General features: G+C 54.2%; 9 protein-coding genes across 15 annotated transcripts in view; 5 read left to right on the top strand and 4 right to left on the bottom strand.

Annotated features, from left to right (window-relative positions):
- Positions 1-40,952, bottom strand: part of ATP11C (ATPase phospholipid transporting 11C) — a 53,429-nt gene extending 12,477 nt beyond the window's left edge. The window contains exons 1-28 of the mRNA XM_062502799.1: positions 40,881-40,952; positions 40,471-40,559; positions 38,998-39,047; positions 37,718-38,103; positions 37,014-37,092; positions 36,480-36,613; positions 34,037-34,060; positions 22,071-22,190; positions 20,278-20,367; positions 16,883-16,963; positions 15,813-15,920; positions 15,075-15,203; positions 12,644-12,747; positions 12,024-12,074; positions 11,123-11,187; positions 10,479-10,560; positions 9,958-10,108; positions 8,582-8,779; positions 7,541-7,702; positions 7,278-7,435; positions 6,319-6,390; positions 5,377-5,450; positions 4,625-4,728; positions 3,894-4,075; positions 3,111-3,374; positions 2,591-2,765; positions 1,793-1,895; positions 367-512 (exon numbers count right to left, since the gene is read on the bottom strand). Of these exons, the coding sequence (XP_062358783.1) occupies positions 367-512; positions 1,793-1,895; positions 2,591-2,765; positions 3,111-3,374; positions 3,894-4,075; positions 4,625-4,728; positions 5,377-5,450; positions 6,319-6,390; positions 7,278-7,435; positions 7,541-7,702; positions 8,582-8,779; positions 9,958-10,108; positions 10,479-10,560; positions 11,123-11,187; positions 12,024-12,074; positions 12,644-12,747; positions 15,075-15,203; positions 15,813-15,920; positions 16,883-16,963; positions 20,278-20,367; positions 22,071-22,190; positions 34,037-34,060; positions 36,480-36,613; positions 37,014-37,092; positions 37,718-38,103; positions 38,998-39,047; positions 40,471-40,559; positions 40,881-40,952 (3,453 nt within the window). The remainder of the gene's footprint in view (positions 1-366; positions 513-1,792; positions 1,896-2,590; positions 2,766-3,110; positions 3,375-3,893; positions 4,076-4,624; positions 4,729-5,376; positions 5,451-6,318; positions 6,391-7,277; positions 7,436-7,540; positions 7,703-8,581; positions 8,780-9,957; positions 10,109-10,478; positions 10,561-11,122; positions 11,188-12,023; positions 12,075-12,643; positions 12,748-15,074; positions 15,204-15,812; positions 15,921-16,882; positions 16,964-20,277; positions 20,368-22,070; positions 22,191-34,036; positions 34,061-36,479; positions 36,614-37,013; positions 37,093-37,717; positions 38,104-38,997; positions 39,048-40,470; positions 40,560-40,880) is intronic.
- Positions 40,953-56,963: 16,011 nt separating this feature from the next.
- Positions 56,964-62,453, top strand: XKRX (XK related X-linked). The gene is made up of 3 exons (XM_062502710.1): positions 56,964-57,271; positions 59,391-59,650; positions 61,094-62,453. Exons 1-3 carry the CDS (start codon positions 56,979-56,981, stop codon positions 61,837-61,839), a joined length of 1,299 nt encoding a protein of 432 aa, XP_062358694.1. The 5' UTR covers positions 56,964-56,978; the 3' UTR covers positions 61,840-62,453.
- Positions 62,454-62,608: 155 nt separating this feature from the next.
- On the top strand, positions 62,609-68,147 carry NOX1 (NADPH oxidase 1). 4 transcript variants are annotated; one of them, XM_062502920.1, is made up of 13 exons: positions 62,609-63,545; positions 64,539-64,634; positions 64,994-65,104; positions 65,185-65,269; positions 65,346-65,488; positions 65,566-65,747; positions 65,950-66,088; positions 66,196-66,288; positions 66,446-66,672; positions 66,752-66,914; positions 67,001-67,147; positions 67,351-67,475; positions 67,654-68,147. In XM_062502920.1, the coding sequence occupies exons 1-13, from the start codon at positions 63,501-63,503 to the stop codon at positions 67,778-67,780; spliced, it is 1,683 nt and encodes a 560-aa protein (XP_062358904.1). In that variant the 5' UTR covers positions 62,609-63,500; the 3' UTR covers positions 67,781-68,147. The 4 variants fall into 4 exon arrangements, with proteins under 4 accessions (XP_062358904.1, XP_062358905.1, XP_062358906.1 ...); XM_062502921.1 differs by having other exon boundaries at positions 62,609-63,549; positions 64,543-64,634; XM_062502922.1 differs by lacking the exon at positions 64,994-65,104 and having other exon boundaries at positions 62,609-63,549; positions 64,543-64,634.
- A 309-nt stretch (positions 68,148-68,456) lies between these two features.
- On the bottom strand, positions 68,457-75,935 carry CSTF2 (cleavage stimulation factor subunit 2). Of its 2 annotated transcripts, XM_062502707.1 has the most exons (15): positions 75,847-75,935; positions 75,626-75,704; positions 74,534-74,703; positions 73,920-74,056; positions 73,685-73,804; positions 73,429-73,584; positions 73,192-73,315; positions 72,818-72,880; positions 71,652-71,711; positions 70,899-71,040; positions 70,325-70,533; positions 69,821-70,074; positions 69,305-69,430; positions 69,039-69,164; positions 68,457-68,916 (listed from the first exon to the last, which is right to left on the bottom strand). In XM_062502707.1, exons 1-14 carry the CDS (start codon positions 75,902-75,904, stop codon positions 69,042-69,044), a joined length of 1,821 nt encoding a protein of 606 aa, XP_062358691.1. In that variant the 5' UTR covers positions 75,905-75,935; the 3' UTR covers positions 68,457-68,916; positions 69,039-69,041. The 2 variants fall into 2 exon arrangements, with proteins under 2 accessions (XP_062358691.1, XP_062358692.1); XM_062502708.1 differs by lacking the exons at positions 70,325-70,533; positions 70,899-71,040; positions 71,652-71,711 and having other exon boundaries at positions 69,821-70,083.
- Positions 75,936-75,978: 43 nt separating this feature from the next.
- On the top strand, positions 75,979-78,988 carry TRMT12 (tRNA methyltransferase 12 homolog). 2 transcript variants are annotated; one of them, XM_062502748.1, is made up of 7 exons: positions 75,979-76,295; positions 76,394-76,541; positions 76,619-76,808; positions 76,887-77,037; positions 77,109-77,218; positions 77,821-77,978; positions 78,056-78,988. In XM_062502748.1, exons 1-7 carry the CDS (start codon positions 76,213-76,215, stop codon positions 78,500-78,502), a joined length of 1,287 nt encoding a protein of 428 aa, XP_062358732.1. In that variant the 5' UTR covers positions 75,979-76,212; the 3' UTR covers positions 78,503-78,988. The 2 variants fall into 2 exon arrangements, with proteins under 2 accessions (XP_062358732.1, XP_062358731.1); XM_062502747.1 differs by having other exon boundaries at positions 76,619-77,037.
- A 1,628-nt stretch (positions 78,989-80,616) lies between these two features.
- On the top strand, positions 80,617-87,220 carry SYTL4 (synaptotagmin like 4). The gene is made up of 16 exons (XM_062502855.1): positions 80,617-80,726; positions 80,866-81,081; positions 81,601-81,710; positions 81,854-81,968; positions 82,120-82,227; positions 82,471-82,585; positions 82,693-82,783; positions 82,971-83,074; positions 83,183-83,269; positions 84,061-84,239; positions 84,433-84,535; positions 85,366-85,529; positions 85,932-86,035; positions 86,415-86,514; positions 86,758-86,966; positions 87,078-87,220. Exons 1-16 carry the CDS (start codon positions 80,617-80,619, stop codon positions 87,218-87,220), a joined length of 2,058 nt encoding a protein of 685 aa, XP_062358839.1.
- A 1,087-nt stretch (positions 87,221-88,307) lies between these two features.
- Positions 88,308-91,418, bottom strand: SRPX2 (sushi repeat containing protein X-linked 2). Its single transcript, XM_062502891.1, is given in 12 exon segments — positions 88,308-88,488; positions 88,806-88,927; positions 89,003-89,136; positions 89,252-89,431; positions 89,545-89,666; positions 89,767-89,893; positions 90,203-90,379; positions 90,474-90,665; positions 90,752-90,835; positions 91,235-91,271; positions 91,273-91,343; positions 91,346-91,418. Coding segments are annotated over 12 exon segments (1,500 nt in total).
- Positions 91,419-94,589: 3,171 nt separating this feature from the next.
- TSPAN6 (tetraspanin 6) lies at positions 94,590-98,905 on the top strand. Of its 2 annotated transcripts, none has more exons than XM_062503034.1 (7): positions 94,590-94,676; positions 94,771-94,959; positions 95,256-95,330; positions 95,865-95,963; positions 96,182-96,325; positions 96,992-97,075; positions 98,837-98,905. In XM_062503034.1, the coding sequence occupies exons 1-7, from the start codon at positions 94,590-94,592 to the stop codon at positions 98,903-98,905; spliced, it is 747 nt and encodes a 248-aa protein (XP_062359018.1). The 2 variants fall into 2 exon arrangements, with proteins under 2 accessions (XP_062359018.1, XP_062359017.1); XM_062503033.1 differs by having other exon boundaries at positions 96,182-96,337.
- Positions 98,906-102,081: 3,176 nt separating this feature from the next.
- On the bottom strand, positions 102,082-110,408 carry TNMD (tenomodulin). Its single transcript, XM_062503124.1, has 7 exons — positions 110,265-110,408; positions 110,006-110,140; positions 106,709-106,849; positions 105,816-105,917; positions 103,911-104,064; positions 102,527-102,699; positions 102,082-102,291 (listed from the first exon to the last, which is right to left on the bottom strand). The coding sequence occupies exons 1-7, from the start codon at positions 110,310-110,312 to the stop codon at positions 102,082-102,084; spliced, it is 963 nt and encodes a 320-aa protein (XP_062359108.1). The 5' UTR covers positions 110,313-110,408.
- Positions 110,409-135,335: the final 24,927 nt, after the last annotated feature.

Raw genomic sequence — 135,335 nt, 5'->3', positions numbered from 1 at the left:
GAAAACAAAAGACAAATGGTCAGCAGGGAAGCACTTGACTTCTCAGTCTAAATCCAAGTAGTTTTTCCTGTTATCAGACATTAGTGTCTGACATTACAACATCAGACAAGGTAGGGCACTTGTTCAATCAAGCACAAAACCATTCTAGTGAGCAGTTAGTATCTGCAGGAGACACCAGAAGAACGCTCACATTCCCCTGGAAGCACTGTTTTCAATGGACAGGCACATGGCAGACACAGCCTGTCCTAGGGAAGGAAAACAGAACTACAGAATACCCTACATATTTTTTTTTCCTGCTTATTATTTTATTCTATTGCCAAAGAAGTGCATAGGATAAACAAAAGCCAGCTGCACACTGCCCCTTACCTTATAGAAGAAATACTGTACAAGGTGTGCTATTCTCACATAATATAAATGCCCATGTGCTAGTAGCAGTTTTCTTAAATGCTTAAACTTTGGTACAGCGTAGTCACTGTTTCTGGAGGCCTGGCGTCCTTCTTTGCCTTTTATCCCTGGAAACAGAAGCATGGCAAGGGGTTAATCCTGAAGGGGCTGGAACCTGGATGCTGTCCACTGGGTTTGCTCACATCACTCAGTGTCTCAAGGCATGACAAAGGCTGAGTTTCCCTCCTGAGTGTCTCAGGAGACCAAACATGAATATTTTCTGTGTGGTTTTGGCTCCACAACACTCAGACCTGCCACTGGAGTTTTTAAGCTGTGTTTAGGCTGCTCTGTGATTTCCTGTGTAAGTGTGGGGAAGGGTGTCTTGGCAAACCCGATGGAAGATAAGGATTTGGCTCCCCATGGGCTGACCTGCACCTTACACAGCTCAGTTATTCCCCTGCAGCTGCTCAGCCTCCTGAGACACCCCCACAGAGCTGGATTTCTTTTGTTTCACAAAAGCCACATCCAGATGAACTGCACTGGATTTCCCTCTTTAGAGGGCACCACAAAATTTCCAACAGCCCCAAATGAAGAACATGCCCCTTCTCCTCCACTGACCCTTCCTCAGTGGTATTACAGGAGTCTCTCATATTTCAGACATCAATCTGCAGACAGGAGGAGTTTCCAGCCTGCTGTCAGTCTATGGGCAGTGCAGACACAACACCCTGGGCACCAGCCCTAGCAAACACGTGTGGGTCCCTGTGCTGAGCTGCTGCCACCAGCCAGCACTGAAGTTACTGCACTGCCATTGCAACAACTGCCACTAATCACTAATCATCTGTTTCTGCTTGTGCCCCTTCTTTTCCTGAGCCCCAAGCAATCTTTACCACCACTGCTCTGGTCACAGTTTTTGAATTATCTGCAGTGTATCCCTGACAGAGAGAACAGGAGTAGCACAGGTGAGCAGTACATGATGATCTCATCTCATCTCATCTCATCTCATCTCATCTCATCTCATCTCATCTCATCTCATCTCATCTCATCTCTCTTCTTTTACAATGGGGGTGGTAAAACACTGGCATAGGGTGCCCAGAGAGCCTGTGGATGCCCCATTGCTGGGAACATTCAAAGTCAGGTTGTACAGGCTCTGAGGAATTTGATGGAGCTGAAGATCTCGCTGCTCATGACAGGTGTTGGACCCTTTCAAAGGCCCCTTCCAACCCAAACTATTCCATGATTCTATGACCTCAAACATTAATCTGGAGTTAAACTCTGCTTCCAAAGAAAGCAAGAGCAAACTTCCCACATTTTTCGGTGGAATTGGTTTAGCCACGTGAAATCAAAGTAGTGAATCCCAGCCAGAGCAGACAGGTCTGGGCTGTGAGATGAGTGTTTCAGGGACTCTTACCTATTCCAACATGTGCTTCCAAAATCATACTGACATCATTTGCACCATCCCCTATGGAGAGAGTTATCGGGCTTCCTTTTGTGTTCTTCACCATTCGCACAATCTAAAAGATTTTAAAAAAGGACAGCAGCAGAACCCAAAATTAAGTTTAAAAGGCTCCAGAGACCTTACCACTGCTCCCCTCAGGACAAGCAATCAGGATTCTACAGCAGCAATACAACACCTGGAGAGCTCAGGTTAATAAAACCCCTTGTTACTTGCTTTGCAGTCACACCCACAGCAAAAGCCCAATCCAGCTGTGCAGGGCTGAAGGACAGAATTTCAAAACAAACCCCAGCAGCAACATTCTGCTCTTCCCTTCTGCCAGACCCTCTTCTCCCAAAGGTGGGCTCTCTCACACATCTCAGGGTGCAGAAACACATCACTTATCACGCTGGGACATCATCTGCTGGAGTGAGGAAGTCACAGACTCCACTTGACAAATTTGGAAAGGAGAAAAAGCAAACTGGGAGGTTTCATTTCTGTCTAACTGGCCTGGGTTTATGGGTTCCTGCCAGCATATTAACCAAAGGGCTTGCATTCAGATTTGGAAGAATGGTGTGCTTTCATCACACTCTGAAGCTCAGGTGAGGCTTACATAGCCTGGAGAAGTCCTGCTAGATTAGGATGATCAAGTTGAGTCCCAGCTGATGAATTCAGCATGTATCACATCAGCCAGTGATGTGCTTCAGGCAGGGAGAGGTAAAAAAACCAAATAAATAAATAAATAAATAAATAAATAAATAAATAAATAAATACCTGTGCTTTCTGCAACGGAGCCATCCTGCAGCAGAGCACTGCAGTGCACTTCAAGCAGATCTGCAGGAATATGCTTTTGTAATTGCTGGAGCCTGAGTCCTGAGACGGGTTGAGGATCAGCGACAGCGTGGAGCCATCTATGATCAGTCCATACTCCTGACTCAATGTCCAGCTTCTGAGGCACAACAAGGAACACGTTTCAAACTTAATCAGACTAAGAAGTCAACCTAGCTGCTTGTACAATCTCAGGGAAAAAAAAATTAGATCTGGATTAATCTTCTCCCCGTCCATTTTTGGGGGCTTAGCAATTTTAAAAAGCTTAGACTTAACACGCGCCCTTGACTAAAGGAACAGTGCAATGAAGTTCAAAGCCAACTAATAAAACCAGAGACGATGAGCAAAGCCAAGGAACCAGGCACAATGTCTGCAAGCAACCAGTCCCAAGGGCCACAGCATGGGGCTACTGCTCTCCCAAATTTGCATCTGAAAGGCACAGGGCAGGATCCTCTGGCTGGCTCACCTCTTCAGGCCTCCCCGGTTCTTGGGAACATCCTGAATCAGCTTTTTGTGGTACTCCAGCAGCAGCTCATGGAGCCGATCCTCCTTCCTCTCACTCTCACCCACCGTCCTCGCCGTCAGCTCCAGCAGCTCAGTGCTGGTCTGGAACAGCCTGCAGGCATAGCAGGTGGACTTGGCAGTTTCCATCTTGTCTCCTGTCAGCACCCACACCTTCATCCCAGCTGCATGCAGGGCTTCGATGGTCTCTGCCAGCTGCTCCTGCAACCTGCAAGCAGAAGCAAATCACCACATAACCCTGACTGATTCTGCAGGTAAAAACACCAGCTCAGAAGAAGTTAATTGACTTTTCCCATGCTGGGGAGACCGCTGCCACAGTAATGAGGATTACAAGTCAGCAATATCAAATCTTTATTTGCAGGCAAAAAGAGAAATCACTACTATATACTCTTGACTCTTAGGCCTCCCAGTAAGAGTTTAATTTACACTTGCAGTGCCTACAACTGAATGTGGAATTGAATTTGTTTTGATGTACAAATTAATGCTGTGTGCTTAATTCACTCTCTAGAAGTGCAAGTATTTCTGTAGTTTCATTAATTCCTACTACACCAGCCAATTTAAGCAACTAGGGCACTGTGAAATGGGTTGTGCCATGGCGTAATTAATCGCCCTGGACACTGCCAGCATCTGCCTGACTGCTCAGTTCCACCACTGAGTCTGGGCCATGAGGCCACATCACAGAGAAAGCACAGGCATCACAGTGCTGGTGGTGCAGTCACCTCCTTACCTGTCTTCCACAGCAGTAGCCCCAATCAGGTGCATGTCTGCTTCTGTGTCGTCAAAAACCTTGGCCATCTTCTCCTCCCTGTCCTGCAGAGCCATCTTGGCTTCACTGAGCTGTCTGTCAATTTTGTCATACTCCTTCTCAGTTAGTTCTTTGAAGGCCACACACAGAGTTCTGTAGCCATCCTGGCAGTGGGAGGGAAAGAAAATAAAGTGGACAAACGTCTTAAACCCAGATTTTTTACACCTCCTCACTTTAGGGTTGGTGCTTTTGTCTACCATCAGTGCTACTGACAGTACTGGCCCTGAGGGCAAAGAAAATTTGTTGACTTGTGTCAAAAGAGCACTTTTCTGTGTTTATATAGTAACTTCTTCCCACCAGAGTAATCATGGTTCTGCTTGTTATGTGCAGAAAGAAACTAAGAGAAAGACCAGGGCTGAGAGTGTGCAGCCAGCAGGGAGCAGGGACTGGGTGCCACCACCACAGGGATCAGGCTGCTGATGTTACTTCTATTTTTAACTTGGAGATGCTTGGACACAACTGTGATGGAAACCATATAAGTATTTCAAATAAAGGTGGAAGCCAACCAAACAGAAAAGGAAAGAAGCCTGGCATCAGAACAATGTGAAGTGACACATTTTCAACACTTCCCTCCAAAGCAAGGTCATACCCCTATTTTTGGAATAAGGCTTTCCTGACCCCAGGAGCCAGCCAAATTCCACCCATGTGCTCACCATAGCATTGCGGTCCACGTGAACTTTTGTTTGTTGGATTTCTTCTTGCTGCACCCTTGGAAAAATAGAGGAATCTGCTCCTTTACAGAAGAGAAGCAACTTTCCTAAAAGTGAATTATAAATAGTTTCTAGCACTCACAAGCTGCAGAAAGACTTTAAGTCAATAGCAAGCAAGTGATGCAGAGTGAGGAAATCTGGCAGGACTAAAGAGGGAACTGCCAGAAACCCAATTCCTACCAAAAATGGCCTTTGATCAGCCTGTGAAAAACCTCTGGCTGACACTTTGTGTGTCCCTACCTGCATCTGAGCAAGTTTTCAGCAACAGGCTGGGCATTGTACCTGTAAGCCTTGGCAACCTTTCCAGGGAGGATAAAAGCAGCATCCCAAACCTTACAGGGCTGACACTTGAGAGGGATGCTGACCTCGGAATTTTTGTCTGTTATTCCCATGAAACCCTATCCCACCCAGTGGACATCCTCACATATCTTCCCTGTACTTGTTCCAGCCTGGAACAGGGCAGGCAGGGAGCTCTCCACGGGTCACTGTTCTCATCCCCTGAGCTGCTGCTGGTCCCAAACAGCTGCTATGAAGGAAAGTTAACTCTATAGCAATCACCAGACCAGCACAGAATCTTAGTTAGATCAGCATAGAAAACCTCACAGCTCAGCTTGTGTGGGTGACAGGAACAAGGAGGATGTGTTTTCCAGCTGTGCACACAGGTCTGGGAGCCCACAGAAGCACTTTGCCTGTACCTGTGGTGGTTCTCACAATGACGCTCATCCGGCGCCGGACAGGGTCGAAGTTCAGCACGTGGAGAAGTTGGTACCTTCAGAAAAAGAGAAAAAAGCTTTGACTCAGTAAAGGAAAAATAGAAAAATAACTATTTGAGACAGAAAAATCACTAGTAATGAGCCGCAGAAATCAATACATCCCTACAAGCGGCATCAGCCACCCGGGAATGAATTTTACAGCTACTGCACAAGAAACTGGAGGAAAAAAATCCAAATTCCAGCAGTCCTGTGGTGCTCTGAGCATGGGACTGAGGGTGTGGGTACCCACCAGTGCAGCAAGCCCCCATGCTGGGCAGGGTCTCAGCAGGAAACAGGGCACCACGTGCCACAAGCAGTAACACTGAGTCTCCCATTTAAGTAAGATGCTTCTTCATGAGGGAAGTAAGAAGTGAAACTTGCTTGTGAAGGCAAGTTTTGAGGGAGTGCTGGGATTAGGTCAGTGACTCACAGATGTCCACCAAGCTGTGAGCACAGGGTAAAATCTGTTTTCAGCTTGGGAGGGGGGAAAAAAGGGGAATGGAGCCATATCACAAGTTTAGGCTTACAGTGTCCTGCTGTGAGCCCCAGCCATGGACCAGAAGGTCAGCAGCCACCTCCTGAATCCCAGGAGTCACCTGCACAACCTGGTGCAGATGAAGGATACATACAAAGGACTGCAGGCTCCTGAAGGACCTGAATTTAGACATCAGTAAACCAACCGTGGATTTTTGCAAGCGAGCCTTTTCGCCTACACCTTCATGTGCTGTGCTTTGTAAATGGGACAGGAGCTTTGGGGCAGTCTGAGCACAGTCTGAGCCCTCAAGGAACAGCTTTCACCTTGCCAGGTTGACCAAACTCAATTAAGCTAGGTGGGAGTGGTGCAGAGGAGCTGCCCTTTTCCTCAGCAGCCCCAGCAGCACTTACATCTCAGTTTCATTCTTTTGGTTTCGTATTTTCATGAAATCATTTTCAAGTCCTAGAAAAGTGAAACCATACCTGTCAATAAACAAAAGGACAGAACAACATTGAAAACACTCATTGGCACATATTACACATAACAATGTTTTTGTTTCACCTCCTGCATTGCAGAGCAGAGCTGGGGAGCCCAAGATAAAGGGCATGGCTTGATGTTTGCTTACTCCATGCAGAGCCTGCTATGATGTCCTGGTACTGCTCCCATCCCCTGGAGAGCCTGGGCACTGGAGCACAGAGACACAGAGAGCCTCTGGACACGGTCCACTGGCTCTCTGGCAGCTTTACAAGCCATGTACACAGCTGCAAAAGCCTCCATCTATAATCTAGGGGCTGGCAAGAGCACAGAAACACTGAATGGCTTGGGCTGGAGAGCATCTTACAGATCACCTGGTCCCAAACCCCTGCCACTGGCAGGGACACCTTCCACTAGACCAGGCTGCTCAAAGTCCCACCCAGCCTGCCCTCAAGCATCTCTGGCAAGATTCAAATGTGAGGTTGACAGAAGTAACCATCTTATTATTTTGCCACTGCACAACAAGGAAAAAAACTTCACTGCGATATGCACATGGTAACTGGTCTCTGTTTCTAGGGCATTAAAGCACAAGGCCATGTGGGATCCAGCAAAGAAGCCTCTGCCACACCTGTGTATTGCAGCACCTTGGGGCTGCTTTCAGTGAATGCAAGCCGTGGTCTAGCAGGTTTGGTAGATGTAAAGATCCCTTACAGAGCATCCTTTTAACACAGTTCATTAAACCCCCTCAGCACAGGACTGCAGGCCAGGCTCAGCAACGGTATCACAACATGTTTCCCAGAGACTGTGGAAAGGGGTCTATCACCTTCAGATCACCCTCACCTCCCTCCTTCCCACCAGAGAGGGAATTTAAAAGCCAACATCTTCCCATTCTTACTTTTCTGCACCTTTCACCAAAGCGATCTCATCTGGGGAAGAGGAGATGTAGGTGCATTTGCGTTCTGGGTGTGCCATCAGCCCATCCACCTGGTCTGTCTCCTTGATCTGAACTGTGTGGCACAGGCAGAGGGCTCTCAGGAACAGCTCCTCACGGCTCTGGACAGGAGGGAGGGAGGGCTGTTACTAGCTCAGTGAATGCCACACCCAGCCAGCAGCTGGCCACAAAACCCTTACAGCCACGAGCATGCAACCAATTCTTACCTTTTCAGCTTTGCCATAGTATTTGAGGGGTCCATCAGTCTGGGAGAAGCCATCCACCTCTGAAATGCAGTCCTTGTACTTGTGCCCATCTATGCAGCACTCGATGAACTCCATGCTGTTCTCTGTCAGTGTCCCAGTTTTGTCTGTGAACACGTACTCCACCTGCAAGCAGCAGGCAGCTGCCACAAGGGCTGGGCAAGGAGCCCCAAAATCAGGGGCTGAGGCATGTTAGTGCACCTCTGCCAGTGCTGGAGAGCACTTGGCTATCCTAACATGACTGCAGGTGTCCCACTGCATCACTAGAGTTCTGCTACTTGGCTCCTTTGTTTTTCAGACTGTTGCACAGGTGGCAGGAGGCAGCATCTGAAGACTTAAAATTTGTCTCCAGGCTCTTCAATTCCCCCTCATTCACCTTCTGGGGTCCTTTTCTATAGCCCTAGTGCTTACAGAACTGCTGCTGCAGGTCTGCTGCCTCCTCTGGGGGATTTTCATCTCAGAGCTGGATTTCAATTAGCTAATTGCTACTCCAAGTATATTTTTATAATTGTTTTTAAAGCAAAATCAAAAGCAGGAGGCAGTACACATGCCCTGCACTCATCTCTCCAGGTGCAGATCAGAAAGGGAAGCCTGAGCTGTGTAGGTGCCCCAGCAAGGCAGCAGCAGCAGCACAGCTGCACGGGCTCTGCACGCCCAGGGAGACAACTGGGCAGACATTTCCCTTAATCCTCAAAGAGACAGAGGATTCTTAATTTTTAATTGAAGCAGTGAAAGCAAAGCGCCCTGACATGCAGAGCGCTCTGCCTGATATTCCCCAATATGGAAACAATTGGCATGACCCAATTCCTGCTCTTTCATGCACTATTTATAACCTTATCTCGTTCCACAGCGGGTGGAATCACGTTAAATGGAAAGTACCACCACAGAGGGTGAAGCTCTGGCCCAAGAGGACCTCGAGGGATTGCCACAACAAGGGCTCCTTGCAGAGAGGGCACTTTCATCCACGCTTTCCTCCAGACAGATGCAAACACAGCATGTTCTGACCTGCCCGAGCTCCTCATTGAGGTCCGAGGTGTTCACCAATGCTCCCTCCTGTATTTCTTCATCATACATCTCCTTGTCCCAAGAGATGAAGAAGGAGCCCAAGAACTTCTGCATCTCTACTGTGACGTACATGGAGACAGGGATAATAAAATTGAAGAGTACCATGAAGGACAGGAAGTCCGTGAACATCCGCAAGACCTGCAAAGGAAAGAGAAGATGCAGCCTGTGGCTGTCAGGACACAGGGGCAGTAACAGCAACACCTCAAGGATTCTGGACAGCTTCTCAGAAAAGGTTAAATAGGAAAAAACAACATGGAAATGAATACATCTGAGATACAGGGCTAAATCCCATTTTCCTTTGGCACAGAAAATCCCACTGTCCACTGCAGATCTACCAGATACATGAGTACCTCTCACTGCTTCATAACAATGTTTCATAAGCATTTTCCTCTTAAGAATATACAGCTACAGACTAATCCTGGCCCCAAGTAACCAGAAAAAAGGAGCAGGTGGCTAGAGATGTGGCAAGGGTACCAAGTGGAGCAAGTGACATCCCTGTGAGTCGTCCTCAATAACCCATCACAAGAACATCTCTGCACACACTCCCTTTTCTAACCCATCACAAGAACATCTCTGCACACATTCCCTTTTCTAACCCATCACAAGAACATCTCTGCACACACTCCCTTTTCTAACCCATCACAAGAACATCTCTGCACACACTCCCTTTTCTAACCCATCACAAGAACATCTCTGCACACACTCCCTTTTCTAACCCATCACAAGAACATCTCTGCACACACTCCCTTTTCTAACCCATCACAAGAACATCTCTGCACACATTCCCTTTTCTAACCCATCACAAGAACATCTCTGCACACATTCCCTTTTCTAACCCATCACAAGAACATCTCTGCACACATTCCCTTTTCTAACCCATCACAAGAACATCTCTGCACACATTCCCTTTTCTAACCCATCACAAGAACATCTCTGCACACACACTCTCTCTCTCTCAGGCTTCATTGCCCACGTCTTGGCAAGTTTAACAAACTGGTTGACATGACCTCAATTTAAGTTTATCTATTCAAAGCTTAAAGACAGCTCGAGTTCAGATAAGGACCCAGGTTAAATCAGCTACATTTCTATATCATATAGTACTTATTTATGCTTTGCCCTGCTCCACACAAATATCACTGTGCACAAGCATGAGAGAGGCACAAAGGAAGCACAAACAGCAGGAGAGACTGAAGGAAACAACAGCACTTTCTGTGAGCAAACAGGAGTCCCAGGGCTGGCAGCAGGCACGATCAGATTAAACAAAACAGCCTGAGTAAGTCAAGCTGGAGGAGGTGCTGAAATACAAATCCACTTACCTTGAACGTCTCTCTCTCTTTTTTAGTCTTTTCATTGTACCAAGGCTCATCATTAAATGGATTACTCTGCCAGACATATTTCAGAGTCGTGCACACAGTGGCCTTCCCCAATAAGATGCACAAATACACTATCAAGAAAGCGTTGATAGATCTGGAAAAACAGGTTTCTTTTTTAAATTCTTGCAGCTATTTTTATAGAGAAAAACATGTTAAATAGGCAGGAACAAAACTTCCTTACTTTTAAGAAGAAAATTACAGAACAAGTGCTTTTAACACTGCTGATATTGAGGGTCAGGTTCATATTTTTTAACATTTCTTAATTTTGCTTTTAAATAAGAAAAGCTATTAAATGATGCTGCTTCTTGCAAGATATGCTTTATCAAGTACCCAGATTTTTCTATTAAATCAGAGAGCATCTGAAACAAAAGGCAGCAGATTAGGAGATTATTTCTGTACAAGACATCCATTAAAAACACAAGCCCAACAGGTTTTACCTATTTTTCTCTAACATAAATACTCACTTTTCTACAGCAGACCGTTTCTGAGATTTCCCTTGGTAGTTCAGAGCCATTTTTGTTTCCATTCCAGTATAGACTGCAACTCCTGCAGGGCATTAAGGCAGGGCTCATGAGGACTGGCAGCCCCAGAGGGACCCAGCTGGCACTTGGCCATCAGGGGCATCGGTGTTTACATCAAACTCCAACCCCAGCTGAGGGAAGGGGCATTACCCAAGGACTGCTCAACTCCAGAAACCTCTGAGGTTGCTAACTAATGTCACTGCTGTGTTCCAGAGCATGAGCAGGGGCCCATGGATCACATAGAGTCAGGAAAAGCATCAGTCTCCCATCACAGCCACCACCCTCCATCACCAGTGCTGAGACTCTGCTCCCAGCAAAGGACCTGGGGACAAACTCCTTGCTCATCGTGTCTCAGGCAAAAAGAAAAGCTTGCTCTGGTGGACTGACACAACTGGGCAGCCTGCAGAAAGAAACAGTGCCTCCTAATTTCATCCTGCAATTGCAACCAGCTTGCATGAAAGCTGCAGCTGCACAGCCCAGGTAGACATGCTGCAGAGAAGCATGTTCTATCCCGATTTAGCAGTGAGCATCTACATTTGTCATTACTTATCACAACTATTTAAATAAACAAGCAATAATAACTTCACCGTAAATCTTCTTGGTATTTTTGAGGGTAGCACCTTTCAACAACAGGTTTTCAGGGCCCAAAGATCTAAACATGAAAGAAATTATAACATTACATCACTCAAGGAACATTCAAAGTACTTTATAAATTAGAATCAGAAATAGGATATAAAGATAAACAAATGTTCCTTACATCTGACTACATCATTTGTATGTTAAATTGAGGCCTTGCCTGAGTTTGTTTTTATATAATTACATTTCCATTTCATCTTACAAACGCTATCCCCAGTGCACAAAATTCCACTCTTGTTGGGGGATTTTCAGTATGGCTTTTGAGGAATAACTGCAAAATATTCAGACCCAGTTTGTTCCAGTACTTATACAAAAAATGTTCCAGTACTTATATAAAAATGCAGTGTTAAAATCATCAGAAGTTTGTCTATTCCAGCCCAGTCAATCGATGGCACCATCAAAGCTGACAGCCCCATTTGTGGCTTTATTTCTCTGTGAACCTCCAGTGACCCTCTGCTGCTTCCAGGCTATGAACCAGAGCACAAAACCATCCAACTTGTTCAGATATCTTATAAACATTATTTGCTCATTTTTTTCTGTGAAACACGGATTGATGTTTGAGTTTCTGCTTACCTTTGAATGACAATATTTTGTCATTGCCTGGTAAATTTGCGCCCCATTAGCAGGGCAGGACATTACCAGGTGGTCCTGCACTGCTTCCCCAAAAGGGGCTCAAAGAAATCACAGGATGGCAGAAGGGAGATCTCCTTTTAGAATGAGATCTTCGGAATGGTTAAAGAAAAAAACAAACAAACAAACAAAAAAACATTCCCAAATGATGGCAGGACAAGCTCAGATCCTTGAAATTCTCTGTAGATGCTCAACCCCTCTGAGGAGGGCCAACAAACCAACCTGGCTACAGGCTCTTGGTTGCTTCTGTAGATGATAATTCTTCCAACAAACCTGTGAGGGAAATAGAAGAAACTTCTATTACAAACACATTATGGATACTATAAACCTGTCAAAGAAAATTCATTGACAGAAAATGGACGCAAATGCAGAAACAAGTGAATTTGAGAGTTGAATGTTTCAGAGGATGGCTGTGCTGACAGGGAACAGCCACACACTCCCCAGGGGTGCCTGTGTGCTTACACACCCCAGCACCCCCATTACTGCAACACACCCCAGAAAACCTCCAAGGGATTTAACCACACAGACCACTGTGGCCTGCAGTGGTACGTGGACCATTCGTACTTCTGAGCTGACCAAAACCAGCTCACAGTGCCACGACAAGTGCTACACAAGGGAGGCCTTTCGGCAAAGACACCAAGCTTTGAAGACTTTGCCATCCTCATAGAGAGGAGGCCCAGCAGCTCATCCCTGCCTTGAGACACCTTTTGGTCTCTGCTGCAGGGATGGTGCTTGCTTTGCTGAGCTGCAGATCCCCCGGGCGATGGTGCTGAGGTGCCTGCAGGGGGATGACACCAGGAGCTGCAGAGAGGACAGGCAGGATGCAGGAGGGTCAGACTCACTTGTAGAGGTCAGGCTGCGGCTGCTCACACTCGATGGTGGCCGTGAGGGTGTCGATGGCTTCATCAGTGCAGAGCACGGTGGTGTCCCGCACGGCGTAGTGAGTCTGGGACAGGAGCACAGGCAGGGTCACCACGAGCCCCAGCAACAGCCCCATCCCCACGTTTCATTCTCCAGCACTTAAAGTGACTCTGTGCACAAGCCTGTCAGCACCAGAAGCTCTGCCAAGCCCTCACCGCGCTCCCACAAAGCAGCTGAAGCATCTCTCAGCAAAGAATGAAGTCACTAACACTTAGGAGAAATCACAGCAGCAAGCAGCTGCTGGGTGTCTCTCAGTAAGCACATCACCAAAAGCACAGCATCCTTGGTTCTCCCTGCTTGGGGTGAAGGGGAGGCTGCAGCTAGCCCCGTGAAGGGCCTTGGGGACCACCTGCTCTGGCTCCTGATGGTAGCTAGCCACCAGCTCCAGCACCAAGGATCAGGCAGAGCACTGGCAGACTCCAAGTTATTTTTAGCAGCTGCTGCTGCAAAGGTTCATCTCTCATAATTAACTGAAAAGCCCACAAAGGATCTGCTCTCTGCCTTTCAGGCTCTATTTATAGGAGCTACTCAGAGCTCTAAGTCACAGCAGGCTGCCTCAATCCATCTTCATAAACAAATTCATTAAAACGCTTCCTCCGCTCCTGACGTGTGTGTCCCCTCCCCTGCGCATCCCGGGAGGCTCCGCTGTGTTACACACGGAGCCACGGCAGCAGAAATCCCCACCCTCTGCTGCTCTGCTAACCTGCCTGGCTCTTCCAACTGAAACTGCTCCAGCACACATGGATCTCTGGTATAGATCACAGCTTTTGCGAAGCACAAGCCAAAACTGCTCCTGCGGCGCCCAGAACCAAACGCAGCCCTCGTGTGGGGTTTTGTAATGCTCCCCTCAGCACACACACCGTGCAGACACTGAGTGATACTTCAAAGCCACCTCCCAGTCAATTCCACGATCTTTACGTCCTTCGGTGCGTTTAGAAAACACGTGTTCTTTTAGTTAACGTACGGCTAAAGATTCGTGCTTCAAAGACAGAGCCTTAGCAAAATCTCCTTTACAGCTCTATTCCAGTTTCAACCTGACATGTACCAAATACCAGAAAAATCCCCACCAGGCAGGCAGCAGATACCCCTGCAGATGAGGTTTGGTGATTACCCAGGCAGACCTCCCTCACCCCCCTTTTGCAGCAAATCCTGGTTCCTAATGTTAGCTCTATTTCCCCAAACAGAGCTGGCTTTTCTATTCCCTCTTCCCCTTCAAACTCATCTTCACCTCCTCATGAAACAGAAGGCAGCTCCCCAGTCACCTACAGGAATCTACAAACCAAGAAAAAAAAACACCACAGTGCTTGATATAGAAACTCAGCATCACATCTGCAGACTCACAAGTTATTAAGAGCCAAGACTCTGAAAAAGTAAAGTGAACTCCTGCATATAATACGCCTGATACAAATAAGCAATAGCCTTTTAACATGGTTTGCTATTTTTGGCCTCAAGCCACTTCAAAGCTCCAGCTCCTCCTCCCTAGTGGAACCAGTGGAACTGTGCCACCAGCTACCACACAGGTTATCCAGCACCAATTAACAGCTGCACAGAGAGGAGAGCCCCAAATCCCAGATAAACCTATCAGATCCACAGTGGCATTCCCACTGACTTCAGAGTATGCTGGAATGAATCCTGTCATTTTAAAATATCTTCCAGTTCTGCTACTGCAGCTGCTAGTATCTGTATAAATATTTATCAAACTCAAGTGCAACCAAATGTCCATGTCTTCTGACGTATATAAGGTATTTGTTGCTGCTCCTTTCCCTAGTTTAGAGAAGGGGAGATGGAGAAAGGAAGAAAATAAACTGAAGATATTCATCCTGAGCAAGACCAGTATTAAGTTTCACTGCTTGCTTCAGGGAAAAGGAGAGAAAAATCCCACAAGTGATGCTTTTTCTCATGCTGGTGAAAAATTCCCCAAATGAATCTAGACATGCTGCCTCAAAGAAGTCCCAAATCTCACTAGAAATGCTTGGTTAAGTAACAGGAGTGTTGGCGGGTGCTGGAAAGGAGCTGGAGAGCTGCAGGCACTGCTGCCCTGACACACCAGAGCTCCGTGTGGCTGGAGCAGGGAGGGGAGCACGAACACGCTGCCTGCGCCGATAAATGGCAATCCAATTTGGGGCTGCGCCAGCAGAGATGGCCCTTGGAGACAAAACAGAGCACAAACAATCCCTCAGGCTCCACTGCTGACGCACTGCAAGCTGACAAGAGGCAGGAGCTGGTAAAGAGCACACAGCCACACGGATGGGCTCCAGGGCAGCACCCTCCTGTGAAGCACAGCCCCCACTGTGCCAGCAGTGCCATCATCCCCACGTACCCAAGCACCAGCTCCCACAGCTGCTCCCTTACCTTGAAATTGGACTCGCCATCCAGGCTTGCTGTAGTGACATAACAGGTCCCATCAGTGCTGCTGGAGGCCAAAAATATCAAGTCACAGGGGAAGGTCTCATCTGCTTTCACTTCTACTATGTCTCCAACCTAGAAGAAAGGAAACATTCACAAGAGAAGTCCTCTCAGCTGTTATTAGACGATTATGGTTTAGCTTCTCTCAAAGCCTAAAAGAAATCACCTTGGCTGAAAGGTAAGCTGGGATGCAAGAGGTGCACAGATCCCTGAACATCACTGCACAGCCTGATGGGGCAGCCCAGCCCTGCACTGACTCGCAGCACCCATGTGGCACAGACAGCCCGTGGCCGTTTCTCTGCTAAATCTTGGTGGAGAAAGAGACCGTACTTGCCTGAAGTGTGGTGTGATAAATTAACGTCAAAGCTAAGTGTACTTTCCTGGTGTCCTTGGGAGAGTTGGAAATAGAAGAGGACTGCCTGCCCTGGAGAAGTTCAAAACGCTGACAGATCTGTCACTTGTCAGCCCTGGTACAGCTTTTGTGAGATGGCTTTTCAAACGCAATCAAAGGCAGCTTCATTCCTTCACTGGGAACAGCTCTGGGAGCACCTAATCTGCAAGTGAGCACACTGGGGCAGCCCTGACCCAGGCCAGTCCTCCTCCCCACCCCTGTCCTCTCAGCACACAACTCTGTGCTCCCATCAGCCCCAGTGAGAGCCACATGCAAGTTCTCAATTACATTACCTTGATTTTTTCACTCTCTTTCCGCACTTGCTTTGCATTTTCGACAACAAAGACGTTGCTTTTGTTCACTTCGTTGTCAGCTCTGTGCCTCAGCCAGTCCTCGTACCCCTAAGGCACAGACAAAGGCAACACAAACTCCAAGTGAGCAAACTACTGAAAAAGGAGGAGTGAGGATGAGAGGGACACATTAAAACAATGAATAAGGCAACCATCCTCAGACCTCCATCACGCCTGACAAAACATCAACCAGAGTAGCTCAGACTGAATCAATTTATTTTAAAAACTTCAATATGCATATTTGACAGATTCAGAACAGATTAAAATAACACAAAATTAATCTATATGCAGGGCATGCAATGAGCAGCCAAACTACTATAACACATTTCTATTATTCTCAGTTTTGGTAAGAACAGACTGATAATATGAAAAATACACTCAGCAGCCTGCAACTCTGTAACGCAGGATGAGTCTCTTCCTCTTCAGTCTTTACTGGAAGAATAAAACATTGAGATTTGAAGCAGATAAGATTTTATTCTAGCTCACCCTTTCCATCCCCTGTAGAAGAAACTTCTTTTTTTATTATTTAATAAGGAAATTTTAAATGGCATGTGTGCCTATGATGGGAGGCAAAAGGTCTTTTAACACTGCAAGAAGATGAGGACTACATGTTCTCAGGACTAGCTGAGGGGACTGAACAGAACCTGTCCTTTCCACCTACCAACATGGGAGCAGAGCGTGGGTGTATTTGGAGCACGTCTCTGCAAGGACTCTGAGAGTGTTTCTAAGAAAAGGAAAAACATTCAAGTAACATCAGATGTACAGCAGAAAGCTTTACTGACCCTCACTGCCGCTCTCAACAGCACAGGGATGCTTTGCACTGCCAGAACAGGAGACACCAATACCCACACCCAAAATGCAGCCTCACTTGAAAAGCACCAGTGCCTGTCTCACCCCTAAGAAGGCTGCACCAAACCTACCAGTATGTGTTGGTGGCTTCTGAGCGTATTTAAATTCATGTTTCTCTACCTGTCTCAAAGAACATCTTCTCCTCCCCAGGCTGAGACCTGTACCTGTTTGATAGCTGTGACAGTGATGACAAAGAAGAGTGGGAGGCCACTGGTCACTGGGCTGGTTGGAGTGTCCACTATCACCTGCAGGGAGAAAAATGTGTACTGCTGAGCCCTGCTGGGCCACTGAGGGCAGGTCAGAGCCCAGCAGAGGAGAAAGGGAAGGAAGGGCTGGTTGTGAAAGGGAGGGCAGTACCAGCCATCTTGAACCACTGACATTGGGAGGCTAAAAATAACACCCATCAGCCCAAATTACCTACAGAATACACTGCAGAACAGAACATGAATATTTAAGTGAAACAAATCCAGGCTTCGTCTTTAAGCTCTCAGATTTGGAGCTCAGAGCATGCTGCAGGCACCATGGCTGCACAGGGGCCCTGGGGCAGACAGCTGGATCCTTCCCGAGCTCAGCCCAGGGCTCGAGCCAGCACCACGGTATGGACCAAGCCCCTGGATCACTAATTAAACCTTCAGGCTGAGGGAAACCACTGCTCCTCCTGACAGTACCAGGACTTGGTCCAAAGGCTAAGAAAGGCAGGACAGGTTCCTAAGTGGGAGGGAGCACTTTCCACCTTCCAAACACCACACATGGTCATTTTTCTTGCTGTTCCTAGAGAGAATGGGAGCACAAGAGGCAGATGATGAGGGCTCTGATGAAAGGGATGGGGAAACTCAGCAGAAAGGCTTTGTGTCCCCACAAAGGGACTTTGTCTCTTGTTTGTGCTTCCCCAGCACGCTCACCAGCAGCAGCATTTGGATATTTATTGTTCCAGGCTGCCTGTAAAAAGCTGCGTTAAGGACAGGACTCCTCTTATCAGCCACGCGGACATTTCTGACTATGAAATGCTGTACACTGCAATATTGCCCTGCACTACTGAACCCAGAGAGAAAAGCCAGAAGATTCTGAAGTGGAAGAGATACACCACAAGAAGCAGCCAGATAAATGGCAGATGAGTTAAGTAGCAGGAGGGTAAACCAAGATAAACACCAAAAATATTTCCAGGTACACAAAGCCCTGGTTCACTAAAAAGGGTGTAAAATGTTTCCAAGCAGAAAGTATGCCACTTTGGAGAAACAGCCTCGAGTGAGGACACTGCCAAGTCCTCACACAGACACTGCACACAACAGAGGAGATGGCCAGTAAGCCAAAAGTTATCGTGCAAAAACTGGACAAGTCTTGGGAATCCAAGAAGAACCCAGACTTTCTGCAGAGAAGGACAAAGCAGAGGATCTCCTGCTGCCCAGGAGAGTTTCTTGCACTGGACAAGATGTAGTTGTATGTATTTATGTAAAAAAAGATACAATTTCTGTCCACACAGATATAGGATTACAGATACAGGAATACAACATCAGATGAAGTGCCTAGAATAATTCATACATGCATCTGGAGTTTGGACTCCCTGCAAAACCCCTGTGGCTGGATGCTACTCTTCCCCTTTGTGGCTGGTAAAAACCTGAGGGACACATGAGCAACAAACCAGGACAAAGGCAGACTCCTGAAATTATTTTTGGACTGGTTTAGGACTTCAACAGCTTAATTTGAGTCCACTCAAAAGTCATAAAGTCCTCCTGTTACTTAACAGTTTCTTCTTGTAAGATTCCTCAGGACACTAAGGACCACACTCTGAAAGTTATCTGCCCTTTCCTCCTCCTCAGACTCTTTTCATTCCTGCTATGCCTGAAACAGCTCATTGCCACCAGCCTGGTCTGTCTGCAGATATACCTGCACCGTGCCCACTCCAGGCCAGCCCTTCCACCAAGAGATTCCCTGCAGACTGCTGCAAGAGCAGCAACAGATGAACCAAACAAACAGCCCATTTGTACCCCTGTTTGGAGGCAGCCTGTTCCATGTTTAATGCACAAACTTTGTCTTACAAAGACCTGGGTCTGGGGTCCCAGACAAACAGATGTTTAGATAACGTGTTTCACAGCAGGTAGGGCAGATGCACCAGGCAATTCCTCCAGCACTCTGACCCCCCACTCCTCATGCAGCAACCAGGTGGGACAACCCCATTAATTTACAAAAATTTAAAGATAAGCATGAACATTTAAGATAGAGGTGGCACTTTTCAAGGTATAACCCTTGGCAGGTAAATTGAACGGAGTGGCCCCGAGTGCCTTTTTAAGGCAGGTGACATCTCCAGAATGACAAGCACCGGGCAGGGGCTGCTCTCTACAGCAGCCAGTGATCACTGCTGTCAGCCTGGGCTGTGCTCAGCTGGGTTTGTTTGTTCTCCAACTGACCACGAAGGCTGCTTCCTGATTTTAGAGGGACTCACAGAATAAAGACCAGGAGGAACAGCAGGCTCTTCTCTCACCTGCAGAGACCTGTGCCCAGAATGGCCAAGCAGCTAGACTAAAATCTGGTTTGTATTATAATCAGGAATATTCCATGTTCTCCATGGCCAGAGGGTCAATAGATAAAATGTAATAGCACGTCACTAAGTGGCCAGCAACACAAAAAGGACATCCTGACTCCAGGGTATCGCTTCAGTTCAAGGCAAATTACAAATTGGGTCTGACAAAATGGAGCGACGCCAACGAAATGAAGAGATGGAGGCGAGCCAGCTGACGCTGGAGTAAATTGGCCTTTCATGTCACACTGCCAGGGAAGGCTCACACAGCCATGGCTCGGGAGCCCTGCTCCTGCAGCAACCTCCGACTGCCAGCAGAGCCCTTCACTGCACACAGACAACACTGCGGGCACTCGTGGCTTACAGGAGCCTGGGACAGAGACATCCCAGCCCTGAACCACCAGGAGCCTGCAGCAGCCCTGCCTTGCCTTCTCATTTGCTGGGCTGGAGCTCGGGTGCCTATTTCCAGCCCCAGAGCTGGCTGTGTGCTGAGCCCTGAGGGTTTAAAATGTGATTTGCCCCTTCAGCCAAGCCACAAAGAGCAGGAAAAGTATGTGCCTGTAATAAATTTGCTGTTTTGCCCATGTAAACTTCCTGAAGCTTTAGGTTTCCAAAACTCATCCTATGCATTTTCTGAATTTTACTGAGTTTATCCTATCTCTCCTGCTTGCCTTGAAACTCATGATATCTGAAACATAAAAATATCGTATCACTTAGGGAAATATGGTTATGAAGCAGAAATAATAATGGTGACAATTGTATAGCATGAAATGTATTTTCAGTGGTTGAATGATGTTAACAGTTAGAATTAAGATGGTTTTTCAGTGTTTCAACAGTCATTCAAACCCCATCTCAGACAGGCCCAAATATTTTAATTATTTTTATGCCTTAGATGGTGTGGCAGAATTATAACTTTCTGAGCTTCCAACTCAAAAATTTCCAAAGTTCTTAAAAACACTAACAGTTTTAAAGCTCAATTCTTGTTCAAGCTGTGTTTAACATCAGTGCCTCAATAAAACTCACTCTTAGCATCAAAGCTCTTACCTGCACAAGGAAGATGATGAGGAAGTAGAAGTTGGCAATTCTTCTAAACTGCTCAAAGAGGTTCTTCGGGAGGAAATTCCAGAGGGTGTACTGTGGGGAGAGAGGGGCACTCACAAACAGACCAAGGCTGGCAGGGACTGCAGCCGTAATTTGGGGATGACCTGCACAGAGGAGGGAGGGAGCTCTCCTCTCGTGGGCAGGAGGTGCAGAGCAGCCTGCAGGGCTCCAGACACATCCAGGTCCCTGAGCTAAGCCCAGGAGCACAGTGCAGCTCTGGATGCTGAGATGCCACCAAATTCCTGCTTCAGTTTCCAGCTCCAGCTCTCCCTGCTGCAGCACTGAACAGCCAGAAGTATCACAGTGAGACAACTTCTAAAAAGGCATTTGTAGACACTTGATTTCATTACAACATAACCCATAGTGGATATATTTGTTTCCAAATTGCCAAAATCATCTCAGAGCTGCTTTTAAAACAAAACACAAAAAAAATCCCCATGCTGCCCATACAAATTTAGCATTAGGTTGTGCTTCATTATCATTTTAAGAAGGTTGCTGAATCATTTACTCTGGAAAGCATGTGGAATTTAAGAACAACATGGAAAATAATGGGTCTAATATCTATCTTTCAGTCTGTCTGTAATTAAAAAAAAAAAAAAAAAACAAACAAAAAAAGCAGTCAAGTCTCAAGACCAATGTCCATTTAAATATAAAAGAGACTGGTCAGGTCCCAGGCCTAGAAAATATAAAAGGAAAAAGGAGCAAGGACATAACATTCAAAAATAAAACAAGGAAGAACTAAAATTAGTGCTAAAGCAAACCATTTGTCAGGGAGGGAACTGAGATGGGGGAAGGTGTCCTCACTGAAGGGCTCTCCTGCGTGCCAGGGAAACGTCAATGGGAAGGCTCCACAAGTGAAACACGGACAGACTGATAACTTCCCAAAAATAAACCCAGACATACAAAAACAGATAAGATGCAAGATGTATAAAGAAAGAAAGGAGAGGGAAAAACCCCCTTGCAGCTTAAGTACAGCAGAGCTGACGCCCAAGTGTGTGCTGAGCATCACTAAGTGAATCCTGAGCACTGGGATACATATCCAGCTGTGTTGACAACATGAATGCCACTTGTTTGATATTTTACTCGAATTGGCTTCAAATCTTTTGAAATAGCTTCATGAATGTCACAGAAAAAAAGCTAAGCAGAAGGCAGATGGGTGTCATCACAGTTTTCCACTATAAACAAAAGCTGCATTAATACCATATGAATGTTTCCCCCCTTCCATCCAAAGGGATAAACAGAGCATGGTTATTTTTATCCTATCTCAAGAAAGAAAAATCCCACAGAAAAAAAAAAAAAGGAATCATATTTTTACATGCCTTTATAAAATAATGCCACTCCTTTTTACAAATTTGAGCCACTGTTATCTCATGCTGCATTATGCACCTAATCTGCCTTTTCTCCCCAAAGGGGATGCCAGAAAACTTTAAAAAAACCACCAAAAAAAACCCCTCCCAACCCCAAAAAATCAGTGTGTCCATGTGCTTTGCTCTCATCCAGCCTACAAGAAAGAAACTTCTCCATGCCCCCACTGGCATTGACAGGATAACAAGAAAACCAAAACACTAACAGAGAGACTGGAGCTGTGGGTGAGGGCTCTATCAGGCTGCTGCACTGGCACTTCTGCACTCGTCCTTGAGGAATTTGGGCTCTGAGTCTCCCAACCCACCACCAAGCAGCAGCAGGGTGAGTACACAAGCAGGAGCCACGCAGACAATGCCGCTGGACGAGCTCACCTTGGAGGAGACGATCCTGTTGTCGCAGAACTTCTGTGCCAGGTACGCCTCGGTGTCCGGGACAGGGCGGTGCCCGACCAGCACGGTGCGTGTGCCCACCCTCTTCTCCTCCCCAGCACACTGTCCGGGCAGCCAGCAAAGGAAAACACAGCTTTTAGCTCAAAACAACTCAGATATTCGTATTAACAGCGTCCAGCTTCTCAGCGCACCGTGCTGCTCTCACTGGAAATAAGGCAGCTGGAAATCAATTCACCCCTCTGCCCCAGCCAAAGTACAGAGAATGAAGAACAACAGGTAAGGTTATTTAGTAAAACCAGGGACGTGCTGAGCCTGAAAGACACCTTTGCTCAGTCATCACCTCCCAGGACCACAGCCTGCCCTACACCCCACAGGATGGGTCACTGCACTCCTGCCCTGTGCAGGACAGCTGCTGCCTGCATCTGCAGCCTGTGCCAGGTTATTTTTCCTTCTTGAAGGAGAATGTCTTTATCAAGCACTTCAAGTCATTAGGGATATAATTTAGCATCTATACATCTCTTGCTAGTCCTGGCCTGGAGAATCCTTCAGGTCTGGGTTTATTCATTGCATGGAGGACAATGGCAACTGCACCCTCCCTTACATTCACTCTTCTGTCCAACCCTCAAGCCCCTTCAAAATGTCTCAGCACCACACTGGTACACACAGATTTAGTACTCAGCTCAAAAAACCAAACAAGTCTGCTTCTGCTATTTAAAAATCTCAGCTAAAAATCACAAATGAAGCAGCAGACAGCTTCACACCACAAACTCCTCAGGATGACACACAGGGTGCTGGGAAGCCAGCTGGGGGTTTAATTTAAAGCAGAATGAGATGTCACAAGTCAATGCCAACCTTGTACCATGGGGATTGGTGACAGCCCCACTGCTCCGCAGCAGGATGAGGGAATTGTGGTGAAATAACCCCAGCAGGACTGCTCTGCAGGACAGCAGCCCCTACCAAGCCAGGAGACTAATGTCACTGCTGTGTCCCAGAGCATGAGCAGGGGCCCATGGATCACACAGAGTCAGGAAAAGCATCAGTCTCCCATCACAGCCACCACCCTCCATCACCAGTGCTGAGACTCTGCTCCCAGCAAAGGACCTGGGGACAAACTCCTTGCTCATCGTGTCTCAGGCAAAAAGAAACCTGTGATCAGCAACAAGGGGCTCTAGCAGAGACCCTGCCACCTCAGAGCCCTTCCAGGCTACCCATGGGAGAGGACAGCACCCTGCAAACCACAGACAGCTCCCCCCATCCAAATGAAAGGATGTTAACACACAGCAAACAAAATACCTGAATGCACCAGAAGTACCAGAACTCCTCCATTCCAATGTTAACACCTCAACATCCAATTTGCAACTTCTTGTACCACCACCACAGTGGGAGCAGCAAACAGTACCTCTTTCAAACTACAAACCAGACCCAAAAAGGACCCCTGGTGGATCTGCTGCATTACAGAGGGGCCAGACACAGTGTCACCAACCTGTGCCCTAGGAGCAAGAGGCAGAGCCATCCATCCATCCATGCACGGCAGTGCCAGGCAGCTGAAACAGATGTCCCCACACCTCGTCCCCGTGGCGTCCCCGTGCAGCTGTGGAGTCAGGTGTGCCTGGTGACATCCCTCCAGCACAGGGAGGAAGCCACAGCTTCCCCTGCCCATGCTGCTGGCACAGAGCAGGGTCAGGGTTTGCCACGCACATGCACTGGCATGGAAACCCCCGAGTTCCGCTTAAAGCACTTCTGGAAAAGTACACACAGGGATTTCCTGACTATCCACAGAAAGCATGGGGTGCGTGAAGCCTCAGAGCAGAGAACCCAAATCCAGGTGTGGTGTGCTGGCTGACCAAGCCACACTGAGTTACCAGCACCCAGAAGGGCTTTCATCCTCCAGTGCCTTCAGCAGTGTATCTGCAGCATCGCCTGCACACGTGAGTGCAGTGCCACGGTGACAGTGGCACTGTAACTCCATGGTCTGACCAGTCTCCCACATTTCCCATTCCCTCAACCACCCCAGGGTGTCACACCAGAAGCTGCAAGGCTCCATACCCCATCTCTCTTCTCCATCCCCCAGAAAGTGAGTGCACACCAGACACCTGCAGCACGGTGCTGGCTGAGCTCAGCAAATAAAAGCTCTCACTTTGACGAGCCCTGGCCAGGTCATTAATAGATGGCTACATCTTAATAACGGCTCTACACAGAGACTTAAAGGCAGATTTAGGGAATAACTGTCAGGCTATTGGTAAAATTATAAAATATGCAGATTAGCAGGGAGAGGATTTAGACGACTTTTTCCGACTCCCTTTCATGAAAAATTTTAATTCTGATGGGAAAAAAAAAGGGAAATATTACTTGGATGTAATTCAAGCAGCTGCCTCGTTGCCTGGTAGGGTTCTACACAGCCCACAGTGCTGGAGTGAGCTGGCGCAGGCAAAAGCCAGTTTCTCTGGCTGTTTAGAGCCAAGCCTGCCAAAAGGATTATTCAAGAAAATAAACAATTGCATTCCCCTCATAGGCACTTTCTCACCTCACTGGGCTGGAGGTGTGGTGTTTGTGTGAGTACAGAGAGAAGCAGAGCTGTCTGTAGGGATCAGCAGGGTCAGACTGGGCACGGTGTGGGGACAGTGCCAGGGAAGCCACATGGCATCCTCCCACCAAGCCTAGAGGATCCAGGGATGTGTGCAGGTGACCACAGACCTACCTGCTGTACTGTACCCCTGCAACCCACAAGAGCTGCCAGCAGCTGGCAGACACACAGCAGACACCAGGAGCTGAGAGAAAGGAGGGAAGGAGGCATTTTTGAGCAGAGCCACTATCCTGTCTGCATCCCCTGAGGGATGCATCCAGCCCCAAAGATGTAGGTCTGTCCTGCCATGTTTCAAGCTTCAGTGCAGAGCTCCTGTTCCGCTCCCCCAGTGCCTAACCAAGCCCAGCGAGTCAATCTTTCAGCAGGGCATCCAAAACACTTTTCTCTTGAAGGAGCTCAGCTGGAAGACAACAGCCAGAGAGTCAAACACAAACCAGAGGAGATAAAGATGAGGCAAGGAAGGCTGTTCCGTAGGGAGCATCCCTTGAGCTGGCAGCTGCACCCTGTCCTGGCTTTGCCCCGGGGCAGGTCCAGGGGCCCCCCTGCACCCACATGGGACACACTCGGCAGGGCAAAGAGCTACTGCTGCAGCACCACCCTTCTCATGCCACCGAGAAACTCACCCATGAACGTGTTCTGTCAAATGCTTTGATGTAACCCAACCTTCCCACACTTGCACCTTTTATAAAGCCCACGTGCTGCCAGAAGCAGCAGTTCTGAAATCAAGACATTTGGGGGGATAATGGCCATTTTCTTACACTGCCCAAACTTTAAAAGCCCAACTGTGTGCCCATGGAAGGTCACCTGGGGCTTGGCATTCCACGATAAATTTCTTCTTTGAGGAGGTAAGAATAGGTATGGTTTGAAGGCATCAGGTCAGGAGTAAAAATGTCCATGATGCAATTAATAACCCAACATCTTGATTACTTGAAGCTGTTGGAGCATTACACAGAGATTGCAGAATTACATTTGCAGCCTTAAATTCTCCACCTGAGTTCAGGCAAGTGTCCCTTCGTGCCTCTTTCCCCTCCTCCCAGAGAAGTGTCCCTGCCCAGCAAAATCATTCCTGCCTGTCATGGGGAGAGGCTCCTCTTCACCTCCCTCCCCACTTTCTGGGAATCCATCCCATCACCAGGCACAGCACCAAGATGGCACTGGATAAAAGCTGAAAACTTGGGTAAAAATTAGCAAGCCTGGGTAAAAATTAATGGAGTTAGACCGAGTTCATCAGGAGAGGTGAACCTGTGTTCTGCAGCCACTTCAAGAGGACTATTTCTAGGGCAGCTGGAAACAGAGTGTTATAATTATATCCCCCATATGGAAAGCAAGTGTCTGTGCTACCTTCTAGCCCTGTTTCCTGAAAAAAAAAAAAAAAACAGCAGCAGAAGAAAAAATAAAAAACCCCTACCATTTGATTTACTACAGCTCCAGAAAGCACCAAAACCAGAACTAACTAGTAAAAAAAACATCTCCTTTCATGTTTGCTGAAGATAACTTTAAGCCACAAAGTAAACACAAATAACGCACAGAAAACTGATCTAATAAAAACCACAGGCATTTAAAAAAAATCATCTGCTAAACCCAGAGATTATACAGTACAAGTACAAAGCACAAACACTTGAATGAAACCACATCTTATATTAAATACATGCAAAAGAAAGATTAAATCACATTCAATCTCATGAATAGTTTAAAGTCTAATTGCTCCTGTATTGCTCCATTTATCATAAAAGTAGCAGAGAAGGCAACCTGATTTACAAAAAAAGCTTGCAAAAAACAACAGCACCTCCCAAAACAGCCTGTTCTAGCTCCTGTTTTCATTTTGCCTCAGAATAACAAAGGAAAACACATCCACAATTCTTTAAAGCCTCCATAAATTTACTCCCCCAAAGCACCCATCAGCCTAGGGAAGTTGCTCAGCACATCAACCTCGCTGCCCAACCGATGTATTTCTAATTGAGATTTCCACTTGCCAGTTTTCCTCTGACTCTTTGTCCTCAGTCATTCCCACGAGGGTACGAGCAATGCTTTGAGAACACCCTTAATAATTCAGCAGCTCAGACTGTGCTTACCCACAGTGACCACATATCCAGGGAGATCTCCTGATTTAGAGAGAGAACTTCACCGAGCAGGATCAACCCCGCCACTCTCCCTGTGGCTACATGGTCAATAACATGCCCAGACCTTGGCAAAAACAACCAACCAACCAACCAACCAACCAACCAACAGTGTATCTGCAATTCTCCGAGCTCATAGGTCCAAGAGGAAGGGCTGAAGGCACACACTGCCCATCTCATTTCCCACTGGACAGGACTTGGCTGCTCATTCCTAAGCAGGATGGGAATGCTGGTACCTTGGGAAAACACAAGGTTGAAATTTAAACCAGTATCCCTTCTCCTGTGCCGAGGCCGAAGCTCCCACTGATGTTTCAGCCAGGGACAAAACATGACCACCAAGGAGTGACTGCTGGGTTAAGCTGGCTCCAGCCAAGCTGGGGAAAACAGGGGCAACCATGAGAGCCCCCAGAGCTAAAGACAAGGCAAGAGTAAAGAGGAATCATGGGAAAAGGGCCAGCACCTGGGGGTTTTTGTAGCACAGTCAGCATGTGATAGGGCTCAACACCCAGACCTCGTCCCTGGGGATGACAAAGCAGAACAAGATGAGCTCCAGCACAGCATCACTGAACCAGATCTCACCACCCTGAATGCAAGTAGAAGTGAAGCCAAGTGAGGGGTGCCAGCCAGAGACCATCCCCACGTCCCCTCTGTCCCCAGGACCTGCTGCCTCACCGTGTGATGAAGGGAGATCACATTCAGCAAGGACAGTGGGCTGGGGAACAGCAGGGCCCAACCAAGCAGCAGTTCCTGGAAAAGTTGACTTAGCCAACAAAGCCACTGATAAAAACAAAGACATGGCTGGGAGGAGAGAACGGGGGAAAAGGCTACTTGAAAGATTCCATAAGGGTGGAGAGAGGAAATACAAGGTTTTTTTCCCTAGTTAATAAATTTAAAGGAGGGCCCAGCCCTATCCTGGACTTGAGGAGTGCCATGTACAGGGGTGACAGCTGGAAAGACCTTTTTTGGCACAGATTTTGTTTTTCCTTCTGGAGGCAGCCTACCCTCAAACCAGGCAGCACTGCATCTTCCCAGCAAACATTCCACAATGGCTGTAATCACAGCTTCTGTTCAGCAGCACTTTGCACAAAGCCAGGCTCAGTGAGTGATGCACAAAGCCAAACCCAGGATCAATTTGGGCAGCATTACTCCAGTGCTGCTGTTCCGTACAAAGTCTGTTGCTCCTGCTCAAACACAACCACCGACCTTCAGAAGTTTTTAGCATCTCAATTCTTTTTTCCTCTGCCCTGTTGGTAGCCAGGGTTATGAAACCATTGCTCATCTTGAAACACAGGCAGCAGATCTTTATTTTTGGCAGCCCAAAAGAAAAGTTCGACCAGCATGCTGCCAGCATATAAAATTCAGACTCATAGGAACACTTCAGGCTCGAGAACAGAAAAAGGACTTTGAGTAAGAGCCAAATGTTTTGCAGAGGTCACAAAGCAAATACAACGAGGTCTTCCTGTCTTCAAAACTCTTCCTCCCTCCTCTCCCCAGCTCAAGCTGTGCACATATGTCTGTTCATCAGCAGCTATTTTAGCAGGGCAGCAAGCTCTCCAGAGCAGTGATTTGCCCTGGCAAAAATTAAAATAAGTGCAAAATGGAAAAAACCTCCTAGTTTGCAATTGTCAGTGCTTGCATCACCCAGCAGAGCTATAATTTGTTGGTTTTCCCGTTGTTTTCTGGTCCTCTGAAAGCCTGTGCTCTTCAGTTATGGAAACAAAAAAAACCCCTAAATGCTATGTTATGCATTCCAGCTCGGCCAGACGTTACTCTAACCTCTGCCACCTACAAACATTTTGCCCCTTTTTAAGTTTTCCCAGCATTTCAGAGCCAGGCTGCCAGCTGACTGGCGAGAAGCCCATTTCCCAGAGCAGATTCTTGCCTTTCCCCTGGGAAGCAAGCCTGCCTGGCTATCCACACTCCAGGGCAGAGGCTGCAGACTGCCCTGCCACAGTGCACCTCAGCACAGCACCCCAGAAGCCAGGGCTGGGACCCACGGCTGCCCAGGGAAGCTGTCCCATCTCCCAAACAGCCACCAGGAGGGAAGGCAGGGCAGCTCCAGCCTGCAGGGACGCCCCAAGTCCTGCACCAGCATCCCAGGGTGCCCTCAATCCCACAATGGGTACCCGAGGTCCCAGCAACTCCCTCACATGGGTTCAGATCAATTTCTTCAACTCCAAGACCATAAAAGCTGTGGTTTTCTAACCCTTGCTGTACTACAGACAAATGTTTCCACAGAAGCAGCAGGAGACAAGAGGGAAGAGGTAGAAATCATCTCCTTCACCACTTGCTCCACAGCCAAAATCAGCTCCATGTGACCCAGACCACACTGGGAATATTTTCACCTCTGGGTACTACAATGTCCAACAGTTTCACCCTTGGGGCTTGCAGGCGCAGTCAGGACAGGATACTGGATCAGTGAAATCCACCCAGTCAGGAGAGAAATCCTCGCCATGTGGCCCAGGACTGTTTATCTCCAGGAAATCCTTTGGCTGCTGCTGGGGCTGGGGAAGGCAGCAGAGCAGAGGCTGAGTGAGCCCCACACCACACCAAGCACTGCCCAGCACAGCAGCCACAAGAGCTGCAGAGACACGGGGACAGCGAGATGAGGTGTCCCTAACCTGGGAGCTCAGGCTTGGGGGTTTCACTGTGCTGCTCCCCAGCACCACCAGTGCAGAGAGAGCTCACCCTGTGCTGCAGAAGGTGCCAGCATCCCTGGAGTGACTCAGCCATCTCCATCCCATCAGTCTCTTTCCCCAGTCAGGCACCAAGACAAGGGCTGCTCCTGCTCTCAGTCACCAACACAAGCTCCTTCACCCAAGGGCTCCTCTCTCTGCCTGCTCCCCACTCTGCACTTACTGCAGTGGTTCTTGGCAAGTGGGAAATCCCACTTCCATCAAACTACCCTGGGAGAAACCAGCCCATGGAAATTTTGTGCTCCACAATATTAATTTGGCTGATACAAAGACAACAGCCCTCCCCCTAATTTTACGACACTCCCTCTCTGAGCAAACAATATAAGAAAAGGTGAGCTGTAAGGAAGAAGGAAAAAACAGAAAAAATAAAAACCTTCCACAAACTCAGACTGAACAAAAGTGGCATGCAAAGCACCACCCAAAGCAAGCAGAAAAAAAAATGTATTAATACTGGATTTCAAGGTTGGCTTTGCAGAGTCCCTACAGATAGCAGCTGCCTGGCTTTGGATGAATGCTGAGGAGGAATTACACAGAAATCATAATAAAAGATGGAAGGGCTGCTCACAAAAGTGGACTTTTTTTTTTCCTCCCTGCATTTAATTTCCCGGCAGTGAGATTTATTTTTTATTTTTTTCCCCTCTTAAGCCAATTGAGACTCCAGCAACAGAGCCCAGAGTCGCTGCAGTCAAGCAGTATTTAATTTGTATTACTGCTGAAGAGATCTTGGATGACAGTACCAGAGAAGCGCTTCAAATTGTCTGGTCTTGCCTGTTGCACATCTTACTCAGCTTTTCTAGGTCCTTCACAGCACAAGAAATAGAGGATCCCTCTGGTTTGCAAATCAGTGCATTTGCCACAATACTGCAAACAAATTATACTGACCAAGTGAGCAATGTCTCTGTTTCCCACTTCAATCATTTCACAAACTCTTTAGTTAAGGTACACAGCACACTTTAAGACATGCCAGATGAAAAGATTCTTTGAAAACACACAGCAAGAAATTACCAAGCCCTCCATACATAAGGCTGGAGTCCTTTCACCTATAGATCCTGAAAATTCAGCTGAAAACAAGAGCAAAAAGCCTGCAGCAAAGTATTACTCAGCAAAGGCCACAATGGGGTTTAACAGGAATCTTGTTCAAGATGGGGGAAAAAAAAAAAGAACAGCCTGATTTGAGAGCTAAACACCCAGCTAGAACAGCCTGACAGGAGCTTACCCCTCCTTCTGCTGCAGGAGGAAAACAAAAAAGCTCTTTACAAACAACTGGAACACGCACTAAGCTCTCATTAAGGAGGGCAGAAAAAATGTCCCTGAAGCATTATCAGTTAGGCTGAATGGCCAGAGGAGATATGCTTTTAGACTAAGTGGGCTTCAGCTGAAATTCCATCCCCAGCAACACCGCTGAGATTTGGGGAAGAAAACCACTGGAGTCAGCAGGATGCAACAGGTGCCCACAGGAGTGGACAAACTGAAAACCACACACAGAAGGGGTTAAACATTTTAGAGAGTACTGGTTCTGGTCAGCACCCGTGGCAGCGAGCAGCCCTATGAGAGCATGAAAAATCATGAAGGGGACTGGGGATTGCTTTCCTCCCACCAGGGAGCCTCAGTTCCTCTCCCCACCCCACTGTCCCATGTGTAGCTCAGTGTCCAAATGCACTTTGCAACCATCAGGGTGGTGCCCTGTGCCAATCACTGCCCAGCAGCTCCCTGGGCTTTGGCCAAGCCTGAGAAAGAGCCCACAAGCAAAAATAAATATATATATTTCATGAATCTCTATATATTGCTTAGATGCGTAGATGCATATTTAATGTGTATATATTGCATGCATGTATATTTAATGCCTATAGATATACTCAAGTCACTGCAGCCTCTGGGTAAAACAGGCTTTTCCTGACCCAGCAGCTGTGCTGCTGCCAAGCAGGAGCCAGGTGAGGGCAGCAGCCAGAGGAGACCTTTTAAAACAGGGAAGTTTCACTGTTTCCCCAGGCTACAAGTCAGTAAATCGAGCTTTAAAGCAGTTTGCCGCCCGCTGCCATCCCCTGCAGCACACAGGCAGCAGCAGCATTGCCTTCCTCCCACAGCAGGGTTAAGGCACCCCAAGGAACAGCTCCATGCTCAAGTCTTGGAGTCAAGTTTATTGCAAAAAAAGCAGAATACTGACTGCCCAAATCAGACATTAGCCAGTTCAGCAAACCTAGTGAAGAAGTCACTGGTGGCGTGTTGGATAATTCCAGGCAGCTCAGCAAACTGCAGTGATGGTTACACCCAGAGCAGCAGGGGGCTGCTCCTGGAGCCAGCCCATGGAAAGGGCGAAGGGAGAGCAGACCTACACAAGATTACTGTACAACTATTTCAACAGTAGTAACAGAAACGGCTTACAATCATCAGCAACAGTGTCCTTGTCACCTATGCGCAATGAGCAGGACACCTCTCTGACTGGCACAGTGTCCCCAAGGGCAGGACAGGGTCTGGGCAGAGCCCCTTTCAGTGTGTCCTTCATGCTGTGCCCACCTAACAGCATCCCAGCAGGGTGAGGCTCCTGAGTGACCCCCAAACACAGCCATAGCCCAGCCATGCCTGCACCCCACCATCTGCATGGCCCCCACAGGTCAGAGAAAGCTGTAAATCTCCAAAACACTAAAATAAACTGAACCTCAATATTGCTTAGCAATGGAAGTAGGGGGAAGAAAATCTTGTCTACTTCCAAGAGGTGAAGGAACTGGCAGGGGCAGAGCAGCAGATGTGTGCCAGGCTCTCCTGGCTCCCACAGCATCAGCACCTGTGGAGCTCCAAGCCCCGGGCTGGACACAGGTGCGCTGGCTGGGGAGAGCACAGCCAGGTAAAGTCCAAACATCCTGTGTACAGCACTGGCAAAAGCTGCTGGGGAAAAACCAGCCTGACCTTCCCTCAGGAAGCACAGAAATATTTCCAATACGAGCATAGAAAAGCAGATTTCATCAATGCAGTGGTGAAGCATTATCCAAGATAATCTCGGGATAGCCTGTCCTAGCACAGGGCATGAGCTGCTGCCCTCCGCCCTGAGCAGGGGACACATTTGGGCAGGAAGGCACCACACTGACCACCCCAGCCATGCAGGAAAAACCTCCCTGCTGCCCTCCAACCCCAGCACTGCCTCCCACACACAACAAATACAGGAAACTCCCCCGAAAAACCCCCGAGCTAACACTTGCAGGGAAAGGTAAAGGGGTTAACAGCACATTCGGCCACTCTGTGTCCAAGCAGCCTGGAAAATTCCCCCGTCCCAGGCACCCTGCTCAATGACTCCCTCACCCCTGCAATGCCACCTTCTCCGGCAGGCACAGAGACGTTCCCCCACTTGGCCAGCCCAGCATTTTTTCAGCAAAGATAGTGGGGTTAAATCCCCCATGGGAACACAGTCCCAAAATGCAAGGAATTGCACACCTGGGATACGAGATGCAAGCATGCTGCTATGGGAGAGAGATGAGCATAGGGACCAAGCTTGCATTCCTAAAATCATGATCATTGGCAGACAGCTGATTTGGGTGTGAATGTTCTCTATCAGCTTTGCTTTTAGCTAACACTTAAAAAAAAATAAATCTCTCCACTAGAGACAGCTACAGCCAGAAAACAGTTTTAGTCAGAAAGGAAACACATAAACCAAAGGCAGCAGGAGGAAAGTAAAGGCAAGGCTGAAGAGCTTGTTATTAACAGATGTCCTGTTTGCTTTTACAACTCTTATTATTAAAAAGCAAATTGCCATGTCTTCAGCTGCAGCTCCAAACCTTTCCCACACAGCCCAGCCAACCACCAATACTCTTAGCAGAATACCAACTGGGGACAAAAGTGGTATGGAAGGAAGAAGAAAATACAGCCAAGACTCGCTATTCTTCACTGAAAAGTTCCAGCATGCCACAGGTTTAATTAGAAGTGTCGCTTATCATTAATGTTTGACTGGTGCTCTCCAGCCCTCCCTACAGCTATTTCCAACTTCCCCAAACTTTAACTGCACACACAAACAGTTGCACATAGCTGTTTATCCCAGGCAAAGTTTTTTGTTTGATTTTTATTTATTAAAATGGCTGAGCTGCTTCTGGGAATAAAGCTACAGTTAGGAGACACTGAAGAGGAAATAGTTTCAGGAATCTGAGAAACTCCTGTGTCCCCATTTTCCAGGGAAGGAACACTAATAAAGGATTGCAACCCAAAGCTTTTTGCAATTCCAGCTTCTCTATTTGAGCCTCCCTTAACTTCTCTGTGGTCAAGCACAGGCTACCCCTGTGGCTGCTACAGGGGAACTGCCCTGAGCACATGGAATGCTGCTATCATGCTAAACACATCTTACAAAATAAAATACTAGCAACTTTTATGAAAAATTCAAGTGGCTCCATTAAAATCCATACCCTTCCAAAATGTGGGATTTCTCCAAGCAGAACTTGCCACCTGGTGTCAAAGAGACACCCCAGCCCCAACCTTTGCTGCTTGCAGGTTTTTATCACATCAGTGAAAGCCAAACACTTCCTACAGAAGCTGGCAGTGAGGTACAAGGTATGTGATGTACAGCCTCACTCTCCGGGTGTTAACATGGCTGGACTAGGGGGAAAAAGACAATTCTTACAGCTTCCAACTCCTACCTGTAATCATCTTTATTATTAGAATGGGAACTGAAACCACACACTAATGTTTGGCTCACACGATGGGAAAAAAAATAAACAAGTCAATCACAGATGTGCTCTGTGTCCAAAAATAGATTTTTATTACACACTTGCTGCACATACTAAAGATGGGCGTATAAATCAGCACCCCCTGAGCTGGGGGGGACCAGCACCACACTGCCAAGTGCACCCCAGGGGCTCACCCCATCTACTCCTGTCCCTTCTCAACTATTCCCTGGTGTCAGTAGGGAATTTACTTTCCACCCAAAAAGTGACTGTGGGCCATTTCGAATGTCCCGCCCTCGGAAAAGGTCTCAATGGGGTATCCTCCTGCAGAGCTCCAGGTAGGACCTGCCCCCCACAACCAAGCTGGGGGCACAGGAGAGAGGGATGCAGACCCCAGGAGAGGAGCAGCAAGAGAGCACCTCTGCAGCCTGAAACAAGGCAGAGAGCCACATGGGTCCAGCCCAGGGACAGCCACTGGAGACCCATCTAAGAGGCACCTTCTCCCCTCAACACCGAGCACTGTTGAGAACGAGCAGCTCACAACAAGCCCAGCACTTGCCAAACACCAGGGATTTACCAGGGCACAGGCTGCAAAGGAGATCAGGTCCCAAGGTATTTAATTAAATTGGAACACCACAACTAAGGTCCTATTGTTACACACTGCACAAACACTTGAACAGAAGAATTTTGCTCCCAATTACAGAATGTTGTTTTCTTACTTATCCCAGGTTTGGAACACAAACAGGAGAGTTCCAGAGCAAAGAGCTGCACTGACTGCAGAAGCAGGAGACCCAGGACAGAGCACCATGACAGGTGAGCACCAGCCCAGGGGCTCAGCCAGCACCAGGCATCCCAAGAGGAGGGAGAGCACCCTGGGGTGCTTCACCCACCATCCCAGCCTTCCTGCACCCTGAGCAGGGTCACAGCTCCCAGGGCTCGCTTCCAGACCACCCTTAAATAAAAGCAAATTGGGAGGAAAATGGAAATGATGAGGGCATCAGTAACTTCTCTTTCTGCATTTCTCAGTTATTTCTTCCAGCAGCCTGAGCGGGCACTGGCAGAGCTGTGGTGCAGAGCTGTGGCCCCGGGGTACAGCTGCCTGCACACTCCTGAGGAACATGGGGAGGGTCACACGTGAGACAAAGCACCCTGTCACTGATGCACAGCACAGGAACCAGCACTTCCCAGTGAGTCAGGAAGTGTGCAGTGCTCACCCCAACCCTGAGAGGGGCACAGCAGAGTGACCCCAACCCTCCCCTGGACACCTACACCCTTCCCCACCCCACTCCTGCATCCTCCCCACAACAGCCATGCAAGCAGCAGGAGATTAAAAATAAGACTCCAGCGCTAGAATTTGTTTCCAAAGTTGTATTTCAAGTTGACAGTATTTCCTAAAAGTGGATTAAGCATGGCAATTCAATCCCACCTCCCTGCAGTAATCCCAGCCCCACTCTTTCTTTGACAGGGATTATTTCAGTGGCACAAATCAAAGTTCAGAATCCAATTTGTTTCTGCAGAGCATCAGTTTATACCCACAGGTAGCTAAGCAGACCGACATGCACCACTCTACCCTTGTTGCTCATTTCATCACCCCATTTCATACCCTACCCAGGGTAAGTTTATAGGAGGGAAAAACAAATCCACAAACAGTCATGTTGATAGGGCAAGTCACATCCATTGTGCCCTAGCTGTGAGCTACAACTGAAAACAGGATTTCTAATATCTCCTGGTATTTATGAGCCTCAGGCAGAGACCACACAGTGGAAACACTACAATATTTATCTGAGTAGTACTATGGGATCCAAAGTGTAAAAACAATCTGCAGCCTTTAATAACTGCAGTGAATTTCTGCAATGCCACTGCCACAAGATGCACATCCCTTGAAGCTAAGCCTGCCCATCCAGGACTGAGGGCAGGACAGCACCTCGGGGACAGTTCCACAGAGGATGGCACAGGCTGCCCTCTCCTCCCAGGGAGCAGGAGGGAGAGGACTGACCCAAGCCCATTGGGGCACCTGCAGGGCTAGGGACAGGGCAGAGCCCAGCAGCGTGGCAGGAGCTGCTCCACAGCCAAAGGCTGATATGGGGGAACCCGTGCCACTTGCAGCAGTGTGATAACAAAGAGCTCCTTGCTGCTGAAACACTGCTCAAAGCCAGGAGGTGGAAACAATGCCTGAAGCCCGGCACCAACACTGCAGGTGACCTGGCACTCTGTCCTGGCCCCTGAACAGCGCCGTTCCTCCAGCCAAAGCCACCCCTACCCTTCCAAATAGGGGCTGTAACAGCTCAGCCCTGCACAAAGCGTTTAGAAATACCTGGCTTGTTTATTCTCCACCTCAAAGTACATCACACCCCAGCAGCACCGAACATCCCCTCCCCACACCCAGGGACAGAGAGGTGACACAGAGACACGGTGGGGATCGGGCCGGGCAGGGACTGCTCCTCACGGGTCAGGAGGGTGCTGGATCCAGAACCCAGCCAGGCACCTCCGGTTACCCGCTCACAGGAAGCGGACACTTAAAATCGCTTTTAACTGAACTCGGTGGATATGCCTCAAACCACAAACGCCTCTCGACATGACTGAGACAAAAACTCCCGCTAAGAGTGGGTGGGGTAGGAAGCACTTAGGGCAGAGCTAAATGGCATCAAAGCCAGCAACTCAGGGCATCGAGTTTCCATAGGATCCATCTGTCCCCGAGGCTGCAAAACAATGGTTGCGGTAGGTGTGCTCTCCACGCGGCTAACCCAGAGCCTGCAACAGAAACACAGCCTACAAATGAGAAAAATCAACCAAAAAAAAAAATTAAACCCTTCCCCCCCCCCCCCAAGCTCCGCAGAGCTACCTGCAGACTTACAAAGAGGAGGGGGAAAAAAAATGTAGAGTACCTCGTGCTACAAGCCTGGAAAATCTGGCACAAATATCCCACTCCAAACCGAAAGTGAATTTGAGAGCGCGGATCCGGCCCTGCGGGCAGAGCCGTGATGCCGGCAGGTAAGCGGGTGGAGACTCGGGAAGCGGCTCCGGAACCTCGCAGCGCGCTCGGGCTGCGCTAACACCACGCACCCCCGCCTGAACTCCGGCAACTTTGTAACTACGCACTGCGCAATCAATGACACTGCCGAATAAACAGCAGCGCCCGAAACGATGTTAAAACACTGCTTTTACCCACATTTGCTGCGGAAAAGGAAAAATGAGTAATTACAGAGCTCAGGCCAAGCAATGAGGTCACGGCGAAAGCCCCGAGCAGCTTATGTGGCAGCGGGAAGGGAGCGGGCAGGGTCCGGGCACAGCCCGCATCCCGCCCGGGCAGGAGGAGCCACGCGGCTGGGCGAGCGCGCTCCGGGCCGGGCAAGTCCCATCCGACAGCCCCGGCAGGGAAAACGGCAAGGCGTGGGCTCTGGTAGCAAAAGCAACTCGTGGAGGGCTAGCGGGGTCGAACGGGGCCGCGGCAACGGGAACGGGAGAGGGGCCGCGGGGACGGGGACGCGCCCCGCGCAGAGCACCCCAAGAAAACAACCCCGGCACCAGGCACAGAGAGAACAACAGCAGAACAACTGCTCCCCGCCCGCCGCCCCGGCCCCGCACTCACCAGCCGGCTGAGGCTGCGGCGGAGCATCGCGGCGGCCCCGGCCCCGCCGCGCTCACCGCCGCATCGCCCGGCTCGGCCCGGCCCGGCTCCTAGTGGGGCTGCGGACCGCGCCGCCGGCCCCGCGCCGTGCCCCGCTCCGCGCCGCGCTCCATGCCGCCGGCGCTGCCCGGCCCGGCCCGGCCCGGCCCCGCTTTGTCCCGCCGCGCTGGAGGCGGCGCCGCCCCGGAGCAGCCTGGGAGCGCGGGGAGAGCCAGCCCCGGTGCCACCGCCGGGGGGAGCCACCGAGCCGGGCGGGGACACGCGGGACCGGCGCCGCCCGCACCCCGAGCCCTGCCTGACCCGCTGCCATCCCCTCCCCGTGCCCGGTTTCTCCTCGCCGCCGGGCCCTGGGCACAGAACGGGTTACACATTAGGGACCCCGGGACACCTTCCACCAACCCCGTCCAACCTGGCCTCGAGGAGCCACACCTTTTCTGGACAACCTGTGCCAGAACGTTCTCAGCGGCAAGAATTTTTTCTTAACATTTAATCTGAACCTCTTCTCTTTCAGTTTAAAGAGGAATACTCCTTGTGTGACCTGCCCAAAGCATCATTCCCCCTAGTCCTATAACTACATGTCCCACTAAAAGTCCCTGTCCAGCAATCCTGTGTCCACTTTAGGCACTGGAAGAAATCTAAAGTCTCCTCAGAGCCGTCTCTTCCACAGTTTGAACTTCCCCAGCTCTCTCAGCCTGTCACCATAGCAAAGATGCTCCAGCCCTTAGAGCATCTTCATGGCCTCCTCTGAACTCCAGCAGCTCCGCGTGGTGCTGCAGGTGGGGATCTCAAGAGTGGGACAAGGGGCAGAACTCCCTCCCTCACCCGCTGGGGCTGCAGCCAGGGCAGGGGTGACTTTCTGGACTGCAGGCACACAGTCCTTTCCCTCACGTGCAGAACCCAGTCACGGTCACCATGCTCCAGCAGCCAACATTAAACACACCTTGGAGCACTTTTCCCAAGCCATGACTGACCACAGAAGCTGTTTAGAGTCTCTGGATACTTTTCCTCCTGCCATGTGTGTCTTGGCCAGCTGAGAGCCAGCCCTGCCTGTTCCCAGGGAGGCTTTGCAGGCTCTTAGCCCAGAACCGCCCAGCGTTCCCTGGTGCCTCCAGCCTTCCTGCTGCACTCAGGCTGTGAGGTGCAGGCTCCTCAACCCCAGCACCCAGGTGCCACTGCCATTTCAGCATCTTGCATTGCCCCCATTTTAAAGTCTGCTTCTTCCTGACTGAAGCAAAACTCACCTTGTGGCACCACAACTGGGCCTAGAGGGCAACTGGCAGCTTCCAGAGACCTGAAAAACGCACAGAGATTTTTCACTATGCATTTTGAAAGTGAAAATAGCATCATATTGATTTTACTAAGGCTAAACCCAGTCACATTTGCTCTACATAAGCACCCACTGTCTGGCAGTTTTATGCGGTGTGATATATCATAGCCTGCCCCAGCACCAAAATAGAAGTCAGGTGTTGGGCAGGCAGGAGCCTATGGGGTTTCTTTAACCCCACTTGTCCCAGTGCAGCAAACAGAGGGATCAGTGAAGGCTCCCACATCCCTGTGGAGCAAGGGATCTTCCCGAGGGCAGAGCTACACTCATCTGCATCCCAAATGCAGCCTTCCCACTATTCCCTGTGCAGCTGGGCTGTTACTCACCTTTCCACAAAAAGGCCTAACCACAACAGAGGAAAACAGAAAACAATGCCAGGCATTTTAAAATAATGAATAGCAATTGTTAAACACCTTCATATAATGCCTAAGCAGATTGGTTGCAGAGTTCCCTCCCTCACAAAACAGAGTACTAAAGTCAGACCAACACTACCCTGCAGCTTTTGCCTTGCTTTCTGGGTATTTTCCTGATGTTTTTCTAGCCCGTTTGTGTTGCTAGAAGTGTGAGCTGTTGTTCTCAGCCGTTTTTCCTGTTGCAGGGTTCTGTGGTAGGTGTTGAATAGACCAACCATGCCCAGTGACCCACCACCCTTTGGAAGCATGCAGGTGCCTAACTCCAAAGGCCAAGGCAATCCGGCTTACCTGGCTCACAGAAAATTAGTTCTATTCTTCTCTTCATTATATTCCTACTGGTACAGTCACTCCTCACCTTTCACCTGAATTAATTGATCAGGAGAATTGGTCTTACCAGCAGAAGAGAGAAGCCGTGCAGCTGCAGTTGTCTTTACAATTCCTGTGCCATACAAACTGTAGCCCCTACCCAGGTTAGTTTGAAATGCTGATGTCTTTTTAAGATTTTTCTGGGATTAGAAGTAAAATGCAAGACTTGGACAGTGATACAGAATTAAATATTAGATAATTAGCTTTAACGCACTGCTAACAGGGACAGGGAGACTTTTCCAGGGAACTCTCGGATGAAATAAATCCAAGCACAGCTGGGAAGAGCTACAGGTGAGTGTCTGGCGTCCCAAACGCGGACAGTGCAGACCCAGAGTACCCTGCTGTGATCCGGATTGTTTAAATACATCCATTTCACTGCTTAAGCCCGAGGAGCCAAAGGCAGGGTTTCACTGGAGGAATCGAGGCAGCTGACATCCATCCTCCGGTGCTGCTGACACCGTGGCCTCGGGGCAGCAAAACCCGATCTCAGCAGAAACCAGCCCCGCAGAGAGGAAGCAAACTACCCTGACTGGGATTTTTCAAACCCCGGAGCAGCCTGCACGACTCCACTGCTCGCTTGGTAGCGACTGTATCCGTTCGCAGGTCTTTACACGGCAAATCTGTTTTTAACGCGCCTTTTAAAGCCGCAATAGGAGGTGCGGTGCGGGGGCTCGGGCCCAGCCCGTGCCATGCCCTGCCCCTGGAAGGGGACCACAAGGGACTGGTCCCTGTCCGAGGGGCTACTTTTCTTCATACAGCTTGGCTGGAGTCCATCGCCACTTCAACTAACACGAAAAATGAGTTATCCAGCACATCAGCCAAGCGCTCAGCACACCACAAACAGGGCACGAACGGAGCGACCCGAGGGATTGCCTTGAACACCTCTCAGCCTGGGTAAATCCATTAAATCCTCTCACCAAACGGTTTTCCTGTCCTTGTTTTGGCTGTTCACGGCGAAGGAGGCTTTCCAAGCTCCGAGCCGGGCTCCCCTCTGACCTTGGGGTACACGCTAACCCCTCACTGCCTTGTGGGTTTGGTTGGTTGGGGTTTTTTTAACATTTATTTTTGCAATGTTCTTTGCTTCTTCTGCCATCGTGTGGCCACTTGGAGGATGAAGAGCTGTCTGTAAAACAAGCAATCTTCTTTCCAAGTCTTCCAAATATTGTGTGGATTTTTATAATACCCGCTGCCGTATGGAGTCAATGGAGATGCATTACTCCTCCACAAGGTCCTTCCCACCGCCTGACGGGCACTACAGGTGTGTCCTCAGAGCTGCTACAGCCTGAACTAGGTCTCGTTAATCCAAGCGTGTATCTTGGCAGCTAATTTATCGCTAGGGCATGACCTGCCCATTGACTTGCTACTCCTCACACCGGGCAAGGGGATCCGGAGAAAGGCGCTCGCTGCTCAGTGCCACCCACTTCGGAGGCAATCCTGTCCCCCTGACAGCCGTGCCAGGGCCACCCGCATGTGGGAACGCAAGTTCATGCTCAGGGTGCTGCAGTCTCAGCACTCTGAGAATTCAGAGACAGGCAGGGCAGTGTCGGGAGCCACGGGCATACCACACTGTGCCAAGATTCCCAGGGCAATGCCAAGGAGAAGCTGGCACCATTTTCTCCCTTCACTTCTCCTGAATGGGACAAATCCTTCACTGATTTGGTGAAGCAGGTTTAATAAGAAAGGAGAGCATTTTTTGCCAGCAGATTCCAACAGAGAATTCTTGTCTGTCCACATCTGAGATGCTCAAATATACCCTGCCAGCACAGGACCAGGAGCTCACTTTCTGAAAACAGCCAAAGCCGCCCAACATCTGTATCTGATGGAGCCCTACCTAAGTTCTTTAGCTGCTGACACCTCTGGCAGTGCTCACTGCCCCTCAGCAGGGCAAGGTGCAGGTCTCATCCTCCCCATCTGCCTGGAAAAAAACAGGTTTCCTTGGGAGTGGCCAGCAAGTGCTCTGTGTGCGTGGGTGTTCCAAGGAGGGATTGCATCACTCCTGCAAAACACCCGTGAGGGAGGGAAGCCAGTAGCAGTCTGCAGAGGGGCATGCATGAATCCTTGCCTCCAAATCCCCTTTGGAGCTTGTGCATCCCATCCCATCCCTCCTGCAGCAGCAGGGCCTGGCCAGATCACTCAGCACCAGTTCCCTGCCTCACACCTGTGCCCAAAACAGTGGATTAAGTTTAGGGATTCCTCTGTGATATGATAACCTGCAGCAGGGGCTTCCCAGGGAGCTCTTCTGGGCCTTCCCCAACGCAAGTTCTGAGCCAGCAGTATGGAGCTGACTCAGCAGTGACATCCACACTTCAAGTGTCCATCACACAAGGGGTCGTGCACATGCCTGTCTCCACCCCTCAAGTGCATTTTCAATCAGTTTGTTGCTCCACCAGCAGCTTTCTTTGCTGGGGCAGGACACAGAGCTCAGATGCTGGTTGCTGCAGGCCTCTGCTCTGCAGCAATCGTACCTGCAAGCTGTGAGCACAAGCCTAGCCAAAAAGAAAAAAATTGAAAAATCCTACAAAATCACCCCCAAACCTCCCCTACAGCTGTGCTAGGCACAGAAGCTGGGGCCTAATCAGATGAGAGCTTGGGTAGCAAGCAAGATTCATGCCACCAGGTCACTTGGGCTGCAATCTCGCTAAACTCAACTGCACTGAAATACAAGTCCAGTTTAAGAGGGTGAAAGTTCTCTCACAGACAAGGCCTGATCTCTGATTGCTGCAGCTAACTTCCAAATGAAAAACTTTGGTTAATATATTGGCTCTTGATCACACATCCAGAGAGATCCTGTAGCAAAAGCCCTTCTAATTAATACACTGATATTCTTTCTCAAGAGGCACTTTCTCCTTATAGTGTGGAATAACCTACTCAAATATGCAGCAACTTACAGAGAGATAATTTATGAAAGAGAATACCAATTTTAGTTAACAAAACTTCCCTTTTTAAAAAGATGGTGTTTTCTTTTTCAAAGGGGGAAAACCCAGTAAATATATTTGGTACATGATGTGACAAAACTATGTACCTCAGACTCCAGCATATTTCCTGGTGCCCCAAGACAAACACATCAACTTAATAAATTTGGTTTTATCCTTCTTCCTTCTGCCAGCAACAATGTCGCCAACAAGGCTCACTTAACCTAGAAAAGGAAAGTTTCCATAGTTTCTCATTTTCAAGTCCTTCGTCTTCTCTTTTCTTACAAAGTCTTAGCAACTTCTTTCATGACAATCAAAAGAAGCTTAGGGAGTTTCAACAAATTCAGCCTTTTTTTTCCCTACATTTTCATCATACATGACAGCAAACACTCCAGATCTCATTTTTAGTGTAACACAACAGAGGGTCTACAGCAGATAACAGAACATCCAAAAGAAACACTGTCCATGTCATCATTCAACATGTTGAGAGCTGCCTGTTAAATATTGCACATATTGCACTATGTTGAATGATCTCTTGAAATCACCTGGACCCTGGTGTACCCATCTAAAAACCCTTCCCAACACTCACTTTTCAGCTGGGAAACTTCCACAAGACCATGCTGGCACCCAGCCCACCCAAATTAGTCAGAGGGTAGAACTTGCAAGCAGGAGAAAGTGTACATAGCAACCAGCTTCTCAAGTACAAAAAACCACCCACCCCAGGCGTTTATCAACCTTAACACCCATTCTATGGTTTAAAATCCACTTACCTTTTTTATACGTGTTTATTTAAGCCTGTACATACTATAAGCAGTTTTCAAACAACAGTGGAACATGGGAAAGAGCCCCACACCTTAGCAGTGCTTCTCTGGGCACAGCAGAACCAAGCAGCAGGAGCTGCTCACCTTTCCCCCACAGCCACTGATGTGGTGGGGTAAGATATTTATTTTAATTAATTTCTGTACTTTTGTCACAAAGCAGGGAGGAGCTCCATGTGAAAACCCCTCAGCCTCCTAAATCCCAGGCTCTGTACCCCAGGAGCCCCCTACCCTTTCTCTGGCTGTTTATATGCCCCAGCACAGGTGATGGGATTTACAGATGGGTTGGTGGGGAATGAGAGTCACCTGCAGGGACCCCACAGGATGTGATCCCTTCCATTTGCCTTGTGAAACACCCATTGACCTGGATCACTTACAAATAATTCCCTTTACTACCCTAAATCAGTGCTCAAATCCCAGTGTCTGAGATGCTCTCACAACCCACATCCTGGCTCCTTTTTCTATAAATTTGGGTTAGTGAAGAATGAAGAACTGTCATGTTTTACACACATGACAAATCTCTGTCTTTTTTTAAGTTATTTTCCTTTGTCAGGCCTGGTTGTTGATGGGTTTTGCACCCTCACATATGGAGCACCCCAGAACCAGGCTTACCTTCCTTGTCCTGCCCCTCAGAGCATGGGGCATCCTCACTGCAGGTGCTAGGAAGCCTGATTCCCAAAGGGTATCTCCATCAAAATCCAGAAATAATTATGGAAACCACAATGGTTCCCACTCCCCTGGAAACACTAATGTGTATGGGGAAACCACACGGTTTAGTTTTTATTAATAAAACACAACGGTGGATGTACAGCTGCCAAGGGAAGGGCTTTGGTGGTTAGCCTTCCCCTGGACCACAAAGGCAGAGCCTGTTAATCAGTAATCAGGGAACAGGGGTGACTAACGCACACTTCCAGTTCTAAAACTCTTTGATGCAGGTGTCACGAGAAAACCCCCAACCCCTGAACTCGTGAAGTGTTTTCAGGGCTGAGGGCTGCTTTCCCCTTCAGACCTGGGCAGCAGCAGCCCTCTGGCACGGTTCAGTGCCCGGGCCAGCACAGCTCTGACAGACACCTGTGCCACAGGTGGATGTGCTGCTGCTTGTCCCATCTCAGAGCTGAGCTAAGCACACATCAGGGGCCAGCTGGGGCAGCAGAGCGCCAGGCTGCCAGTGACACAGGGAGATTTTGTTGCACTGCACCTCCTGGAAGGATGGGAGGAACCATCCTGGGGAAGGAGCATCCAGCAGCCTCCACCACCAGCTGCCATTAAACTTAAATTTTCACTGACGGGCTGCAGGATGCACAAACACGGACATCACCTTCCTCCAGCGTGTGAAGAGGGTCCTGACAGCCCTGCCAGATGTGGCTGGGGGCTGGCAGAGCTCCTCTGCCCTCCTACATTCACCAGCAGGGAACGAGACTGTTCCAGGCAGTAAGCAGAGGGTGACTGATGGGCCAGGTCAGCCCCTGACCTGCCAAGACAGCTTTCCCAGGGTACAGGTCACTTCAAGAGACAGGCTTTCCCCCCGGGATGTTTGCTGGGATCTTCCTTTCCTCCACAGACCAAGCCGGGTTTAGACGGAGTTTTCCACAGAATACTAATAGGGGGCGGCACGGGGCCGGCTGTTCCCTTTCCAGACGGATTTGCAGCCCGGTTGCCAGAGAGGCATCTTACAAAGGGACTTCTGGCTCGCCCCTGTGGGTGCTCGGTTTTCAAGCCGTGCAGGGCACAGTGATGCTGTTTATGTGCCAGGACAGTTTCCCAGCTCTGCCAGCCCTGGCCAAGCACCCCGGCAGGTCTGCATGAGCGTGGGTCCCACTGCCACTGCAGTCTGGGTCCTCCAGGACCACACAGCCCATGCTCTGTGCCTCCCTGTTCAGGGAGTGATGGATGGCTGCTTCCTCTGCTCCTGCCTCATCTTCAGAGCCAGCATCGCCCGGCGGTACAAATCTGGGAACAAGGGAAGCAGTCAGGCACTGACCTGGGATCAGCCCCATGGCCCACCTGGCAACCTGTGCTCTGTGAGGGCTGCAAGGATAGCCCAGGCTCCCAGTGCACTCATGTGGCCTCCCTGCATCCCACCTCACAGCAGAGGCAGCAGCATCTGCCTCCACAGCAGCTCCCACCTTGCCCTGCTCTTGCTGTGCCCGTGTCCCCACACCGAGCATCCACGACCAAGTGTCCCTGCACAGCTCATGGCCCACTGCCAGCAGGCCAGACCCCTGATGCTTTCAGCGAAATCTGTCCTGAGAATTACCAAAGGTGCTTGAGACCTCCTCACACTGCTGCTCCAGAGAAGGTTCCCGTGACTTGATTTTATTCTTGATTTTCTTCTTTTTTTTCCTTTTCATACCCTGTGCTGAATAGAGAAATACAAAATTTCAGGCAGCACACACTTAAACAAGGGTGCCTTTGTCACCAAACCTGCTGAGAGGACCGCTGGTGGCAGGTTTGCTTCTATGCATCACCCCCTGTGGAGATGCTCAGGTATCTCTCCTCTTCCCCTCTGGATTCCTGTGACCTGGCTCTGCACTCAGCTGATCTGCAAGCAAAGCTCATGGAGGCAGCAGGCACCAGTTGTCCAACATTTTATCACGTTGCCATGCCTGGCAATCTCCCTGTAGGGTGGCGCTGGTACCAGCAGAGCTGGCAGCCCCCACAGTCCCCTCTCACCTGGGTGGGGGGTGGCCATCCCGGTGGGCATGGGCTCCTCCTGCCCGACCCTGTTGGGGAGCAGCAGCCCCCCAGCAGCCCCTGCACGGCTGTCACCCTCTACTGCCAGTCCCTCCGGCTCTTCGGCTGGGCTTGGCTGCCCCGAGCCCTTCTTCTTCACCTTCACCTTCCTCTTCCTCCTCCTGGGGCCCTTAGCGCTCTCCTCCTGGACAGGGAAATGGGGATGAGGGGAGGGTGGCAGAGTTCCCCTTCCACCCGGTGCCATGCCGGGGCGTCGCTCACTCACCATGGGCAGGAGGTGGCAGATGGGGCGCACTGCCCGGCGCTCGCCCCGGTGCTCGCCGTTCTTCTCCGCGCCCTCTCGAGCACCTTCCCCGGGGGACGACCGGTCCCTGTGGGAGAGAGCACAGCGGGGGTGAGGAGAGCACTGTGGGACAGGGTGGGGACGCACGGAGCCCCGCACCCACGGAGCCCCGCACCCACGGAGCCCCGCACCCACGGAGCCCTGCATCCACGGAGCCCCGCACCCACGGAGCCCCGCACGCACCTGCGGGCGGCCGGGCGGGCGCGGGAGGCGCTCGGGGCAGGCGGTACCGGGGCAGGCGGTACCGGGGCAGCGGCGGCGGTGCGGAGGAGCCAGCGCAGCCCCTGCAGGGTGGCACGGGCCGGGCCGGCGGGAGGGACCCGCTTGGCGACGCAGGGCTCCTGCGGGCGAGCAGGGATCAGCGCGGGCAGCCCCGCGGCGATCGGGGCGAGGGAGAGGGCCGGGGCCAGCCCCGCACTCACGATGCGACAGGGAGAGCGGTTCTCGTTGACCAAGCGCTCCAGGCACAGCCGCTCGATCAGTTCGCAGGGCAGCAGCGCGGCCGCCGAGTCTTGCTTGTTGGCCAGCCTGGGGCACGGGGAGAGCGGCGGTCACCGCCCGGGGTCACCTCGGCCCCCGGAGCCTCGCTGCGCCCCGGCGGGGGAGGCCTCGTGCTTTCTCCCGCTTTGGCTGCGATTCGGTGAAGCGTTGCCCCAGGCCACACCTGGCACTGGAGCCCCCTCCTCGCCTCCTCTCCACGGATGCTCCCATCTCCCAAGCGCTGCCGGGCTCCTCATGGCGCCGCACTCCCCTCTGCTCCCTGGGCACCGCATCCCCGCAGCAGCCCACAGCCCCAGCAAGAGGTCTCCACTCCGCCCCTCACCCGCAGCCTCACAGGCTGCATCCCAATCTTACAGCAAGAGGGGCTTCCCGGAGACATCGGGATGGCTCAGGACGCGGCTCAGGACCTTGCGGGCCTCCTCCATCCGTGCCAGGTCCCCGGAGTCCAGGACGAAGAGGAGCCCGTGCGCCTGGCTGTAGTGGCTGCGCCAGGCGCTGCGGGAGCGCTGGCCCCCGGGCATGTCCAGCAGCGTCACCTCGAACCTCTCCACCCTCAAGCGGATCCGGCCAGGCTGCGCATCGGGCAGCGCCTCGCCGGCCAGCGCTGCGTGTGCGGAGAGGGCAGAGAGCTGCCACAGGGGTAGCCCTGAGTCGTGTGTCCCTCCTGCCCCAGCCACATCCCCACTCCCGCTTCCAGGGCTGCCTGGGACACGGCCGGTGCCCTGCACGCTTCCCCAGAACAGCAGCTGTAGTTCCTTAGTCCTTTGGTCTCAAAGGAGCCTAAAGCTGCTGCCTCCATGTGAGGCTGGCTCTGAGTTGTGCTGCTCCTCACCTCTCTCTATGTCCATGATGACGGAGGTTTTCCCTGCATTGTCCAGCCCCATGACAAGAATGGTCACCTTCCTGGGGAGCAACAGCAGCAGATGAGCATCCCAGATAAAGGCTGTGCTCCCTGTGGAGCAGTGACCACCGCTGGCCCCCAGGCAAAGGACCCTGCCCATGGCAGATATATTTCAACCAGGAGAGAGGCAGGAGGGTGACACAGGTTCTGTCTCAGCTGGGGACAAGTGCAGGGACAATCCCTGGAGAGGTTGAGGACAGACACAAATGCCTGGGACCACCCTAAACCATGGGATACCCCGCAGATCCCTCAAGGTGCTTCCTTGATGCAAAGATTAATTTTCAAATCATATAGGATTACACAATTATATGCCCAGGCCAGCATGATTCTTCCTTATATGCAGTCAATGATTACACCTTCCTTGCAGTTAAGTTTTGACCATACATGGGTAGGGTGAGGTAGCAAGGATGATTTTATGAGCTTCTGCCTGGACTCAGGTGTTTTTCCTGTTGCTAAACAGTCCTGTCCCCTCTCCAGCAACATGACCCACCCGAGCCACACAGACATTTTCTCTGCCAGTGACAAGGTACTATGTTTATTTGCAATATCATTTTCTTTCCTAAACATATAGAGCAGGCTGCATGTCAGGGGAGGTGGCCAAGCTCCACCTCCAGCCCTACAGCAGGTAAGGTGTCCTCTCTGGAGGGAGAGGACCATAAACCTCCTTGCAGTGCTGTCCCAGGGAATTATCCTGGATGTCTTGATACATGCAAAGAAGGCAGGTGGTCCAGTGCATCCTGCTCAGCTTTCCTGGGGAGCTGCTGACTCTGCAGAGCTGGAATCCCAGTGGAACCATTCCTGCATTGCATCCCTGCCCAGCCTGCTTCCCTGCCTGACAGCTCCTGCCTGCTGCAGGGGCAGCCAGGACACACGTGTGCCCTGCTCAGCAGTTTGGGGACAGTCCCTGCAGGGGGTACCTGTCTTTCCCTGTCACCACACTGGTGCCCTTACCACTCATAAACACACGGGTAAATATTGTCACCCCTGGGACCCCTGGGAGTGGGCACAGGGACCTACCTGATGGGCTCCTGTATGGCCTGCAGCCACGACCAGCAGTGGGAGAAGAGGTGGAACATGGTCTGCAGCCCTGAGCAGAGGGGTGGCCTCTCTCCGGCACCTACAAAAAGAGCAGCCCAGCATGTCCCTGTGCTTCATCCTCCTGTCTGGGCTCTCTCTTCAGGGCAGGGAACATCTCATCCCAGGGTGCCCTGTCCCACGGCGCTGCTGCGTCTGCTCTGGTGCACACAAGCCAAGGCTGGAGAAAAGATCCGTCCTTCTCCTATGGCAATACCCCATGGGCACAGACCTGCTGGCCAGACTCTGCTCTCACTGTCCCTCACATCAGGGATGCCAGTCAGCCTCTCACCTGCTCATGCCCACTGCACAGTCTCTGCTCACATGCCCTTTGCGTAGCAGCTGATTAAATCTAATCTGGATTTAAATTACTTACTTCTTAATCCTGGTGGGTCGGCCCAGGCCAGTGGCCGCTGGGACATGGCTGTTGCGGCACTGCCTGCCACGCTGGGTGACACGGCACTGACTCTTCCACCCCACTGCAGCCTGGTGTCTCCAGCACTGGTGTGAGTGGTTTGTGGTGGGGACACTGCCTGACAGCCCATGGAGGCTGAACTGGGGGCTCTTCTAAGGAACAGCATCTCTGGCTTCTCACTGCCTGATTCCTGAGGGATCTCTGCATCCCCTTCACGGTGTGCACAGCTCTGCTGCTCACCCAGGGTCCCCTCTGAGCCAGCCTGGGGGACATCACTGCTCACTGCTTGTATTTTGTGCCCTAGCAAGGCACTGTCTGAGTGGCAGCAGGTTCTGTGCTCCCTGGGGCAGAAGCAGCAATGAGCCCCAGCAGGAGGGGAGCTCCTTAGCTCAGTGGCTGGGAGCAGGGAAGTGGTGGAGACCCTCAGACCACAGGGCAGACAGTGGAGAAAAAAAGCCCCAGCTCCTTGATCTTCAGCTCTGAAGTTCTTATCTTGCTTCTCAGGTTTCCTGCTTCTTTTCCCAGCTAGAGCTGCCCTCCCTGGCTTGCTGCCACTGATGTATGTGGAGAAGTCACACAGGGATGTCTGAGCTGAAGCAGCTCTGGGTGGGGGAAGTGGATTCAGGAGGGACAGAGGCATGAGGTCCTTCAAAAGCTGTACCCAGGAGCAAACAGGGAGCCTGCTGGCTCACATCAGCCCTCACGAAACCATCCAGCACCAGCAACATTGCCTCGACCTGGTGGGCACCAACCATGAGCCAAAGATGCTGAGATACTGCCCTGACCCTGGGGTGCAAGCCCAGGATGGGCATGGGCCCATGCCCTTCCCTCCAGTCCCACATATTCCTGGGAAGTTCTGCACCTGTCATGGGCAAGGGAGGTGCCCCAGTTCCATGCCATGGCAGGCAGCCATGCATGCATGGTTAATGGTTGATGAAGTTTCTGCTCTGATATCACAGCCAGATGCCATATTTGGGGTGATCAGTCACCCTTGTGCTGCATGTGGCAGGGAAGCGGCAGCACTTCCCTGTGCCCACCCTGACAGACTTTCCTGGTGTGTCCTGTGCTGTGCCAGCAGCCTGCCAGCAGTGGCAGGCTCACACACAGCATGGGGCTGGGGTGCTTTTTGCACAATTACCTGTATGAGGGCTGAAATTATTTGCTCCAAGTGTCAACTCTTACCTCTGTGTTTTGGGGTGGCACTGTCAGGGGACAAGCCAGCAGGGATAGGAATGTGCTATAACATGACCACAGGTGCTATAAATAGGGAAGTGCCATGTGTCAGGCAGCCCTGGAGGCAGTGGCTCAGCTTCCTAAGGGGCAGCAGGATCTGATCTCCCTCTGGCACCCATGGATTTCCACAGATCTCTGAACACTTGGGGTGCCACTGCTTATAAAACAAGCATCCAAAATCCCTGGTCAGACCAAAGCTGGGAACAGGGAAACCCCAGGAGCCTGAGGCAGCTCCAGGTCACACTTCCAAAGGCACACACACCAGGATCAACAGCCAGGGAAACCTTGAAATCAACCCCAAATCTGGAAAACCCACACTCAGGGTGGCAAGAGGGCCAAGACCACATGGATGTGTGCTCTGCTGGGTCTGTGCTCGGGTTCTGAGTGGGCAGCTGGCCCTGTGCCCACACCGGCCAGAGTGCAGCTGGACACCTCTGCCAGGGTCACTGGGCCTCTCCAGGCTCTGCCAGCGGGGACCCGCAGCAGCCATCCTCGTTTCCTTGGTGACTGTTGCCAGGTGAGAAACTCTAACGCAGAATTTATTATCTTGACAGATAAATGAAGATGTTCCTCACCAGAGCTATAACCAGGCTGTGCCCCAGCACGGTGCCAGGCTGGACCCTCTAGAGCTGCCAGTGCCAGCAGGAGCCCCCGAGGGAGGGCAGAGCCAGGGGCTGCCTGCCCCTTGGCATCACTCCCCGGAAGGCAGCACGTGCTTTGGGGCTATTTCTGCCCGCTGGAGTGCCGCAGGAGAGGGAATGAGGCGAAACCACAGGGAGCACGGAGCGGCGCAGATGGCCGTGGGCTGGCGGGCTGCCCTGCCTTGGCTTCTCTAGACCCCGTGAGTACGTGCCCCAGCCAGCACCGGGCACACCGGGAACCCCACCTGGCACCCCGGGGAAAAGCAGCAGAGTTGGGGGGACGGCTGGGGAGCTTGGACGTGGGGAATGATGGTTTGCAAGGGAACACAGTGGGCAGAGCAATAGGGGCTGCCTGCAGCCTTGAGAGCCTTGAGCTGAGGTGACACCAAAGCCAAGGTGATGGCAAAGACCAAAGAGACCTGGCAGAAATATTAGCAAGCTGCTCTGCTTTGCTTGGAACTGCATCGACTCTGCCCCAAAAGGAATCTGTGGTGGCAAGGACACACACAGGCTTTGAGGAGAGACTCCTCTCTCTATTTAGTGTGTCATATGACAGCATACTGAGGTGGTAGTCACACAGACAGCAGCATTGTCCCTTTAAATCCCAGCATGGTGCTGGTGGCTAACGATAACCCCGGATCACAGCAGCTCCCAAATCCCAAGAGCTAATTACAGGCAAACGCCCCGCAGTCAGGCTGGGAACACAGCCTGGTATTTGCAGCCTGTGACACCGAGACCTGTTGGTGAGGAACTGGGGCACCGGGGAGGCTTGCTGGCATGGCTCTGGGGAGAGTGGACGGTTTACACTCCGCTGCCATGCAACCATTGTGGACAACCATTCCCCGAGCTCTTCTGGGTAAGGGAGAGGGTTTTTCCAGAGTATTCTTTGCTCCCCCACAGCGGTATCATTACCCAATGTTGGATGCAGGAGCAGGCAGGAAGCATGCAGGGAGCTGTTTGCTTTTCACCCAGTTCCTGGCAGAGTGTTTCCCAGCCAAAGCATACACAAATTTCTAGGAGAGGCTTGGATGTGAGTGCTCTGCTTGCTCTGCTCCCTCCTGCAGGACAAGCTGCCTACTTGTTCCTTGCCCCATGCACACAGCTCTGGGAAGGCCCTGCGAGGGCTACAAGCCCTACCCAGGCCCTTGCAGTGGTTTTGTTGAGAGCATTGTGGTGCTCCTGCTGCTTTCCTGCACGAGGGAGAGGAGAGTATAAACCATTCCTCCTGCCTGCCAGGATGCCTAGGGCACACGCAGATGCAGCCTGGCTGGGTCAGCACTCTGCCAGGACTGGATACTCTTACAGCAGGTGGGACCAGGGAAATCAGTTAATTAAAGGTAATTTTAACCCTTCCTGCCTGGTTTAGTGTTACAGCATCCTCCACTGCCTGTGCTGGGACTGTAGGAGAGGAGGCACGACTTCAAAATGTGTAATTATTGCAAAGACCTGTAAATGCACCTAAAGATAACTCTGCTTTCCTGTTAAAGAATTGGAGCATGATATGGCCTGTGCTTTGCCTGCAAGAATCCCGGCTCTGGCAGCACTGAGCCCTGTGCCCATACACCAGTGCGATCAGCACAGCCTCCAGTGAGATTTAGAGGAATGAGGTCCTCAGCACAGATACCAGATTCTCTCTCAGCAGGGTCAGAGTGAAGCTGGATGAGGAACTGGAATAGTAAAAGCAGTCACATGATGAAGCAAATGGAATAAATATTTCCCCAACCAGAAACTATTCCACAGACTGCTGGGGCAGGAAAAATTACAGCTGAGTTACTGTGAAAGCAATGCAAAATCCAAACAGATTAGGCTGTGGAAACCAGTCATTTGCAAAGCTATTTCCAAACTAAGTAAAAAAAATCCCCAGCTCAGAGATATCCTGGGAACCTCCCAGCCCTGCTGGTAGACAGCACTAGGGGACAGGCTGCACTGAGGGGACAAAACTGTGTCCCCTTCCCACATACCCATCAAGCTGGGGGACACTTTGTGGTTTCCACTTTATCCAGCACATGGGGCATTTTGCTGATGGACGCGTCCCCACTGTCACTCCCTGTAGCACCAGCTGAATGTTTGATGCCCAGTACAGACTGCGCTCCTGAGGAGGTTTCACATCTGAAGTCAGGGAGCTTGGCCATCCCCACACCCCAGCAACTGCCTCCACCTCTGTGTGCAGGGCTATATTTGGGAAGGCAGCAGAGTGCTCCTGGCATGTTCCAACGAGCACCCTGGGAGCGGTGCCTGCTCTGGGTCCTAGAGAGGAGAGCTGGGGGAGCATTCTGGCAGCTCTCCCCACCTGGGCTCTTTAAGAGCCTGGCTCAGAGCTCCCTGTCTTTTCCAAACAATTTTCTCTTCTCCTTTTACAGGAACTGAGCCGCCAGGCAGGCATGTGTAAAGCAGACAGGGTTATTTTGGGACTGAGAGCCGGTGAGGAAGCTTGCTCCCACCCCACGTACACCCAGGCTCCAACACACAAGTGCCTTGGCATGTCCAAGGGACTGGGAAAGCTGCACAGCAAACCCTGTGTATTCACGCAGTGGGCAGCCACTGCCTTTTGTGCAAAGTGTGTTGTGTGAACACTGGGATTAAAAAAAAAAAAAATGGAGGCTGGGATTAAGAAATTAATGAATCTGGGGTGCTGTCCAGGGCAGGGCAGGCACTTGTGGAGCTGCTGACTCTGCACATGGTAGTGAGGCTCAGGCTGGTGCTTTGGGCATCCGCAATGATCCTCATGGGTCCCTTCCAGCTCAGGAGATCTGTGATTCTGTGATTCCATGTCACTTCACACCCACCAGCCCAGGGCCTGTTCTGCTTCTGAGATCCAGAGTGAGGGGCAGTCAGCAGCCACCAGCTCTCCTGGTCCAGAATGCAGCCCCTGTAGAGTGCGGACACCTGGGCAGGATGTCCCTGGTGCCTGGGCTGCCCTGCTGGCCTGTGGCAGCTCTGGCTCAGGCAGTTTCTCTGTGGCAGGGGTGTCCCAGGGTGTCTGTGCAGCCCCAGCTGTGCTGGGCTCGCAGGCAGATGCGTGGGCCCTGAGTAGGCAGGGACAGGGAGTGGCAGGACAGTGGGACAGGAGCTCTGGCTGATGCTATCTGTGACCCACATCACTTTTATGGTCTGTCTGCTGCTTACAGTGCTGAGCTGCAAACAGGTGGGGTCAGGCTGTAGAGGTGACTCACAGCGTGAACAGCTCGCTGCCTCTCCATGCTTGGGACAGAAAATGGGATAATAACTGGTGTGGAAAACGCTGCGAGGCTTTGTCTCTTCATTCCTCTTGACGGCTGCTGGGGCTTACGGCTACAGGACTGGAATTCTTGCTTGCTTAAACATTTGCACTTAAGTATTTCATCATGAAGCAGAGGAAGCTGAAATTAAAAATATGATGAGTCGAAGCCCAGGCATTTCTCCGCTGAGGGTTTGGTGACCTGCCAGACTCCCAGTGAATGCTTTGAATTTGGATAAGTGGAAGTTGCATAAATGGTACAACCAGCACGCTGCTCCTGCTGTTCCTACAGAGCCGTGGATGCAGTTGGCAGTGCCACAGGATGTGTTGTCGCTGGCTGAGCACCCAGCCAGGCACAGCTGCTCCTGTGCACAGCTCCCACCCCTGCTGGTCGCCGTCACCAGTCAGCCTGGACACTGCTGCCTTCACCTTCTGCCCTGCCAGAGGCTTTTTTTGGAGAGGCCGTTTTCCAAAACCAGCTTGAAAATACATAACTATCATACCAGAGCTGAGTGGTCACACATAGATCTCCCATTCCCACCAGTGAGGCCAGTCCCCGTGAGCTCATGGGGTTTGTGGTTTCCCAAAGCAGCTGTTCAGCTTGGAAGGAAAAGCTCTGAGCAGCTGCAGGGACAGGGATTGCTTCTGTGTGGGAGCTGTTGCTGGGGGAGAGCTGGCCTCCAGAGTCTCAGGCAGTTTTATTCTCAGGTTTCCTGCTAATAAGCCTGATAACCCTGGTAATGCTTTCAGCCTGGTGAAATGGAGGGCTCCTGTGTGTGTGGTTTCGGAGGTTTTGGCTTGTGTGGGGCAGGTGAGTGGATAGTGTCCCTATTATTAGCGTGGGCACCTCCTTGTGAGCTGGCCCAGCTGCCGAGGGTTGAGCACTGAGAGCCTTTTAAAAGTTACCTAAAAATTCCTGGTCTGCCTAAACTGGCGAAAATTGACCAATGTCAAACACTCTTTGGCTTGTCCTGTCTGTCCCAGCCAGCCAGCTTGTGCTCAGGCTGGACTGAGTGATCTGGCAGCAGGGTGCTCAGGCAAGACAGCGTGTGTTCATCCCACACCACCACCCTTGGGGAAAGGTGGGCAGGGCTGGTGCTGCAGGCTGCATGTGCTGGGCAGAGCAGGGTCCCCCATGGCCATGGAGGTGGGGAGCAGCCCAACCAGCCTTGTGTTCCCACCACTGGACGGGTGATCAAGGTGGGACAGACAGGAGGGATGTGAGGCTGAGCGCTGCGAGGTTTGGCTCTGTCAGCCAAGTCCATGTCCACCCGGAGGGGGGGTCCTTGAAGGTGATGGGAAAAGCATCCTTGCTCAGCTGGAGTCTGGAACATACAAGATACAGGAGACACATCTCCTGTGTAACATAGTTCCCAGATCTTGCCACACACACCAGGCACTCACCAGACCTGCAGAGGTGTCCGTGGCAGGGCTTGTCTTGCAAGATACCAAAATGCTCCCTGCCTTGACAACACCCTCCCTCCCACATGCTGCCCCATGGAGTGCAGGGCCATGTGGTGTCCTGGCCCAGCTCCATTGCTGGGTCTGGAGCTGGGGTCAGGCCCTGCATCGGAGGTGCTGGTGGGTGCAGGCAGCTCACTGGCAGCTGTCTGATTCAGGCAAGGCTGGCACCCGCACTGTCATCCTTCCTTCCTGCCCCACAGTGTCCATGGGACCTCAATGTCCATGGGGCTACCTAACAATTCTCCCCTGGAGGGACCCTCCATGTGTTGCTGCACCTTGGGGCGTTGGTAACTGCCAGGAATTGATTTGGGGGTTGACAGCGGGAGGTCTTGGGGCAGGCTCCAAAGTCCCAAGGGCACACACAGGGGGTAGCAGGGGGATTGTCAGCACCGTATCTGCGGAGTACCAAGGTGGCTGCTGCAGGGGCTGCTGGTCTGTGGGCCCTGGCCACGTTGGGGCTGTCCTAGGAAGGCAGCTACCTGCAGACATGGGGAGCCCTCGGTAGAAAATTGCGGTCGAAGACAAGGGGGTGTTGGGGCAGAGGCGCAGGTGGGGCTCTCCTGGGGCACAGACCTCCACACCTGATGGGGACCAGGGCACAGTGGAGCACACCCCGGAGCAGGAGGGTGGTGGCCAGGGCAGCGCTAGGGTACCGGGAGCCCGGCGCTGGAAGAGACGGAAGATACCGGTGGGGATGCCTGGCCTCTGGACCGCGGCTGCGGGGTCGGGGCGGTGCCGGAGCGGAGCCGGGGCCGGTGCGGGGCCGCCCGTCGGGGCTCGGTGAGGCGGAGGAGGCCGCCCCGCCCCGTCCCGCCCCGCAGCGCGGCTCCTCTCTCCGCTGCAGCCCGGGATGGCGCCGCGGCGGGGCTGAGAGCCCGGGCCGGGCCGGGCCGGGCCGGGGCCGCCATGGACGGACCGAGCGGGGACTGCCCGCCCGCCGCCGCCCCGGCACGGGCGAAGCTGCCGCTCGGCATCGTCTTCTCGACGGCGCTGTTCTGCGGGGAGGGGGCGGCGGCCGCCGTGCTCTGCCTTTCCTACGGCCACTCCGACGACCGCTTCTGGCTGGCGCTCACCGTCTTCTTCGTGCTCTGCCCCTCCGTCCTGGTGCAACTCACCCTCATCTTCGTGCACCGCGACCTCAGCCGCGACCGCCCGCTCGTCCTGCTCATGCACCTGCTGCAGCTCGGGCCAATCATCAGGTGAGCGCGGTGGGGACTCCGGGCACCCCCGGGCACCCCCGGCACCCAGCGGACAGAGGCTGAGAGCAGGGAGCAGTGCAGGTCACGACGGGCACTCAGCACCGTTTGTCAGCGCCCATCTGCCCGGCGCGCCCGGGGCTGCTCCTTCCGCCTCCCCGTGCCTGCTCCCCGGCGCTGCCGCTCCCGGCCCGCGGGGACCCTCGCTCGCCACCGGTGCCACGGGTGCTGCTGCTGCTGCTGCTCCGGGCAGGACCCAGCTCCGCCGGCCCGTTGTGTCCCAGCTTCTGGGAAAGCTCTGCCCAGGGTCTGGGAGGCAGCCAGAGAATCACTCAGCCTCTTGGTTTTGCCAAGAGGTGCTTGTGCTGAGAGCGCAGATGGGAATCCCTGGTGGGTGCTCGAGGGTGAATACTCACATGGTACCGAGCTGAGTCAGGGGAGGTTTAGATTAGGTATCAGGAAAAGGTTTTACACCCAGAGACAGGGTGGTGGAGCTCTGAAACAGACTCTCCAGGGAAGTGGTGACAGCACCTGGCCTGTCTGAGTTCAACAAACATTTGGACAACGCTCTTGGGGAACATAGTGGAGTTATTGGGGTGTCCTGCATAGGGCCAGGAGTGGGACTCAGTGGGGTTATGGGACACAGTGGAGAAGAGCTAGGTACAGGAGTGGGGTTGGCATAGGAACTGTGGGGCCACTGGTCTGTGCAGGGAAGAGGACAGAGAGGGAGCGGATGGATGTTGCACAAGCTGATCCCTCATTCCTTGGGAATGCTGCGCTGCCTCCTGGGCTGTCATCACCTTGGGCAGCCTGCTCTGGGAGAATGCACTGCGGGAAGCGTGGCAAAGCCACCATCTCCATGGGGTTCCTTCCCAAGGGCAGGCTAGCAGCCAGGCGTTGGGGCTCCCCGTACCCACAGAGCTCCAGAAACACTGTGGCCTGCTCTGCACTTCCTCTGTCACCGGAAACAAGCAGTGCACCAGATGTGTCCCTGTCACCATGTCTTATCTTCAGAGCCACCTGGGCTCAGTGCTGCCAGCCTGTGCTGGCCCACAGGAGTGTCACGACTCTCACCACACCAGCCGAGGCTGTCTGAGATGGGTACGGTGCTGCCCAGCTGCTTGTAAGAGCTAGCTGGGGCTGCCCAGGGAACGCTGCTCAGGCTGGAGATGGAGCCCAGCCTGCTGAGAAGCTCTGGCAGAGCACTGGAAGCCAGCTGGAACTGTCCTTCAAGCTGGGCCTTTGGGATGAAACTATTTTCCTGTTAGAGTTTGCAATGAGCCATGAGTGCTGGCTTGATCTGTCGAGAGAATTTGTCCTAAACACTCACTCCTTTTGGGTTTGATACACAACAATTTGTGCTGTCCTGATAAGCACTCGTAAATAATGGTGTCCTGTTGGTTCCAGAGCCAGCTGGTCCCCAGGCAGGAGACAAGCTGATCCCCTCTGACCATGCACACCCACCCCATGCTGTGTGGAGGGGCTGGGGGTCCCCCTGTCCTTTCAGGCATGGCAGAAAGTCACACAAGTGAGAGCCTGCAGAGAAGGGGCTGCGGAAGCACTGCCTTATCTGCCCATGCCACACACGGCTTCACCCCATGCTCTCCTTCCTGCTGTCCCCACCAGGGAGGAAGTGTGGAAGCCTTCTTCTGCTCAAGATGAGAGATCAAAGAAAACTCTGATATTCAACTCTGATATTTCAGAGTTTCTTTTGCCTCTGCTTAGAGGAAGACGTTTTTGGCCGTTGGGAAAACAGAACCCAAGGGTGATTAACACCTTCCTGTAGCTGTAGCTCCCAGCAGAGTCTCTGCTTTATACCCTGCAGTGGGTACAGTGGTTCTTCCAGCAGCTGTTTCACCCCTCACTGGAGCTGCTGTTGCCCCCCTGCTACACATGATTCACTCTGAATGCTGGAGCAGAGGAGCAGCCACTGGGTATCCCCATGGTCCTGGTGTGACCAGTCAGGGACTGCCCACAGCACTGCTGGACAGCTGTCCAAAGCGGCTGGGCTGCACTCAGCAAGAGCAGGGTCTGGCCAGCAGCAGGCAAGGTGAGGCTGGAGGTGCTGGCAGCGGCGGATAGCAGGAAGGCTGGCAGGGTGACAGCTCCCGTGTCCTCACAGGTGCGTGGAGGCCCTGGTGGTGTACTGCTGGTCGGGGAGGGAGGAGGAACCATACGTCACCATCACCCGCAAGCGGCGGCTGCGGAAAGGCTACGAGGTGGAGATGGAGCAGGAGGTAGGGCACTCGGAGCGCCGGCTGGCCACGCACCGCAACGCCTTCAAGCGCATGGCAGTCATCCAGGCTTTCCTGGGCTCCACCCCGCAGCTCACCCTGCAGCTCTACATCAGCGTCCTGGAGAAGTACGTCCCTGTTGCCCGAGGTAAGGGCGCTTGGCACGTGGGCTCCCCAGGAACCCCACCAGGCTGGCAGCTCCTTAGCTGCTTGTGCTCATGTGGTGTCCAGGCAATCCAAAAAGTCATTCCCGGGGACGCAGCTAACGCTGGACTCCCCTAAATGTGGAGCGCAACCCACAGAAGTTGGGCACTCATCAGCTCTTTTCTTACCTGCTTGCAGTGATGCAAACTGGGAAAGAGCAGGCATGACTGAGGTGCCAGGCTCTGCTCCCAGCCCTGTGCTTGTGAGTATCTGCCCTCCAGAACCAAGCCATCCACCCAGTGCCATGTTTCATAAGAGGGTCAGGTCCCTACCCTAGCCTGCTCCCGTCTCCATTTTTTTTCATCTAGCTACAGGCTCTGGCTTCCCTCAAGTCCCTCCACTATATCTATTTCTGCACGTTTTCCAGCAGCTCGAGCTCCCAGCCCCCAGCACTCCGAGGCTTCCTTGCCTGATCCCAGGATGTTTATGTGCTTGGGGGTGGATATGCCAGAGCAAACTTTTACTTCCCATTTTGGCATGGTACCAAGCTGGGCGCACCAGCGTGCTCCTGCATCATTCCAATTACAGTGCTGGGTGCCTACACCTTGTCATCTGTGTCCACAGCAGGTGCAGGAAAAGGGAAGCACAGGAGTTGTCCCTTAGAAAACCCCTAATTTGTCACAGCCCTCTGCAAAGGTATTTTGGGGAGTTGCAGGTGCACAGGAAGAATGAGTGCCAGTGCTCCTCTAGCAGTAGATGCAGGAAGTAAATACCAAATGATGTGTTTTGGGTGATTCCCTCACAGCTGGATAGTCAGCTCAGCCCTGCAGCTGGCAGCCACCATGGATGGGACCAGCTGCACTCTTCTCTTTTTCTCCATGGTATTCCTGGCTGTGCTGAATGTGAGCAGCTGCTGGCATTCCCTACAAATTACCTTGGCTTTGCAGCCTTAGGATAGGGCTGACTCTTGGGATACCTCTGGGGCTACAGTGGTGCAGCTCTTGGCTGCAGTGAAGGCAGAGGGGCCCTCACATCACAGACTGTGCCCTGCTTACCCTTGAGCAGCATTTCCTGCACAGGCCAGGGGTGTTGGGGCATGGTCCAACCACAGAAATGGCTCCAATTTGACCAAGGCTTTTGTTTTATTGGTGTAGGGGGAACCTTTGGGTTCTGAGCCTCCTGCCACCAGCAACTTCTCCCATAGCCACCTCATCATGGGGACTGTCCCCCACTGTCCCCACCATCCATGAGCTCTTCTGGCAGTGCTCGCACTGAGCCTTCTGCTGTGAGCCCAGGTGTTTGGCACCCTGTACTTCTCACCCAGGATTGGCACCCCACATTTTCCACCTGGGGTTGTCACCCCACACTTTGCACCCCAGGCAGTGGAGAGGCTGGACACAGGCTGGTCTCCAACACTGCCTGACTCCCCTGCTTTCTCCCTGTGCAGCCGTCCTCATGGCCATCTGCCTGGTGTCAGTCACCTATGGAGCACTCGTCTGCAACATTCTGGCCATCCAGGTCAAGTACGATGACTACAAGGTCCAGCTGCGGCCACTGGCCTTCCTCTGCATTGTGCTGTGGCGCAGCCTGGAGATCTCCACCCGCATTGCCGTCCTTGTGCTGTTCAGCACCGTCTTCAAGCACTGGATCATCCCCATCGCCCTGGCCAACCTCCTGGTGGTCTTCTTCTTGCCCTGGGTGCAGTTCTGGCGCAGCGGCAACCGCCTGCCTGACAACATCGAGAAGAATTTCAGCCGCCTGGGCACGGTGGTGGTGCTCTGTGCCTTTACCCTCCTCTACTCCAGCATCAACATGTTCTGCTGGTCGGCCGTGCAGCTCAAGCTGGCTGACCGGGACCTCATTGACAAGTCACAGAACTGGGGCCGCGTGGCCGTGTACTACGTGGCCCGGCTGGCCGAGAACACGGCCCTCGTCATCCTCTGGTACTTCTTCAAGACTGATGTCTATGAGAACGTCTGCACCGCACTGCTGGTGCTGCAGCTGCTCCTTGGCTACTGCCTGGGCATCTACTTCATGCTCCTGTTCTTCCAGTACCTGCACCCCTGCCGCCAGCTCTTCCGGCACAATGTCGCTGACTTCCTGCACTGTGTGTGCTGCCGCCAGCACCCCGCAGGGACCCCTCTGTGCCTCGAGGCACCCTTGGAACCTGGCGTGAGGCACAGCATTGTCTGAGCGCCAGGCACCAACAGACAGCTATGGGCATGGGGATGCACACCACAGGGACAGCCAGCAGCCAGAGGATGCTCATGGCACAGGCCAAGTGCTGCCTGGTCCAGCAGTGACAGCACATCCCAGTGCTTCCCAATGGTGGCAGGGGGACAGGAGTGTGCTTGCCTGCTCAGGACCACTCATATGAACGTGAAGAAGGGTTGATTTGGATTGGACATAGGGAAGCTTTTTACAATGAGAGTGGTGAGGGACTGGCACATGCTGCCCAGAGTGATGGTGGATGTCCTGTCTCTGAAAACAATTCAAGGCCAGGTTGGATGGGCCCTGACCAACCTGGCCTAGTTGAAGATGTCCCTGCCCATCTCTGGAGTTGAACTAGATGGCCTTTAGAGGTCCTTTCCAACCCAAGCTATTCCACGGTTCTATAATCCTATAAACTTATGGGGTGCCCAAACCAGATGCCCCTGCCAGCTGGCTGCCACATGGTGCACAGCCCCTGGGGTGCCCCGACACCCCCCACATGCTGCTATGGTCCATTCGGCGACCTCGGGCCATGGGTGCCACTGGGACTGTTTTAAGTAGTAAAAAAACTTTGCTGTGGCTGTGCGTGTGGGTGCTGGCAGTGACTCACGGGGAGGGTGGGGACCGTCCCACTGGGGCTGGCACGTGTGCACACACCTGTTGTGTGTGTCACCCTCTCCTTTGCAGGCTCTGGAATGGGGCTGTGCCAGCGGGAAGTGGGGATGGGGGGAGCACCTCCATGGAGCTGCTAAGATTCAGGAATATGGTGGGATGGGGACTGACCTCATCCTGTGCTTCCCTTAGTATGGCCATGGCTGCAGGCCAGGAGAGAGCAGCATGCCAGCAAGGAGCAAACTTGTCTGACCTGTTCCTCTAGGCTTAGGGGCCCAGAACAGGCTGCTGTTCCCAGCTGGAGCACTGCAGACCCCAGAGCTCAGGACCCTGCAGTGGGGGGGATGGGCAGGAGGTGAAGAGTGGCACAGCAGTGGCAGTGGGTGCTGATGTGATTCTGGCCCCAAACCAGGAGTGGGACACCTCCCACCCCAGCACACATTTTTGGGGTCAGCTCAGTTTGGGTGCTGGACTGAGGATGCTCATCATTCCTAGGGGGCCCATGGAGGTGCAGTACCACTGGTGCTCAGTCTTAAATCACCTGGATGGATGCCCAGGCTGGATCCTGGTACCAGCGTGGCACCGAGACCCCAGGATGCTTCTCCTCCTTTGTTTTGCCCTGCAAAATGGGCAGTGGAGGCTGGTCAGGGAGGCCAGGGAAAACAGAGCTGTTGAGCCAGGCACAGGACGGATCCTCCACAGCTTCTTCCCAGGAAATTCCTACCTTACAGAAAAATCCCGATTTTGTCTCAGAAGTTGCAAGACCCCAAGAGGAGCAGCCAGACACCCTGTGTCATCCAGCCATGGGGCCACGGGGATCTCTCAGCGGGGGCCTTCCCTGGCCACCATAAGGGGTTCGTTTTGGTGTTGACCAATTGGGGCAGCTCTGCCTTCCTGGAAGGTGGCCTTTGAAACCACCAGCATTTCCTTAAAGTCTTCTCAGGGGAAAGTCCCCGTGGTGCCGTTCCTGTCGCACCTCCTGCTGCCTCCATAAAACGTTGGGCAGGCAGCGGCAGCGGGGACATCGCACCATGGGCAACTGGCTGGTCAACCACTGGTTCTCAGCCGCCGTCCTCGTGAGTCTGGGGGCTCAGTGGGGCAGCACGATACGGGGGGAGACTCTGGGGGGCTCATGGGGGAGGTGGGAACTGATAAGCTGCCCTGGGGCTGGGCTCCGGGGTGAGATGAGCATCCCCTCTGCTCCGCCAAGCTGCGTACCCTGGCAGCCAGGGGAGGGGTGGGCTCTGGGAAACTGAAGTCTTGGGGAAAACACAGCTCACAGGAAAGGGGGTCCTGGAAAACAATGCTGCTGCTTTGCCCAGCCACTTTGGCTGGGAGCCTCCCACGTGCCTCTTCTCCCCTTGTGAGAGGAGGAGGATCCTGTGAGAACTCGTGGCAGGGTAAGGAGCTGGCACCATAGGGACCATCTACCAGTGCCATGCATCTGGTGTAACAGAGCTTGTCTGGCCAGCACCCATCAGCTGCTCGGCACTGTGTGAGGAGCTGTGAATGCTTGGGAACATGGGGATTTACAGGTTGTTGGGCTGTTTTAATTTTTTAAGTTACTTTAAAAAGAAAAAGGAAACAGCCAAAGACCAAATGCAAGGCAGGGTGGTTTTTTTGCGACCTTAGCAAAAATTCAGTGGCTGTGAGAGGCAGCACTGTGGGGTGCAGAGGGGTTAGGCAGGGGACAGCAGCACAGTGGGGCCAGGTGAGCCAGCACCCTATGAAACTTCCTTCTCCCAGAATCTTTCCCACACAGTCCTGACCACCCTCTGGCCCTCCTTTCCTTCCCGTTACATGGCTGTTGCCTGCTCCTGCCTTTCTTCCTTCCTCATGCATGGGTGATGCACAGGGCAGTGTGTGACAAGATAGCAATTCAGCAGGACTTCCACACCTCTCCCCACCTTTGGCCCTGTGTCCCAGCCCTGTGCGTGACAGGACGGCTCATAAGGAAACAGGACGGGAAATGCTGTCCTGACATGCTCTGGCTGCACCTGGCCCTGACTGCTGTGGTGTGAGAGGCTCCCGGGACAAGTCCCTCATGAGGCTGTGACTTCCCCCTACAGGCAGCCTGGCTGGGCATCAACATCTTCCTCTTCACCTACTACTTTCTGTTTTTTGACCGGGATGAGCGGTATTTCTACACCAGGGCCATCCTCGGGGTAAGGTGCTCCCCACGGCACCCTGCCTGCCCAGGCAGATGAGTCCCTTGGGGCCCTGCTGCAGTGGGGTGGGGGCTGCAATATCCCATGCCTCTTTCACGTTCTGTCCTCTTCCAGCCCACCATCATTCCGTCCCACTCCATGGCCTGGCATTGCACCATGCTAGTCCCTGTCTTGATCCCTGTCTGGTCTCAGCCCAGCAGCATCCCAGCCCAGACTAGCATCTCCCCCTCCCAGTCCCTATGCCAGCCCAGCATCTCTCCATCCCAGTTCCCAGCCTAGCACTGATTGGCCCCATCCTGACCCAGTCCTGGCACAGCACAACAGGACAGTGGTGCTCACCCCTGTCTTCTCCCCAGTCTGCCTTGGCATGGGCTCGAGCGTCAGCCAAGTGCCTCAACTTCAACAGCATGCTGATCCTGCTGCCTGTGTGCCGCAACCTGCTCTCCTTTCTCCGTGGGACCTGCTCGGTGAGTGTCCCGTGGCAGCACAGCCAGTGTGGCCGTCCCCATCACTGTCCCCATCCTGACACCACTGCCTCTCCCTGCAGTGCTGCAGGCGGACGTTGCGGAAGCAGCTGGACCACAACCTCACCTTCCACAAGCTGGTGGCCTACACACTGGCCCTGCTCACAGGTACCCCCTGGACTGGGACAGGGCAGCAGTGGGGACTGGGAACTGCCTGGTGGGTGACTGCCTGTCCCCTGTCCAGCTGTGCATACCATCGCCCACCTTTTCAACCTGGAACGCTACAACCAGAGCCAACAAGCAACTGATGGCAGCCTCCCTGCTGTCCTCTCCAAGATGCACCTACAGGGCAGCAAGTGGCTGAACCCCATCCACTCCAACCAGACAGTAAGTGTGGCCTTGGCATCCAGCAACCCACCAAGACCTGTCCCCTGCTCCCCTAACCCACCCTGCTGCCCCTGCAGACCGTTGAGTACGTGGCTTTCACCACCATCCCGGGGCTGACAGGGGTGATCATCACGCTGGCACTCATCCTCATGGTCACGTCCTCCACCGAGTTCATCCGCAGGAACTACTTTGAGCTCTTCTGGTACACACACCACCTCTTCCTTGTCTACTTCGCTGGCCTCGTCATCCATGGCATCGCGTAAGGCTCCTGACGCTCCCCAGGGCAGGACAGCGAGGGGCGGTGAACACAGACCTCTGCTGGGGCAGCCGTGGGGAGAGTCCAGCAGGGCTGTGAACTGCCATTCCCAGGGTGGACCAGCCCAGTTGGCCTCACACAGTGTGGCTCAGCCCTGGCTGGGAGCAGAAGCTAGTCCCTGGGCTCATCCCTTGCCTCCCTGCAGTGGGCTGGTGCGTGGGCAGACGGAGCAGAGCATGGCAGAGGTGCACCCCTCTCACTGTGCCGAGTACCTCACACAGCGGGACCAGAACTGCACCCACAGCTGCTGCAAAGACCCTGAGTTTGGGAGCATCCCTGCTGAAGTAGGGCCATGTTGGGATGGCAGTGGTGGGGGAGAAGCTCTTCCCTTGCCCTTGGGATGCTCCAGCCCTGGCCCTTCCCAATCCTTTGCTCTTCTCCATCTTCACAGTCCTGGAAGTGGGTGCTTGCCCCCATCATCCTCTATGTCTTTGAGCGGATCCTGCGGGTCTGGCGTGCACAGCAGAAGGTGGTTGTCAAAAAGGTGAGTGGTACAGGAGCTGTTTCTATGCCAGTTCTACCCTTGGAGTCACCAGTGCCACAGCTCCTTGCTGTGGTGGCCATGGGGAGGCGAGCAGGGGCCAGAGCCACAGCCCCTTCCCAGGGCCAGGTTGGGCGCTGAGCCCTTCCCATGCCCCCAGGTAGTCATGCACCCTGCCCGTGTCCTGGAGCTGCAGATGCAGAAGAAGGGCTTCTGCATGGAGGTGGGGCAGTACATCTTTGTCAACTGCCCCTCCATCTCCCCGCTGGAGTGGCACCCCTTCACCCTCACCTCTGCACCCGAGGAGGACTTCTTCTCCATCCACATCCGGGCGGCTGGCGACTGGACGGAGCGTCTCATTGACACCTTCCAATCGGAAATACCCAGGTAGGCTGGGGAGAGCCCAACAGGTCATGCCAGGGATCTGGGAAGGCCGTACCTCTCACCCAGACCCTGCTCTGGCCAGGATCGAGGTGGATGGTCCGTTTGGCACAGCCAGTGAAGATGTGTTCCAGTACGAGGTGGCCATGCTGGTTGGAGCGGGCATTGGCGTCACCCCCTTCGCCTCCATCCTCAAATCCATCTGGTACAAGTTCCAGCAGGCTGACCAGACTCTCAAGACCAAGAAGGTACAGAGCATCCCATGGGACCAGCTCCGGGTTTCTCCCTGTGGCTCTGCTCCACCTTGAGCAATACCTCTCGCCCTGTATCCCAGATCTACTTCTACTGGCTCTGCCGGGACACAGGAGCCTTTGCCTGGTTCAACGACCTGCTTGCCTCACTGGAGCAGAAGATGGCTGAGTCGGGCAAGGCAGACTTCCTCACCTACCGTCTCTTCCTCACTGGCTGGGACACCAGCATTGTGAGTCAACCACAGGCTGGCATGGGTGCTAGAGGGGGACACAGGGTGGCCAAGCTGGGCAGGGCAAGCATGACAATGGCTTTAAGGCACCAAGTCCAGGCACAGTGTTTGGTGGGATCAACAATAGATGCTCCTTTGTGGTGAGGGACTGGAGGGGGGCTCATGGCTGGTGCCTGGGGTTCTCACCATCCCTGCCTGCCCAGGCCAACAACGTGGCACTCCACTTCGACACCACTGTGGACACAGTGACAGGCCTCAGGCACAAAACCATCTTTGGGCGGCCCATGTGGAACATGGAGTTTGCAGTGGTGGCTGCTGCCCACCCCAGGTGAGAGATGAGCAGGGAATTTGGGATGTTGGAGTTGGAGGTACAGCCTCTACCTGGCACTCAGCACTGGGCTGGCTTTTGGAAAGGTGTGCTATCCCCTGCAGGGAGCTCAAAAAGCTTTTAACTCACTTTTCCCTGAGTTGCCTGCCTGGCACTGATACCTCTGTGCTGTTTGCAGGTCAGTGGTTGGTGTGTTCCTCTGTGGGCCAGAGGCCCTGGCAAAGAGCCTGCAGAAGTCCTGTCACCAACACTCCAGCCTGGACCCCAGGAAGGTCAAATTCTACTTCAACAAGGAAAACTTCTAAGTGGCAGCAAGGCTGTCACCCCAGCAGGCAGGGATCCTGACTGTATTGCCCCAAGCCTTTTCCAAATCAAGGCCAGGGACAAACATCTGTGCATGCTCTGAAGCCAGGCAGGACACAGCAAGGTCTCCGTGAGAACTCCAGGTTCAAAGACTGCTGCCTGACTGGTGTGCAAGGGGTCCTCATGGAGCAAGTGTCAGCTTGTCACTCCACCCAGCCCCCTCACTGGGACACCAGAAATATTCTGTGATGATGCTGGAACAGCAGGAAGCAGTGGGAGCCCAGCAGGTTGGGCAGAACCACCTGGGATGGGGATGGGACATGGGCACCCACGCAGGTGTCAGGGGCCAAATGTGCCCCTCAGGGTTTAAGCAGTCTTTTGTATAAGAATAAATTAAACTTCCTTTGCTTTGTAATGAAAGCCTCTGTGGTGACTCAGCTGTGCAGGTACAGAAAAGCCCACACTCTGTCCCCTTGTAGGGCTGAAAGGCAAGAGCTGGTTGACAGCAAACCCTCTGGGGTGCAGGATCAGACACCCCTCTACAGGGGCTTGCTGCCACCCTGGCACCCCCAGAGCCAGGCTGCACCTAGCACACAGCTCAGATCCCACTGTAGCTCACAACAGGTTCTGCTCCAATGTATGCATGGAGGGAGACCCTGCTCCGTGAGCAGTCTGGTGTGTAAGTGATACTGCAATTGGATCCAGAGCCCTTCCGCCCTGCCAGCAGGGACAGAAAGCCAAGCTCTCTGTCCTGCCCTTCCCCTACACCTCTATAAACAGTATGGCACAAGAAATTCCATGACTAGGCCTTGCCCTGGTGTGGGGAGGAGAGAGGATGGCAAGTGGTTTGGACAAGACTGGAGCAAGGCCACACTGCTCCCAGAACCCAACACTCCCATTCTGGCCTCCATCAGAGACCAAACAAGGCAGCCAGGGACATGGATTTACTCAAACCCTCCTCCCAGTTTATTTCAAACATCGTAAAATATACACAGAAAAAAAAAAAAGAACTGGAGGGAAAAACCTCTTGAGGGTGACACATCCTCTCCCAAAATGCACCATCAGCTCAGGCAGCAATGCAAAGCAGCTGCCATGGAGCACCACCTCTATCCAGGTACATGGCATCTCCATTCTGTACCTACCAGGAAGAAGGAGGGTAAGCCCAGCACAGAGGGAAGCAGGGGAGAGTGCTACCCTAGGCAGCTGTTTTACTGGAGGGAAAAACAGGGGCCCAGGGTGAGAGCAGTTTAAGGACATCACCTGTCAGGGTGCCCCCGTGGATTTCTGGATTTGCTCCTTCAGAATGAGGATGCTCTGCCGCTGTTCTGGGGGCAGCATGGCAATCTGGTCTGCTGTCAGCTGCAGGACCTGCATGATCAGTGCTGCCTGTGGGGAAACAGGGGTGAGAGATGTGCCCTGCCAGAGCAGCCACACATACCAGAGCCAGGGAGGGGCTGACTCCGTCACGGAAAGGCACACAGAAAGTGCTGTCCTACTGTCTCACCTTTTCCCTTTTGTTCTCTCACCTTCTCGTGATCCTGGGGGGTGACCTGGCTCTGTCCCGGGCTAAAGCCTCCAGGCTGACCAGCTCCTTGGACTCCTGCCCCAGGAATGCCTCCTCCCTGGATGCCTGTCCCAGCCATGTTAGGAACCTGGGGATGTAAAAGAGGGGTTAAGGACTGAGGGGTTTCTGGACTCAGCCATACAAATCCAGGAAGGTAAAACAGATGATCAGATGGATGCCCTCACAGGCTGCTTGGAGATGCCTGAGCATGAAGAGAGAGTACATTTTACGTGCTCTCCTCTCTCAAGTCCTGTGCTCCTGCCTGCGCCTCAGGAAGAGGTGGAGAGAGGCCTGGGCCTTGTCCCGTCCCCAGCTGATGGGCAGTGCCTGGGGAAATGGGACAGATGCCCTGACCCCTCAGAGCCAGTGACCAAAGCCTGGTGCTTCCCAGAGCTGCTGCTCTGTGGGACACCCCCCACCCAGTTCCAGCCTACGGGATGCTGTCAGTGCCCGACCAGCTGAGCAGAGACGTGTGTACCTGGCGGGGCCCCTGCGGGCCACTGGCTCCCATGTTAAGTGGCCCAGGACCCTGTATCCCACCAGGCATTGGGCCACGTGGGTTGGGACCAGGCCCTCGAGGCTCCAGGCCCCGGGGCTCCAGGCCCCTGGCCTCCATGGCCCTGGCTTCCAGCACTCGTGGCTCCAGGACCCGTGGCTCCAGGCCTCGCGCCTCCATCACCCGGGGCTCCAGCCCTCGTGGCTCCAGCCCTCGTGGCTCCAGCCCTCGGGGATCTCTTCCGACTGCGGAGGAAACACAAGGTAAGCTCCTGAAGGAAGCAGTGCTGCAGGGAGTGTGCGAGTGAACCTGCTGCCTCCTTTGTCTGGGGGCCAGCAAGCACGCAAGAGGTGCAGGGCTGAGGGCAGAGGGGACATGCCTGAAGAAAGTCCCTTGCACCCTGGGACTGTCCCTGCTTGCCTGGAATCAGTCATTTCACTGCCCAAACCCCATTCCTATGCCTCAGGTCAGGGCAGCCGGCTCCACTCTGATTTCTTGCCTGCACAATCCGAACCACCCAGTATTTCATGCCCCCTCTCTCACCTCGAGCATCCATCAAGGGCCCCCGCGGCTCTCCCATCAGTGGTCGGGGTTCTCCCATGGGTCCCCCCCTCATCTCATGGGGGGGGCCACGGCTGTCATGACCAGGCATATGGTGCATAGGGGCTCCCTGGTGGGGCGGCCCAAGGTAACCTCTGACGCAGAGAGACGAGGAGAGCAAAGCAGGAGGAGGAGAAAAAGCGAGAGAGTGTGAATCAGACACTGGCTTGGCACGGTCTGGGCAGAGCACTGGGATTGCCCCCGAAGCCGGCCGCAGGGGAGGAGGGTGAGGCTGGCACAGGGATGGGTGCTGGTGGCCCCATGCCACAGGGCAGCTGCCATCACCCCGGGGATGTCCCTTCCCCGGGGAAATGGGCCGGCCCCCATGGCTGGCGGCACACCAGCCTCTGACCAGGCAGCAGTGACTCCCGGAAGGCTGGTGCCATCCCTGTCCTCAGCGAGAGGTTACCCTTGGGCAGGGGACAGTGCCAAGGGCTCCTCTCCTTCCCTCTCCCCTCACCTGGGCTCCACTTCTCCAGTGACTGAGAGCAGGGTCCCTCCGCGAGGGTCATTCGGGGCATCTCCCAAAAGGCCTCGGGGCGGCGGGCCACTAGCAGGTAGAGGTCCACGCTGCATAGGGGCCCTCGGGTCTGGCATGGGCACTGCCAGGGAGACACACAAGAACTCGTGAGGATCTGCATGACCAGTGCCGTGCCAAGACTGTCCCCAGCGCTCTCAGGCCGGGTGTGGGGCAGCCATGCTGCTTCCCGGAGCTGTGCTGTCTGCTGGGGACGCAGCCCCACACAAGAGGCTGACACCAAAGCCCCTTCCCTGGCTGCCAATTTTATTCCTCTCTTTTTCTACTCTGGTTTTATCTCAGGTTCCTTATGGCACCAGAGGCCAAACCAAGTATGGTGTGCCCCCATGGCAATCCCTATAAGTGTACGCATCAACAACCCTGCTGACGTGGGGCCAGGAGCAAAGCAAGACCTGGAAGGCTCCTGGAAGCACAGGGTCAAAGGGGGCTGGATCTCAGGCAAAAGCCCTTTCCAAACAGGCTCTCCTTTTCCACTGAAGGCTCTGTGCACGGTTCTAGCCTGTTCTCTCCTGTAGCCCTAGAGGAAATCCTGCCTCCTTCATCTCCTCTTACTCCTGTCAGGCTACAAGGACTGACATGCCAGTACCTGGCCCTGAGAACAGTGGGGTGAGAGCTGTCTCTGCACACTCCACAATGAGCTCCATGGGAAGAGGGAGCTGGCGGGTGCCAGGATACCTTGAACGCGTTCGATAGACGCAGGCCTGGCAGGTCCCACGGGCGAGAGCTGCAGGTTCCCTGGGCAAGCAGCAGGAAAAGAGGGAAAGAGCAGACACGTAAATAGTGTATGCACACATGCAACTGCTTTGGGGACAGTGCTGCCTGCAGGATTGCCCCCCTGAAGTCCCCAGGAAAACCTACAGAGAAAATGTTGCAAGTCTGGCTTTATCAACCTCTTCTGTTAACATCACCTTTGTCACCACGGGCAGGACAGCCAGCATGGCACAGTCCTTCCATCACTCAGGGAGAAAGGCAGGGAGAGAAGACATCCTGCCGAGAGACGAGGCATTCTGTGGGGCCACAACGGCTCCATAACACACACCCAGCTTCTACTCTCCAAAACCTTTTGGTGCCAAGAACTGTCAGGTAGCTTTCAGGAAGACAATGCCCACCCCAAAGAAAATGAGAGTCAGCTGCACCTAAGGCCAAAGGATCTCAGACTAGGTTTGCCATTTTGCTGAAACAAGGCCTAGACTAGAAGACAAGGCAACAGAGGTGACAGGTATCTGTGTGTGCTGTTCCTGGAAGAACAGAAACACCTGGGTCGAACTAACCTATGTATGGCAACATGTGAACCATAAGGAATCGGGCCCCAGGGCTGGGCCGTGCAGACCGTGCCTGGGGAGGGAAAGCCGAGCCGAGCCGTCACCCTGCGGAAAGTCCCTGCCAAGCCTCAAGCCAAAACGGAGACCCAGCTCCCTCTGCTGGGCACGGCGCGGGAGGACGCGGCAGCCGCACCAGCTGCTTCCCAGCACCATGCAGCAAAGGAGCAGGGCAAGAACCAGAGAAGAGCAAGCTCTGCCTGCCCGCACACAAGCACAGGGACGGACACACGCTCGCAGAGGTGGAAAACACAGGCACATCCCGCTCGGCGGGGACAGGCAGCTCTCTCCTGGCTTCCAGGGCATGACTGCACAAATCGACACAGAACGAGCTGGGAGCCAATCGGGGTGTGGGCTGAACCCTGGGAGCCAGGGAGGTGCTACCACAGCCTCATGCCTCAGCGAACAAACCCGGGCACAGCCCCGGGGCTGGGCACAGCCAGGCTGCAGACAGCTGGGGCACAGCACTGCTCACTAGAGAGAGGCTCACACCACACACAGCACTACACACATCCGCTTTACCTTGTCCACGCTCCAAGGGGACGGGCCCTGCACCTGGCATCCCAACCTGTGGCTGCATCCCACCTGAGAGGGGACAGGCAGACATCAGAGCCCTCCTCAGCCATCCCTGGTGACTAACCTGCTCCGTTGGCTCCAAATACCGTCTCACTCCCAACTCCTGGGAGATCATCTGGGGGTTTATTCCCTTGGTGTTGGTCCCCCCCCCAGGGATAATCCAACTTTGCAACCCACCTCTGGCAGCAGCACAACCACAGCATACAGTACAGGATTATGTGTGCTTTCCCAGGGCTGAGCCCTCTGGTTATGGCGAAGACAAAGGGTGGTGTCTGCAGGACCTGTGTGCTCACAGGTGGAGCAGCTCAGCCCAAACTCACCTCCTGGAGCCATGGGACCAGGGCCTGGGCCCTGCACAGGGGCTGCCATCTGTCCTGGGGCTGGTACTCCCCCCTGCATGGGTGGCTGCATCAGAGGAGGAGCACCGTTGACATGCATCCCGCCCTGCCAGGGAGAGACTGGATCTCAGGGACACCCAAGCACCTCGGCATGCGCCCCAGCTGGAGCTGGCACTGCCCATTTCTCCTGCATAGCTCATGTGATGAGGAGGCTCTTACTATGGGCTGTGGCTGGGACGATGGGGTGTTCTGCGGGTTCAGCTGTGCATTGGGCCCTGGCCCAGGCCCCGGTCCTGGCCCAGGCCCTGGCCCTGGCACTGGCTGCTGGTTGCTTGGGATCAGAGGAGGAACACTGGTCTGGCGATGCAAGATTTTCTAGAGGAGGAAGAAGGAGAAAGGAGTTCTTTTCCGCTGCCACTCCACAAAAGGTACCACCAATACCCTCCCAAGACAAGATGAGCAGCAAGGGACAAACCAGCGCGATCTCTGGGTCCACAATCCTCATGACCACCTGGGCCTGCAGCAGTGCATAAGCCAGCTGTGGGTTCTGGAGCAGCATGTTCCTGGCTTCCTGGGGGCTGTTCTGGACACACAGCTGAGAGACAGCCACTGATCAGAGCTCTGACATGGTGTGACAGGGGCTGGGAGGGTGCAGGCAGTGGTGGGAGGAGCTGTGCTCACACAAGGGAGCATGGCCCTCCTGCACTCACCTTCATCTGCTTCATCAGCTCAAACATCTGCTCGGGTGGCAGGCTGGCCACTGCCCGGCTGATGGACTCGGGGGCATCCTCTGGGTTGACAGGGTCCCCATAGGGTGACTCTATGATGGGTGCACCTGTGCCCAAGCCTGCAATACAGTTGGTGACTTTATACTGCAACACGACCGGCTCATCAGGAGGGGAGTGCCAGCCCACCAGGGGGAAATGGAGGCAGCAAAACCAGGGAGACGTTAAGAGGAATTTCTCCACTGAAGGGGTGATTAGGCATTGGAACAGGCTGCTCAGGGAGGTTGCAGACTCACTGTTCCTGGAAGCATTTAAATAAAGACTGGAAGTGGCATTTAGTGCTCCAGTCTACTTGGTGCCCTGGGCTTTGGTCAAAGGATGACCATGACCTTTAGAAATCTTTTCCAACCTAAGTAATTCTGTGATCATCTGGGAGCAAAAACACAGAGCCAAAACCATGCTTATGTTCCCCATGTTCCCTCTGGGGAACTACTCACAACAGCCCTCAGAGCAGGCAGCTCAGCCAGTCTGGCATAAGAGACACACCCTGCAGTGCTGCCAACGCTGGACCCAGCAGGAGACCCCAAAGCCTGACTCACTCTTGAGCTCCTCCTTGTTCTTCTCGCTGGCAGCGTTGTCGACACGCAGGGCCCTGCCGCTGAACTCACGCCCGTTGAGGTTGCGCATGGCGCTGAGCGCCGTCTCCTGGTCCTGGTACTCGCAGAAGCCATAGCCCTTGGGCTTCCCCGTCTCCCTGTCGTACACCAGCCTGGCAGTGAGGAGAGCACCGCTGCTGCTGAGGGCAGCGTGGGCACCCCGCTGTGCCCACAGCCCCCACAGCTCCAGAGGATGTACTGGGATAGAGCTGGCTTGAGTGCTGGGAGCAGAGAGAAGGCTCCCGAGTCAGCCCAAGGTACACAGCACCTGGGCCCATGCCAGAGCCAAAGGGCCTGCTGGCTCCTTACATGGGTGCTCCCGAAGCTGTGGTGTGCAGGAAGCCCACCAGTGGCAGCTCCGTGCCTGCCATGACCCCATGAGGCACAGGACAGGACTGGCTGCTCCCAGAACTCCCAAAACCTTAACTGAGAGCTCTCCAGAGCCTGGTGCCAAGGCTGGAAAACACCTCTGAGAAGCGCTGGGATGGGAGCAAGGAGCACAGAGCCTGACCAGGACCTGAGCACTTCTCAGCCACATCAGGGCGGCTCCTCCAGCCCAGAACTGAGTGCCCGCATCCATCTGCTGTGCCCAGGGCATTGTGCTCCATCTCCAGGTGACCCTGGCACAACCACTTGGTCCCTCTGCCCTGAGCACAGATGGCACAGCCTCACAACCCCCGCAGATGCTGTGCTGCTCTGCATGAGGAAATAGTCTCGAGGAGGGGGCCGGGGAGGTTTAGGTGCGATATTGGTCAAAGTTTCTTGGCCAAAGCGGTTGCCAACCATTAGGACAGGCAGCCCAAGGCAGTGGTGGAGTCACCATCCCTGGAAGTGGTCACAAGATGCGTGCATGTGGCACTTGGAACGACGGGAGGCTTGGCAGTGCTGATAGAATGGTTGGGCTGGATGGGTTTAGAGGTCTTTCGCAACGCTAAAGATTTACGATCCCACGGTTCCAAGGCCGGCTCCGTGGGGTCCGCAGGGTTCGGTCTGCGCCGAGCAGGGGACCCGGGGGAGATCTACGGCCGCTCTCACCTAAAGCTGACCACGGGCCCAACCTCCGAGAAAATGTCCTTCAGCTGTTCCTCCGTGGCCTCATACGGGATGTTCCCCACTGCGGAGACAGACGGAGCCGCCGGTCAGCGCGGCGGGTACCGGCCCCGACGGCCAGGAAGAGACACCCACCGGCCCCCGCCTGCCCTGCCCGCCCCTGCCCCTTTTCCTCTGCAGGTCGCGGTCCCTCCCCGCGGCCTCACCGAACACGGAGCGCAGGGAACGATCCACGGCGGGGTCCCGCACCGACAGCCCCGCCATCGCGCCGCCCGCGCCGCTTCCGGTCCGTGCACAAACCGTCCCCCCGCTTCCGCTTCCGCCCGCGCTCGCAGCAAGCATGGCAGCGGCGCTTCTAGAAAGCGCTCCGGCGGGAAACGCGGCACCGGCGGGAGGGGGGCAGGGGTGCCGGGAGTCGCCGGAGCCCCCGAGAGGGGTGCTGCGGCCTCGGGGATCCCCCGGCACCTAGACTCGGCCTCCGGGCAGCCACCGCGGCCTCAGGGATGCCCTTTCGGGCACCGGCGCCGAGGCACAGCCTCTGGCGAGCCTGACACCGCCGGGGGCTCGGCAGGATGGAAGCCACAGACGATCCCATGCCTGTCCCCATCTGTGTCCCTGCGCTGGCCACAGAGCGGAGGTTCGCCCAGCACCTCAGGTGAGGGGCAGTGGGAACGAGAGACAACGGGAGCCCTGTGCTGCTCCGGTCACAGGAGGCTGTGGCGGGGAAGGGCCTGACCAGGCCGTGCCTTGCAGGGAATATCTGGAGCAGGAGCGGCTCTCGGACGGGCGTTACCAGCTGCAGCGGGTGCCAGGGGGCCGCGTGGCCCTGCCTGTGCTGGAGGAGAAGCTCTCCCAGCTCTGCCTGCCCCCGGAGATGCCCTGTGAGCTGGTCCGGATCCAGGTTGGGAGAGCTGCCTCGCCCTGAGCCCTGCGTGGGGCGCTGGGCACTGAGCCCCGTGTGCCATGTCCCTGCTGCAGTGCCCTGTTCTCTCCAGGGCCGCCCGCCGCTGCACGCCTGCCCAGAGGCTGCGGGATGAGCTGCGGCTGCTGTTGGGTGCGAGCTGGTCGGAGGAGCTGGAGCGGGATGTGCCCCACGCCTGGCAGCGGCACGGGGACCTGGTCCTCCTGAGCCAGGACAGCTTCAAGGCTGCGGCATGGGAGAGCCTGGGTAAGGGTCAGCAGGGCCTGCCCTGTCGGCCCCGGTGCTGCCCACATTGCCCAGATCTCCCGGGATGTTATGTTGCAGGCTCGGTGCTCTGGGAGACGGTGGCCTCTGCTCTGGGGGCCCGGCGGGTGGCCAGGCGAGGACGGGTGATGCCGGATGGGATGCGGACCCCCAGTGTGACCCTGCTGCTGGGCCAGCACGGCTGGGTGGAGCACGTGGACAACGGGATCAGGTGGGCAGGAGCTGCAGGATGTGGCTGTGTGGAGACGGGGCTGTCCTCACCATCTGGGCGGGCTCTTCCAGGTACACCTTCGATGTGACCAAGTGCATGTTCTCCCCGGGCAACATCACGGAGAAGTTGCGTGTGGCCTCCCTGCCCTGCTCTGGGGAGGTCGTGGTGGATCTCTATGCAGGTAATGTGGATGGAGGAGGGGTGGGGCAGGTGCTGATGGCATCCAGGTAGACATGAAATGTCATTTCCAGCTTGGAATGAAAAATACTCAGGCCTAGAGCCCCTGTCTTATCTGCGAGCCCTTCAGTGCTATCCTGCCTGTGTCCCTGCAGCCTTAGGACATTAAAGATATCCTGTACTCGGGCTAGTGCTGGTTCCAGGAATCAGTTGGATCCAGGGGAAAGATTCGCCACTGTTTGTGCTTAAGGAAGTTAGTGCTTCCAGTTTGTGCCACACTGAAAGGACATGGCACCCACAACACTGCTCTGGATTAATCAAACTAAATGGTAATATGGACACTTCTGCAGAGCCAGGCAGGTCTCAACATGATGGCCAAAGACTGAAGGTAAAATAAGCTCCTCTAAACATTTTTCAAAGCTGATTTTGCTTTTGCAGAAGGGAGAGGGATAAATTTCCATTTTTCCAGTGTTTGGGCTTTTTCCAACCCAGAGCAAAGCAGACTTGGAGAGCCAGGGTGGCAATGTGCATCCTGTCCAGCCCTCAGGGAGGAGCGTGGATCTCTGGAGGTCCCTGCCTTCAGCCACTGCCCCCTCCTGCCTGCAGGCATCGGCTATTTCACACTGCCGTTCCTGGTGCATGCGGGAGCTGCCTTTGTCCATGCCTGCGAGTGGAACAGCCACGCCGTGGAGGCCCTGCACAGGACCCTGCTGCTGAACGGGGTGCGGGATCGCTGCCGCATCCACACTGGGGACAGCCGGCAGGTGAGCAGTGCTGCTTGGCCACGGACACCCCTCCCTGCTGGCATCCCCTCATCCTCTCATCTCCTCTCTCTTCCCAGCTGCAGCTGCAGGATATGGCAGACAGGGTGAACCTGGGGCTGATTCCCAGCTCGGAGCAAGGCTGGCCGGTGGCCTGCCGTGTCCTGAAGAAGGACACAGGTGGGGTTCTCCACATCCACCACAATGTGGAGACTCCCCCTGTGCCAGCCCCACCGCAGAACGTGGTGCTGCTGGCTGAGCAGGGCTCTGCAGAGGCAGCCAGCCCTGGGGGAGAGGCACGGCACCCAGCAGAGGACGGTGGGGAGGAGACACTGGGGGCCAGGTTCAGACCCGAGTGGCAGCGGTGGGCTGAAGCCACGGCCACACGGATCTGGGGGCTGCTGGCAGAGCTGCACGGGCGACCGTGGAGCACCAGTATCCTGCACCTCGAGGCAGTCAAATCCTATGCACCACACGTGCATCACCTCGTGCTGGACCTCGAGTGCCGGCCAGTGCTGCCCCTTTAGTTGGGCATGGGCACCGCTGGGGCTCCAGCTCCCATGGAAAGGTGGTCTCAAGCACCAGGGGCAAGGAGATGCTACCAGCAGTGTCTTGCTGCCAGCCTGGATATACTTTATGTCCCCTGGTTCCCAACTGCCAGCAGTGCCCAGCAGTGCCTCCCCATGCCCAGGGCAACCAGGTTGTGCTCCCATGCAGATCCCTTCAGGATCCAGATGAGGATGGAGCAAGCTGGGGCTCAGAGTGCCAGTGTTCTGCCCTGGATCTGCCAGTTGCTGACCATGTCCTGGGCACGTGGCAGCACCTTGAGCCCCATTTTCACACAGGAGAGAGCCACAGTGCTGAGAAGCCTTGGATTCCTGCTTGGTTCATTTCAGGGACAACCTTTGTGCTTGTATTTTTACCAGCATGCTTTTTTAATGTACTGGAGACACGTCTGTTCATCTTGTTTCCTTCCTATCCTTTTTTCAGAAATAAAGATGTTTCTCACCATCTCTTGTGGTGTCCAATGAAAACGTGAACACTCATACAAATGTGTGTGGTCTGGCCTTGGGGACTTTGGGTCTAGGGTAGTGTGTGGAGGGGCTCAGGGAGTAAAGCCTTTGTGGCATTGTCTGCCTGCAAGCCTAAAGCCCTTTACATATTTCTTGTGTACTCCCGATGGAGCGAACCCCTGCCCCATAAGGAAGCTCCCGCGGGCCCTTTGATGTCTCCGTGTTTTTTTTTCCACTGCTTCAATGTCTCATCGCTCCCAACAGGGGTGGCAGCTTGTAGTTCTCCCGTCCCTGGGGTGCGGCTGAAAGTGTGGGCAGAGCCGCGTTCTCTCGTTTGCCTTGGGACTGCACCCAGGTGGCCTGCCCCGCTGTCCTGCCCGGCGAGAAACCACCTCCCTATTGCTGGAGCCCCACACCTCGTGTGGTCAGGGCTCCCCGGAGCCTGTGCTGAGGGGCAGGGGAGAGGCGCTCTGCGGGGACCGTATCTCTGCTACGAAGAACAAAGGCAGCGGCTGGAGCCTTGTGGCTGGAGAACACCACAGCCCCGGGGTTCCTCCTTGGGGATGCCGGGGGATCCCCCCCCCACAGTTCGTTCGGGTGTGAGTGAGCTCTGTGCTCTTCGAGAGAAGCTGCCCACCCAGTCAGGGCCATGGGGAGCCGGGCCCTCCGCGGGGCTGCAGCCGCGGCTCTACCGGGAGTGATGGGGCGGAGGGAACGGGCACCGCCTCCCTCACGGACCGCCCCATAGGTGCCGCAGGTGCGGCCGGCACGGCTCCTTTAAGGAACCAGTACCGCCTTCCCCTCCCGGCTCCCCCCTCCCGCTGCCGGGAGGCGCCGGCCGGAGCCGCTGCAGGTACCGGGCGGATCGTGGGCGCTCCGCTGGCGAGGGTACCGAGGGTTCCTCTGCGGACGGGGAAGGACGGGGATCCCTCGGCTGGTGGGGAGTCCGGGGCAGCCAGGGGTCCCTCTGTGGTCCAGGGATCGAGTCGCGGTATCCCGGGGCAGGGCTAGTTCCCAGCCCCGGTGGCCGCGCTGAGAGCGCGGTGCCACTGGCCCCGGCTCCACCTTTCCCCGACAGAGAGAAGCCTGGGGTCCGTCCCGTCGCCCTCTCCTCCCCGAGGGACACCGGAGCGCGGCTGCGGGGACGGAAAGGTTCCTTCTGCCGTTTCCGCCGACCCGGGCGGGGAGCGGCTGTAGCCCCCGAGCACGGGCTCCGGCTCCGTCGAGGCTGGAGCGGCCGCCCGCGTCTCGGTGCCGCCGCCCGCGAGCCGGATCTTGCCCGTGCCGCGGCTCCTGGTGCGTGTCCGCTCCCGGCGGCTCCTCGGGCTCGGGCAACTCCGAGCCCCGGTGCGTTCGTGGGAGGGGCGGCCCGGGGCGGCTCCTTCCTGCCGGGGCTGCCCACGGGTGCTGGGCGCCAGCCCGGTCCCACGGAGCCGGCTGAGGTCAGCGGGGCTGGCAGGCGGCCCGAGCCCAGCCCGGGGCAGGGCGCTGGAGACGGTGGGCGGGCCGGTGTCCCCGGTGCCGCGATCCCGTTCAGCCCCGGAACGGGCACGGGGCCGGACCCGCGTTCAGCAGCTGTCATGTCCCTAGCTGGCATCCGGTGAGGGCCAGCCATCCTGGCTGGAGCGATGTCGGAGGCTGTGGATCTGTCCTTCCTGTCGGACGTGGAGAGAGATTTGATCCTGCAGGTCCTGCAGCGCGACGAGGAGCTCCGCAAAGCAGAGGAGAGGAGGATCAGGTGCGAACGCGGCTGGAGCTGGGCTGGAGCCGGTTCCCCCCTTCGCTCTGGAAGCGGGTGGATGAGTGAGAGTGTGGATGATGGGTGTCCCCGGGGTCCCGGGGCGCCTCTGACAGCTCCTGGTGTCGGGTCTGAGCAGGCGCCTGAAGAATGAGCTGCTGGAGATCCGGCGCAAGGGGGCCAAGAGGGGCAGCCAGCGCTACAGCGAGCGGACCTGTGCCCGCTGCCAGCAGAGCCTGGGCCGCGTCAGCCCCAAGGCCAACACTTGCCGGGGCTGCAACCACTTGGTGTGCCGGGACTGCCGTTCCTACAGCCCCAGCGGCTCCTGGCGCTGCAAAGTCTGCACCAAGGAGGCGTGAGTAGCCAGGACAAGTGGCAGGGGCACGTTCTGTACATGCCTCCTGTCCCCTTCCTCTTCTCAGTTGCCTCAACTTGATGCCCCGCTAGCCTTTCCTAGCCTGGCTGGTCCTCTCCAGTGTAGGGCAGCTTGCTCTGCTGTTGCTCCCAGAGAGGGTTCCCTTGTTTGGGTCATGGAGAAATGGGTCATATTCCACTCTTGTGTCTCTTTCATGTTCCCATGCTTCTTTACCCCCTGACTTCACTGCAGCATTCCCCTGTGCCTCTTGCACAGCCTGTGTTTCAAGCATCCCAGATTTCCTCCCTTTTGGCCTCCCCTGTCCTACAAAACTTGGCTTGCTCCCATGTTTGCTGAGGATGTAGCTGAGCCTGTCAGCTGCCCAGTGAATTGTCTCTGCCCAGTCACCTGCTGATTTTGCCCATCCTGCCTGTGTTCTTGGGTTGTGGCAGCACCGAGGGTGGGTTGGGGCACATCCCCCACTGCCCCTGACTGCCCCCACCACCCCCTGCCCTGCAGCGAGCTGAAGAAGACAACGGGCGACTGGTTCTATGACCAGAGGGTGAACCGCTTCGCCAACCACCTGGGCAGCGACATGGTGCGGCTGTCCCTGCGGCACAGGCCAACAGGTAGGGGTGCCACAGCAATGCCAGCTTCCACAGCCCAGCCGTGGGTGCTTCAGCTTTGCCCAGTGTGGAGCTGGATGGGAACAACTCCTGCTCCAGGCAATGAGCTTGGAGCAGGGCTTCTCCTAATGCTTCTCTCCTTCTAGCCAACAAAAGAGAGACTGTGGGACAAACTCTTCTCCAGAAAGCCCAGCTCAGCGAGCCTAAAAGCTGCTCTGCAGTCCGGCAGCCGAGCCCCCCTGCACCCCGGGAGGGGTCCAGGTGAGAGTCCCCCATGCTCCAGGCACCAGCTCTCATCTGCTGCAGGTTTGAGAGGAATCTGCTGCCCCACGTGGATCCTTGTGGTGCAGAAGTTCTCTCAGACAGATCTCCTTGACAAATGGGACATACCTGTGGTTTCGCTTGTCTGCAGTTTGTTTCCAGATGCCTCAGACCCTCAGGATGGCAAAAGCGACACAGAGTCCATGGAAAACATGAGCCTGGACAGCTACAGACCTAGTCCTGCTGATGTGGGGGACAGGTGAGAGGATCCTGGGGTGGGTTGTCCTTGGCAAGACTGGCTGGCAGAGGATGGGATCTTATCTGAAGTGTGTTTTTCTCAGTCTAGTGAGGGGAAGCTGGCTTCTCTGGCTGGGCTGAAGCCTGTCCCTGGGCTCTTCTGCTCCCAGGCTGCTACAGGCATCTCAAGTGGCACTTCCTGGCCAGCACTTGTTCTGCCAGCTGTACTTGTGGCCCAGGACAGACCTTTCTGTGTCCACCACAGGAGGAACTCTCTGAAGAGAGCCATTCCTGGAAAACAGGTTGTTGTGCCAGCCAGACCTGCTTCCTCCAGCCTGACCCTCCCTCTCCACTCCAAAAGCGTGTTCTCTGATGGCCGGGTGTGTGATGCTGCTCCAGCAGGCTCAGCCCTGTCCTGGGGCATGGGGCTGGGTTCCCCACAGGGCTCCTAGCCCTGCCCTGCCCTGAAGGGACTCTTCCTCCCCAGGATGCCACTGTGGGGACCCGCAGCAGCACTTTGGTGGATGAGCAGGAAACAATATTCAAGAAGAACCCCCGGCGGGTGGTGAGGCCTGCGGGTGAGAGATGTTGTGGGTGCTGTGGGTTTGGGTGCTGACATGGCCGGGGTTGGGTAGCTCCTCCTCCCTGGGCCGTGAAGGGCTTTCAGTGCAGATAGGAGAGGCTGCAGCAGCCCCCTGTATGAGGGAGCAGCAGGGCTCTGCTAGTCCTCCATGCTGCTGCCTCCCGCTCACCACCTCTGTGCAGACTACACCAAGTCCGTGATTGACCTGCGCCCTGAGGACCTTGTGGGGGAAGGTGGCTCTTTGGGGGACAGGAGCAAGTCAGTCCCTGGCCTCAACACAGAGCTGGTGAGACCTCAGAGTGCGGTGGAGATGGCTGCCAGCTGGAGGAGCTGGGTGTCCAGCTGGCTGTGCCCGACCGCTTCCTACACAGGCTGTTTGTCTGTGTCCTTGCAGGAGGAGGAGGAGGAGGACATCGATAACCTGGTGGAGATCCACCGGCAGCGGGTGGCACGGGGCAGCATGCGCAGTGGCACCTCCTCGGTGAGCTCCTGTGGGGTGGCTGGGCTCTGCTCCGCTGCAGGGAGAAGTGATGGAGAAAGGCAGTGCCGATGGGTTGGGTGGGAGGAAGGCAGGTCCTGGAGGGAAGGGCTAAGAGCCTTGTGTGTGGGGCCCTGTTTGGGGTCCGGTGGTGTCCTTCCCAGGGTCCTGCGACCTTCCTGGAGAGGCATCCAGCTGGGGACATCCCAAGGGGCACAGTGTCTAGTGACTTCAGCTGTAGTGATTCCTAGCTCTCCTGTGAAGCCACTCTTGGGTGACACAGGGATAAAGGACAAAAGCCTCATATAGCATTCCACAGAGAGCAAAGCCTTTATTATCGGAGGCCACTCTGTGAAGGGTGCCAGGAACAAGGCCAACAGGCTGCAGGGTATTAAGAATTACATTACATTATTACATGAAGAAACAGAGCACATTGGGGGTGCTTCCTTCTCGGCAACAGCTGTAAGGGGACTTGTTTGGGAGCTCTGTCTCTGGGGAGTCCTTTAGATCCTTTTGGCCATTAGGCCTCACTCCTCCACGGGAGCGAAGTGTGTTCCTGTACTGAAGATTTATTGTTCTCCACATGGAGGCTTCTTCACCTTGAAGAGACTCAAAATGCAGAGACTCAGCTCTCTTCCACGCCACTGCATGTGGGTGGGAGGCACTTGTGGCCTTCCCCAGCCAAGGGGAGGTGAGGGGGACTGTGCAGAAGAGGCACAGGGCATAACCTTGCTGAGGATGAAGAAGGACTGTCAGGTGATGCTGCACCAGCTCAGCCCTGCCTTGTCTTTCAGAGCACACTGGGAAGCATGGTCAGCATTTACAGTGAGGCCGGTGACTTCGGCAGCGTGGCTGTCACTGGGGGCATCTCCTTCTCCCTGAGCTACGAGCAGAGGACGCAGACCTTGTTCATTCACGTGAAGGAGTGTCGCCAGCTGGCCTATGGGGACGAGGGCAGGAAGCGCTCCAATCCGTGAGAGCCAGGGGGGTGATGGCTGCTGGCACCCAGCAGCGGTGCCCAGCTGGGTTGTGGGGTGCCCACCAGAGATGGGAGCTGTAAGTGGGAGGGTCCTGGTGATGAGACAGAAGGTCTGGGGTTGCCCTGGGGAACTCGGAGGATTAATTGTGCGAAGCCCTTGCTGAAGTGCTGCCTGTTCTCCCTTCAGGTATGTGAAGACCTACCTGCTGCCCGACAAATCCCGGCAAGGGAAGCGCAAGACGACCATCAAACGTAATACCATCAACCCCCTGTACAACGAGCTGCTGAAGGTCAGTGGGGATGGGCTGGGCTGCAGGTACTCAGGGGATGCTTCTAGAACAGGCAAGGGGAGGGGTGAACCCCTAACCCTGCAACAGGGTCTGTGCGGAGGACCCGTGTCCAGAGACTGCATCCTGAAAGCTGCAAAATCCCTGCAGTCCCAGCTCTGCTCTGGCTGTGCTGCCAAGCCCCAATGCCATGGTGGAGTGGAGGCACAGCTGCCGATGTGACTGTCATGGGGACATATCCCTGCTTCCTGTGGCATTCCCCAGAGCAGAGGCATCCTGCTTACCCTGGATACTTCCTTCCAAGGTGAAGGCCTCCTGGCCCCTGGAGGCACGTTACAGTGGCAGGAGGGAGGACAGCACACCACTGGGGCCGAGATAAGACAGTTCTGGGCCCCAGGGCAGAACAACTTGGCATTGCCCTTCCCCATCCCTGCTGTCTGACTCTGTCCCCGAGTCTGGCAGCGCACCTCTGAGGCCAGGCACTCTTGCATGGGAGGAAGCAAGAGCTATGGTTTGGTTTCTAGGCTCCCACAGCCGGGTTAGCTGAGGTCTTGGTGGGTTGGCAGAGCCCTGATTGTGGTGGGATGGCCAGATGCCATGGGTCCTGGCTCTGAGGGCCATTTGCTGGGAGAGCACAGGCTCCTGCACCACTGACTGCCCTGGCACTCTGAGGTTTCGGCAGGTGTGGGAAGAAAGAGGACGCAGCTCCCATGCGCGTCCATTGCTTCTCAAGCCTGTCTCCTCTTGTGCTCATGAGCTTTAGCTGAAGGAATTAGCCAAGCCTGCCCCTGTCCTCTGCTGCCTGCTCACCACTGGTTTTCGTGTTTTCCCAGTATGAGATTAGCAAGTCCCTGCTGCTCGCAAGGACGCTGCAGTTCTCGGTGTGGCACCATGATCGCTTTGGCCGCAACACGTTCCTGGGAGAGGTGGAGGTCCCACTGGATGCCTGGAACTTTGAGAGCCACCTGGAAGAGTTCCTACCCCTGCATGGCAAGGTGTGCCCCTGCCGCCCACAGCCTCCCTTGCCTGCTCCTATTGGTATAACCCTCAGTGGGCAGAGGGTGTGGAGACCTTAGCTGAGCACTGCCAAAAGTCTTGTGCCAAATCAAACATTTGGAGATGTGAAAACCCCAGACAGCAGTGCTGTTGTAGTAAAAAAGGGCAGATCTTCTGCCTTGAGGCTAGCTTCCCTGCTCCTGACCAGGTGATTGGGCCAAAATAAGACCCCAAAGGAGCTGGACTACACAGGTCGTGCTGGGGGGAAGTTTGTGCCAGCTCAGCCACATCTAGGAGAAACCAAGTGCTTTGTCCCATCCTGGGGAGGTGCTGCACACCATGCTGTCACTGTATGTGCCATAGCTTCTCTGCTGTGGTTGGTAATTCTCACCTCCTTGCAGAGGGGGACAGATGCTGCTGGTCTCCACCAGTACAAGGGGGAGCTGGTTGTCTCCATGAAGTACATCCCGTCTGCCAAGCATCCTGGGGCCGGGAATAGCAGGAAAGGTAGGGATCAGTGTGTAGCCCTGCAGGGCCTGCTCATGGCCATGCAGACTGGCTCTGGATGGGGTTCTTGGGTGGTGTCACTACAGCCTTCTCCTCTGCAAACATCTGCAAAGCTGCTCTGGGTCAGGGCAGACCTGGCTGTCTTCAGGCTGCACAGATCATCTCACTACTTCCCTGGGGCTGGACCAGGCTTGTCCATGAAGCAATTTTGTCTGCCTTTGCTTCAGCAGGCAGGGCCAATACAGGAGAAGGCAAGAGAAGATGCCAGTCCAGGCTCTGCACCTACCTCTGGAGTGAAGGGTGTTCAGGGGAAGCTTTACAGAGGTTGCAGTGGTATAAATTAAATCAGATTAATTTCTACTGTGTTGGGATTTCCTAGGCAAAACAGGGGAAGGTGGTGAGCTCCAGGTTTGGATCAAAGAAGCCAAGAACCTCACAGCAGCCAAGTCTGGGGGGACCTCAGACAGCTTTGTTAAGGGGTGAGTGGCGGTCCTGGGGTGGGGGGCCATGAAGGCGCTGTCCTCCCTGGCTGTATTCCCAAAGCTGCTGGGGGACCTGGAGGAGGGCCCCTTGCAGGGTGTCATGGTCCTTGCGAGCTGTGCCAGGAAAGGCAGGAAGGGAGGGGGGCTCCAGGCCAGGTCCTGGGGGGCTGAAGTGCCCCAGCCCCTGGAGCAGGAGGCAGTTGCCCATGTGCTGCTAACCCAAAGGGTTGCTTTCCCCAGCTACCTCCTGCCACACAAAAACAAAGCCTCCAAGAGGAAGACGCCTGTGGTGAAGAAGACCCTGAACCCTCATTACAACCACACCTTTGTCTACAATGGCATCAGCCCCGAGGAGCTGCAGCACCTCTGCCTGGAGCTGACAGTGTGGGACCGGGAGCCACTGTCCAGCAATGACTTCCTCGGGGGTGTCCGGCTGGGGGTGGGCAATGGTGAGGAGCCTGCGGGCCCATCACACCCTGGGCAGCAGCAGCCTCGCCGGGGCTGCTGTGCAGCAGGCATGAGGCTGCTCCAGCAGGGAATTCTTCCATCCTTTCCCCCAGGCATGAGCAACGGGCAGGCTGTGGACTGGATGGACTCCACAGGTGAGGAGCTGAACCTGTGGCAGAAGATGTGCCAGTACCCGGGCTCCTGGGCAGAGGGGACACTCCAGCTCCGCTCCACCATGGCTAAGCTGAGGCCCTAGGCTGTGGCACCGGGACTGGCACTGCTGGGGGGAGCCACACTCCCTGCATAGCCTGGTGAGGCTGCCAAATATGCATTGGGTGGGTTTTTTCTTTGTACTTTAATAAACATGACCTTCTCTAAACAGGCTTGGGCAGAAAGTCTTCTTGGCCTAGCTTCATTTAAAGGGTTTTTCTCTTATTATAAGCCTTGTCCCAGATTTCAGGCTGAACTGGAGTCCTTGTGGACCCTCCCTTCTACCCCAGGGAAAATGCTTTGAATTGTAGTTGTGTTTTTATTTCTTCCTATTCTTTTTTTCTACTACCCCGTTCCACAGTTTGCTCTCTCCTTGTCCTCTCCACCCTCTTCTCCACACACAGCCCAGCCCCAGCTGCAGCCCTGGATGGATGGAACTGTGTGGGGTCAGCCTGGGGGGGTTGGGGATTGTGGTCTCCAGGAAACATTTGTTTCCCAGGCCTCTCAGTGACACAGGTGCTAGCACTGACTTTTTATACAAATGTATTTATTTCAACTTAGTATTCTACTGCCAAAACAGTTCCCAGAAAGGGTTCCCCGTGGGTGGTGGGAGAGGGAGTGAATGGCAGAGGTGATGGCAAGCCCTTTTGGGTAGACTGCATCCTGGCTGGCTGCTATGGGCTTTGCTGAGCATGAGGCTGTCTGCTTTTAATAAGGGCTTTCAGAGTGGGAGGCATCGGGTACAGGTCGTGCACAGGGTGAGCCAGGAGGAGGCTGAAGCTGCTGAGTTAGAGGCTGTTGCACTGCTGGCCAGGCTGCCCTCCCTGCCCTGTCACTCTCCTCCAGCTTCCCCCCTGCCCTGGGATTTGAGCAGGGGCATTCCAGTGTTTCCCACCAAGGTCGTGGTTGAGCTGAACCATCCCTCAGCTGGAAACAGCTCCTGGCTGGTGGGCAGTGGGACACTGCTGGCACGTAGTCCCTGCTCCCCACTGTGTGCCAGAACAGCCAGAGAGGAGCTCCCTTCCCTGGAGCTCCTTGGCACCCTGCTCCTCCTCTACAGTGGGCGACTAGAAAAGCAGAAAGGAAGGTGTCCATGCCCGGAGAGCAGTGGCAGGGCTCTCCCCGGAGCTGGCTCACTCGCAGGGGTCCCCGGTCTGTGCCCGCCTCGCTGCCTCACGCTCGCTCAGCAGGAAGGTGTCGATGAAGACGAAGAGCTCGTCGGGGCTGACCGGGGAGATGTAGCGCTCGCGGTCGGTGCCCGCCTTGTCCAGCAGCACCGCGTTGAAGTGGGAGCGTGTGAGGTGCAGGAAGCGCCTGCAGGTGCAAGAGCATTTGCTGCTCAGGGCTTGCACCGAGTGCTGAGCCTGCCCACCTTTGCAAGCATGCTCAGATCCTCCTGGAGTGGGGGCTCCCATGTTATCCTCGGGGCTGTGAGCTCTGGGAAGCTCTGGTGACACTGCATTCAGACTTGCAGGGGGTGCCCCCATTGCATGAGCCCCTCTGGTGCAGCAAGAACAGGGCTCTTCATGAACCCAGCTGCAACCTCAAGCTTTGCCATTCCTAGAGGTATTCCCCTTCCCTGTCCCCTTGAATAGCCACCTGGCTCTGCAGAACAGCCCCATGTTGCCTACCTGAGCTCCTCGATGATGCCAAGGGACAGCCGGTGCTCCTGGATGCGCCCCACCTCATGTGGGGGCTGCCCCACCAGCTCTACAGTGGTGACGTGGCGCAGGTCCAGCCCACAGGCAGCTTGCTGTGGAGGAGGGGGGACAGTGAGGAGGTGCTGGCTCTGGAGGTGGGAGGGGGGGCTTCAGGAAGGTCTCCTCACCTGCAGCATGGAGATTTGCATCTTGTAGTAGCGGTTAGAGGGGTCGGGGGCCGAGACGACAAAGAGGCGCCGCTTCTCGTGGAACTGATCCAGCAGGCTCGCGGCCGAGTTCACATCTGTGTTGATCTGCATGGCTAGGGCAAGACACACACAAATAGTGTGTGGGGAGGTGCCATTGTGTCCCCCCATCAGGCAGCATCCCCTCTGGGCATCGCCACGGGCAAGTCCTGCCCGGCCTGCCCCACTTACGTGCACAAAGGGGCTGGGAGCCTGTCCACTGCTGGGTGGACTGGCAGACCCGCAGGGAGGTGCCCTGACGCTCGTAGCCCCCATCACACAGGTACTCGCAGGTGGCACCGTAGTTGTTGCCATCGGAGGTGCAGGAGATGTACCCATTCTGCGGAGGCTTCAGCACAGGGCAGCGCCTCACTGCAGAGAGGGGAGCTGGGTGAGGGCTGGGGCTGCTGCAGCACAGCCCCAGCAGTGGGGCTGGGGGCTGGAGCTGGGGGGAGCAGCGAGTGGCCCCACGGGAGCCCTCTCACCTTGGACGTGGATGCGGAACTTGCAGCTGGCTCGGTTGTAAGCCTGGTCATGGACAGTGTAGCGGATCACATGCTCTCCTTCAGGGAATTCTGAGCCGGGCTCCGGGCCCCGCAGTATCACCCTGACCCAACAGATGGGTTTCTCCATCAGCACCCCAGGCAGGGGCACCCAGCACAGCCTCCAGCCCTCGCTGGCGGTGCCTACAACACCTCTGCCCTCACCTCTTGATGACACCATCAGCAGAGTCCCTCACACGGGGAGGATCCCAGTAGACAGTGGCAGTCAGCTTGCCTGGCTCTGCTATGCGCTCCCGGGACTCTGGGCAGCGGATCTTGGGAGGCTCCACATCTGCCCAGAGGGAGGAGAGGGATTCATGGAACCTGTGGATGCCTTGGCTGAGCTTTGAGAGCGAGGCACCAGCCCTGGTTGAACCACCCCAGGGAGCTCGGAGCCACCCAAACATGCTGTAAAGCCAGGGGTGAGTGCCCCAGTGCCAGGCTGGTGGCTGTGCTTCAGGGCTAATGGCACTGCAGGGAGCAGCAGGGAAAGGGGTTCTGAGAGACGGAGGTGGGGTTGGATGTGGGGTGACACCTGCAGCCACTCCAGGCACGGCTGATGAACCCCTGAGTGCCCCAGCAGCGCAGAGTGAGAATTTACCTACACAGACTGGCTCGTTGCCGCTCCAGTGCCCATCCTCCATGCAGATGCGGCTCCGGTCACCCTCCAGCTGGTAGCCAGGCAGGCAGGTGTAGTCACAGCGGGAATCCATCTGCACGCCTGCTGAGCACACGTAGGAGCCTCGCAGCACCGCCGGCAGTACGTGGCACCGGATTTCTGGGATGGAGAGAGCATAGAGGGCAGGGAAGCGGCTGAGCAGGCAGAGCACACCCTGTGGGGATGCTGGTGAGGCCAGGGCCGGGACACTCACGTCGGCAGTATGCCATCCCGGACCAGTGGCGGTTGGGCAGGCACTGGACAGCACTGGGACCCACCAGGCGGTAGCCGCGGTTGCAGCTCAGCTCGCAGCGTGTGCCCAGGCTGCTGCGGTAGGAGCTGCCCCGGGGTGAGTAGCAAGTGGCCTCTCCGCGGTGGATGTTGAGCGTGGCGCACCACTGGGGCACTGCGGGAGAGCAGGCAGGTGACGGAGGAATCTGCCATGCCTTGGTTTCCCCGTGAGGACCTGAAGGATGGGTTGGGTGCTGTTACCTCGACGGTAATCCAGGGCAGGCTCCGGGGGGGGTTCTTCTATGTACACTTCGTTGGTGTGACTCTCCAGGTAGTAGCCAGAGCCTGGGGAGGAAGGAAGAGACGAGCAGGCTGTAGGGTAGCACATGGCCGCAAAACGTCCCAAAAACTCCCAAAAGCACTCCCAGCCCTGGGCAGACCCTGCCCTTGGGGCTGCTGCCAAGGGTTGAACTGGGCAGACCGCGAGCCCAGTCCCCAGTGACATTGGTGAGCGCTGGCACCAGCCGCAGACTAAACAGCGGCAGCAGCAGCCACGGTTGTGGCAGGAAACGGGGGCTGGCACGGAGTGGGCTGGCACCGACCCCCAGCTTCTTGCTGCCGGGAAGTCCTTCCACCAGCTCCCATGGCACCGTCAGTGCCACGGGGCATCCCAAGGGAAGGAAGAAAGCAGCCCTTTCCTGCCCTTTCCTGCCCTTTCCTGCCCTTTCCTGCCCATCCCCTCACCAAGGCAAGGCACGACGGGCACGCTGCACGGCCGGGGGCTGCCGGGGGTGCAGCCCCTTGCCCGTGCTCCAGGGAAGGATGCAGCTGCCGGAGGCGCTCGGCCGGAGCGGGGCCCCGCGGGTGGCGTCAGGACAGCCCTGCGCCGTCCTTGCGAGCCGCCCTCCGGCCCGCACCGAGCCTTCATGGGCGAGGTACTCGCCGGTGGGGAGGGAGCCAACAGGGGGAGAGGGCTGAGTCCTTCCCCGTGGCCCCTCGGCGCCTCGGCAGGCCGCAGCATTCCCCAGCACTGAGCTCACGTTTCCTCCGCGTTTCCGCTGGCCCCCGCCGGCACAGCCCCCTCCTCGCCAGCCCAGCCCAGCCCAGCCCACCGCGCTCCCCCCGGCATGGCGGGGATCATCGGCCTGGGGAGGACCGCAGGAAAAGGCGGCTGCCCTGCCTAGGCTGCGCCCATCTCCCCTCGTCTCTGCTCTGGCTTTTGGGAAGGGGAGACCCAAGGGGAGACCTCTGGCCAGTCCGAGCAGAAGCCCCGCCGTCACGGGGAGGAAACTCCATTACCAATCTTCCCAAAATGAACTTTACAATGGAGCGGCTCCCCACTGCTTCCCACAAGTTGCCCGCTCGTTTTCACAACGCGTTTATCCTGCTGCCCTTTTCACGCTGCCATGGCAGAGCGGAGGAGCAGGGACGGTACCCATAGGGATGTGTCCGTGACCTGGTGAACAAACCTGTTTCCCCGGGGGGGCTGCCAAGACTCCCGCCAGGGCCCTGGGGACAGGGTGCGCCGTGTCCCCGCAGGCAGATGTGCCATTTAATGGTGATGTTTCCTTCTACTGCAAGTGCTGCCTTTTCCTTCTCACCTGGGACCAGTTCAGCCCCAGCTGCACTGGTCAGGAGCATCCCTAGACTTGCTGGCAGCACGGCCAGGGGAGGGGATGGAAGCAGGGGAGGGGATGAAAGCAGGGAAGGGGGAAACCACCCCAAACAAAGCCTGGGTCACCTGGTCGTCCAGCCATGGGGCGGTTGGGACTGTGTGCTCTGTCCAGCAGACACGGCCCCCGTGGGAGTAGGGAGTCAGCGGGAAACGGCGCTCCCGCATGCGGGGTTGTGAGGGAGAGAGGCTGGCTGGTTTCCTGCTCCTCCCTGGATGTCTGCCAGCACCCCCTCCATTCCTCCCTGTCCCCACAGCTCACCCCCACAGGCACCCCACACCTCAGGCACTGATGCTCTCCTGGCATTGCTGTACCCAGGCACCCTCCATCCCTTCCCAACCGGAGCAGCGCTGCCCAGGAGCCCCGCCGTGCCCGCGCACCGCGGCACTCACCTTCGTGCCACGTGGATGACACCAACCTGGCAATGACAACCAGCAGGACCGGGGTTGCCTCCTGTGCCATCCTGGGGAGCCGGGGGGCTGCGGTGGGCAGCTCACCTGCCCTGCTGGCTCCGGCAGCAGCCGTGAGCCCTGGCAAGGATGGAGAGGAGCTGGAGGCAGGATGACGGCCCCCTCTGTCGCCTTGTCACTGCACAGATGTCCGTCCCTCCTGCCTGGCTGCTCTGCTTGTGCTGAGCAAACTCACTTTTCCCCTTGGCTGCCCATCCCAAACATTCAAAAGCCGTGAGTCAGGCCCAAAATTATGAGATTGTAAAAAATAGTAAATCTCAGGATCTCCCGTTTTCCAACGCGCCTCCTGCTTCTCCGGGGCTTTAAAAGGCTGGAAGAGTTTTTCTTCCACAAGCAGAAGAGCCGGGAGCCTGTTTAGACACAGGACAGAGCCAAACCGAGCCTGTGCCAGCTCTGACGGGCTCCGGGAATGGGGGCCAGCAGGGACAAGCACAAAACTGCAGGAGCCAGGTCCCCTTTCCCACCTCTTGCCAGGAGGGAGGGAGAGACCCCCCTGCAGCAGAAGGTTCCGAAGCCTCTCCCGAGGCAAGCGCTTCCAGCTGGGGTCTGTTCCCTGCCGAAGTTCGGCCCCCGCGAGGCAGAGGTACTGCAGTGCCTTTGTCAGGATCCCACAGTCCACGGTGCTGGGGTCAGGACAGGACCTGGGGCCACCGGGGATTTGGGCTGTGGAGCCACGTGGGCAAGGAAAAACGAGGGATGAGCCTGGCACGGACAGGTAGGAGCACTCGTGTGGGATGTGTGGAGGGGAGGACGCGCTGCTATCTCAATGGGCCAATTATGTGGTGGCCAGACTGGTGAGTGCGCTAATTAATAACACGCTGTCCTGGGCAGGACGGGGCAGCCGGGAGGCCCCGTGCGGGGCTGCTGCTGCCCATTGAGGGAAGCCTGCACCCCTCAGCCCGGGGCCATCTCCGGGAGGGCTCACCCCAGGGAGGGCAGGAAGCGCCGCTTGTTGGCGTGGTGGCAGTGCCATGTGCTGGGGCGAGGGGCGGCTGTCTCGCTGGACACCTGGACAGGGCTGGGGCAGGAGAGCAGGGACTGGCTGGCACCGAGCTGGAGGTGGCACGGGACAGGGGGTAGAACAGGACAGGGGGTGTGACGGAACAGGGGATGACAGAGGACAGGGGGTGTCCCAGGACAGGGGGTGTCCAAGCACAGGGGTTGTCCCAGGACAGGGGGTGTCCCAGGACAGGAGGTGTCCCAGGACAGGGGGTGTCCCAGGGGGTGTCCAAGCACAGGGGTTGTCCCAGGACAGGGGGTGTCCCAGGAGGTGTCCCAGGACAGGGGGTGTCCCAGGGGGTGTCCAAGCACAGGGGTTGTCCCAGGACAGGGGGTGTCCCAGGAGGTGTCCCAGGACAGGGGGTGTCCCAGGGGGTGTCCAAGCACAGGGGTTGTCCCAGGACAGGGGGTGTCCCAGGAGGTGTCCCAGGACAGGGGGTGTCCCAGGGGGTGTCCAAGCACAGGGGTTGTCCCAGGACAGGGGGTGTCCCAGGAGGTGTCCCAGGACAGGGGGTGTCCCAGGGGGTGTCCAAGCACAGGGGTTGTCCCAGGACAGGGGGTGTCCCAGGAGGTGTCCCAGGACAGGGGGTGTCCCAGGGGGTGTCCAAGCACAGGGGTTGTCCCAGGACAGGGGGTGTCCCAGGGGGTGTCCCAGGACAGGGGGTGTCCCAGGGGGTGTCCAAGCACAGGGGTTGTCCCAGGACAGGGGGTGTCCCAGGGGGTGTCCCAGGACAGCGGTGACCCGGGCGCCCTCTGCGGGCGGCGAGGGGAAACGCACCGCGCCTGCGTGCACTCTCGGGCATTTCCGTGAGCGCTCGGGCACCTCCGGCGGGGGGCGGGACCAGCCGCACTCGGGGCGTGTCCGGGGCGTGTCCCCGAGGCCCCGCCCACCAGACACCGGCCCGGTCCTGCCCCGCCCCGGTCCCGTCCTGGCCCCGCAGTCGCCCCGTGTCGGCCATGGCGTCCCCGTCGCGGCGGCTGCAGACGAAGCCGGTGATCACCTGCCTCAAGAGCGTCCTGCTCACCTACACCTTCGTCTTCTGGGTGAGCACCCGCCCTTTCTCCCTCGACCAGTCGCGGCTGCGCCGCCCTGTCGCGATAGTCGCGAGCCACTGCGGCTTTCCCCTCTCCCCACCAGGTGTCGGGCATTGTGCTGCTGGCCGTGGGCATCTGGGGCAGGGTGAGCCTGGCCGTCTACTTCTCCCTTTTGGACGAGAAGGCCACAAATGTCCCGTTCGTCCTGGTGGGCGCTGGCACCGTCGTTGTCCTCCTGGGCACCTTCGGCTGCTTCGCCACCTGCCGCGGCAGCACCTGGATGCTCAAGTTGGTGGGTGGCCTGGGACAGGGCGGGATGGAACCCCATCTTCTCCTGATCCATCCCGACCCGTTCTGATCCATCCTGGAACATCCCATCTTATTTCTGTCCGATCCCACCCCTACCCTACCCTGTCCCAGTCTGTCCTGCCCCATCCTGTCCTACCCCATCCTCTCCTCCTGCACTATCCCGTCCTGTCCTATCCCATCCCATCCCATCCCATCCCATCCCATCCCATCCCATCCCATCCCATCCCATCCCATCCCATCCCATCCCATCCCATCCCATCCCATCCTTTCTGCCCGCAGTATGCCATGCTCCTGTCCCTCATCTTCCTCATCGTCCTGGTGGCTGCCATCGTGGGGTTCGTCTTCAGGCACGAGGTGAGTCTGGGTGGCACTGTGCTGCAGAGTGAGTTTGATGCTGCTTTTACCCCAGTGCAGTTGCAGATCTCACTGGAGGGACATAGGTGGTGCTTGCTTTAGCAAAAATAGGGTTAAAGCAACTCAAAGACCAAGCGGTCCCTGTAAGGACCCAGAAGGATGAGCCTGGGTGCAGGGTCAGTCCAGCACGGCACATTGTCCCTCCAGAATAGGCAGAGTAGCCCTGGACTGTAATTTCTGGCTTTGGTCTATCTTCTGCAATAATTTCAGCAATTAAAGCTCCTCAGAGGGTTCCTGTGCCTGCTTGGGAGGGAGATGGCACAGCGCAGGTCCTTGTTATTACAGGCAGCATCCCTGCTGCCCCAATGCATCCAGCCTGCCCTTTAATATAGCCTCTAATTGCCTGGTGGCTGGGAAATGTCTGCTGGCCATGGCCAGAGTCATTCCTGCCATCACCGAGCAGTGACTAAGGCAGGGACAGGGTCCTGCAGGGCAGGAGGGGATGGCAGCAGCACTCAGACCTCTCTCTTACAGATCAAGACAAACTTTGAGAGTAACCTGAACCTGGCCTTGAAGGACTACAACGTGACCGCGGATCGGCACAGCGAGGCTGTCGACACCATCCAGAGAACGGTGAGAGCTCCAGGCTGGCATCTGGCTGCCAGCAGGTGGGAATGCTCCGCTGGGCCCAGGGTGTCCCCACAGACACCTGTGGCATTGGCGTTCCCATCACAGGCTTTGGAATTTGGCTGGGTGAGATGGGGGAGGGTGGGGGAGCCGTGGCAGTGATGGTGGGACTAGGGGTCAGTTCCTGCTGTGACCAGGCTCTCCAAATGTGCTTCCCACTCCAGCTGCACTGCTGTGGGGTGCAGAGCTACTCCGACTGGGAGAGGACTGAATACTTCAGCCAGAGGGGCATCCCCCAGAGCTGCTGCAAGAACCAGAATGACTGCTCGGAGGAAGATCTGAAAGACCCAAACAAGGCCAAGCTGAAAGTGTTTGTGGATGTAAGTTAAGCTCAGAAAAATATGCCTGCCAGTCCTGGAGGTGAGAAGGGCAGGGATGGGTGTGTGGAGGAGGGCTAGTCTGTCCCTGGCAAGCTTGAAAGGAGAGCTGCCCTATTGATGCAGATGTTCAGTGGCACAGGGATTCCCCTAGAGATAAGGGTATCTATTCCTCTAGATAAGGGTATCTAGACCTCCCTTCTATCTGAGGGATCTCCTTCCTTGGAGATCAGGGAGCAGCCAGACCCAGGCACTGGCCTTCAGGGATGTGTGTTTTGACGAACAGGTGAGTAAGGAGGTTGTTTCCCAGTAAAGTTTGTTTTGGCAGTGCTGACATCTCCCTTTGGTGCAACGTTCTGACCCGGTGGTGGTGAGGCGTGTGACCTCATCCACAGGGATGGTGGAGTGGTGCAAGTTCCTCTGATGAGTCACCTGGCTTAGGCTGGGAGCAGCCCAAGGGCAGCGCTCTCCTTGATAAGGCATCGGGGCATTCCTTATCAGGAAATGGCTTTGCTGAGCTCTGACACGAGGGGTGCAGCCAGGATCCCCCTGCTGTTTGCACAGGAGCATCTTCCCCTGGAGCTTTGGGGAGGAGCTGCTTTGTACTCCTGGGGGTGGAAAGCACGGGATCCATTGCTTGCTTTGCATCCTCTGCAGGGTTGTTTTCTCCTGGTAACATCAACAATGGAGTCCAAAATGAGCGTTGTGGCTGGAATCTCCTTTGGCATCGCGTGTTTCCAGGTAAATCTCCCTTGTCTGACTTGGGAGGAGTGCAGAGTGAAGCTAGCATGTCTCCAGAGGAATTCAATTTCAGTGCAAAGTCTGGTGTGTACAAAAGGCACGATTGGTTTCAGTCAGGGAGAAGCAGCTACTCTGTGGATTCCCCCTGGATTTAATCTGACTGCTGTGTAGGCCCAAATCTCTTACACCCAGGGCTGAAGCCCCAGCTCTATTTCCTTGAGCCCAGGTTTATTTGGCTCTGAAACAACAGACTTCAAGAAAAAACAAATGGAGATGGACAAACTCTCCGCGTCTGCTGTTGGCAGGGATCAAATTTGCGCCTTTCCTTTTCCTACCCACCCACCCTCTTACCAGGAAGGTGTTTGGCATCGCTTCTGTGTGCTGGGGTCGCTGTGAATGCCTGTGTGGCAGCCCTTGTGCTGGTGGCTGACCACTCCACAGGCCGTCCTACCCTGCCTGGTGTCCTCTCCCTCCTGCTCCCCAGCGTCTCCTTCACTTGCTCGTGCAGGGCACTTCCTGCAGCAGCAGCAGCAGCAGCAGCGTGCTCGCCAGCCCCAGCCCCAGCAGCTTTATCCCGGCAGGAAATGGGAGGCCCCTGCCCCCAGCTCGGCCATGCCGGGCCCTGACACCGTGCTGGGCTTTCCTGAGGTGCCGAGGGCTTTCCTGAGGTGCTGAGCACTTTCTGGTGCACTGCAGGATGTGCAGCTGGTCCTCCTGTGGCTGGGCTGTGGAACCTTGCTGGGCTCTTGGTGCCGAGCAGCCAGCCTTGACTTTGGAGGGGCTCAAATTCTGCCTCCCCTTGACCCAGTTCCCAGAGCTGTGACGTGAGCCTCAAGGTGCTGCCGGCTGGGACTGCAGGCATGGGGAGCAGGAACCTGCCAAGATACTCGGCTGTAATGAGCTTGGCACCGTGTGCTTTCCATAATGGATGGACTGAACTGGGGGAGAGGTGGGAGCCAGCAGCCCTTGGCTGCAGCTCATGCTGCTGAGTGCTTCAGGAGAGCCTGAGAGCCAGAGCTGCTCTGCTGTGCCCACTGCTTTCTCCGCTCCCCTCCCCGGCTGGGCTGGGCTCACTGAGATGTGGCTGATACATGAATGGTGAGCTGCACACACACTCCCAGCTGCAGCATTATCTCAGCTGATGGCAGGCTTGGGAATTGTAACCAGTTCTCTTAGATTTTATTGCTTCCTTCAGCAAGCTTGGCTGGGTCATGCATCTGACAGGGACTTGTGCTGATGTGCCTCTAACTTTGCTTGTGGAGGTCAGAGTCACACAGGATCTGGCCCTGGAGCCTGTACAGGTGCTGGGAGGCTGTGTTGTGATAACAGAGCATGTTGTGATAACAGTGCCTTCCTGATGTGACAACAGCAGCCTTGCTTCCCCACTGTCCTTGCAGCAGGGAAAGGTGCTGCCATTCTCTGGTGGCTGTGTAATTGGCTGTGACACTCCTGATATCTGTGTAATCTCTGCAATTACCATAAAACAGTAGATGCTTTATGAAGCACCATGTAATGGGATGGGACCTGGAGCATCTCTTGTGAGGAGCTGGTTTAGTTGGTGCCTGCCAGGATCCTGTGCTTCAGCCACTTTTGGTGATTCTGAAGCAGGGTGCAGCAGCCCTTGTTGCGGTTTGTATACCCCACTGTCCATCCTTGGATTTCATAAAACCCTGGATCAATTTGTCAGGTTTTCTCCTGAAAACACTTCTCCCTGGTTTTGACTACCTCTGACATGCGGGGTTTTTTTTTTCTCTTTTTCAGTTGATAGGCATCATTCTGTCCTGCTGCCTGTCCCGGTACATCACGAACAACCAGTATGAGATGGTGTAGCTGGCCCCCAGTGCTCTGTGCCTGTGGCTGGGTATGTCTGTAGGCTTGCTGGGCTGCCCTGCCCCCCTGGCTGCTGCTGGTCACCTGTGGGGTAGGAGTACCACGTGTGGGGGGTTTGGGATTAGAGGGCACCTGCAAGACCGTGTCTGCTGTGTCATTTTACCCTGTGTCATTTTACCCTGTGTATAAATCCATCCTGTCTGCTAATGTTCTGCTGTGTGCATTGCAGGGAATGGCTGGGGATGATGCCTCCACCTCCAGTTTTCCTCTGAATGCCATGTCGTGAAATCTTGCTTTGAACTGACTGATCTTCTTCTCAACTAGCTCATAGAAAGGAGTGCAGCAGCTGCACTTGTCCTGACACTACTCTGCTGTGCTACCACCTGGGATAATTGGTGTGGCTGTGGTGGCTGCAGCCAGGGCACTCCTCAGGGTGCTGCAGCCCCCAGTTCTTGCCCCAAGTGCCACACTGTGCTGAACTGACTGTGCCTGGTGGCCTCCCGGGTGTCCCAGTGCTCATCTTCAGTGCCTTCACTGGGAAAGAGATGCTTCCCTTTCCCTCTGGCAGCCTTTTGACATCCCCTCACTCTCCAGACGCAGTTGTTCTCGAGATGGGGCTGTTAAAACAGTCCTGCCTGCCTGAAGCCTTGGCTCAGCAAGGTTGTTGCCAAGCTGTATCATCCCTCCCCTGGGTTTTATATACTTTTTTATAGTTGTACTTAAGTACAGGCTGTAGTGGTTCTTTGTAAGCTGTAGCAAGGTTTGGTGATGTAGCTCCTGGTGCCTTTACCTTGGTAGGTGTCCTTGCAGCGATGCAGCTGTGACTTGATTGTCAGTATTATATGCTGCTTCAACTCATTTTATGTATTGAGTAGAATTCTTTTTGTCCTGAGACATAATAAATATTAAGATATTTTACCCTACAAAACCTCCTTGACTTTTCTTTTCATGTCCTGGAAATTCCTCTGCTTGAAGAGCAGCAAGTCCCCCTGGGGCTTATCTGCTCACTCTGGGCCAGCCAGGAACCTCTGGCCATTGCAGTTTGCATTCCTCCAACGTGCACTGGTGCACTTCTGCCTGCAAATAACTTCTGTAATTGAATTTTCTTCATAACACTGGTTGTGTAACAGTGCTGGAGCAGAGGGTCTGGAGCACCCCAGCCCAGGATCTGGGTGGGTGAGTTCAGCCCAGTGTGAACATGTGCATCCTTGGCCTGCTGGGCTGGCTTGGAGCAAAGGGCAGGGCAGTGCCAGGTCCCAGCTGCTCCCCAGGACAAGAAATGTGGATTTAAGCTTTGGAATTCATTTGTTACTGCTCATTTTTGGGCTGTTTTGTCAGCAAGCCTCTGCCTCTGTGAGCCTGGTGCTGCAGTGAAGCAGTGAAGCACCCCTCTGCCAAGCTTGGGGGATTTTTGGGTCTCAAGCACCGAATTCAAATGAGCTGTGTCTGGCTGGATGCTGCCTGTACTGTTCCTAGGGAGGAGGCAGGTGTAAACAGAAGTGAACCCAGGGGTAGCAGTGGTGGCCCTTTGTCAGTGTCACCCCTCTGGCAAAAGCTGCCTGGGTGCTGGGTGAGCTGCCCCAGCCCAGCAATGACCTGGTACGGACCAGCCTTGCTGCTGACGGAGGAAAACGCCCCAAATCCTCGTGTTGTATTTATCCCAGGTGAGTAAATCAGACTGTTGTCAGCTCCTGGCTGGCTGAAAGCCTCCTGGCTTGTGATGGCAAGGCAGAATACGTCAGAGCATGGGAGCCAGGCTGGAGATTGGCTAGTGGCAGTGAACGGATGGATGGAGACAGGGCAGGGACACGTGAGAAGCAGGGACAGATTTGGATAAACCCATCATCATCTCAAAACCTGCACAGAGGGAAGAACCCTGCCCTGCTCTGTGCCCCTGCCTCTGCAGGCTGATTCCTTCCTGGGGTATCTGGTGGAGATGATGCCAAGGTGGATGGGGACGGTTCTGGCAGAAGGTGGCACGGCGAGCCTGCAGGTTTCCAAGCAGCAGCAGGAAAGGCAGCATGGGCTGTGCCAGCCTGGGGAACGTGGAGGCTTGTGCAGCCTGCTCATCCCCACAGGCAGCAAAAGCACTGCAGCCATCAGAGGGTGTGGATCTTACCTGGTTAAATAGCACTTATGTGGACAACTCCTTTTAATCTGGAGAGATGTTCTGGAGGTACAGGCATGTGCCTTCACTTAAAATATGCTCACATTCCCATGGGAGCTGTGGGGATGTTGAGGGGGTCTGGAAGCCCTGGGAATGCCACACCTGGCACCTGTCTCTGTTCCCTCCTCTGTCTGCACATTTCAGATGTGGCAGTGTGCTCCCTTGGTGACACAGGGGTTTTGCCTGGTGACACCTTCAGGATGTCAGAGCTGCTCAGCACAGGCGGCTCCCTGAGATGAAGTCTGAGACCTGGCTTTGGCATGAGCCCCACGTCACAGGCAGAAGAAGTCTGCCCAGGGTGCACGGGGATTTTGGTGCAAGCCTTCAGCCCATCAGGCAGTGTCCTGCTCAGGGCAGCTGCAATGTCGAGGGCTTACTTCTTCCCTCCTGCAGGTCAGGTTTTGCCCGTTTGTTGGTGGCAGGGCTGGGGACAGCTGGTGGCACTTGGAGTCCTCCGCAGGAGTGGACTCCCTCTGACTTTGGCTGCTTGGTTCCTCAGGGAGCTCCTTGTGCCAGCTTCTCCCTCCCCGTGCCCGTGCTGCACACAGCTCCAGAGGGGACTGGTGCCACTCCTGAGCTGACAACCACTGAACGCAGCAGAGCACGCTGGAACAGAGGCTCGGGACGTGCTGAACAGCCACCAGCACCATCAGGGAGCAAATTAGGGACCTCTGCACATTCCCAGTGAGGTGAGTGCTGGCAGTGCCCCTACCTGACATGGATGTAACTCCGTACTTGATTTATGGATGCTGCTGACGAGGCAGCCACGCAATTAGATCACTTCGCAGACCCATTAAACATCAGACTGAGACTAAACGACTTTCCATTCTATTTGCAATCGCTCATACAAGACATTTATTGTTTGCCTCTTGTTGCCCAGCGTGGCGACCACACTCTGGGAGCCTCGCAGGGTGCGGGGGTCACACCGGGAGGTGCCACCGCCCCGGCAGCGCCCCGCTGTCGGCTGTGTCACCGCACACCTGGAGGGTGGCAGTGCTGCGGGTGGGCTCTACACCCTGCCCAGCATCCGCGCGATCCACCAGTTGCAGGGCATGATGATGCGGCAGATGACCCTGCCGCCCCGGTAGCAGTAGGGGTAGGGGTGGTAGCCCAGCAGGGGCTCGCAGACGCGCTGGCAGTAGCGGTTGGCACGGCGGCACTGGGCACAGCAGTAGCCTCGCTCATCCCACAGAGGGTGGAACTCCAGACCGTTCTCCGACTGCCGGGAAGAGACAGAGTCAGTGCAGTGAGGGGTGTGCGGCTGAGGCACCCCAGGAGCATGGACAGCATAGCCTGGGAGGGCAGGCTGGGCACCCCAGGAGAGGAGCAGTGAACATGGAGACACCCCAAGGGCATGCACAGGGTGTCCCGAGGAGCACAGCCGGGACACCCTGGGACCATAGGTAGCCCAGGACCGTGGCCGGGGCACGGCAGGGTGTGATTCCCTGACTCACGTAATCGTTGATGGGCAGATCCTCCTCGGTGAGCTGCCGTGCCCGACGCTTGGGTCCCCCCTGTGTGTCCTTCTCCAGCTCCTGTTCACTCCCCCCATCCAACCAGCTCTGGTTGTCTATCAGCAGCCCAGGGTGTTCTTCTTCTGCCCCTTCAAGGCTGGCCAGCTCAGGAGCTATAGGAAGAGTCCAAATGTTGCTGTCAATAACCACGGATCAGGGGGACAAATGCAGCAGCAAGAATGAACGACTACCACAATTTGGTGCCAAGGTACAGGAAAAGCCCCCTGGCAAACCAGTGCTCCATTGCCTCCTGCTCTCAGCCAGCCTGGGGTGGGGTGCACGAGATCATGGCCCATTCCATCCCCATGCCCATGGCTGGGTTGTGTTGGTATTTCCTGCGTGGGGCTCTGGTGTGTAGAAGCACATCCTCATAGTGAGCTCTGCTGCTGGGGGGTGGCTTTGTAGAACCCCATCAAAGCAACATGATTTGGGGCAGATTGTGCCCAGCTCTCTCAGCTTGGGGAGGAACCACAGCAGCAATCATGTCCTTTGCTAGGAAATTCCTTTGCAAGGAATGTCCTTTGCAAGGACAGCCTTGGGACACTGCTGTCCTGGCAAAGGCTTTGGATGCACCTTGGTTACCCAGCTGGACCCACTGGCCCAGGACACTGCTGCAGATGGGGTCTAACAGCAGGGTCAAGGAAGCAGAAAGGGGACAGCACTCAAGGACACCAGCCTCCCTCTGCATCAGGGAGCTCTGATGCCCACCTGCCCTCTGGACCACCGGGGAGTGGGCCAGTACCTGTGAGCTATGTGCCTCTGCAGCTGCAGAGCAGAGTGAGTTTTCTCAGCAGGGATTTTTAAACTGGCTCATTCGGCTGCAAGTGGGTTAGAGAGAGTGGGTAATTACACAGCACATCTCAGAGGCCACAACCTCTGTGAGGGCTGTGTAGTGAGCAGCTGGAGGTGGCAACCCCACCGTGTGATTTAGATGCAGATGTCTGCTCACACTCTGATGTTCATGCAGTGACAAGAATTTAGGCGTCCCAGTTTCCAGCAGTGCTGCTTTCTTTGTAGGTACAAGGGATTATTTTTTCCCCCCTTGTTATGAGGAGGGTGGCCACTCTGCAAACTGCAGGGTGGTGGGGAGCCAGCAGAAACAAATGCTCTGCAGAGAGAAACATCAGCCCCTGCTATTACATTGGTCATGATCTCCTGTGGTCATGGGCACACAAACACTGTGTTCATGTCTGAGATGTACAAGGAGGCTGTCAAAGTAGGCTCCCACCATGTCACAGAGGGCGATATGGCACGGGGACCACAGGTGTGTGGCAGGGCTGCTCCCAGTGAGAGAGCTCCTTGGAGAGGTGATGGCTCCTTCTACCTGCTATTGGCGTGGGGTGGATCCAGAAGATGGTCACATTTTTGCAGATGTCAAAAATTTTGGAACTCTTCAGGAATTCCTTGTTCTGAATGGGCTTTTCCCCAGGCACCCAGACTACAGACTGCTCAAAGTAGGTGGTGGTGATCTCTTGTCCCTGGAAGAAGAGCAAGATATTACCCTGATGTGGTGAGACACCCTGTTGCTACCACTGGCTGCTTCTCCTCCCCTGGGCATAGAGGCACCTCTCCCCTCCCAGAGAGCAGCTGGACTTCACCTGTCTTGGCTCCTGGTGCTCACAGGATGCACATGCACCCTGACAGCCCTCACCACTCGGCTCTTTTCTCTCTCAGTTCATCATCCAAGACCCTTTTCCTGTGCAGTCCCCACTATCTAGAAGAGCTTCCTGTAGCCCCCCGTGTCATTTGAAACACAAGATTAAAACACCTCTGCTCTACTTTGCTCCTAGGACTTAATTCCTTTCTCCTTCTGCTACTGATTTTTTGATCGAACACTTTAATTTACTCCTCACAGAAATTCTTTGCACGGCTGGATCCTGTAATTTATACCACATATCTCTGCCGTTGCATTAGTCCATGGTGTGTTTTGGCAGGCACTTAGGGAGGGACATATATAAAGATTATTGGATGGGTCTGTGCTGAGCTCTCTGCCAAGGCAACATTGTCTGTGTTGGTGGTGGTAGCCCATAGAGCAAGCTGGCAAAAAGCATTTTGTTCTCTCCAGAAGGCATCTAGAGATGTATATCTCTTTTATAGAGTTTTTCCTTATGGCTTTGGGAAGTCATAGGAAGGAGCCAGCACAACCTGACTCAGTCTGGGTCATTTTTGGAGTCTCTGGTGGAAGCTGTGGCATCAGGGAGGTGCTGCCTGCAGGACCTGGCAGTGTGCAGGCTCCAAGAAGACATGACTAGAGCTCAAATCTACATTTATCTCACTGGGTTTTACATTTCAGCTCTCTACCTGGGGCAATGTTCTGCTAAAGCCTGGGAAGTTATATCCCTTTTACGAGGGTAGCTGAAAAGATCTATTAGCTTCTTAGGGCATAATCAAAGAATCGGTGTCTGGGAATTTGGGTCATGATTCAGGGAAATGTTTCTGCCCACGCTTCATTTCAAACACGTGTCCTGCTGGCGTTTTATCTGCAGCAGCTTCCCTAGGGGGGATTCAATTGGCTAACACTCGTCCTCTTGCAAATGAGGGGGCAGAAAGGCTGTGCCAGCACCAGGGCCTCGGGGATGGGGACAGGGACGAAGGACATCACCGGACTGAGCTGTCACTCCAGATCACACTGTCAGAGAGGGGTTAAATTATGGAGTCAACACTTTTTTGCTCCTCGCAGCAGGCTGCAGTGGGCAGTTCAATGGGTGCAGGAAGCAATCAGGCACATCAGTGCACGAAGGTCTGTGAAGGACAAGGAAGTGGCCCCAGCCTGGTTCTTCCCACCTCTCAAGTCTGCACACCAAGATTTCCCTTAATTTGCATGTCTTAAATGTGGCTGCTCTTTTAAATACCTTATTTCTGCCTTATTCTGTTTGAAAACTTGGGGCTCAAATCTTGGAGAAAACAATTTGATTGACTTTTTGGTGCCTGCTAATCCTGAGCTGCCTTACAACCTTTTGACTACAACAGGATTATTGTTCTTGATCTCTGCTATTGTGGTGAGAGGCTTTTGCCTGTCACTTTCTAATCCCATCTCTTTTCACTTGTTTTTATAAGCAATCCTCCAAAATAAGATCATTTTATGAAGCGATCACAACTCATTATTTCTTTATTGCAGCATCTCTGGGAAGACTGAAGCAGATGGGAGGGCAGCAGGAATGGCAGCCCCAGTGCCAGGGAGAGGAGTGGATTTAACAGGTCAGAGGGGAGTCCTGTTTTATTCACTCACCTCAAGCTCAGGGATCTTGGCCTCTGTTGTCTCAGGTAGGACTTTAGTCTGAGTTTTGATGAAACATTTTTGAAGTCCCACAAAGAAGATGCCGGTTATTCCCTGCAGGATCATAGCAAACACCCAAAAACAGTCAGGGCAAAGAGTAGGATGAATAACCCACTGGAGGCAGGGTACAGCTGGAGGAGGAAGGCTTAGTTGTATTTTTCCTGTTGCTATTTTTGTATCAGTTCCATTCAGCGGTGGTGCTAGGTGTACTAACAGGTTCTCACAAGGGATATTGCATTTTATGGCTTGGGAGAACTGGGCTTTTTACAAATATTTTAAGGCAGGTAGTAATAAAATTTTACTCCACTCCTCTTCTCCTTATAACTATCATGAGCTCTCATCATCATAAATAAAAATATGCAGAATAGCATCTGACCATTATGGCTAATGAACATTCAGCCGCCCGTTCCTGCTAAGCTGTTAGCTCAAAATTTTGCCATATGTCACGGCACAGGGTATTTCCCTACAAATTTTAATTAGGTTTCATGGAGAGCCTTCTACAGTGTCATGAGGTTTTAATGCTCTGCAGACAGGTGAATCCACTGGGGTCAGATAGACTGATGATCATTGCGTTCCCTTGCAAGGGTAAATCCAATAATTAGGTCTCACTTCTAAGATGTATTTCATTGGAACTGAACCACGCCACTATTAAATACAGGTGGAGGCCTATGTAGATAACACATCTCCTTTCCTTTAGAACATCTCCAGCGTGTCTGGGTCTCGCTCTCCCTGACACAGGAATAAATAGTCCTGGGACTTGCTCCAGTGACTTCACAGTGTCCTACAAGATCCCACCAGTCTTGCTGCAGGACTGCAGGGTCTCAGGGACAAACTGCCACACTCACGTTTTTGAAGTCATGGATCTCCAGGATCTCCTCACTGCCATTCCCGCTGCTGAACGTCTCTGTCCTGGCCAGAGGGTCAATCTCCATCACAATCTTCTTCCTCTCGCCGTTGCTGAAGAACGTGTGTTCCATGTCATAAACCTGGGAGGCCAAAGTCACACAGGGTCAGCTCAGCACCCCTCTGGTTTCACAGGCTCTTCAGTGGGCAGACAGGCTGGTGCTGGGTGTGTGACCACCAGTGCTGGGGACCCTGCCATGGCACTGGCTGCTTCCTCACGGCCCAGCTCTGAGCCACAGCAATCACCAGGACAGCATGAGGAGAGGCAGCTCCCAGGCAGGGTGAAAGGGCAGGCTGCAGGACGAGGGGTAATGTGTGTCAAACCTGGGATGTGTGTCAAGTCTGGGAGAAGATGCTCCTCCCAAACTTGCACCAAGGGCTTCGTCATAGCTCAGCCTTTGCTGGTGCTTTCTGCGGTATGAGCGTGGTTACATCCCAGGCTGGACTGAATTCCTGAATCCACAGGTTTCATCCTCCCTTCTCCTTGGCTTGCTTGTGCGCAATTCATCCCTGCCTTGTTTGCTCCATCACTTTGTCCCTGGTTCACCTGCTCCATCGTGTCCTCCCCAGCTTACCCGCTCCATCTCTGTGCCTTCTGTTTATCCTGAAAGGCAGAAGTAAGAGCCTCTCTCTGCCTGGAGGAGATCAAGGATTGCCTGCGGATCAAAGACCGCCTCGAGGGCAGCTGCAGAGCTCCGGGGCATAGCAGCCGGCTTCCCGGCGGCACTCATCCCTCTGGGAATACGCAGCCCTGGGTCTCTGCGGGTGCCTGACCCTTACAGAATGAGTAGTGCCAGATGCTATTTGAAGAACAAAAATGATCCTGCTGACACGGTGAGAGCTGGTGGGCCCTGGGGAGCCCCGTTTCCCAAATTGAATGGCATTGTGTGGAAGAGAAGGGCTTGTGCAAATCATGTGGAGTCCACGGGGCAGGGAGCAGAGGTGGAGGCACGGGGATGGGAGAGCCCTGCTCATCCATCCCATGGCATGGCCCTGGAACCGGGGCAGGGAGCATGCTGGCCCCACTGGTGTGGGGCAGGAGCTCTGCCATCAGTGCCAGCCCAAACCCCTTCCACAGTCCCCTGGCTCCTGCACATCCATCCCCTTGAGCAGTTCAAAGTCTCTTAGCAGTGCTCCCAGCATTATTATGCCCTGTTTGGCATCCACCTGGGTGCAGAATTGACTGTATAGATGGGAACTGATAGGTACGTTCACCCCTGCTTAAAGGTTAGAGGAGTGATGTGACACTTGGCAGCCACGGACACCTCCTGTTGGTCTGCAGGAAGATTTTGTAAAGATATATATCTCTCAATGGATTTTATGATATGGTGAAACAGTCTGAAGCCTAAAATGGGTGGAAGGCCACTGGTTTTGATTGACAAAATGCACACAGTGCCATAAATCATTTCAAGGAGGGCAGGATCCCGGGTGGCACCTTACCTTCAAGTGCCTCTCCATTTACAAAGAATTACTTTGGCCAGCTCAGCAGCCGGCTAACCCACTTGGGCTTTGCCAGCTCTGTGCTGCTCAGACAGCTATGAGATGTTTTATAGGGCTAAAAATGACACTTGCTGGTGAATGGCTGAAATATGTCCCTGTGCAAGGCTGAGATGAACCCCTCGTTAGCTGAATCATCAGCAGTGCTGGCCGGCTGTGCAGAGGGCACAGTCTCTCCCTCAGGAGAACAACTCTTCTTTCAAGCTTTGTTCCACTCTCCAGTTACATGAAGGAAGCTTGAAGGGTTTCATGTTCTTTAAAGAGTTTAATTCCCCTTAGCTGATATTTTTGAGTATCATGAACTTCCAGTTCCCCCCAGCCTGTTTTGTCCTGAGGACTCTCAGGCCAGCTGGACAAGCCCCATGGCCATAGGGATGGGGCAGTGCTGGGCTCTGGGAGTGTCTATGTGCATCTCCACTGCAGAAACAGCTCTGCTCTCTCATGACCTCACACCCTACTCGCCTGCCCATCAGGTTCTGGGGAGTGCTGGATGGACTCCATCCTCCACCAGTGCCACCAGTGAGGACACTCAGGGCCGGAGTTCTGGATGTCCTTTCTGCTGAAGCTGTGGCATTGTCTCTGTGCTGCCTGCTTGGAGAAAACTCCCCCTCCAGGGGTTAACAGCCTCTTCCCCTCATGACTGGCATGACCCCTGTTTTTCTAGGAACAGTAGAGACTTTATAATCATCTTGGCAGTATTCTGGAGGAACATATGGGTTTTATTGTTTTTCCTTTTTTTTTTTTGGGGGGGGGGGGCGGGGGGGGTGTGGGTGGCTGGTATTCATTTCTATTTGCTGATAAAAAGATAAAGTTTCCAGCAAGCAGGGTGCTTCCTCTGCCTGGCAGGAGGGCAGCCTGGCCAGGCTGGAGCAGCTCCAGGATAGGGCAGGGAGGAGATTGAAGATACCAGTGTGGAAAGAGGCTGCCTTGGCTGTGCACAGGAATTTTGGAGATGTTCTTAAGAGCCAGCAAAACCCACTGGTGATGCGGTGCAATGAGGGGACTCCTGAATGAATATGGAAATTCAAAGGCAAGGAGGATGGGGGGCACCAGGCATGGTGTTGACTTCAAGGTTAAACAATTTGCTTGGGGTGTAGGATGAAAAAGGGTTTTGGCAGTGCAGTCAGGATGCTGGGCAGGGATGGCTGGAGATGCAGAGTCCTGCTGCCGCCCCGACACGCTCGGCACTGACAGCAGTCTGCAACTGGGAATAAAGGAGCCCAATCCAGTTAGCAGGAGCTCCTCCAGAGGCTAATCCGTCCCACCATCCCTCACATTGCAGACACATTAAAGTAAGAAATATAATCCATGACAATCAATCACCACTGCGTCCTGGCTTTCTCTCCTCTTTATGCGGTGGCATAATGACTTTTCCACCGGTTTCTGGCAAGATAATTGAAATGAAATGGAAAATATTTCCTTACTTGTCATAAAATTTGCTGCCGGTGAAATAAGAGGAACTTTAACTCTTCGTGGCATAGCTCCCATCCCCTATAATTGTCTACTGGGGAAAGAACGTGGTGACAGGGAAAAAACCCAGCCTGTACAAAGTAAAAGGTACTTATGAATAATACAAATATTTTTAAAAGTCTCGTGAATACCTGTGGTCTGAGAAAATGCATTTTGTGAAGTTGCCTGAGTTTTGGAGAGCTGTTAAAAGTTTCAGCAAGTCAAAGGGAAGGGGACAGTTCTGTCTAGGGAAGCAACGCTGTGAAATGCTGGATCAAAGAGTTTTTACTTACTTTTCTGGGTGTTGGGGTCCAGAGGTATTTGACACCAAAAAATATCAGAATAAGAGAAAGGAGCAGCAGGCTGAAGAGCAGTCCACAGAGCTGGTACCTGGGGCAGCTCTTCTTCCTCGGCTTGGCTGCTTCTTCCTATTTAATGATACACCAGTGGTAGCCAGGGTGTGCTGAGGGCTCCCGGGGGAGGAGGACACAAACGAGTCAGACACTTCTGGCACTGCAGGGATGCAGGGTGGCAAGCAAGCCATGAACTTACGTCCAGAAAGCAGCAATCGTCCGGGCTGTGCTGAGCCGTCCCTCCCATGGTCTCCTCCGTGTGCGAGGAGCCAGCCCGCTCCGAGGTGGAGTTAGAGACTCTGGCTGCACATGTGGTGGGAAGGCTGGGCCATGGCCACCCCCACGGAGGACAGCCAGCTTTCCCACTGTGCTGCTGGCCCATGCTGCTGGACACGTGCCCACAATGGACACTGGAGCCCAATGGTGCCATGGCTGTCAGACACGTCCAGGGCCTCGCTTCTTGTTTGATCTCTGCTTCTGCCCTACCTTCTGCCTATGTGCCAATGGCTGGAGGTGCCCAGACTGCTGGTCCCCGTGAGCTTGAGGACAGGGATGCTGCTGTACTGTTCATGCATGTGTGGGAACAGCCCAGGAGCTGGCAGTGGGGACAGGGGAATGGCGGGGGACATGGGAATGGCAGGGGACACGGGCATGGCAGGGGACACGGAAATGGCAGGGGACACGGGCATGGCAGGGGACACGGGCATGGCGGGGGACACAGGAATGGCAGGAGACATGGGCATGGCAGAGGACACGGGAATGGAAGGGGACACGGGCATGGCGGGGGACACGGAAATGGCAGGGGACACGGGCATGGCAGGGGACACGGGAATGGAAGGGGACACGGGCATGGCGGGGGACACGGGAATGGAAGGGGACACAGGAATGGAAGGGGACACAGGAATGGCAGGGGATATGGGAATGGAAGGGGACACGGGAATGGAAGGGGACACGGGCATGGCGGGGGACACGGGAATGGAAGGGGACACAGGAATGGAAGGGGACACAGGAATGGCAGGGGATATGGGAATGGAAGGGGACACAGGAATGGAAGGGGACACGGGAATGGCAGGGGACACGGGAATGGCGGGGGACACAGGAATGGCAGGAGACATGGGCATGGCAGAGGACACGGGAATGGAAGGGGACACAGGAATGGAAGGGGACACGGGAATGGCGGGGGACAACGTGTGTGCACACAGGTGTGTGTGTGTTGTGTACAGACACGTGAGCAGGCTGTGCACCGCCCTGCCCATGTATCTTACCCCAAAGTCGGCCTGACCAGGAATTTCCTGACTAATTTGTTTTTCCTCTTTTTGATACGTTCTAAAATTTCCATTTGTTGGAATCATAGTATTTTTTCATGGAAATGAACCCGCCTTAAGAAAGGCTTTCAGAAATCCGGCATGAGGTTTCTAGTCTGAACAGGATGAGGCTCCCTGGTGTAGAAGAGCTGGCATGAACTTTTTTTCCAAGCTGTTTACTCTAATAAAAAACCCAAAGTGCATCATGCACTAATTAAAATTGCACTGAAAAAAGAAAATCCACATCGAATTTTGCTCAGGATGAGAAATGGAGAAAGAAATTGCTTTTAGCAGGTCTGGCTTTGTGAGCATTGGGATGTTGTTGCCTGCAGTCTGGGGAAAATCCTGGAGGGACAGAAGTGGAGATGCTGAATGGCTTGGGGAGAGCACTGTGCACGTGTGTGTGCTGGGGGTGTGCCCAGCACACGTGTGTGTATCTGCTCCCTTCAAATGGGTTTGGGCTCCCTGGCCCCAGGTCAGCAGGAGCTCCTCACCCCACAGCCCATCAGCTGTGCCAGGGGTGTAAAGCACACTGGAGGGGGTTAATATTTGAGATGGCTATAACAGAAGGGACTCATACTGACGAGGTTATTTGGAGGAGAAAAAAAGCCCCTTTTTAATGGAAAGCAATTGCAGGCAGCCTTTGAAAACATCTGAGAGGTTTTGGAAATCTAAATGCAGCAAATCTGTGCAGGCACCAGGTTTGTCTGTCTCCAGTTCCCACCAGAAAGTTCTGTCTCGGAAGCTTTTGTTATTCACTGGAAACTCAAGTATTTGAAAACATTTTATTTTTTTGGTCAAAATTAGAGTTTCAGAGGAAAACTTCAGAGCAGCTCTACTGAAAGATGGTTCTGATTACAGGAAAGAATTACAGCAGTGCTGCTAAGCAGACATAATTGATCAGCAGATCTTTACCATATCCCCCACTCAAGGCACAGGAAACACTGCAAATACCACTCATAAACCAAATTAGGCATTATTATTTTATTACTGTTGTAAGGTAAATGTCAAGCTTTTTTAATGGCAATCGCTGTAACTCCATCAGGAGTCGAGTGTCTGAATTAGCTGCAAGAGGCGAGAAGCTCCCAGGGCTGGGAGTTAATAAAACTCAATAAATATCACAGGCCCCTTCCAGTGCTGGCAGTGCTGGGGATGGAGATGCCAGGGTGGGAGGTGGGGTGTGGGGGATCCTGTGGCTGGGCTGGAGCCCTGGGCCTGCTGATCCTGCAGAACTGGGCACGGCTGCCCAGGAAGGCTGGGGGGCAATGAGGGTGAGCACAGGCACTGCACTCACAGCCGTGTGTGCCCCAGGGCCAGCTCAGCCCACAGTGTCCTGGCCCCACGGAGGACAGCGAGTAGGATGGCAGCACACTGCTGCTCTCCACAGAGAGTGTTCTGAACAGCCAGCCTGGGTTTGGGGTTTGACAGCAGCAAACCCCTGTGCAACCCCAGTTGCCCCCCCTCAGCCACTAGCTCCTGACAAGGAGACAGAAAGTTGGGATGCAGAGAGGGACAGAAACTGCAGGGTGACACTCGTGAAAAATGTTGTGTTTTTTCTCCCATTCCCCAGTGTTGTGGCTCAAACTTCAGGGTTTCAGAGAGAAAAAAAATACTTTTTATGAAAAGACAACAATTTTGGGGGAAACCCCCCTAGTGTCCTTAAGATGATAACCAGGTTCTCGGTATAAAAAGTAGTTCTCATGAAAATCTCCCATCAATGCCAATGGAGAGGGAGCAATTACTAATTTTCCATGAAGCTAATGAGAGCGAGTATATATGACAGGGGAGAATTTAATCTGATGTGAACTGAGGAAGAGAAACAATACTGATATTAATGTGTGACTAATTGATACCCAGAAGAACATCTGAAATGATTAAAAGGCATTTGATTTTTATACAGGACAATAAGAGACTCATTGGCTATGAGTGGTGCATCCTTTCAGTTTTCTACTCCTTGTTCCAATTTGCCCAGAAAAATCTATCATGTCTGCAGTGTAGCTTGACTGCCGCATAAAATCTCTGTGCCTGGAGATGTTATACCAAGAAATTCCTCCTGGAGAGCACAAAGGATTGTACATGGTGTGAGCGGGGGTGAGCAGCCTGGCAGAAATAAAATAGACCCCCAAACCACTAAAAAGCAGCTCCTCACAGCAGTGGGGTTTGGGCAGCAACCTCCAGCTGAAAGCCCCTCGTGATTAATACCGTGCTCTTTGTTATAATGAAAAACCCATTAAGGTCAGTGGCAGCATCTCTGAGCAGCACTAAATTGGAACGATGGAGACAGTAAAGTTAAAAATGAGCCATAATATTAATGTGGATAGTGAATTAATTGGGCAATTCCATAGGTAGTAAGTAAATCATATCATTTACTGTGGCACGTGGAGCCATGCAGCTCTCACTGCTGGCAGTGGTGACACCTGCTGCTGGATGGAGCCAGAAGAGCAACACAGAGCCACAGAACCCCAGGGACCCCACTGTGCCCAGCTCCACTGTGGCCCTTCTCCCTGGCTGCCACTGGGAGGTCTCTCAGTAGGGAAAATGCCTCTTGCTTTGCTCTTTTTGGTGCTTCAGCCTCAAGCATGTCCAGAACGCTGACTGACAGCATGGTTGAAGTGCTGCATCCCTGCTCCAAGGTGCTTTTCCCTCCATCCTCAGCTGTGCTCTCCCTGTCCCTTTGCAGCTGCACCCACTAAGTGTTACCAGACTGCTGGCAGACTTACAGAATGGCTGTTCCTCTCATTTGGCTGGGTCTCTCAGGAAAGGCTTCCTTACCCCAGAAGATGTGCAGGACCACCAGGCAGCCCTTGACTGTCTCCTGCTGTGCCTTGTGCTGGGATGCACTGTTGGGGCTGAGGGCAGGGATTTGTACCATGGTGAAGCATTTACACCACATAGCTCAGGCTGACTGCTCCCTCTCCACTTCCAGCATTATGGACAGCAAACAGAGAAAGGGAAAAAATCACATATAAAAGAAAGGTGCTTATTAGCCAGTGCCTGATTACCCACAGCTGTCTTTGCTTCAAACCTTCCAATTTTTGGTAACATTTGCCAGATGAGAGGACGTGTGCCTCCTCCTATCAACCAGCCACACACAGCCTCAGCCGAAGGTTTCCATAAGGGAGGTTTCAGTAATTGGCCTATTCATCATTCATTGTTTATCTTAAGTTCACATCGTGGTAGGGAACTCCAGAGACATCCTTGATTCAAGTTAAGAAACTTAATCATGATGATAAAACTGCTCAGGGAGTTGGAGTTCATGTCGGAGATGCACGTGGCCGTGTGGCACTCCAGCAGCTGCTACTCACAGCAAATTACTCAAAACTGACAAAGCTTTGGGTGAGAACAGAAAAAGATAAATTCGTGGTGGCCGTTCTGATGGAGGCACCCAGAGTTATTACAGCAGACACGCTCTTCCCTTGCTCACAGCCCTTGAAAAATCCCACTCCTGCGAGCTCTGGGGACAGCACTGCTCTCACAACTCCCTCGTCAACAGAAGTTATTAACAGCGCCAGAGAATTTTATCCAAATGCCAGCTTCATCTTGACAAATAGCAATTTCATGTCTCTGTTCTACCAGACAAATACACAGTTTTACTTCAAGCATTTAACTTCTTCCAAAATGCTTCCCCATGCACGAGGCTTAACTCAGCTATGGAATGTGCACTGAGCAGTTTTTATTTTCACCAGGTTTTGGATACCTGTAGTGCAAAGACCAACCCCATAATCCTGCACTATCGTAAGTCACTTTTCCCAGTAAAGAGCTGCTTCCTACTGGGACAGCTAAAATGTAATTGAAAGCTCTGTGTGTGTTGGTGCCACACCAAACAGCCTTTTATTAAAAATAGTTTGAGGGTTGTTAAGGAATAGTCTGTAGCTCCTCTAGGATGTGCACAAGAGGAGAACAAGGAGAGGATAACCTGGGGGTGATGGGTTGGTCTCCCCCTGCCCTGCAGTCATCTCCCCCTGTGGTCCATCACCCAAAACCACCACAGGGTGTTACTGGGCTGCTGCTCATGGCAGCAGACACATGCTCAGAGTGATGCCAACACTCTGCTGGCAGCAGTTAATTTGCAGCAGGCGATTTTGTGATGACTGTGTCTGAGGGGAAGGAGGTGGGTGAGGTTGGCCTGGCTGCTCGGAGAGGTGCAGGTGTGGTGCTGCAGGTGTGGGGGTGCAGTGCAGGATGCAGGGATGCTCTGGGTACCAGCAATAAACTCCTCAGCACATGGAAAGCAGCAGGGCCCCATATGAGGAACTGCCAGGCAGGTCTCTTGCCTCAATTGAGAACTTGGCAGGGGAAAACCTACAGGGAGAAGAAAAATTTTGGTAAAAGGGACTTCATTGCTCTGGGATTGTGTGAAGAGAATAACCAGCATTTTATCACTGCTTAGCAAACCTAAAGTATTGAATGTTAACATATTGAACGTTGCCTACTGAATCAGTGCAGTAGCACAATGTCTCCTGCCTTGTTTTGCTGTTACCTGAGACATGAATTAATACTGTTTACTCTAAAGCAAGTAAAGAAAGAGTTGAGATTATTTCCACATGCTACTAATCAAGAAAGGATCCATTAAACTGAAGAGTTTCAACACAGTTAATTTTTCTTTGATTGTCATTAAATCTCCCATTGATGACTTTTACCATTAATTGCCCAGTAATGATACAAACATTTTGCCTTATCCTTTGAGACCACAGGTAGCTGCAGCCCAGTGATGGGAGGATGAATTCCCCAGAACTCCTGGGTGCACCAAGGTGCCTGGGGAGATTCTGAGGCTCAGGACATTGGGGTTTGCCTGGTTCTTTCTCAGTGAAATCTCCATGCAGCCTCACCTGTTTCTCAGCACCTCCAGCTCTGATGCTGCTTCTTTCCCAGCTCTCACATGTACAGTCAAGCTGTTCACAGCCCCAGGGCCCTTTTGGAAAAAAGCGGCTATTTTAAAAATCAATAAAATAAATAAAGTCAGCATGATTGCCCACGTCTGCCTCGAATAGAACAAAGTGATGGAAAGCTCTGTAACCCCATGAGCTGATGCTGGCTCCCCTCTGGCTGTTCCCTGGCAGCTGGGGGGCCCTGGGGGTGCCCAGAAGGGGGGCACTCCTGACAGCCACGCTTATTCCTGGGGCATCAGGTGTTCTCATGAATGAAGGCGGCTGGAGCCAACCTGCTCAACTGCCTGGGAGGGGATATAGGGGATAGAGGGGCTGTGGGGGGGGTTGGGGTGTGCCCTTGGCTGGAAGAGTGGGGCTGCGGGGCTCCCAGCAGCAATGTGTGCTGAGAGCTGAGGATCAGCAAGAGGAAATACAGACAAGAAAGATAGGAAAGAGAGGTGGGAGGAGGTTCTGGTGCACACAGGTGAGGTGGGTGTTGTGGGTCAGGGAAGCAACGTGGGCACTGCCCAGCCCTGCTGCACCAGGCTGGGCTTTGTGCCCATGGGGCTGTGAGGCGGCATCATCATCATCATCATCATCATCATCATCATCATCCTCCTCCTCCTCCTCCTCCTCCTCCTCCTCCTCCTCCTCCTCCTCCTCCTCCTCCTCCTCCTCCTCCTCAGCCATGTATGGTGGCTGATGCGCTGCCAAGGGGGTGCAGAGGGGACACGATGAGCACATTGGTGCTGCTGTACCATGGCACATGGTGCCAGGCCTTGGGCACAGTGCTGCTGCTGGGCTGTCCCTGCCCAGCTTTGGGGACACACACCTCCAGGTCTGCTGCAGCGTGCTGATTTCAGGCCAGAGGGTTCCCAATGCTCATGGCTGTGGGACAGGGACATGCTGAGGGCTGTGCCAGGAGCTGCTGTCCCGCTGTCCCTGGGGTGCTGGTGGGACCTGGGTGACCCAGCTCTTGCCCTCTGGGGAGCTGCCAGAGTGTCAGGGCACTGCTAGGACCCCCATGACCCCCATGCTGGGGTCTGTAGGAGGGCTGGCTTGCCCCCATTGTGTGTCCCACCAGCTCCTTCCCCTGCAGCCAAGCTGGCTGCAGCTCTGCCCTTTCCTTCGCTCTGTGAGGCTTTGGGATCGCACTCACACCCACTTGAGCTGTGTGTGGTGTGTCTGCCCTCACCTTCCACCCCATGCACCCCGAGGCTCTCCTCTGGGGGGTCAGCTTGCTGTCCCAGCCTGGCTGTGCCTCACAAAACCCACTGACACAGCCCCTGTGCCTTTGGAGAAGTCTGGGAATGAAGAGAGCATCTGCAGTGCCCTCTCTCAGATAACACCTCCCTCTCTCATTTTTTCCATGACATTAAGGCTAGAAGCTCCATCTCACACTCTTTCTCTTCTACTGCTCTGCTCTCCCCTTGCTATACCTGGCAGGTTATTTTTTCCCTCCCTCCCTGCCAAGGTGCTTCCCTTCTGTTGGATTTTTTCTGTTGCTTTGTTCCCACTCTCCCTCCTGATTCCTGCTGCCTCCTCCTTGCTCTTTCCCTCTCTGTGCCACCTGCTGTAATCTTCTCTTCCCATTGCACCTCCAGCATCTCCCCAACTCCCTGGTTCTGCTGCCCTTGGGAAGGGACCCTGGGGTCTGCACTCTGGGTCTGTCCCTGGTGGTGTCTTGGCTGGGATGTGGAAACTCCCAGGAGATTCTGCTTTACTTTGCTGTCACCTGCAGTGATTGGTTTCTACCATTTTTTTTTGTCCTGTGAGAAACTGCTCGCTAAAGAAAGCACATTTTTCTTGCTTACTGGGAGTTCCTGTTTGTCATTTTTATAAATCAGTGTTTATTGGCCTAATTATTGTAAATGCAGAGCCCAATAAAGGTGACTGTGATTGCAATATCTGATAATGAATTTTATAACAAACCTGCTGAGCCTGAAAGCTGCCAGCAGGAAAGACATTATGTCAGGTTAATGACAGAGAGGAGAAATCCTCGCTGAGCTTTTTCCAAAGCATGAAGGATCTCTGCTGGAGGGTGCTGAAGGTCCTGCTGGCCTGGAGCACCTCAGGCTGGTGGGATCTGACCCTCCAATGCTGGATCCTAAAGCTTTTGGGGCTCCTCGGCTGCTCCCCTGCCAGGGGGATGCTTTAGGCATGCCAGGACTGAGGGTTCTGAGGAGGTTCAGACCCTGCTCTGGGTGTGCAAGTTTCAGGCACCCAGAGGTGCTTGTACCTCTGCTCCTGCTCCTCCAACTGATTTAATCCCACCATGCAAATGCTGAACATGAGGCACAGGGAAAGCAGCTTAAATAGCACCTAAAGCCAGCTCAACTCCAAGTCTGGAAATAGATTAATTCGAAAAAATCAATTTTCCCCTGCAGGGGTGGGTTATCCACAGAGATGCTGGTGCCTGCTCTAACCTCATGCCTTTATGGTGCCCTCTGGGGGTCAGAATCCCCTTCCTGCCAAGCAGGGGAAGCAGCTCCTGCATTTACTCAGCTGCGTAGGAGCTGCCCCTCTGCCCCCCAGCCTTTTCCTGCTCACGATGGCTGCAGAGGCAGTGTAGGTGAAATTTTCTGGGAAATGTGCTGCTGCTCCTGTAAGGCCATGGGTACCGAAGGTGTGGGGGATTTGTGGGATCCCTGTGGGGTCTCTACACAGCCTGGTGTGGTGGCACTGCAGGTGCTCCAGAGCCAGCTCGAGGGAGGAGCTGGGGCTGTGCTGGCGTGTGGTGCCTGAAGTCAGGACCCCAGGCAGGTGCTTTGCTGTGTGATGGTCCCAGGCAGGGTCAGTGACAGCTGCCCATGTGTCTGCTCCCAGGGAATGGCTCTTTCCCAGAGCTGGGACCTGGATCTGCAGTTCAAAGCTACAGGTGCTGGGCTCTGGCTTTCAGTCCACGCAGGACAGCTGTTGGCTCTGCCCAGCCCAGGTGTGCACAGCCCCGGGTCTGTCTGACCCCAGAGCTGCCTGCACGAGCACGGATGGCTTTCTAGACCTACATTAGACCCAGAGTGTGATCAGAGAGGCTTCATAAAACCTGGGCTTGAAGCATTTGATTTAATTCACTTGCCCGCAGCAGGAATTGAGTGCAAAAGGGAAAGAATAAAGACTAGAAGAGAACATGTTTTCTCTTAAATAATGCAGAGAAACGTGGTGGAGGAAGGTGTGCAAATGTGATTTAGTCCTTTGTCCCTGTGTTATTTGGTGCTGGTCCCTGATACACCCCAGCTGTGTCTCAGGGGCCAAGGGAATTGTTTGCCCCCTCAATGGGTGATGCCCACACGGATCCTCCTCTCCCAAACCATGAGCAAGGGGCTGGAGCTGCTTTTTATGTCTCTTGAATATTTGGTTGGCAGCCACTGTGTTCGATGCAACTCAATGCAAGAGCAAATTGGATTAACTGAAACGTATTTACTGGGATAAGCAGGGGAAGAAAAGCTGCACAGGGGTTGTCTGCAGAAACTGGAGTCTGCAGATGTGGCTGAACCCTCCAGGGACTCCCAGCACACAACAAAGCAAGACCCTGGTGTGGGAAAGAAAAATGGGGGCAGAGGGGGTTGAGAGGACCACAAACTAGGTGGCCCATCAGGGTCTCCCTGGCAGCAGTATGACCCAGTGATTTATTGGTGTCACCTGCCACACTTACAAAAATATTTGTCTTTAGCAGGTAACACTTTTGATAGTGCAGTCAGTAAGAGCAGGACAGGATACCTCAGGAGGTGTTAGCTTGGGTGGAGAAAAACCAAGCACTGGACTCATCACACTAAACAAATCAAGCTGGGTTCAGTGCTCCTGATCAGAGCCACTTTTCTCTGCACCCTGAAATGACCTTCCCTTGCACAGAAGGGCACAAGGCAGAGGAAAGGTGCAGACAGAAGTTCTTGCTGCTGGAGGCAAAAGGTTGGGGCAGAAAGTTTGTGCCTGTAGTTTCCCTGCCTGGTGCTCAGCTTGCTGCCAGGAGCATTGCCAGGGCAATATCCTGCCCTGCTCCCTGCTCAGCCCACAGAGCACGATTATTTCATTAATCTCGTGTCATCTCCTCCTCGGTTGATCCAGCTGCAATATTGCAGAAATAACTTCCCACTGCTCCCTGAGGAGAAGCAGACTTTAGAGGCCAGGAGAGCTCTTCCCTCTCTTCCCTGCTTGCAGTGGGCCCCAGAGCTTCCAGAAGGTTTGGAAGTCTTTGATTCCTTCCAACCCTTACAGTCAGGGATGCATAAAAAGCAGCTGATGCAAAAAAAAAAAAAAAAAAAAAAAAAGACTGTCATCATCAAACCCTTCAAAATCCCAGGGAACTTAGCAAGGTCTAGATGAAGTCAGGTTCCTTTCCCAGGCACCAAAACATCAGTTGGCATTGGCTGGTGCCAACAGATGCTATCAAGCAGTGGTGCTGTGGATGATTCCCCATTCTCTGTGTGCCTGGCTGCCTTCTCCCAGGCTGCTCCTCTGCCTGTGCCATCCTGCTGCCATGGTCCCTCTGGCCCTGGCCTGGGTGGGAGCCTGATAGATGAGGAGCCAGGTGAATCCTTTCTCCAACTCTTAAAATACCATTTTAGTGCAAAATATAAGTCCAGGAGGAAAACTCTGTTCCTATTTAAATGTGGGGAAGAGTGTGCTGCTGAATTTTAAGTACATTATCACAGAAAACAATGGCAGTGCTGAGTGAGTGACATGTCTTATGAAGACACCAAGAGGAGCAGGGCTGGCATTGCCACCCCTCGTGCCAGGGCAGCCTCTGTCATCTCCATGGGGGAATGTTCTTCCCAAGCACAGTAGTGACAAATTATATGATCAATTCAAAGGCTGATTGTGGTCTAATCTTGCTTAGCCCCAGTAAGCCTGGGATTGATCCAGATCTAATCTTGCTTATCCTGGACAAACCCAGGAGCAGCTCCAGATCCTAAGATAATGCATCCTATGCAAATCCAGAATGGCCCTATTGATTTGCTGGTGTGGTCGCTCTGTTCTGGCCTCGCTGCAGAGGGGTTTATCGGCATTATCTGTCCCTTGATGTGTAATGCAATCAGAGCACTTGATGAATCTTGATTAACTGTTGGCAGGGAGTGTCAGCAGCTCTGGCTGCAGGACTGTGGTGCCTGCTCCAGCTGTGAGGCCACAGCACTTCCTCAGTAACTGCAGTACAATAGAGGGAGGAGGCTAAGTGCTGGCTGGGAACCAAGGCATCCCCTGCTCCTGTGTCACCTGAGCTGAGGGAGATTTTCTTTGCTGTGAAAGGTGCCCATGGATGCCTGCAAAAGGTGCATTCTGTGTCAGTGAGGCTCCTGCTCCCAGCTAGAGTGCTCCTTGGCCTCCTCTTTGGAGGTTTCCACCTGCAAATTTAGTGAGTGGAAGGCCTGTGACATCTGATGATCCCCTTACTCTGCTGGGTTGCCCTGCAAAGGCTGGTACCTGCAGCCCATGCAGCGAGCTCCAGCACACACAGGGCTGCTGCTCCTGTGATCCAAGCTGCTTCTCTTGCCATGCCTTCCTGCCACTCTAATAACTTCAGGAAAGCAAAAAAAAAAAAAGTAATCACCTTCTGGGGTGGAATTTCTCCAGCCTTTACTCAGCCCACTGGGGAATTTGTCAGGAACATGGACTGCAGTTTTTGTTCAGCAATTCCTGAGTTATACCAGCACAGGGAAAATGGCATGTCTTGCAGCTTGACGTTTTTGTGATGTCTTCCTTTGCTCTCAGGTTTGAAAGAAAAATACCAGACCCAAAAAAAATCTCTCTTCAAAACGTAAAACTTGCCCTTAGCTTAATTCAGTGGAGACTTGAGCAGCTGCTCCTGCATCTCAGAGAAAAAAGGCCTCGTGCTATTAACATGTCTAAAGAAATTGGATGTAGAAATATGAAGGTCCCTCATCTTTTAAGAGCTGCACTCCCTGCCTCGGGCTCCTGGCTTCTTCCTGAACAGAGCAGCGCTGTGGGATGCAAATAGGTTTCAGGAGATGACCCTGCTGGGCTGAAAGGGGGAATGCTGAACCCCAGCCCTTTGAGGAGAGGTGCCAGGAGATGATGAGGGGCTCTATTCCATCCTGCAGCTTCTGAACCCCCCTGCCAGGTGTGTTGTCAGAGGCTGTGGGGCTGAATCCTGGGGCCTTGGTGGCAGAGCTGAGCTACAGCTGTGTCTGCAGCCTGGACCCGTATTTTTCAGAGTGCTTTGATCTGAACAGTGCTTTAGCAGTGTAAATATAACCTAGAAGGTTCTCAAATGCCCCAGAAATGTTCTCCAAGAAAATATGCTGCCTTTCCCCTTCCCTTCCCTTGAACGGGAAATAATTCCAAATGCATCCAAATGTGCTTTTCTAATCAAAGGGGCCCCTTTGTACTTCTGAATCCAAGGGGAGGGGATGGGAGCAGGAATAAAACAAAACTCCTTCTCAGCGCTGCATTTGTGAGATGGATCTCCCGTGGCTAAATCCATCTGTGTTTCTCCTTTGGTGGGAGCGGGGGGATCTTCCCCCTGCAGCTGGGCACTTCACTTCAGAGGCCGAGCTGGTGCACAGGGAGGAGGAAGAAGTGCTGGAGGAGCCCAGGTTTCTATGGCACTGTGTGCAGCAGCCTCTCTCCTTATCTTTCTAACTTGATCGGGAGAAATTGCTTTTGTCAATTTTAATTTCAGCTGAGCTGAGCAGGATAAACAAAGGGAGGTGCAGGAAAAGCAGATGGTTTGTCACAGAGCACAGAGCAGTCAGGAAGACTGTGCAGCTTTTTATAGCATTTAATGGCCTTTCCTTACATCTAGCTATCCATCACCATGTAATTCCCAAAATAAACTGGGATTGTGCAATGTATGTGAAGTAACCCGAATGTCGAAGCAGGTCTGGAATATTCAGCCTGCAGGAGTTTGGGAACAGTCACACAAAACCCTTTTGCTGGTCGGTGTCAGCTCCTTGTTTGGGGAATCCCTGTGGTGGCTGCTCTTCCCACAGCTCTGCTGAGTTTGGGGAGACCTTCTGCACTTTGGGAGATGTAGCAGTGGCACCAACACTTCTTGGTGTGACAGGATAAACGAGGAGCTTGTGTCCTAACCCAGCGTTCTCTCTTCTGACCACACCAGCCAGGGTCACCTCAGACCTGCTGGCCCAGGTGAGAGCTGGCTTAAGCAGCGGGGGAAGGAGAGATCTCATGGCCCTGCTCTGCCTTTCCTTGCCCATGTGGGAGCCTCGCACTCATGGAGCTTTGTCATCCATGCAGGAATTGCTGTGGGGGTGGAGAATGTGTGCTTGACCTTCTACCAGGGCTTGTGCGCTCCCACCACAGGGAACATTTTGGTCAGTGGGTGTCCCCTCTCGCCCTGTGCCATGGGCAGGGTTGGCAGGAGGCTGCCTGTGGCCAAGATGCTCCAAGACATGTGGAGTGTCATGACACCACGTCCAAAGCAGCTGGGGAGACGTGATCTTTCCCAGAGCTGGTGCTCTCGGATGGTGACGCAGATTGGTGGATATTTGTTTCAATAAGAACCATGCTGGTGTTTGCAAACCCTTTTAAATTGCTCTCAGCGAGCGCTGCTGTGTCTGGAGCAAAGTCTGCTCGCAGCAGAGCCTGCGGAAGGGGAGGTCTGGGGGTGGTGGTAGGAGCCTGAATCCTTGCCAGGTTTCCATCCTGCAGAGCGTGTCGGGGCTGGAGCACGGACGTGCTGTGGCTGCTGCCTGCCTTGGAACAACGGGCAGGCTGTCCCTGCTCCGGAACATCCCCATTAAAGCATCCCCCTGCAATTTCAAATAATGAGCAAATATGAAGAAAATCAAAGTATGTTTGAACTTCGTTAATGAACAGAAAGAGGGCTAAATGTTTCCAATAAGCTGTTTGCTGCAAATTTGCTACATACCTACACCAGCTCTGTCCATTCCAGCTCAGGCTCTGCAGGGCCCAAGACCCTGAAAATCTCAGCGCTGGAGTGACAGGAGCAGCCAGAACCTGCTGGGCAGAGCTGCTGCGGGTGGCTGTGATTTCTGGAGATAGGGGTCTTATTCAGAATCCCAGGGAGACTGTTCCACTTCCAGGTGCGGGCAGGAGCATCCCCTCGGGGAGGACAGCGGGGGACAGGAGCGGGGGACAGCAGCCGGAGATGGCAAAGAAGGGAAGATTTCTCCCTGGGCTTGGGAGAAAGCAGAGCTTAAAGCAGGCTCCCTGAGGGGTGGGCAACCAGCTGGCATTAAAGAGGATGGTCCCGATGGCATTCGTGCGCGCTGCAAAAGACCTAATTAGCATTTGTGTGGCTTGATTTGTTGTTCACAGAGGCTGAGCAGTGCCGCGTGCCGTCCATCCCATCGCAGAGCCGGGACAGCAGGGTCGCATCCCAGCCCGGAGCAGCAGAGTTTGTTTAAGTCTTTGTTCCCGAAGGCAGACGGAATTTTAGCGAGCTGTGCTTTCATTCTTCAGGGCTGGGAATCTGATCTTGCTCACGGGCTGACTGCTCAAGCCTTTCCCCATGGACTGACGGATGGGGAAGGACAGCTGAGCCCCCCACCTGCACCCCCCGAGCTTGAGCCCGGCTTAGGGGTGCCTTGCCAGGGGGCTGCTGGCTGTCCCCACTGGGACCCTCGGCTGTCACCCAGCGCCGTCCCTGGCTCCACAGCGCCGACAGCTGATTAACTGGCTAATTAAAGCGAATGACACAGGCAGGGTGTGCGTTAGCCCTGCCATGGAGGGTGTGTTTTCACAAGGTCGTGTATCACGTAATTCTGACGCAGGGTCTCGGCTGTAATCGCCGCTTTTCCCTTTGAACGTGGTGCCTGCCTTAGCTTTAATGGGAATTTGTTCCCCGGCTGCAGGAGAGCTCGGTGCCCCGGTGACAGCTCCTGGACGCTGTGTGGAGAACCAAGGACTCACAGAAGGTTTGGAAAGGACCTTCAATCTCATTCCAACCCCCTGCCACTGGACAATGCTGCCCACTGCCACTTCCATCCAGGTCTTGGGCACTTCCAGGAATGGGACAGCTACAGCTTCTCTGGGCAGCCTGTGCCAGAGCCTCCCCACCTTCTGAGTAATAAAATTCTAATCTAAATCTTTCAGTTTAAAACCATTTCTCCTTGTCTCATCTGCCCGGGGAAGAGGTGTCAGGAGAATGTAGAGGGAGAGCTACAGGCAATGGCTTTCTCTGGCATCCTGCAGTGTCCCCCACCAGTGCCAAGCCTAGGTCTCTGGTTTCAGCTCTGCCCAGTGCCTGGGCGTCTGTCCCCAGCTTGCTGCCTCCCTCTGCTCCTTCAGCAGAGCTGGGGTGATGGCCGTGGTGTCTCCTTGCTCCTCCTGGCTGGCTGGCTCCTCGTGGCCCTCCTGAGTGTGTCACATATTGGGGCAGGTCTTGCTTTAAAGGCAGCTCCTCCATCATGTGGGATGCTGACTCTCCCCATGTGCCATCCTCGCTTTAAGGGGTGACTCATGTCTGCAGAAATACAAAATCTCCCTCAAACAGCAGACCAGTCTCCTGGTCGTGTTTACATCACCTGTAAACAAGATGAACCCAGGGAACAGATGCACCTTTTACTGTTAATAGATCAAAATTATAGATGATCACAAAATAACAGTGTGCAGATTGCTTAGCTGATGTAAATTACTTTTTCCTCTATTTCCTTCCATTAGCCACCAACCATTTACCCCAGGCAGAGCTCTGTCCCAGGGAAACACCCAAGCTGGATGTGGAGCAGCAGGCTGGGTAAGTGCTGGGTAAGATAGCACTGCTGATGGACTGAGATGAGATGAAGTGTGAAAATCAGAGGGACTGGGAGATGGAAGATGCTACCTGTCATATTATCTCTATTTCTTACAAAAAAAAAAAAGGCAGAAAGCTGATTCTGATTTGTGGTCTTCTGTTCAGAATATTGCTTGCTCCAGTACAGAATTTGGCCTGCAGAGCAGCGAGGAAAGTTTTCAGCATTGGCAACAACACTGTGTGATTCAGGAGTGACCCCTTAAACAAGATTATTACTCATTTTACCAGGCACAGCTATCCATTATGGTTAATAAAACACTGCATAAGTGATTCTCAGCCTGATCCAAACAATATATCTTGTGGCCCAGCTGGGCTCACTTTTATCCTGAGCCTCACAATCAGGATCTGTTGGCATCAGCAGACACTGAGAGATTGGCACCTGATGGCGTGGACAGCCAAGATCTGCCTCCTCCTTTCTAGAGGGATGAGTGATGTGAGATGCTGGATGGGTTGTGCTGCCACCTCCCTTCCCTGAAGGTCAGGGTCCATGTTGGCTGTGGTGGCACATTGTCCCAGGGTTCTGGGGACAAGGCAGATCCTCCCCAGGCTGGGCACCCTGTGCCCCTGCTCCAGGGTAGCTGGGTGGCCTCTTGAGGGACCATGCTTTGTGTTTTCCCTGCTGGAGCAGCAGCTGATGTTTTGGGTGTCCACATGGGGATGTCTCCTCATCCCAGAACAAATGAGTGCTGCCTGCTGGGGAAGGGGAGGAAGACAAGCCTTGGCTGCAGAAGAAAAGCTTGGTCATGGCACTCCTGCTGGAAATAAGGCCCAGGAACTTGTTTTGGAGGTGCACCTGATGCAGGAGTGCTGACAAGGCTGCCTCCACATGCCTGTGCTGCAGGAGGATAAAGCCAGCAACCCTGCCTGCAGCTGCCCTTTGCATCCAGCATTCCACCCGTTCTGCCAGGAGCTGGGAACAGCTCGAGGAGTGCCGGGACAGCAGCAGGAGCTGGTGCCTGCCAGGATGCTGTTGCCCCACAAATGAGGAACAAGCCCTTGCTCTGCAGCATGCTGGTGGCTGGCTGGGGGGCTCTGCTCCAGGCCATCCATCTGGCATCTTTCTGAGACACTGTACTCTTTTTTTTTTCTCCTCCATGCCAAAACAAATCCTTGCAGACTATTAATCACTGGCTTGGAACACAATCCACCCAGGTTCAGTTGTGATAAGATATGCCAGCCCTTGTCTGACATCGTGTAGCCATTTCAAGAGGACATAATTACAGCAATTGTTAGGCATTTTTCTGGCTTTTTCTGCCTTCTCTCACAGGTAATGTTAGGTGATGAATGAGTCCCTGACAGCCCTAGCTCAAACACCACTGCTCACCCGGCTGTGCTGCGGTGCAGGAACATCGAGCTCACTGCAGACAGTGCAGGTGGGGAGCCATAACATGTGAATCTCAGTTTGTGAAAATCACCCACGTGGCACTGCTGGGACAGAGCTGGGGCGTTGATGGGTGCATTCTGCAGTTTTCCTGTGTCTGCAGTTGCAGAAGTGGCAGGGGATGCTGGTGAGGTGGGGAGTGCACCAGGACCGGTGCCTGGGCTGGCAGTTGCTGGGTGTGGGATGGCAGGCAGTGCTAAAATGCCGAAGTCAAAAGCAGTGAGGAAGCAGAGCCACATTCCCTGGTGTGGGCACCTTGGTGGGATGGAGCTGGAGCCTGGTCTCAGCCCCGTGGCTGCTTCTCAGCTGCTGCTGGATCTCCATCGGCAGCTCTGGAGCCAGGACAAATTGCATCAGCTGAGGAATGCTGCTGAAATCCCCCAGCTGATGCTCAGTGCTGCAGCAGGAGGCTGTATATCCCAGAAATGTATTCTGCCTCTTGGCGTGCTGGGAAGGAGGCTTGTGGCCCAGGGATAAAGGCAGATGAATGCCTGGGAGCTGTCAACACCCTGCCATGCCAGGTACCTAGTTTGTGCTGGAAGGTGGAAGAATTGCAGTGTCTCTGACCCATTGCATGGGGTCAGCAGCAGACTAAGGAGCATGCAGGAAAAAAGGAGAAGAAAAGTAGAGAGAGAAATGCAGACCAAGTGATTTAGCTCTGTTCATGGGTGTTTTGAGAGATGGGATGGGTGTTGCTGGAGTGGCTGTGTGGAGTTGGCTGAGCTCTGTGTTATCTGTGGAGCCGTTCAGACTCGAGACTCTGCACTGCTCTGTTTCACTAAATCACTGTCTTTCCCCAGGTGTCTTTATTCCCCGACCTTCACAATCTGTTTGTCCATGTGGGGACCTGCAGACTGAATTAAGATGTGCTGTTTGTAAGCAGGGTAGAAAGAGCAGAGATTGTCCCATCACCTGGGATAACCTTCACCAGCAGGTGGATCTCCTGCAGAGAGAGGTTTGGCTGCCTCTTAATTCATCCGTGGCATCACTGCCTTGTAAAGCCCCGGGGCCGTCTGTTCCTCACCTGTGAGGGGACAGCCAGCAGGGTCTGGTGGCCAAACCCGTGTGCAGGGCAGGTCCAGCACGGTTCTGCACCCTGAGTTGCTCCCTGGCTCGCCTCCTGCACGTGCCAGTGACACATCCCAACCTCCCTGTGCTTCACTTTCTACCCTCCCTCCTCTCTCCTCCTCGCCTTTAATCTTTGCTTAACTTGTTGTGCAGGCAATTGCAGGGCATTTAGTGCACGGTGATGTGTGTTTGGGGCCTGAGCTGGAAATGCAGCTCATTATCTGGAGTGGGTAATATTAAGCACTTTTCTCTGTTGGCCATTTGATCACAAGGTTATCCTGTTTGATGGTTTTATACCCTGGAATTGATTGCATGGGAAATATTTAGCCAGCATGGCTGGAATATGTGCGTCCCCACAGGCTGCCAGGTGCAGGTGAGCTACAGCACTGTGGGGAGCCACTCAGGGGGTGATCAGCAGCCCCCTTCAGACCTTCAGGTCATCTTTTCTTGCAAGATATGTGATTAAGTCAAGCAAGCTGCTCCGTTTTTTTAGTGTGATCCTGCAGCAGCCAGCAGGACACAGCCAAGTGAGGCGGGGGAAAAGGCTGTATCACTTACTGCAGCCCCTGAATTATCCAGCATTTTTGCTTCATGTCTCAGGCCCAGGGAGACCTTAGAACCCCTTGCAGTACCTAAAGGGGCTACAGGAGAGCTGGAGAGGGATTTGAATAAGGGCATGGAATGACAGAGCGAGGGGAAATGGCTTCACACTGACAGAGGATAGATTTAGGTTAGATGTTAGATATTAAAGAGAAATTTCTCTCCATGAGAGTGGGGAGGCCCTGGCACAGGGTGCCCAGAGAAGCCATGGATAGCCCATCTCTGAAAGTGTTCAAGGACAACTTGGACAGGGCTTGGAGCAGCCTGGGATAATGGAAGGTGTCCCTGGCTGTGGGGAGGTTTGGAACTACCTGATCCTTCAGGTCCCTTCCAACCCACACCATCCTGTGATGCTGGCTGCCCTTGCCTTGCTCTTGCCCCGTGCAGGCTGGTGAGAGGCAGCTGCCTCCCAGCTCCTTGCTGTGCCCTGTGCTGCTTTTGCTCACACAGCATGTGCCTGCCTGGCTCCTCAGGTACCTTCTGAAAGCACCAACCCATTATTCCTCCCCTTTCCCCACATTCTGCTGCCAGGCAGGCTGTGTGAATTGGGAGTGGGTCCAGTGGGCTTCCTCTGAACTGACACCAGTGTTGGAGCAGAGAATCAGCCCTGCACCTGTCACTGTTCTAATATAGGCTTTAAATCTGATTATGACTGCCTGTCTGGCTCTGCGTTCTGTGCTTCATGATTATTCAGCATTATGTAATCTTTGATAAAAGACGCTGCATCAGTAAAAGTGAATTAAACTATTGAGTGATAGGAGTTTATCGAATTCCTCAGAGTGATGTTGTCCTCTCTTTGGCACTTTAACCTCTTCAGTGGAAGGAGCGTGCCAGACGCTGCCCTTGCTAACAGCCAGGAAACCCTGCTGACTTGGGTGGAATTGCAGGAGTACAAATAAAGTTAGATTTCAGCTTAGAAAGACAGTTTTTTATAGTCTAAAGACTCAATATTTTACAGCAGCAGTCCCTTATCTGCATTATGTACAAAGTGCTAACAGAGTTACACAGACAGATGTCTGCAAGTCCTGCAGATGCTCAATAAAGTTTGGCTCTCAGAGGGCTGATGGGCAGAGCTTGCCAGGATCTCCTTACTTTAAACCCTCTTGAGAATGAGAACTGAATTCCTGCAAGATGAAAGGAAAAGAAAGTGTTTAAATCTAAGCTGAATGCTTTGTCATATTTTCCAAACACCCCCCTAAATATAAAAACTTGTATTTTTCTCTGTTTAGGGCTTCTCTTTCTCATCACACAGTAGATTTTCATGGCTGAATGGTCTAGGGATTTTGCTCTGAGTTTTCCTATTTCTTAATTTCCTTTTTCTATGCTACAGGTTTTTTCTTTTTTCTACTTCACTGTGATATTAGAAATGTTTCTAGAGGAAGAAAAACCACAAACCTAAACTGTAACTCCTGACACCAGATACTTTGAAAAGCTTTCAAGTTGTGCAGAACTGGATACACAAAGAAAGGAAAAAATAAACCTACATCATTTATTTTACGTCACCTAGTAGCTAAAAGAAAAAGGTGCTGGAAAGGGGGAAAACAACACTTCAGAATTGCAAAATTAAAAGAAAGGTTCTGAAAAATTAAAAAGATAAAGTTCCTCTTTGATGTTGAAAACAAATTTCAAAATTTCAAACACTTTTGTGCCTGTTCTCTCCAGTTCTGCAGAGATCTGGGGTGCTGGGGTGTGGCTTTGCCAGCAGGGGATGAGTGGGGGCTTGGCTCCCACCAGCTGGTGCAGGGACCTGAGGGATCCTTGGCTAGAGAGGGATGAGAGCAGGCACTGAACCCCCCAGCCCACCCTCCTCTGCAGTCCCACAGCTCAGGAGAGGCAGGGATGTGAGCAGGAGCTGGCCAGGCAGCAGATATCTGTGAGCAAGGGCCAATCCCCTGCTTGTCCTTTTCCCTCATCCTTGCACAAGGAGTGTTTAATAAAATCCCTGGGCTTGCCAGCCTGCTGATACCATAGTTTTAAATATACACGTTTCAGATGCTGAGATTTACCTTTTGACAGGGATGAGAGAGACAGCTATAACTGCTGGGCTGGAAAGGAGTCATCACATTAGCGCTCAAACAAAAGGCTGCAAGCCCTTTGTTTATAATTTTTGTTTATAATTCAAATGTAATTGTATATAATTCAAATTCTACAGTGTGGGCAGATCAGAATCGCTGTTCTGTGCTGCCCAGACCCAGCAATGAGGTGTGTGAGTGCCAGGTTGTGATGCCATCCGGCTCCTCATCCTCCTCCTATGACCTCTGGGCCCCCAGCCTGATGCTCCAAGGGGGATGGTGCAGCTCCTCAGCAGCAGCATGAGGTGCTGCTACAAACTGGGCTTGCAGGGACAGCTCCTGGAGGGGATTTGGCCAAGGGGGACATGGGGACCACCACGTCAGCAGCTGCCTCCCTCCCTTCCAGCCAGGCCACCAAGCAGCGATGCTAAGGGAAGCATCGGGTGCATTGCAACAGGAGTGCTGGGCTTTGGATAAACTAATTGTGTTGCAAGGAGTGGAGCGAAGCTTTTAGGTTTCAGAGCCAACGTGTGGCATCTTTATTAATGTGCCTACTTGAGTTCCCTGGGACGCGATGTTTTCTCCTTACCCTGGCCATCCATCTGAACTGATAATAGGACTATTAATCCATTTTGTTGACAGCGTGCACAGACCTCCAGTGAGGCAGGAGATGGGGAAGAGGTGGGGCTGCAATCGATGCTTGTTTTGTTCCAAAGGGATCCCGTCACAGCCCCTGATAAACTGAGCATCAGCTGGAGGTGAACAGATGGAGTGTTAGCCAAGGTTACAGGTGATGTGCAGCTGGCCAGCTGTGGCCTGGTGTCTCATTGGTCAACCGGAGAGCATCCTGCAGAAAAGCATTGAGAGATGAGATGTTCTACAGAAGCCAAACCTTGTGCTCCAGGGCACTCAGAGTTCACGTTCTACACTCAGCAACCTTGTATCAGTTACTGGCCCACTTCTAATCCCCCTTCATACCCATAAAGAGCTGAAGTTTCTCTGATTTCCGGACCTTTTCAGCCCTGCCTAGCTATGAGGTGACTGGCACAGGATCCATTGTGTCAGTGATTTCCTTTATAGTAGCAGAAATATATATATGCAATAAAAAAATGCAGGTATTTTATAGTTGTGGTCCATAAAGAAATATTTCAGTGGAAAAGGAGCTGGGAAATGAAATGAGGTGCTTCCCTGCCCAGCTCTTGCTCCTCTGCCCAGGCCCTGCCAGTAGCTGATCCCAGGCGCCTTTGTATTCAGACTGATCCTGTCTGGTTTTAAATATCTCAAGCCACAGAACTTTTTCCCTCTGGGGAACCACGTCACAGCTTCATAATTTTCGCTGTCAGCAGAGGGGATTTTTTCCCCTGTGACATTCAACCTAAATGCTCCATTTCTTCATTTCCTGTCATCCCTTCTGGTGATGCCCCTTGTACTCTATTAAATAATTCTTTCCCTCCCTCTCTATTTACTCCAACCAGATCTGTAAGGCTCTTAGTTTGTCTCCCCACGGACAGCTCTTAACCAAGCAATATATATATTTAAGCCTTTTAATCTTCTTTCAGAAATCAGTCTCTCCGTGCCTTTGATCATTTGTGTGGCTTCCCTCTGAACTGCCGCCAACCCGTCTGTACCGAGGGACCGCGGTGCTCCGGCTGCAGCCGCACCTGAGCCTCCCGCACCTCCGGATGTGCGGGACCCGATCGCCGGGGGCTGATCGGACCCTGCTGCCCTTATGCACAGCAGCCTCCTGCGTCCCCCTGCTGACCCCTGCCCCCAGGCCTTTCTCTGAGGCGTTGCTCTGGATCTTGGCTTGGCTTGGCTGGGCTCAGCCATCGCTGCCTGTCCTGCTGTCGCTCCGACTCGCCTTTGCATCCCAGCCGCACTCGCTCACATCTGTCCAAGGCACAGCTCCTTTCGCTGCTTCCTGCCCGTATTTCTAATCTCACTAGGCCTTTTTTGTGTTAATTTTCTATGCTTGCTGGAGCTCACAGCACCTCCCAGTATAGCATCATCTGCCAAATTCATTAATGTGTAGTTTACTCCCTCTTTCCAGGTCATTAATGAGGGTATTAAATGAGAGCAGCCCTAACCTAGATCCCTGCAGTACCCCATAAACACCTCCCCCTGCTTCTAATTACCCTTTGTTTATGATCCCTCAGCCAGGTTTTCAATCCGCATGGCACAGTTCAAGTCATCAGAATTAATTTTTTCCTGGAAGACTTCGACAGGGCTTTGCCCCCTTGTGCCGTCCCCACCTGCCACCCCTCCATGTCCCACTACCACTCCCCCGTGGGTCACAGTGACCTACGCTGCTGCTTTCCGAAGAGGAGAAGGAACACCTGACAAAGGCTTTTTCCTCTGCCGGCTTTTGTCCTACTGCTCCAGGACACGCCAGCGGAGATGGAGGGACCCCTGCATCCCTGCGGGGTCCTGCGGGAGACAGGGGGCTCCCTTGGGCTGTCCCTGGGCGCTGTGTCTCTCCCTGGTCGGGCGGCATCTCATGGGGTGGTGGCAGTGGAGGGATGCTGTCCTGGGGATGGAGTCAATGGACGGATGCTGTCCGGGACAATGCCACTGGAGGGGCGGTGTCCCCGGAGGGATGCTGGCGCGCGGGATGGGATCACGGGGACGGTGCCTCTGAACGGACGCCGTCTCGGGGACGGTGATGGTGGATGCATGCTGTCCCTGGCGGTATCCCGGACACCCTCTGCGGGCCCTCCCAGCCGTATGGGACCCGTGGCCGTACCGTTCCGCTCGAGGAGCCCCGCCCGGGCCGGGTGTCCCGGGATGCTGTGCCCCGGTGTCCCTGCGTCCCGATGTCCGGGTGTCCCGGGATCCCTGTGTCCCGTTGTCCCTGTGTCCCTTTTTCGCGGTGTCCCGGCGTCTCTGTGTCCCGGGATCCCGTTGTCCTAATGTCCCAGTGTCCCAGCGTCCCGGTATCCCTCCCGTTATCCCGGTCCCTCTGTGTCCCGGTGCCCCGGTGTCCCTCCCGTTATCCCGGTCCCTCTGTGTCCCGGTGCCCCGGTGTCCCTCCCGTTATCCCGGTCCCTCTGTGTCCCGGTGCCCCGGTGTCCCTCCCGTTATCCCGGTCCCTCTGTGTCCCGGTGCCCCGGTGTCCCTCCCGTTATCCCGGTCCCTCTGTGTCCCGGTGCCCCGGTGTCCCTCCCGTTATCCCGGTCCCTCTGTGTCCCGGTGCCTCCCCCCGCGCGGCCGCGAGATGGCGCCCTTGTGCCTGGGAAGGCGCGGCGGGTCCGACGGCGCGGCCGGACCGGGCGGGGCGGGGCAGAACCGGGCCGGGCCGGGCCGTGGTACCGCCGAGGCGTCGATTCCCGATGCCAGCCACGCAGTGGGACCTATGCCGCGGCAGATGCATCGGGCCCCCGCCCCGCTGCCCCCCCGCCGCCTGACCGCTACCGACCGCCGGGTTGCGGGATGCTCTGTGACGGCCACGCCGGCAGCGAGGCACCGGCCCCTGTTTAACCCCGGCGAGGGGAACGGCGTGCTGGGAGGTTTCCGCGCCACCTCCCCCTCCCGGTGATACCTTCCACGGGACTCTGCGTACGGCGGACGCGGAGACAGGACGTAAGGCACGGGCACACGCACCGGGAGCGCTTTATTTCATCGTTAGGACACGGGAGCGCGGTGCTTTCCCCAGGGATCAGCACGGTGCAGCGAGCCCCGCGAGGCTGGAGCCTCCTGGGGCGTAGGGAGGCCCCGAGCTCCCCGGCGGCTCCCGGGAACACTGCCCGGCGGGGCGGGGTCCTCCTGACCAGGAGGGCTCAGTCTCTCCTGAGCGGGCTCGGGGCGCTCCGCGGGACCCAGCGGGGATCCGCCACCGCCCAGTCCGCCCCCGCTAAAGAAGTAACCACCGGTGACCGCGGCCGCGGAGCCAAAACACCGCTGCGGCCGCAGACTCCCAGGCAGCGAGACGGGCTCTGTGGCGCGGGGCAGCAGGGACAGAAGGGACAACGAGCTCCCGGCTTCGGCAGCGCGTCCGTCCCGTCCCGTCCCGTCCCGCTCCGCTCCGCGCCCGCTCACGCTCCCGTCTGCGCCGCCCAGCCGGCCTCGCCCCGGCCCCGCCCCCCGGCCAACGGTGCTATCCCATTGGCGACGGTGCGGCGCGCCGGTCCCGCCCTCGAGCGCCCATTGGCTGCCGCTCGGCGGCGCCCGCCCCCGCGCCGCCCGCCCCCGCGCCGCCCGCCGGCGCTCCGGACTGCGGGCAGTGGCGTGCGGCCGCCGCAGCGAGCGCCGGCGGGAGCGGGCTCGGCGCGACTCGGCTCAGCACTGCACTGCACTGCACTGCACTGCACGGC

Source organism: Cinclus cinclus, chromosome 15 (assembly GCF_963662255.1).
Source record: "Cinclus cinclus chromosome 15, bCinCin1.1, whole genome shotgun sequence".
Classification (NCBI taxonomy): Eukaryota; Metazoa; Chordata; class Aves; order Passeriformes; family Cinclidae; genus Cinclus; species Cinclus cinclus.
The sequence above is the reverse complement of the archived record's forward strand: the minus strand, read 5'-3'. Positions and strand labels throughout refer to the sequence as shown.

Excerpts from the sequence above, each read along its gene's own strand:
- XKRX (XM_062502710.1), top strand. The coding sequence starts at position 56,979 with ATGGACGGACCGAGCGGGGACTGCCCGCCCGCCGCCGCCCCGGCACGG. Across the intron at positions 57,272-59,390 it reads CAGCTCGGGCCAATCATCAG|GTGCGTGGAGGCCCTGGTGG; the intron begins GTGAGCGCGGTG and ends GTGTCCTCACAG. Across the intron at positions 59,651-61,093 it reads GTACGTCCCTGTTGCCCGAG|CCGTCCTCATGGCCATCTGC; the intron begins GTAAGGGCGCTT and ends CTCCCTGTGCAG.
- NOX1 (XM_062502920.1), top strand. The coding sequence starts at position 63,501 with ATGGGCAACTGGCTGGTCAACCACTGGTTCTCAGCCGCCGTCCTC. Across the intron at positions 63,546-64,538 it reads GGTTCTCAGCCGCCGTCCTC|GCAGCCTGGCTGGGCATCAA; the intron begins GTGAGTCTGGGG and ends TTCCCCCTACAG. Across the intron at positions 67,148-67,350 it reads CTGGCTGGGACACCAGCATT|GCCAACAACGTGGCACTCCA; the intron begins GTGAGTCAACCA and ends CTGCCTGCCCAG.
- SYTL4 (XM_062502855.1), top strand. The coding sequence starts at position 80,617 with ATGTCGGAGGCTGTGGATCTGTCCTTCCTGTCGGACGTGGAGAGAGAT. Across the intron at positions 81,969-82,119 it reads GCACCCCGGGAGGGGTCCAG|TTTGTTTCCAGATGCCTCAG; the intron begins GTGAGAGTCCCC and ends GCTTGTCTGCAG. Across the intron at positions 84,240-84,432 it reads GGCAGGAAGCGCTCCAATCC|GTATGTGAAGACCTACCTGC; the intron begins GTGAGAGCCAGG and ends TTCTCCCTTCAG.
- TNMD (XM_062503124.1), bottom strand. The coding sequence starts at position 110,312 with ATGGGAGGGACGGCTCAGCACAGCCCGGACGATTGCTGCTTTCTGGAC. Across the intron at positions 110,141-110,264 it reads ACGATTGCTGCTTTCTGGAC|GAAGAAGCAGCCAAGCCGAG; the intron begins GTAAGTTCATGG and ends ATCATTAAATAG. Across the intron at positions 102,700-103,910 it reads CCACCCCACGCCAATAGCAG|CTCCTGAGCTGGCCAGCCTT; the intron begins GTAGAAGGAGCC and ends CTCTTCCTATAG.
- CSTF2 (XM_062502707.1), bottom strand. The coding sequence starts at position 75,904 with ATGGCGGGGCTGTCGGTGCGGGACCCCGCCGTGGATCGTTCCCTGCGC. Across the intron at positions 70,075-70,324 it reads TGTGCAGGCAAGAAATCAGA|ATCCCCGAGGGCTGGAGCCA; the intron begins GTGGAGCCGGCT and ends CAGTCGGAAGAG. Across the intron at positions 69,431-69,820 it reads GCCCGCAGGGGCCCCGCCAG|GTTCCTAACATGGCTGGGAC; the intron begins GTACACACGTCT and ends TTACATCCCCAG.
- TSPAN6 (XM_062503033.1), top strand. The coding sequence starts at position 94,590 with ATGGCGTCCCCGTCGCGGCGGCTGCAGACGAAGCCGGTGATCACCTGC. Across the intron at positions 94,677-94,770 it reads CCTACACCTTCGTCTTCTGG|GTGTCGGGCATTGTGCTGCT; the intron begins GTGAGCACCCGC and ends TCTCCCCACCAG. Across the intron at positions 97,076-98,836 it reads TTGGCATCGCGTGTTTCCAG|TTGATAGGCATCATTCTGTC; the intron begins GTAAATCTCCCT and ends TCTCTTTTTCAG.
- TRMT12 (XM_062502747.1), top strand. The coding sequence starts at position 76,213 with ATGGAAGCCACAGACGATCCCATGCCTGTCCCCATCTGTGTCCCTGCG. Across the intron at positions 76,296-76,393 it reads AGGTTCGCCCAGCACCTCAG|GGAATATCTGGAGCAGGAGC; the intron begins GTGAGGGGCAGT and ends CGTGCCTTGCAG. Across the intron at positions 76,542-76,618 it reads GTGAGCTGGTCCGGATCCAG|TGCCCTGTTCTCTCCAGGGC; the intron begins GTTGGGAGAGCT and ends TCCCTGCTGCAG.